Here is a 144,179-nt window from a genome sequence, read left to right as displayed (position 1 = left end):
CTCTCTTGCTGTGCTGGCTCGTCATCGGGTACGTGATAATCGATATTGCGCATAAGTGCTTCAAGCTCTGGATCATTGTCCACAGCCGGCGCTGGAAGAGCTTGTGAAGAGCTAGCTCGCGGTGTTTTCTCGGGGGATTGAACCCATTGATCCTTGTCCCCGGACCATCCCGATTTCTTCAAGGTTGTGAAATTTATTTGGTTCTTTAGAGGGGTGGCTACATCAAGCGAGACCCTAAGATTGGATTTGATAAACAAGTTGCTAAAAAGACAACCGTAAACTGAAGTTTCTACATGTTTGGACGGGACATTGTTTACGGTTTCTACTAGCTCACCGAAAATGATTTGTGGCAAATTTATTTTCTTATCCTTTTGGATACAATGTATCCACCATAAATCTATAAATCTAAGGGAAGAGTATCTACCTCCGGATGATCTAAACCACCAAGAGATTATTAAGTGGAAGAATCACTCGTGATGAGTCAATAAAGTACTCGCACTCGCCTTAACCTTATATCGGGTAGTCACAATCTCTTTTTTGTTATCTAAACCTTCGTTTTCTAATCCAAAAAATATTGATGATTGTGTCGGAGTCAATATAAACAAATTCGCCTAAGAGATAAGACCGAATACCTACGGTTTCAGTACGAGAATCATTTTGGACACAAACCATATTGGAATAAAAAATGCGGACTTGTTGGTGATAAAAGATAGGTTTGAGCTGAAACAATTTATCAAATTTCCAAGAACGGAGGTTAGGAAGATATTCAAATTTCATATCAACCATTGCTTGGATAGAGGGAATACACTCTTCCCAGATTTTATATGACTGGAATAAAATAACATACCTATGGTAGAGATTTTCTCTACGACCAGGTTGGTTAAAACAAGAGTTTCGAATAGTCATTTTCGGTTCATTTGGGTTTGGATTTGGATTGGGAGGTGGAATAGGAGGTCGGTTTGAAGACCGACTAGAGGATGACCTAGGGCGTTTTAGACACAATTAAAGATCGGAATGGATAAGGTTACCTACAATTTTAAAACACATGTATGCAATATAATCAATCCCAAAACTCAATAAGAGTCCACAATATTCTAGGTTCTCTAAACCGAATCCTAATAGGCAAAATTTTGAAAACTATTTTGAAAACAATATTTGAAAAATCATAATATGTATAGTTTTCATAAGAATAACATAATTCAATAAAAAACAACACTTTTAAAATCAAAAACATTTTTTTTTCAAAAATTCCAAAAAATTGAAAAATTGTGTGTTTTTGATAAAATTAGTTGTAGATTATAGTTCTATACTACAATCTATCAAATGCCCGATATATAATTCAACCTAGAACTAATTAAAACTAGTACTAAGTTCAAAAATCAATAAAATAAAGTTTTTAGAAAAATACCTTGAAAATTTTCAGATTGTGTGGAATGTAGTGATATTTGAACGAATTTGTTGATCGTAGCAAGTTTAGGAGTTGAAAATCAAGTGAATTTGACTTGTATTGAAGGTTGGAGATTTGGATAGGGTAGAGAGCAAACGGCGGGTGTTTTTGGTTTTAGGAGTTTTGAGCAAATGAGCAATTTTTTAGGGATTTAAGCCTAAAACCCGACGAGTGTATCCGTACACTCCTGAGTGTACCGATACACATTCAAGGAATGCATCGGTACACTTTCATAGTGTATCGATGCACTTTGCACAAAAATATCAAAAATCTATATTTACACACTCAAAATGTTAAATTAATTAGCCATAGTGGTATTGACAACTCATATATCGAAAATTAATTATGTTCAATCAATCAAATTTATCCTTAAGTTTTATTTAAACATATAATTAATTTTCACAAAAGAATCATAAACTCCCCCTAACTATTAGCAAAGAATGCAATCAAAAATATTATTTTTATAAGCATTTTTCAAAACTAATTACAAGTGCTAAAATTGTTTTAAACACTAAGTCAAGGTAGATTAGTTAAACCTAATTCTCTCATAAGTGTCCAAAATCTCTCTTTATCTAAAGGTTTTGTAAAAATATATGCTATTTTATGCAAAGTATCAACATATTCTAGAACTATATCTCCTTTAGTGACATGATCTCTAATGAAATGATGCTTAATCTCAATGTGCTTAGTTCTAGAGTGTTGGATGAGATTTTTAGTGAGACAAATAGCACTAGTATTGTCACACTTGATAGGTATGGTACCAACTTCAATTCCATAATCTAAAAGTTATGGTTTCATCCATAAAACTTGTGCATGACAACTACCGGCTGAAATGTATTCCGCTTCAGTGGTAGATAATGCAACACAATTTTGTTTCTTTGAAAACCATAAATCAACATATTTCCTAGGAATTGACAAGTACTGGAGTTGTTTTTCTTATCTATTTTGCATCCTCTATAATTCGCATAAGAGAAGGCTTGCAAGCTAAAGCTAGAGTCTCTAGGATACCAAAGTCCTAAACTAGGAGTGTCCTTAAGGTATCTAAAGATCCTCTTAATGGCTTTTAGATGTGATTCTTTAGGACATGATTGAAATCTAGCAAATAAGCAACACTAAACATAATGTATGGTGTTGAAAAAATTTTGAAATTTTGATATAACAAATTAAGTTAAATGAATTTTAAGATTTTCCAAATGATTTTCTAAGTATATTCGATAGAATTATTCGAATATCAAAATATTACTCCAAATCTTTCAAAGATCATTTTTAATCCTTACTCAAAGTGTAAAATTAAGTTTTAATCTTAAAACAATTTCAAAATAATTTTACAAAGTATTTCAAACCATTTCAAAGCCAAAAATTCCAGATTGCTCAGAGGGAACCGATTCCTCCCCCAAGGGGGTACCGATTCCCCCCTGAATGGTTTGGCTCTGAGAATTCCAGTATGCTCGGAGGGAACAATTCCCCCCCAGGGGGTACCGATTCCCCCTTGTATAACGGTCGAAATATTTGAATTTTACACTTAGGGAACCGATTCCCCATAGGGGGTACCGATTCCTCCCACGCTCCAAACTGTTTTATTAATTGTTTTCACACTAAAACGGCTATATTATTTTCTCTAATCATCCCCAACGTTCAGAAGTGATTCAAGGTGTATTTAAGCAAGCTTAGAAGCCATTGATCAATAACAAGAAACATCAAGCAATTAGAATCAAGAGAGAATCAAAGAGAAAGCATCAAACCTCAAGTTTGAGCATTTCAAGCCTATTTTTCATTCAATATTCATTTTGCTTTCAAGAACACTTATTGTGCTCAATTGTATTTATTCTTGAGTGTTCTTTCTTTGTTCTAGAATTGTGCAAAAATATTTTCCTTGTGAGGTTTTTCTTGTAAGTTTGCAAATTTGTATTTCTCTTTGAGAAAAGAGTGTTCTCAAGAATTGAGGTATATTCTTGAGGGAGTTGTAAGGTTATCTCTTTGGCTTCAAAAGAAAGAACAAATTAGTGAATTTGTTGGAAAATCCTTAGTGTGGATAGCTAAGGTAGTGGACGTAGACTTTGGTTGATAAAGTCGAACCACTCTAAATCGCTGTGCAATTTCTTTCAATTTTCTGCAAAAGCTTTCACAAAAATTTTTATTGTCAATTCACCCCCCTCTTGGCCGATTCAGTCAATCGATTAACTCAACAATTGGCATCAGAGCCTAACTCATTTGAAGGTTTAATCGCCTCTTGAGTCGATTCGGGAAGAGTTATATCGATAATCAAAGTCATCAATAGCCTCCGTTTCAAACTTCGACTCCGGTCTCGATTCGATGCCCGTCAACAAGACTCTTTTCTTCAATGGAACTAACTATACCTATTGGAAGAATAGAATGATGTACTTCATTCAAGCAAGTGACATGGGAGCATGGAATGCTGTAGAAGAAGGATACATCAAACCTCTCACTTATCCAAGGTTGTGGAGTGAATGAGAGACAAGAATGTTCCAGCTCAACTCCAAAGCCATCCATATCATTTTTTTGTGCTCTTGGACCAGATGAATACGGAAGAGTTTCATCGTGTACAACCGCCAAAGAAATATGGGACAAACTTCAAGTCACTCATGAAGGTACCGATGAGGTAAAGAAATCTAAAATTAGTATTCTAACGCATAGCTATGAAAATTTCAGGATGAAACCAAATGAAGATATCAAAGCTATGACGGATAGATTTTCAATGATTGTCAATGGTCTCAAATCATATGGAGAGATCATTTCAAATGAAAAGCTTGTGAGGAAGTTAGTCTACTCCCTCCCAAAATCGTGGCAATCAAAGAAAACATCAATCATCGAGTCTAAGGACTTAACGTCCTTAACTCCTGAAGAGCTAATTGGGTCACTCCTCACTCATGAAATGATGCTCGAAGATGAGGTGGACCTCTACAAGATTGACGAGACACCAAAGGAGATAGAGAAGAAGAAAAACATTGGAGTTGCTCTCAAATCCACAAAAGATGAGAGTGATTCGAATGACGATGACGATGATGAGGAAATGGCATTGTTTGCCAAACGGTTCAGAAAAATGATGAGACCTTATCGAGGAAGAAAATTCAAATGAAATGAAGGCCTCAAAAATGAACCGAAAGAGAAGGACCCAATCATTTGCTACGAATGCAAAAAAGCCAGGGCATGTCAAATATGATTGCCCACAATTGAAGAAAAATGGTCAATCAAAGAATAAGCACAGGGCTCATGTGGCTACATGGAGCGATGAAGAAAGTTTCGATGAAGAGGAACAAGAAGTAGCTAACTTGTGCTTGATGGCATTTGGGGAAGATTCTAAGGTAACCTCTAACTCATCCGATTTTGATGATTTGTCCTATGATGAGTTATTAGAGGAATATAATGTGTTGGCTTCGGATTATGAGAAATTATTTTTAAAATATAAAAATGATGTTTCAAAATTGAAAAATGAAAACAAACTCATATCCAAAACCAACAACGATCTTGAAAGTAAAATCAAAGATTTGAAAATCAAACTAGAAGAGTTTGAAAAAAATTTAGATTTGCAAAATTTACTTTCAAAGATCAATGATGATCATCAAAAGAAAATTGATGATCTTAAAACTTCTTTTGATAAAGTTGGAACAAAACATTTTGAAAAAGGTGGAAATTCAAAATCCAACTTTGTTAGAAAAAGTTTTAGAAACTACAATCATAGAGGTCCCAAAGAACCTCTAATGGAAAAATCGTTAGAAGTATGTGGGTTCCTAAAGAACTCATTACTACTAAAGATAAAAATATCCTACACAAATGGATACCTAAGGGGACTAGGATTTTGGAAACTAATGAATATGAACCCAAAAGAATTTGGGTACCAAAAATCAAAAATTAATCTATGTTTGTAGGGAAAGGAGCATTGCTACAAGGCACGGGAAACAAATTCAAATTCATGGTACCTTGATAGTGGATGCTCAAGACACATGACCAGAGACAAAAGCCGGTTCATTGAGCTTAACGCCAAAAATGGAAGAGAAGTGACTTTTGGAGACAATTCAAAAGGTCACATTGAAGGTATTGGTACAATAGGTAATACATCTTCCATACAAATTAAAAATGTTTTATATGTGAATGGATTAAAGCATAATCTATTGAGTATTAGTCAATTATGTGATAAAGGATTCAATGTCTTATTTGAAATTAATGGTTGTAAAGTCATTGACATTGCATCTAATCGGATTATGCTTGTTGGTCATAGAATATGAAACATATACATGGTGCATTTAGATTCTTTTGATATGACTAATTTATGCCTAGTTGCTAAGGATGAACATGATAGTTGGTTATGGCATATGAGACTAGGACATGCTATGAGTGTTTTGCAACGGTTAATTCAAGGAGACCTAGTAAGAGGGTTGCCTAAGCTTAAATTTGATAATGATAAAATATGTGATGCTTGTGCCAAAGGAAAACAAAAGCGAGTTTCTTTTAAATCCATTAATGATGTATCAACTAGTAGAGTTTTACAATTGATCCATTTAGATCTTTTTGGGCCAACTAGAACTACTAGCTTGGGTGGAAAACAATATGCATTTGTCTTGGTAGATGACTATTCTAGATATACTTGGGTTCTATTTTTAAGTACTAAAGATGAAGCATCAGAACAATTCATCACGTTTTCAAAAGTAATCCAAAATGAAAAAGGTTACTCTATAACTAGTGTTAGGAGTGATCATGGAACTGAATTTGAAAATCTTGGATTTACTGAATTTTGTAACTCTAACGGTATTAGCCATAATTTTTCAGCACCTAGAACCCCTCAACAAAATGGAGTTGTTGAGAGGAAAAATTCAACTTTAGAAGAAATGGCTAGAACCATGCTTTGTGAAAATAATTTGCTAAAATATTTTTGGGCGGAAGCCACAAATACCGCTTGTTATATTGTAAATCGAGTAATGATTAGGCCAATTTTAAAGAAAACTCCGTATGAAATTTTCAAAAATAAAAAGCCTAACATTAGTTATTTTCATCCTTTTAGATGTAAATGTTTTGTTTTAAACAATGGTAAAGAAAACCTTGGAAAATTTGACACTAAAAGTGATGAAGGAATTTTTCTGGGTTATTCCTTAAATTCTAAAGCCTATCGTGTATTTAATAAAAGAACTTTAGTTGTAAAAGAGTCTATACATGTTGTTTTCGATGATAATCCCCTTCCGAGGAAGGATTCTTGTGTGAATGATGATGTAGGTGTTATAAATACAAATAACGTTAGACATGACGTTGGATAACCATCATCAAAGGAAGAAACGAAAAATGAGGAAACTCATGATCCTCTTGAGAATCCAACCATTGAAGAAAGGGAAGTATCTTATCCAAGAGAGTACAACTATGTCAAGGATGGTGAAATTATAGGTGATCCATCCAAATGGGTAACAACTCGATCTTCTCTTAGAAATATTTGTAATTATGTTGCATTTATCTCATGCATAAAGCCTAAGAATATTAAAGAAGCATTAAATGATGAACATTGGATTATTGCTATGCAAGAAGAGTTAAATCAATTTGAGAGAAGTAAAGTATGGACATTAGTTGAAAGGCCTAGTAATAAATCTATTGTAGGTACTAGATGGGTATTTAGGAATAATCTTGATGAGAGTGGTAATATAGTGAGAAACAAGGCTAGAATTGTTGCTCAAGGGTATACTCAAGAAGAGGGCATAGACTATGATGAAACATACGCTCCCGTAGCTAGGATGGAAGCAATTAGAATGTTATTAGCATTTGCATGTTTCAATGAATTTAAATTATATCAAATGGATGTTAAAAGTGCATTTTTAAATAGTTTTATAAAAGAAGAAGTGTATGTGGAACAACCTCCAGGTTTTGAAGATTCAAATTTTCCGGATCATGTTTTTAAAATTGACAAAAGCTCTTTATGGTTTAAAGCAAGCTCCTAGAGCTTGGTATGAAAGATTGTCAAATTTTTTAATTGAAAAAGGTTTTTCAAAAGGGAAGGTTGACACTACATTGTTTTTGAAGCATAAAGGTAAAGATTTATTAGTAATTCAAATTTATGTTGATGATATAATATTTGGTTCTACTAATGATGTTCTTTGCCAAGAATTTTCTAAGCTAATGCAAAGTGAGTTTGAGATGAGCATGATGGGGGGCTCTCATTTTTCTTGGGACTCCAAATCAAACAAAGAAAAGATGGCATCTTCATCAATCAAGCTAAGTACGTCAAAGATATGCTCAAGAAGTTTGGATTGGAAAATGGGAAACCTCATGACACTCCAATGAGCTCTTCAACAAAGCTTGACTTAGATGAAGGAGGTAAATGTGTAGATGTTAAATTATATAGGTCAATGATTAGATCTCTACTTTATCTAACTGTAAGTAGACCGGACATTATGTTTAATGTTTTCTTATGTGCTAGATTTCAATCATGTCCTAAGGAATCACATTTACTAGCTGTTAAGAGAATCTTTAGATACCTTAAGGACACTCCTAGTTTAGGACTTTGGTATCCTAGAGACTCTAGCTTTAGCTTGCATGCTTTTTCTGATGCGGATTATGGAGGATGCAAATTAGATAGGAAAAGCACCTCCGGTACTTGCCAATTCCTTGGAAATATGCTAATTTCTTGGTTTTCAAAGAAACAAAATTGTGTTGCATTATCTACCACTGAAGCCGAATACATTTCAGCTGGTAGTTGCTGTGCGCGAGTTTTATGGATGAAACAACAACTTTTTGATTATGGAATTGAAGTAGGTACCATTCCTATCAAGTGTGACAATACTAGTGCTATTTGTCTCACTAAAAATCCCATCCAACACTATTGAACTAAGCACATTGAAATAAGACATCACTTCATTAGAGACCATGTCACTAAGGAAGATGTAGTTCTAGAATTTGTTGATACTTTGCACCAATTAGCGGATATCTTTACAAAACCATTAGACAAGGAACGATTTTGGACACTTAGGAGAGAATTAGGTTTGACCAACCTATCTTCACTGAGTGTTTAAAATAATTTTAGCACTTTTAATAATAAATAAAAAATGCTTATAATAGTAATTTTTGATTGCATTCATTGCTATTAGTTAGGGGGAGTTTATGATTCTTGATGAAAAATTAATTTTATGTTCAAATATCGTTTAAAGATTAATTGAATTGTTTGAACATGATTAATTTTCAATATATGAGTTGCCAATACCACTAGAGGAAATTAATTTAGCATTTTGGGTGTTTAAAATCGGATTTTAGCATTTTGGTGCAGAGGGAATCGATCCCCCCTTGAGGGAACCGATTCCCCCCTGTGAAGGGGAACCGATTCCCCCCACAGGGGAATCGATACCCCCCTGGGGTTCTGGTTATACACGGGCAAAACCCTTATTTTTACTCAAAACCCTCCTTTCTCTTCACGCCGTTTCTTCCCTCAATTCTCTCCCTATCTCCATTCTTGCCTCAAATCATCGATTTTAATCGGAATTCACTTCAAATATCATCTCCAAAACTTGCAATCATCATTAAAATCGTGCAAACAACATCAAAATCCACTCAATCTCATCCTTCAAGGTAAAATTTTCTAAACTCCCTATTTTATTGATTTTGAACATAGGACTTGTTTTAATTAGTTCTAGGATGAACTTTAGATCGGGCATTGATTGTTTAGTGATTAGAAACTAGATATTACAACCAATTTCATCAAAAACACAAGAATTTTCCAATTTTTTTTTAAATTTTCGAAATTAAAAAAAAATGTTAATTTTCAAATTATAGTGTTTTGATTAAATTATGTTGTTGTTATGAAAACTATACATATATTGTTTCTCAAAACCATATTTTTCAAAAGTTTTTCAAAAAACTTTTGCCCATTAGGATTGATTTAGAGAACCTTGAAATATTGAGGACTCAATTGAGTTTTGGGATTGATTAAATTGCATACATGTGTTTTCTAAATTGCAGGTTATCAATTCTATTCTGATTTCCTAAACCATGTCAAATCCTAAACGTGCTAGGTCATCATCTAGTCGCTCACACCGTCAACCAAATCCACCTCCAAATCCTCCTCCTATTACAATTTATAATCCTAATCCCATTGATCCTAACTTGACTATCCAAAATTCGTGTTTCAATCATCCTGGTCCTAGAAATCATCGTTTTTGGTATTATCAATATTTCGACTCTTACAAAATCCGGGAAGAACGTATTCCTTCTCGTCAAGCTATGTTAGCTATCAATTTTAAATATCTTCCTCTTTTTACAAGGGTGGAAATTTGATAAACTATTTGACCTTGAACCCATCGTTTACCATCAACTTGTTTGTATTTTCTATTCTAATGCCGTTTGTGTTAAAAACCAAACTGAATCCGAAACCATAGGAATTCATTCCTACCTCCTAGGACAATTCTTATATATTGACTTGGCTTACATACCCAATACATTCGGACTATATAATGATGGTATTTCAAATGAAAAGCAGGTTTTAGGATCTCGTTATAAAAGAAGGGATAGTGCAAGTGTCATAGACCTTCATGAACGTTTTCTTCATCTAATGATTTCTTGGTGGTTTCGACCATCCGGAGGTCGTTTTTCTACTCTTAGAGCCTTAGATCTTTGGTGGTTACATTGTTTCGAAAACAATATTAAAATTAACCTACCTCATATTATTTTTGCTGAAATTGTTGAAACCGTAAATCTTGTTCCTAACAAGAAACTATGTTCATCTCTTATTTACGGTTGCATTTTGAGTAATCTATTTTCCAAAGCTGGGCTTAGAGTCGGTCTAGATCCCGTTTTTCCCCTTAAGAAACAAATTAACCTTCTTTCCTTAACGAGAGCGGGATGGATTAAGGATAAGGAAACCGGTGAAAGGGTTCGATCTTCTGCAAATACTCCGGGAGCTAGTTCTTTACAAGCTCCACCCAAAGCTGACGAAGATTTCGAGCTTGAGCAATTAATACGAGACATCGATGAAGCCGAAGATGAGCTGAGCAGCCCGAGGAGCAGCCCGAAGAGCAAGCACAACAAACGCATCAAATGCCTCCATATTTCCAATCCTTTATGGAGACATTCGATTTCCGATACGCTACCATGGATTCACGCTTTTCTTCTATAGAGTCCCACTTATCCACAATGGGAGCTCAACAATTAGAAATTCTTCGGGAGATGCGTGCAAACAATGAAGCAACTAACGCGCGTATTAATGACCTCACTCACGAAATGGCCGCTATACGAGCTCGTTTTCCTCCTCCTGATCCTGATATGTGATTCTTTGTTTTGCTTTGAACTCCAAACTTATTATTTTAACATTTTGAATATTTTGGAATGTTTGAATTTTTGGATTGATTGACTTTGAATTTGTTTGGATTTATGAATGGTTAGAAATTATCTATTTGGTGTGATTAAATTTATTCATTATTGCATCATTTACTTCATGATTAGATATATGACCAATTTTTCCATTTCACATTAATTATGAATATTGATTATGAAACTAATGGCTAACGTTTCTCTTGCTTGTGATCTTAGCAGCTTATATTATATATATAATCATTTGGCTAAATGATTTCAAAACCTTGTTTAAATTCTTTAAAATGTCTTTTTGATTTAACAAAAAGGGGGAGAAGTTAAAAATAATAAATGGGAGAAGTGTTAGTGTTAAAGTAAGGGGGAGTAATTTCAAAACTTGATTTCAAAATCTTAAAATTACTAAAATGTTTTGTTATATAAAAAAGGGGGAGATTGTTGAAAACATTTTGATATTTCGATATAACAAATTAAGTTAAATTAATTTTAAGATTTTCCAAATGATTTTCTAAGTATATTCGATAGAATTATTCGAATATCAAAACATTACTCCAAATCTTTCAAAGATCATTTTTAATCCTTACTCAAAGTGTAAAATTAAGTTTTAATCTTAAAACAATTTCAAAATAATTTTACAAAGTATTTCGAACCATTTCAAAGCCAAAAATTCCAGATTGCTCAGAGGGAACCGATTCCCCCCCAATGGGGTACCGATTCCCCCTGAATGGTTTGGCTCCGAGAATTCCAGTATGCTCGGAGGGAACCGATTCCCCCCCAGGGGGTACCGATTCCCCCCTTGTATAACGGTCGAAATATTTGAATTTTACACTTAGGGAACCGATTCCCCATAGGGGGTACCGATTCCCCCCACGCTCCAAATTGTTTTATTAATTATTTTCACACTAAAACGGTTATATTATTTTCTCTAATCATCCCCAACGTTCAGAAGTGATTCAAGGTGTATTTAAGCAAGCTTAGAAGCCATTGATCAATAACAAGAAACATCAAGCAATTAGAATCAAGAGAGAATCAAAGAGAAAGCATCAAACCTCAAGTTTGAGCATTTCAAGCCTATTTTTCATTCAATATTCATTTTGCTTTCAAGAACACTTATTGTGCTCAATTATATTTATTCTTGAGTGTTCTTTCTTTGTTCTAGAATTGTGCAAACATATTTGCCTTGTGAGGGTTTTTCTTGTAAGTTTGCAAATTTGTATTTCTCTTTGAGAAAAGAGTGTCCTCAAGAATTAGGGTATATTCTTGAGGGAGTTGTAAGGTTATCTCTTTGTCTTCAAAAGAAATAACAAATTAGTGAATTTATTGGAAAATCCTTAGTGTGGATAGCTAAGGTAGTGGACGTAGACTTTGGTTGATAAAGTCGAGCCACTCTAAATCGCTGTGCAATTTCTTTCAATTTTCTGTAAAAGCTTCCACAAAAATTTTTATTGCCAATTCACCCCCCTCTTGGCCGATTCAGTCAATCGATTAACTCAACATATGGTCTACTTGCGGTTAGATAAAGCAAAGAGCCAATCATAGACCTATATAATTTAACATCTATACATTTACCTCCTTCATCTTTGTCAAGCTTTGTAGATGAGCTCATTGGAGTGGCTTGGGGTTTTCCATCTTCCAATCCAAACTTTTTGAGTATATCCTTGACGTATTTTGCTTGATTAATGAAGATGCCATCTTTTCTTTGCTTGATTTGGAGTCCTAAGAAAAATGAGAGCTCCACCATCATGCTCATATCGAATTCACTATGCATTAACATAGAAAATTCTTGGCAAAGAGCATCATTAGTAGAACCAAATATTATATCATCAACATAAATTTGAACTACTAATAAATCTTTACCTTTTCGCTTTAAAAACAGTGTAGTGTCAACCTTCCCTTTAGAAAAACCTTTTTCTATTAAAAAATTTGAAAATCTTTTGTACCAAGCTTTAGGAGCTTGTTTTAAACCATATAAAGCTTTTGTCAATTTAAAAACATGATTTGGAAATTTAGAATCTTTAAAGCCAGGAGGTTGTTCCACATACACTTCTTCTTTTATAAAACCATTTAAAAATGCACTGTTAACATTCTAATTGCTTCCATCCTAGCTACGGGGGCGTATGTTTCATCGTAGTCTATGCCTTCTTCTTGAGTATAGCCTTGAGCAACAAGTCTAGCCTTGTTCCTCACTATATTACCACTTTCATCAAGCTTATTCCTAAATACCCATTTAGTACCTACAGTAGATTTATTACTAGGCCTTTTAACTAATGTTCATACTTTACTTCTCTCAAATTGATTTAACTCTTCTTGCATAGCCATAATCCAATTTTTATCTTTTAATGCTTCTTGGATATTCTTAGGCTCTATGCATGAGATAAATGCAACATAATTATATATATTTCTAAGAGAAGATCGAGTTATTACCTCTTTAGATGGATTACCTATAATTTCACCATCCTTGACATAGTTGTATTCTCTTGGGTAAGAGACTTCCCTTTCTTCAATGGTTGGATTCTCGAGAACATCATGAGTTTCCTCATCTTTTACTTCTTTTTTTTTGATGATGGTTCTCCAACGTCATGTCTAACGTCATGTGCGTTTATAATACCTACATCATCATTCACACAAGAATCCTTCTTCGGAAGGGGATTATCATCGAAAACAACATGTATAGACTCTTCTACCACTAAAGTTCTTTTATTAAATACTCGATAAGCTTTAGAATTTAAGGAATAACCTAGAAAAATTCCTTCATCACTTTTAGCATCAAATTTGCCAAGATTGTCTTTACCGTTGTTTAAAACAAAACATTTACATCCAAAAGGATGTAAAAAATAATGTTAGGTTTTTTATTTTTAAAAATTTCATATGGAGTTTTCTTTAAAATAAGCCTAATCATTACTCGATTTATGACATAAAAAGTGGTATTTGTGGCTTTCTCCCAAAAATATTTTGGCAAATTATTTTCACAAAGCATGGTTCTAACCATTTCTTCTAAAGTTCGATTTTTCCTCTCAACAACTCCATTTTGTTGAGGAGTTCTAGGTGCTGAAAAATTATGGCTAATACCATTAGAATTACAAAAATTAGTCAATCCAAGATTTTCAAATTCAGTACCATGGTCACTTCTAACACTTGTTATGGAGTAACCTTTTTCATTTTGAATTACTTTTGAAAACGTGATGAATTTTTCTAATGCTTCATCTTTAGTACTTAAAAATAGAACCCAAGTATATCTAGAATAGTCATCTACCAATACAAAACAATATTGTTTTCCACCCAAGCTAGTGGTATTATCGGCCCAAAAAGATCTATATAGATCAATTGTAATACTCTACTAGTTTATACATCATTAATGGATTTAAAGGAACCTCTTTTGTGTTTTCCTTTAGCACATGCATCACATATATTTTATCATTATCAAATTTTAGCTTTGGCAATCCTCTTCCTAAATCTCCTTGAATTAGACTTTGTAAAACACTCATGCTAGTATGTCCTAGTCTCCTATGCCATAACCAACTATCATGTTCATCCTTAGCAACTAGGCATAAATTAGTCATATTTATAGAATCTATATGCACCATGTAAATGTTTCCTATTCTATGACCAATGAGCATAATCTTGTTAGATGTAATGCCAATAACTTTACAACCATTAGATTCAAACAAGACATTGTATCCTTTATCACATAATTGACTAATACTTAGAAGATTATGCTTCAACCCATTCACATATAAAACATTTTTAATTTGTATGGAAGAGGTATTACTTATAGTACCTATACCTTTAATGTGACCTTTTGAATTATCACCAAAGGTCACATCTCCTCTATTTTTGTCGTTAAGCTCTATGAACCGGCTCTTGTCTCCGGTCATATGTCTTGAGCATCCACTATAAAGGTACCATGAGTTTGAACTTGTATTTTGCGCCTTGTAGCAATGCTCATTTTCCTAAAAACATATATTAATTTTTGATTTTTGGTACCCAAATTCTTTTGGGTCCATATTCATTAGTACTTAAAATCCTAGTCTCCTTGGGTATCCATTTGTGTAGGATATCCTTATCTTTAGTAGTAATGAGTCCTTTAGGAACCCATATACTTCTAACAATTTTTCCATTTGAGGTTCTTTGGGGACCTCTATGATTGTAGTTTTTAAAACTTTTTCTAACAAAGTTGGATTTTGAAATTTCTCCATTTTCAAAACGTTTTGGTCCAATTTTATCGAAAGAAGCTTTAAGATCATCAATTTCTTTTTGATGATCATCGTTAACCTTTGAAAGTAAATTATGAAAATCAAAATTTTTCTTTTTAAACTCATTTAATTTGATTTGCAATTCATTAATTTTACTTTCAAGGTCATTATTGGTCTTGGATATAGGATTATTTTCGTTTTCCAATTTTGAAATATCTTTCTTGTATTTTGAAAATAATATCTCATAATCTGAAGCCAACCCAATATACTCCTTTACTAACTCATCAAAAGAATAATCTTTAAAATCAGATGAGTTAGGGGTTACCTGAGAATCCTCCCCGAAAGCCATCAAGCACAAGTTTGCTACTTCTTGTTCCTCTTCATCGGAACCTTCATCATCGCTCTATGTAGCCACGTGTGCCTTATGCTTTTTCTTGGATTGACCCTTTTTCTTTAATTGTGGGTAATCATATTTGACATGCCCGGGCTTTTTTCATTCGTAGAAAATGATCGGTTCCTTCTCCTTTGGTTCATTTTGAAGCCTTCATTTCTTTTGAATTTTCTTCCTCTGTTGGGCTTCATTAATTTTCTAAATCGTTTGGCAAATAATGCCATTTTCTCGTCATCGTCATCGTCATCTTCATCAGAATCAGTCTCATCTTTTGTGGATTTGAGAGCAACTCCAACTTTCTTCTTCTTCTTTGTCTCATTCTTTGTCTCGTCCTTCTTCTCGAGGTCTACCTCATATTGAATCATCATTTCGTGCGTGAGGAGAGAACCGATGAGTTCATCGAGAGTTAAAGACTTTATATTTTTAGCTTCGATGATCGTCTTCTTCTTCGATTGCCAAGCTTTAGGAAGTGAATATATCAACTTCCTCACAAGCTTCTCATTTGGAATGATCTCTCCATATGACTTGAGACCATTTACAATCACGGAAAATCTACCCGTCATAGCTTTGATATCTTCATCCGGTTTCATCCTGAAATTTTCATAGATATGAGTTAGAAGACTAATTTTAGATTTTTTTACCTCGTTTGTGCCTTCATGAGTGACTTGTAGTTTATCCCATATTTCCTTGGCGGTTGTACAAGATGAAACTCTCCCGTATTTATCTGGTACAAGAGCACAAAATATAATATGGATAACCATTGAGTTGAGCTGGAACATTCTTGTCTCTTTTTCACTCCACAATCTCGAATGAGTAGATGGTATGACATATCCGTCTCCCACGATATTCCATGCTCCCATTTCACTTTCTTGATTGAAGCACCTCATTCTGTTCTTCCAATAAGCATAATTAGCTCCATTGAAGAAATGAGGCTTGTTGACGGGTATTGAATCAAGACCGAAGTCGAAGTATGAAGTGGAGACCATTGATGACTTAAATATCGATATAACTTTTCCTGAATCGACTCAAGATGTGGTTAAACCTTCAAATAAGTGTAGTACTGATATCAATTGTTGAGTTAATCGATTGACAAAATAGCCAAGAGGGGGTGAATTGGCAATTAAAATTTTGGTGGAAGCTTTTGTAGAAAATTGAAAATATTTGCACAGCGATTTAGAGTGGTTCGACTTTCTCAACCAAAGTCTACGTCCACTACCTTAGCTATCCACACTAAGGATTTTCCAACAAATTCACTAATTTGTTCTTTCTTTTGAGTACAAATAGTAACCTTACAACTCCTTCAAGAATTATACCCTAAATTCTTGATAACACTCTCTTCCAAAGAGAAATACAAATATTTGCAAACTTACAGAAAAAACCTCACTAGGCAAAATGTTTGCACAATTCTAGAAAAAAGAAAGAACACTTAAGAATGAATACAATTAAGAACAAATGGTGTTCTTGAAAGCAAAATAAATATTGAATGAAAATAGGCTTGAAAATGCTCAAACGATAAGTTCAAGGCTTTCTATTTGATTCTCTAGCTTCTCTTCTTAATTGTTATTGATCAATGGCTCCTCATCTTATTTAAATACACCTTCAATTGATTCTGAAAGTTAGGGATCATTGGTGAAGTCAATAGAGCCGTTATGGTGTAATTATCATTTAAAAATCAGTTAGGAGCGTAGGTGTATCGGTACACTCTCAAGGGTGTATCGGTACATTGTGTGTAAAATTAAAATATTTTGACCGTTAAATGACCTAGTGTATCGGTACACTTGGGGTGTATTGGTAGACTAATTACATTCGATGTTTTTTGGAGCCAGGAGTGTATCGATGCATTGGCTGTGCATCGGTACATAAAATGCATTCGATGTTAGTGTATCGATGCATTCAAGAGTGTATCAGTACATAAAATGCATTCGATGTTGGTGTGTATCAATGCATTCAAGAGTGTATCGGTACATCCCTTTGTAAAAATTATTTTTGGCTCGAGTAAGGTTCGAAATATATTGTCAAAATTGTTTCAAAAATATTTTAACACTCAAACACAATTTTACACTTAAGTAAGGATTAAAAATTGACCTTTAAAAAAACTTGGAGTAATATATTGATATTTGAATAATTTACTCGAATATTAATTTTGAAATCGAATATAAAATCTTAAAATTCAATAGGACTTTATTTGTTATATCGAAACATCAAAAATGTTTTCAACAGTATTTCACCTGCAAAGTGATAAATATATTCTATGTATTTCCTCAAATTTTCCATCCTCGCACGAAAGTTTAGTTGTTGTAAAGCATATCTTGGAAAAAGTTAGATTTAAGAATAGTAATAAATGAAGAACATAAATGAAACAAAAATCATGAACGAAAAAAAAGGAATAAGCTACCAATGTTAATAATTTTTTTGATGTTTTTGTTCTTAAACCTCGTCATAGCATGGAAAGTAATATGAAATATGCAATACGACAGATATATGTAGGGAAGTGACCACCTACTTGTCGGTCTATCAATCGTGGCTAACAACCCAAGTGAACGGTATGATATTATATAAACACCATCTTGAGTGACAACATGAGAACGCAAGTTGGAGAGAAATAAATTACGTGTTTCCTTCGACTCATTTTTAACAATGGCGAAGGCAATAGGGAAAATGTTTCTATCCATCTTATGTAACAACTATCATCAGAACGTATTTGTATATGTCATACAGAAAAATCACATCCACTTAAACCATTTGTTTACAATAGCAAAAACCTTTAATAGATGACTTGAAAGCCTAGAACAAGCCTCCAAAAACTTCTTTCCTGGGATAAATTCTCCATCAAACGTCATCGCAAGATGAATATATGATTGTACAATGGTTCCAAGGATAAAAAACTTTATTGCGTGCAACAGATATGGAAGCTCATTATATGACTGATCTCAATCACTGTACAATAGTGTCACCACTTTCTTTTTTGTCATCCACGACTTATAGTAAGACGAAATATAACCAAACATAATCTAGATTGATGCAACTATATTGAAATTGGGATCTTTGGATTTCTTGACCAAAAGCTTGACGTATGAGCATATGACATCATAGTCTAAGTGTTTGTGGTCTTGTGTCAATGAGCTCAATGTACAGTTGTGCTAGCCATGGAACCTTGTGATTTCCCACAATATATTTCGTTGTAAGTATGAAACATGTATCATCCACTTACAACCGACATTATGGTTTATACACCTGATAAAATATGTCTTTTGATCTGACTCCACCATATAGAATTCTATATGAGCTTTGATACATAACTCCTTGACTGCTAGTCGGGCATCCTGTTTAGTTTCAAACTAGGACCCAACTGCCAACTCCGTTGATCCGTTATCCGAGGTACCCTAATGGGTTACACATATATTCGACATATTAGGAATCTTAAGATTCCTCATGGCATTGTATTTATGTCATGCATTGCAACTAGATGGTGATAGTGCGGTATTTTGGGTTGATATATTTAGGGATGAGGGGGTGTTGTTGAATGAGCCTAATCCCTTGGAGCATTCTACAATGCATGACCTCATGAAATCACTGTCTCACATACATCACACTTAATATCGAAACCTTGTCCCTCTGAAGTAGCCTCAACGATATCAGAATCATAAATTATTGGTGTGTCATCATCTACTATCATTGGAACAAAAGTTTCATCATTCTTGTTAAACTTAACAAGATTTTCACTGAATCGACCAACAAGGTTATCATTTGTTGATGATCATGCTTTTTTGGTGATGAACACAGTTGTTGATGAGGTAGAAAGATTTTTAGCATTTGTCGTTTCAATGTATATCTCGATCATTTGATTATTTGAAGATTGATGCAATCCAACCATCACAACAACATCATCATCATCCTCAAGCCTGATCGCTCCATATGTGAGTGTAGTCTCTGAAATTATGTGTCGATAACTCAAACATGAAACAAAAGCTCCAAGTTTTCTTTCAGTTTTTTTTGTTTCATTTAGCGATGAGATACATCTATAGAGAACATCATGTTTACAGGCCTCTATGACCTAAACACAATACCATTAACAATTTGTATAATTTGGCCATTTGAATGGACAACTATGAAAAAATTATTTGTCATTGCTTGAGAAAAGTTTTTGGTGGTTCAATGAAGTTGTAGAAAGTAGAAGTTTTGTAAATATTCACATAACATAAGCAAATTTAATAGAAAAATAAGCTATCATCAATGACCATTCAATTTGGTGATAGAAACTTTTCATTGATATATCACTTCATTTCAGAAACTTTTCAGTGATATATAACTTCATTTTAGAAAATTTTCAGTGATATATCATTTCATTTCAAAAAATGGCATTTTCTCATAGACCATTTAATGCACAATGACAAAAAAATTTCAGTACCCAATTACTTTACTTTAGAAACTTTTCAATGATATATAACTTCATTTTAGAAACTTTTCAATGATATATCACTTTATTTCAGGAAAAAAACGGCATTTTCTCATGCACCATTTAATGCGCAATGACAAAAAAAATTCAGTGTCCAATTACTTCACTTCAGAAACTTTTTAGTGATATATAACTTCATTTTAAAAACTTTTCGGTGATATATCACTTCATTTCAGAAAAACATCATTTTCTTATACACAATGACAAAAACTTTTCAGTGCACAATCACTTCACTTCAGAAACGTTTTAGTGATATATCACTTCATTTCAATGTTATATCAGACAAGGGATGATATAAACCTATTTTTATATGTTTTAATTTAATGTTATGTAGTTTTCCATAAACCTATTTTTTTGTTATATCAGCTCGTCCTACAGGAAGTGTTTCCTAAGGGCCTATAAATATTACTCACTCGAAGCAAAAATGTTGAACCAAAATTTATTTTGATATAGCATAATTAATTAAATGTTTTAAATTTGTTAAAATTTACATTTACAATTTTACAAATAATTTGTCATAAACCTTTTCAAAACGTTTTTAAGTGTGAAAAATAATCATAAGTGTTATTAAGTATTTTATATTTTACAAATATTGTTTTAAAGCTTAAAACACTTGAAATTAGCCAAAAACCCTTGTCTGTCTCGAGGCTAATATTTCAATGGACAAATTTGGTATCGATACCATGGTGTTGGTATCGATACTATGGGTGAGTATCAATACTGTTTGAATGAGTATCGATACCAATGGTTCAACAACTATAAATTTGACTGTTAGGATGGTCGGCCTCGATACCAACTTTTCAGTATCGATACCAAATGTGCAAGTGACCATTAAATGCTCAATATTAATGAATCCAATGGCTCTAAAACATCCCCAATGGCTAAAAACGGCTACAAAGTCATTTCAATATATACAAACAAGTTGAGGGCACTTGAAAAAGGTTACAACACCTATCTAAACAATTTACATCAAAAGAAAAACTATTTCATTCTTATTTTCCTTTTCTCTTCTAAATAGAGTGTTTTAGTGAGCTTAATGTATAAACTCCTACCTTTTAAAGGTTTTCTTGTTTAAATTTCTTTACCCTATTGTAAAAAGGGCTCTTCGTTCTATCTTAGCCATTGAAAATATAGGGATTTATAAAAGTTACTCTTGAACCTAGAAAAAGAAAGATCAAATTAGTGAATTTGTTAGAAATCCTTAGTGTGAGGCTAAGGTAGTGGATGTAGACTTCATTTAGGAAGTTGAACCACTATAAATACTTGTGCAATTTTTCCTATCCTTTCTCTTAATTCCCTAAAATTTTAATTTGACTAATTCACTCCCTCTTGGCACCTTTTCGGTTGATTTTATAGAGACTAAAATCCCAACAATTGATATCGGATATTGACTCATTTGAAAGTCTTATAACCTTTTGAGATGATTATTGCAGAAGCTATATATATTCCCTATACAACCGAGAAGATGACTTCCATATCCGACGTGTACTACCTTGAAGATTCTCACTCCATCCATAGGTCTCCCTAATTTAGAACAAACTATTCGTATTGGAAAAATAGGATGATGTTGTTCATCCAAGCCATCGACTTTATGGTTTGGGATGCCATTGTCGACGATTCTCCTATTTCTCCAAGAAATCGATCTAAATGGACAAGTGAAGATAGAAAGCTTGCCCAACTCAATGCCAAAGCCATGAACATTCTCTTTTGTGTTCTTAGCTCGGAAGAATATAATAGAGTATCTTCATGCTCTAATTATAAGGAGTTTTGGGATAAGTTAGAGGTGACTCATGAAGGAACAAACCAAGTCAAAAAGTCTAAGATATGCATTCACACTCTCAACTAAGAGAACTTCAAGATGAAGCCCGATGAATGTCCGATCAGTTTACTTTAATTATCAATGAGTTTAAGAATTTTGAGAAAGTTTATCCCAATGAAGAAGTAGTAAGAAAGATGTTTGTCTCATTGCCTATATCTTGGGAATGAAAAAGTGACTGTAATCGAAGAAGCCAAGGATTTGGAATTGTACATCATCGATGAGCTTATCAGTTCTTTACTAACTCATGAGGTGAAACTCCAAAAGAAGAATGAATAAGTAGGAAGAAGAAGAAGAAGAAGAAGAAGAAGAAGAATAAGAAGAGAATGATAAGAAAAAGAAAGAGGTCGAAATAGCCTTCAAATCCACCAATGAGTGTAATCAAGACTCAAGTGAAGAGGTGGATGAAGATGAAGAGATGGTCAAGCTCTTCAAAAGATTTACTAAATTCATGTCTTCTAAAGGAAAATAAGTGAAGCATGAATCGAGTAAAAGGAAGGGTCCCCTAGTGTGCTTTGAGTGCTAAAGAACGAGATATGTCAAATATGAATATCCCCTCCTAAAGAATAAAAGATCAAGCAAAAAAAAGACATTTTTTGTGGTTTAGAGTGATGAATAAAAATCCAATGATGAAGATAAAGTTGCCAACCTATGTCTCATAGCCATCAAAGAAGATTCAAGGGTAACTTCTAATTCTTGTGATTTAAATTCTCATTCATTTAAAGAGTTACAAGATGCCTATGATGAATTGTATTTGGAACTTGAGACCATGAATTCCAAATATAAAAAATTAATTTCAAAACTTAAATTTGAAAATAAGTTTCTTTTGAAAGCAAAAATATATTTTAAAAAACAAAATGAAATTTTGAAAACTGATTTTGAGGCTTTAAAAATAAAAATCAACGATTTAGAAAAAGAAATCTTGATTTAAAAGTTAAGATTGAATGCTTAACAATAGAAAAAGAAATAATTTCTCAAAATAATTCATCATGTTTAAAAAATGGAAAAATGCTCACACTACCATTTTCATTATTACATCGAGCATACTTGTCCTTTAAAACTTAGAAAATATTTAAAAATTAGACAAGTATGGGTTCCTAAGGGAACAAGAGACTTTTGCACTAACATTCAAGGATCCAAAACAATTTAGTACCAAAATCCAAATAAATGTCTCTTGTAGGTGTGTGGGAGCAATGGAGACAAAATTCAAGAAATTCAAATGCTCTAGCCACACAAGGAAATGAATGGGTAACCTTTAAATGTAATGTTCTTATTTCTATTCTTTGGCTGCCTATCTTGTTTTTATGCATGCATGAGTTTTAAGCATAAATGATAATTTTTTCTCATGTATGTTAAAATGTGTTATGGTGAACATTTTAAAGTTTTTAATGACTTTTATTAAGTTTTTAGTTCATCATAATGATTTTTGGTCAAATTTGCTTTTAATGTTTTGTTTTTACAAAATTTTACTTTTGACCTTAAATTTAAATGTTTATGCATGTACTCATTAAAAATGATAACTCTCTAACAATTGATATCAAATTTTTTTAAATGCATAATATTTTTAGAAAATTTTTATGCGTATAAACTTTAATGTCTCATGTTAATATTGTATAAAGTAGACTAAAGTTGGATTGATTGAATTTCATGTGTTACTAACATGTTTGTTTATCTTTGTTGAAATTCAATAGTTTTTAAGTGTCAAGTTCGTAAAGTCAAAAAAAAAATTGGAATACTTTTGTTAAGGGGGAGCTTTTGATTTTTGAAATGAGTTTATGATAAAATTTCTACTTACTCTCCATTGTTGAGGGGGAGATTTTAATTTTCACAAAACTATTTCGACAAATTTTTTAAGCTAAAACAAATTTTCACAAATGATTTTGTTATATCAAAAAGGGTGAGATTATTGAACCAACATTTGATTTTGATATAACACAATTATTTAAACGTTTTAAAGTTATTAAAATTTGTATTTTACGATTTTACAAATAATTTGTAATAAATTTTTTTAAAACGTATTTAAGTGTGAAAAATAATCTTAAGTGTTATTGAGTGATTTTATATTTTACAAATATTGTTTTAAAGCTCAAAACACTTAAAATTAGCCAAAAACCCTTATCATTCTCGAGACTAATATTTTAGTGGGCAAATTTGGTATTGATACCATGGTGTTAGTATCGATATTTTGTGGGTGAGTATCGATATTATTTGAATGAGTATTGATACCAATAGTTAGAATGGTCGGTCTCGATACCAACTTCCTAGTATCGATACCAAATGTGCAAGTGAGTATTAAATGCTCAAAATTAATGAATCCAATGGCTAGAAACGACTACAAACTCATTTCAACATATAAAAACAAGTTGAGGACACTTGAAAAAGGTTACAACACCTATTCAAACAATCCACATCAAGAGAAAAACTCTTTCATTCTTATTTTTCCTTTTCTCTTGTAAATAGAGTATTTTGATGAACTTAATTTGTAAACTCCTACTTTTTAGAAGTTTTCTTGTTTACATTTCTTTATCATTTTGTAAAAGTGGTCTTGGTTCTATCTTAGCCATTGAAAGGATAAGGATTTGTAAATGTTACTCTTGAGCCTAGAAAAAGAAAGAACAAATTAGTGAATTTGTTAGAAATCCTTAGTTTGGAGCTAAGGTAGTGGATGTAGACTTTATTGCGGAAGTTGAACCACTCTAAATACTTGTTCAATTTTTCTTATCCTTTCTCTCAATTCCCTAAAATTTTAATTTGGTCAATTCACTCCTTCTTGGCACTTTTTTAGATAATTTTATAGAGCCTCAAACCCCAACAAAAACATCTAAAAAAGTTTTAGTCTTTCACTTCCAAAGCTTGAGTTTTTTTTTTTACTAACATGGCTACTATTCTTGCAACTGTTTTTTTTAATGATTTCAAATCTTTAAGCATGTCTTTAAAAACATTCAACTAGACGAGTTGAAGTTGAAAAAATAGAAAGAAGGGTTCAACTCGTAAGCAATAGAAGAATATCTTCATTTTATTATAAATTGTCACTATCATGCACAAGGTTTCATTTAAGCGATGATGTCGACCTTACTTGTATGATTGAGACATACTACTATCATTCTATATCTAATGTCGATTTGTTTATAGAGTTCGATGATGTCGACCTTGCTCGTATTGTTAAGGATGCTGCTTCCAGCTCAAATATCCCACCAACTAAGAAGATGAAGAAGCATAGATAGATGATGGAGAACAAGAAGCATTGTTCCAATTTGTACGTGAACGACAACAAGAAAAAGCATGAAGAAGTGAAGAACTGAATATTACTTCTGACGAGTCTATTGATTACGAGGATTAAAACAACATAAAGAATAGTGGCATGTTTATGATTTTATTTACTATTTAAGGTGTGTGTGTAAGGTTTATTGTATTTATGTCCTTAACGTAATGTGTTAGGTTTGTTGTTTTTATCTTCTTAATGTAATGTTTATGGTTTGTTGTTTTTATCTCTTTAATGTAATGTTTTATGGTTTAGGGTTTAATGTAATGTTTATAGTTTGTTGTTTTTTATAAACAAAATCTATTACAATTTCCTTAACTTTTGAGTGATATATCATTTCATTTCAGTGCCTAATCACACCATTTAATACTTTGTATTTAATAAAACCTATCAATATGACTATTGGAACTCGTCACCTCAGTATTATGAGTTCCATTTATTTTTTTAATAATTAAAAAAAAACTCTAAATTAGAAAAAAAATATTATTTTAATAGAACTAGTCACCTCAACATGACGAGTTACAAGAAAAATAATTAAATATTAAACTATACGAATCATTCGAATAAAATATATTTTTCATTGAAACTCATCACCTCGACGTGACATGATCAGAAACACGATAACAAATGTCATAAATCTCAAAATAAATTTATACATACCCTATTAGACTAATTATTTTTTCAGTTCGCTTATTGGGCCAATTTTGCCAAAACTTCATGCATTTGGTTTAGTTTTCATTGTGGCCATAGGCGGAAATGCCCAAGTTGAATTTGGATCACTCTTTTCCTCTCTCGGGTGAAGCTCTCCGCTGCCGCCTTTGCGCATTAGGAATTAAAGTGCCCTTTTGTTTTCATTAAGGCCTTGGCAAAGTGGGCTTACCCAACATTCTGATTAGATATAATGGGCTTGAAGAAGGACACGTGTGCACTGCTCTCGGACCGGTATGAGTTTATGAGTGTCCATATCATGATTGAACAACACATAATTTTGCATTATTTTAACATTAGGCGTCCGACTAAAGTTTTTAGTAGTTGAACACGTGGTTTTAAATTTAGAGCACTTTTTAATGATCGAATAAAAAAGAAAAGGGCAATGAGAAATGATTTGTATTGTGTGATGTCATGCATTAGAAACAGTGTGGCTGGTAGGGTGTGCAAAGTACCCGCAACATCTAGGTCGGTGATTTTTCGGCCCGTGTCCCGATTCGGATGTTGTGGGTACCCAGATTGTTTAGGTACTCATTTTTTTTATTTTTAAATTATTAATTTTAAAAAATATATATATAAATTCAAATGTTCGAAACTTCGAATTATATACTCCAACATTCAAACATAAAATTTAAAAGTTCGAAATACAAAATCTAATAATCCATAATATAATTAAAACATAAAAATTTATAGCTAACTAGGGTAAATATGAATTATGATAGTCATTAACAACCAATTAACTATCAAAAGTTAATCCAATTATGATATTAAATTATAATCACAACCCATTTATATAATTTAATTACCTAGACTATCAAAACTTAATTCAATTATAATCCAATTACAAATTAATCCAATTAAATTAATATCATATTTGATAGTCATAATCCAATTACTAAACTATCATCCAATTATAATCCAATTACAAATAATATGAATATTTATACAAATTATCATATTAATGGTTTAGTAATTGGATTATATATATATATATATATAAACTAACCGGGTACTCGGAAAACTCAATTTTGTGACCCGGGTCCGACCCGGTTGGGTAATTTTTTTTTAGAAAATTACATGTTTTTTTAGGTTCGGGTCGGCGGGTCGCGTCAACCGGGTCGGGTATTTTTGCACACCCCTAGTGGCTGCCGTATCTTGAAATAATTTAGGATAGTTCTGTTGTACGACAGTCTAATGTAATGCTAAGGAAAGACGCAATCGAAAATATTAATATTGTTTTAACATTTTCGGTAGAACGCTACCTAAAATATTAATCTCGTTACCTTAAATGTTACTTTCTCCATAACATTTCCGTTTGCAACCGGAAACGTTAAAAAGATTAACATTTTAGGTAGCGCTCCACCGGAAATGTTAAAACTTAGCCTTATATTAGGTTGGTTTTCCTTAGACATCCCCATTATTTTATGATGGAATGGACTGGGGATAATTCCATCAAAAGAAACACATGATCGACTTGAGTTGTTCACCCTTTCTTGGGTAGTTCTGTTGTACGGCAGCCTAATATAAGGCTAAGGAAAGGCACAACCGAAAATGTTAATATTGTTTAACATTTCCGGTAGAACACTACCTAAAATATTACTTTATCCATAACATTTCCGGTTGCAACCGGAAATGTTATAAAGATTAACATTTTAGGTAACAAAATTAACATTTTAGGTAACGCTCAACCGGAAATATTAAAACAAAATTCACATTTCTGATAGCACTTTTCTTTAGCCTTATGTTAGGTTGTATTTCCTTAAACATCGCCCATACTTTTATTACTTTATACTAGTTTATATTATTCTATCAAAAATCATACATATCTATGTCACATGTGACCATATTATTCATTAACCCTCCTTTCTTTACCTATTCTATATGTTGTATTAAAATCTTAGATATCTATATATATATTTTATTAAATCATGTCATCGTAAATATTTTCTTTACTTAAGATTAGATCGAACTGTCATAAAAGATAATAAATTTCATACAAAAATTTATATATTAGGCCAATAACTTAAAATTTAGATTTTCATTTTATTTTAAGATCAACTCAAATTGAGAACTCGATCCATTATTCAACCTGATATACAATCAATTTTGTTCAATATTTAAACAGTATAGTTAGGCACAAATCAATTGATCTTAGTGATTAAATGGATGATTGTTATCTTTAAAGATTCCATATTCGAACATGACGTCTTATTTAAACATTTATTGTTAGATGATTAAGAGTTTTCAAGCGTATATGTTGAGTTAATCGATTGACTGAATCGACCAAGAGGGGGGTGAATTGGTAATAAAAATTTTGGTAGAAGCTTTTGCAGAAAATTGAAAGAAATTGCACAGCGATTTAGAGTGGTTCGACTTTATCAACCAAAGTCTACGTCCACTACCTTAGCTATCCACACTAAGAATTTTCCAACAAATTCACTAATTTGTTCTTTCTTTTGAGGCCAAAGAGATAACCTTACAACTCCCTCAAGAATATACCCCAATTCTTGAGAACACTATTTTCTCAAAGAGAAATACAAATTTGCAAACTTACAAGAAAAAACCTCACAAGGCAAATATGTTTGCACAATTCTAGAACAAAGAAAGAACACTCAAGAATAAATACAATTGAGCACAATAAGTGTTCTTGAAAGCAAAATGAATATTGAATGAAAAATAGGCTTGAAATGCTCAAACTTGAGGTTTGATGCTTTCTCTTTGATTCTCTCTTGATTCTAATTGCTTGATGTTTCTTGTTATTGATCAATGGCTTCTAAGCTTGCTTAAATACATCTTGAATCACTTCTGAACGTTGGGGATGATTAGAGAAAATAATATAGCCGTTTTAGTGTGAAAACAATTAATAAAACAGTTTGGAGCGTGAGGGGAATCGGTACCCCCTATGGGGAATCGGTTCCCTAAGTGTAAAATTCAAATATTTCGACCGTTATACAAGGGGGGAATCGGTTCCCTCCGAGCATACTGGAATTCTCGGAGCCAAACCATTCAGGGGGAATCGGTACCCCCTTGGGGGGGGGGGGAATCGGTTCCCTCTGAGCAATATGGAATTTTTGGCTTTGAAATGGTTCGAAATACTTTATAAAATTATTTTGAAATTGTTTTAAGATTAAAACTTAATTTTACACTTCGAGTAAGGATTAAAAATGATCTTTGAAAGATTTGGAGTAATGTTTTGATATTCGAATAATTCTATCGAATATACTTAGAAAATCATTTGGAAAATCTTAAAATTCATTTAACTTAATTTGTTATATCGAAATATCAAAATGTTTTCAACAGTATATAACTTTATAATCACCTCAAATTAATAAAAGAACGTGTGTTGTTGGAGTTATCTAACCTAGTAGAGAGAGAGAGAGAGAGAGAGAGAGAGATATGGAGTTTAGGGCCAAAATAAAGGGAGTGGAAAAGGAAGTTATTTGGTATGTAAGAGTGATCGTATATGATTGAAATGATTTAACAACATGACGCCATTTATGTATCAAAGTGTCAACTTTATCATCACAATATTTTTTTTAAGAAAAAATATCAATTATTTTATTTTCCCTTTTTTGCATGGGGAAATCTGGGTTTTTAGAGCTAAGCTTGAAATCATACCCCATAATACCTTATCTCGTATTTTTTAAATATATAAAAATAAATAAAGAAGAAAATATATTGGGCCACCATTTATGCAAATCTCAATTATTAGAATATCCTTTTGCTATATAAAGAAATGCATGACGTGCGGCCTCCACTTCCGGCCAATTCAGCCCTTATCCCTCAAGAAAAACACTTAAAAAGGGTTCAAATTGTATGCCTGAGTGCCTTCATATCAAATGAATTTCATTACAGATTTATATATCGAGCAGATAAATGTGTGTTGATGATTCATGTTCATCTTTTTATTCATTATATTTCATAATAATTGGGTTTGTACAAGAAAGGGGAATTACTGGGGGAACAAAAAGGGCTACTTTGCTGTTGTCTGCAATGCAAATATCTATCAAATCTGCAATCCCCATCTTCTTCCTTATCTTGGTGAGGTGTGTATGAGGTTCAGAATAGTAAGAAGAATGTACAGATTCAGAGACAAAGTTAGAATCAAATATCTGGAGGGATGAAATTGTTCAAGTACTTCAAAAGAACATGTATTTGATAAGAATTTAAATCTAAAAATTAGAGAGAGCAAAGCTTACTTGGATTAATATATAAAGCAATAACGATCTAAAGTATCACTTGATAAAAAAAAAATTAGGAGGACGAGAATCCCTCCCAAACACTATATAATTTTATCTCTGTACAAATTCATTTTCGATTGTGTCACATTTATCCTAATTGATGCATTAAAAAATCAATTATGTAAGTTAAATTTTGATAAAAAAAATAAATAAAAGATTATATCAAGTGAACATGATTGTTATTTTAATCTTTATTCTCTAATGATAGTATGAACAAACACAAATGCAATATTTACCATAAAAATTAAGTTAAATCCACATGAGATGTATAATTGATTATATTCTTCTATTGTTAAAATATGTTAAATAGTATTTACTTAATAATTTATAATCGAGAAATCTAGATTTAATAGCAAAGAGGAATGTCAGATATTTTGATAAATTTAAAGTTTATTATATGAATTTGATTGAGATATATTTTATTTCTAAAAATAATAAAGATTATTGTATACTTCTCTAATATTATAACCTCATGATCGAGTTTGAAACCAATCAAGGAAAGATTAAAATTTTGTAAGGTAATAACTATAAATATTTTTTTTAATATTTTTATAAAATAGTAAATGAAATAATTATTATTTTTTAATGAACGCATGATGTTTCTTGTGTATGATCTGTTTTAATCGTACACTCTTTATAAAAAAATTTGTTATATAAATTCTTAGATTTTTTAAATATATTTTTATATAAAATGTTTTTGTTCCCTCAAATAGCGAGTGCCGAAAATTTTGATATTTATTACAGTTTTGTATATTATTCTCATTTAAAAATAATTTTGTTGGAGGAAAAATAAAAATATTTAAAAGAAAAAAAAATTCATCTGGGGACGGTTCGGTCAATCTACCCGAATTAAGTACAATATATTTCCCACCGTCACTATCAATTCTATGTTGTAGGGCACACCTTGGGACCTAAACAAAAGTGCCTAATTTGTTGAAACAATGAGAGTATCAGAATGAGACCCAATTGTTTGAATTATTCATTACACATTACCATATAAGGATAAATATTTGTTCGAGTTGAATTAAATTGAGAGCATGTGATTCAAATTCGTAAAAAAATTTAGACTCAGAATGAAAGAGAAATCTAAGAAACAATGTTATTAGAGACTAAATCACAAAATAACCGAACAACTTAGCTAAAGTTAATGGCAAAACGAACTTGGTTTTAACATTTGATTTTTTACTTATTCGAATTTTTAAAATTTAAATTTTATTCAAACTCAAAGTTTGAACCATTAATTTGAATTGACTCAAGTAACTTAAATGACTAGAATAGCTTAAAATTAAAAATAAATCGAATTAAAATCAAATTTTACTCCCCTATAATCAAATATATGTAATTTACAACCTAAAATAGATTACCTTCTAAATCATGTCCCTTTTATTTAAAACTTTTCATTTTGACCATGGATACAAGTAAAATTGATGTGGTAGGACATTTAGGCACTCTACTTTAGAGTCATTGAACACTACTGATAGAATCAAAGATTCTCCACTATTTTAGATTTAGAATTAGGAGGGCAGGCAGGCAGGCAGTCCTTGTTTGACGTGTGTGTGTTTAAGCTACATCTTCTCAAGGGTAAAAATATGTGTTAGTGGACCAAAGAAAGTATACCCTATATCAAACTATCTTGTTTTATATTTTTATATAAAAAGTACGATTTAAATTGAATTTAATCCAGTACAAAGTAAAATTTACTAAATTAATATTATAAAAGTTAAAATCTCTTAAATGCTATACTTTTCAGAGTAATTATATGAATCGACTAAATTAATCTTTTAAGATTAATATGTCAAAAATCGAGTTATGTTATGCAATGAACATAAATAATTTTGCAAGGATTTATTGAGCAATTTGAATGGGAGAGTGGGGCGTATGTTTTGTCATTAAGCAAAAAAGTGCAGCTCAGTGGGTGAGTTAAAAACAGTACAAAGATGCTGGGAAGTGCTCAGTTTGGCGTTAACCAAACTTCACCTGATAAACAGCAAGGCACCTGCTCTTGTTTGTGGGTTCTTCCATTTCAACACACAAGTCAATCACTATGTTGTATTCTCGTGAGACCAAAAACAATCTCTAAATGGCTTGATTTCGAATATCATAGATGAATTTTATCAATAGGAGAGGGTTGAAGTCTGCACTCAAGGAAATGACTAACTTCAGACTTCTGTGTAGTCCGAGCTGCTCAAAATCGTGGATGTATTAAATAACATTAAATTTATTTTTAAATATTTTTGTATGATTTATGAAGTAAACTGAAAATCTAAGAATGAACGTGACTCGGTCAGTGGATGTACTGCTCATTCTTTATTTAGGTGTCCACAACGTTTTATTTTTGTGTATTGATATTTTTTGGTGTAAAATATTTTTTTTTAATTTTATTTGAATTTGTTAAAATTGATAAAAGATATCATTAAGAGAAAAAATAAAACATAAAATATCGACATTTCATTAATAGAATAGTAAAGTTAAAACTAATTACATAATACATGTGATTATAGATTTGAAATGAGAGAGACAAATATTTTATGATATTGACCGAAAAGACAAAGAAATTAAACCACATTATTAGACTAAATTTTCTAATAAACTTATTATTTTGCATGGGTTAAGTTAATCTCATATTTCCCCATGCAAAATCAAAGTAAACACGTAAGCTTAAGACATCTCCAAGTGGAACTCTCTTTTCATAGCACTCACAGCATGAAATAAATTTTTTTAAACTTTGTCGGAAGCACCATCCATCCCGTTGTTTCCTTCGATTCTGCCAACGTTGTTGTTGTCGTCGTCGTCGACAACGATCGAGTGGTCCGATAATTGAAGCTCTGGATAAGATTCTTCCACCGTTTTCTTGGGATGATTTCTGTAAACTGCGTAAAGTATCATCTGAAGAATTCCGAAGATGAACCCTAGAATGTTTGGAACCTGTTGATTGGAGTTCGATGGTTGATAAAAAATCGACAAAAAAGTCTAAATAAAATGATTTTGGTGTGGTCAATGAGATGACGTACGGCAATGTTCATGTCTTTCAACAAAAGGCCATAGAAGAACCACATGACAGCTCCCAAGGTAAGGAATACTGACAAAGTAAAAGGCATGAACTTCACACTCTTCGTTTTAATCACTTTCCTCTGCGATAAAAGGGGTCGAAAATTAAGTCCGACAGTGAATCAGACGATGACACATTAATCGGTTTAAAAGTTATCAGCGATCCTCACTACGATGGCGAGAGGTGCGGCAAACACTGCCAAAGCGAATGTCATGCAAATGTAACCCAAAACTAGTAGACGAATCGAAGGATTTGGGAGGAAGAAAGTTGAGAGAAAGATAACTCCGAATCCGAAAACATTGAAGAGAAGCATAAGCTTCACTGTCACAATCTGCAATTCATCCATTTCGACATATTCAAATCATGCCACAAATATATGTATATGAATATGTGGAAGCAATTGATAGATGAAGAGATGTTACCTTTTCCTTCTTGGGGCCATAATAAAAGTACGTGACAATGTAAAAGGTCTGAATGAAGACACAGAAAGTGTTGATGGTGATGAGGAACATAGCATCTTTCTTAAGCAGAGCATAGTAAATCCAAAGCATTGCACTGAAGAGCGAAACCACGTAAGGAATCGACTGGAAACCTTCGGATGTTTTCTTCTTGTATATTTGATAAAATGCTGGCCTGAAAAATATTAATGGGACGATAATCTTCCATTAACAACACAATTTCTCACTAAAACAATAGTAAAAAAACAAAAATAGTTCGACAAAAACACTCACAGTGGAGCCAAGGAGACCATGAATGAAACAGCGTTGCCTGTAAACACAAAAAATATGGCGAGAAAAATAAGAAAACATGGATTGAAACAGTAAGACAAAACATGAAAAAACACATGAAGATTTTGTTTGTTTGTATATACCTAGAATGCCAAAAATGAAAACCCAAGAGAGGTGAAGAGCCATGATGATGTATATATATGTATGTGTTTTTCTCTCTATGTCTGTAGAAGAGAAAGTATGTGTTGTTAGGAAAGTGAAGCTCTAGCTTGTTGCTCTTAATCCCACGATCTGTGAAGCGCTCTCGAGGTTTATATTTATAGCCATGGAAAAGGTGGGTGGGTAGAGGAACGGACAAGGAAGGTGTGGTCATGTTTTATTGTGCGTATAAACCTATTTAAAATTTCATTTCTACTTTAAAATATAATTGCCTCATTTCAATCACATTAAAATCACATTCTCTCTAGAACACTTGGATTAAGTCGAACTTTTTATCACACGATTAAAAAATTAAAGTCTCACTTACACTCCACCTCTCTCTCTCTATATATATTATTTATTTATTTTTATAAGATAAAATAAAGATTTAATTAAAAAATAAAATAAAAATATTTTTATAATTATTTTTAAATATATAAAGAATAATTATAATATTAAATAATATCAGATCGAGTTAGTTTTTCTTCATCATAAATTCAAAATTGATATGACCTCTTTTCTTCATCATAAATCCAAATTTAATCCAACCTCATTTCTTCATCATAAATCCAAATTTAATCCAACCTCATCCTTAAAATAAACCTACTCGTTTGATTCCAGTGAAATTATCATCTCTACTATCAAACAAAGGTTAGACTTGTTCCAGTTTAACAAAATCTCATACTCAAAACTTTAAAAAATAATGATATTATATGTTTAATTTTTTTTATTTTTGTTTTTATCTTGTTTGATAATCGAGATTATTTTCTATTTAGTTCGTTAAACTAAATTAATAATCAATCTTAACATATTAACCATATAGAAGAAGTCGATTTGACTTAATAATTAATATGACATACAAATTAAATCAACAATTGATTGTTAGATTTTGATTTGATTTTTTTTAAATATGTGGCGAGCATTTTAAGACTGTAGCTTTTTTTTTTGTTGAAGGAATATAAGGCTGTAGCCTTTTTTTGACAGGAATATAAAACTTCATTTTCCTTTTAGTTGTTCTTTTCACCAAACAATAGTTATCGATTTTATTCTTCATTGACTGTTGCCGTTCGATAGTCTCCGGCTACCGTGCCGAAGTTGCAAGATTTCATCAGATCCATAAGTATTAAAACATATACGTAGAGTTTCGAAAGTCTTGTACAAATGATGAAACTTTTATAAGAGTATTGGTGGATGTAGGTGATATGTGCACCAAGGTTGGTTAGCAGGTAGTTGTGAGGTTGTTGTAACTATTGTGTAGCTGTTACAACAACGGTTAAGTTGTTACAGCAGTTAGTGCTGAAAGCATACAAGTTGTGCATGCAGGTATAGTGTATATAAAGCAAAGCCTTGTAAACATTGAAAATACATTCATTCAATATATCAGCCAATGAAATAAACTGTTGTTTACAGCTCCTAATAGCGTTCTAATATGGTATCTTTCGCTGAAGATCTTGGCCTTTAAGCTCCGGCTGCGGTGATGGCTCTTGATAGTCTGAATATCTCCTCAACCTCTGGAGGAGGCTCGATGATACGTTCGGTAGTGCTCACTAACAAGAAGGTGAACGTTGTCTTGGATGAGATGAACTTCTTACTATGGAAACAGCAAGTGCTGCTTACAGTTCGAAGTCATCGCTCAGAAATTGTTGACTGGTTTGATGATAGCTCCACTAGAGAAGGTTGTTGATCAGAATGGTGAGGTCGTTGTGAATAAAGCCTTTGAGGACTTCATGGCCCAAGACAGTGAATTCGCGTCCTGGTTGCTGTCTACCATCAGTCCACAGTTGCTACCTCAATTTGTTGGCACTGAGACATTGGCTGTAGTATGGAACAAGGTGACTCAGTTTTTTGCTAATCGCTCTACCACAACAGTAATGAACTTGCTGTATAAACTTCAATCCCTCAAGAAAGGAGATGACAACATGCGAGTCTACCTTACCTGTGTTAAAGAAGTGTGTGATGCACTTGAATCTTGTGGGAGTCCCGTTGCTCCAGTTGAATAGATTGTGAGTGTACTCAAAGGGCTGCCTCGTGAATATCAGTCCTTCATGGCAGTTTTAACCACCATGCGTGAAAAGCCTACTCTGGACGTTGTGAGCAATATACTGATCGATGCTAAAACTCAGCTTGTTGGCTTTGAGTTCTCAGTAGATAGCCTTCCAATGAGTGCTCATGTGGCACAGACTACGAACTGTGCTGCTTCTCACTCAAGATCTAATCAAGAATTCAATCGAAAACCATATGCCGGTGGTCGTTCAGGAGGTCATGGTCGAGGTCGTCCCCGAGTACAGTGTCAGCTGTGTGGTAAGGTGGGTCACTTGGTTCAGCAATGCTGGTATCGATTCAATTGCAAATTTCTTGGTGATGGTAGTGATACACATCGGCATAAAACTAGTCCTGACAATATTAATTTTGTTGAAAATACACAATATGACTATTATGGTGAAGGAAGAGCTGTTGAACCCCCTCAAGCCAATGCAATCTCTTCTTCTCGCAAACATGGGTAGTGGATTTTGGAGCTACGCACCATGTAACATCGGATGCTGCCAATATTGCACAATCCTCTGATTATAGGGGATCGGGTAATCTCTTTGTTGGCAATGGTGCTTCCATTCATGTAGAAACTGTTGGTAATGCTTTGGTATCCTCTCGATCAAAAGCACCACTGCTAACTAACATCTTACATGTGCCTAAGATAACTAAAAATATGCTTTCGGTGTCCAAGCTTGCTAGGGACAACCGTATATTCCTTGAATTTCATGCCAATGATTGTTGTGTTTGGGATGAAGTCACTAGTAATGTTCTTCTTCGAGGGAAGCAGAACAGAGGTATTTAATCGTTTGAGCTGGCTGATGACAGGCATCAATTTGAGGGTCAGACTAGTAATAGTCTAGCTACTACCTCAGAGGCGTTCGATCTGTGGCACAGACGTTTGGGCCATCATTCCTTTCAAACATTGAAAACTGTTTCAAATAATGCTAATAAAATTTGCTCGGCTTGTTGTGATAGGAAAAGTCACAAACTGCCTTTTGAACATTCGCAGACTGAGTATTCTGAACCATTTTAACTTGTATTTTCTGACTTATGGGGTTCTGCACCTACTCTATCGAACGTGTTTAGGTCCTATGTTGTCTTTGTGGACGCTTGCACTCGACACTCTTGGTTGTACTTGCTGAAGGACAAGTCTCAGCTTATAACTGCGTACCAAATGTTTAAAAGTATGGTTGCCACACAATTTAACCTACCTTTTAAAGCCATTCAAAGTGAATGGGGTGATGAGTATAGACCACTAAATGCTATACCGACTAAAGAAGGAATTGTTCATCGTGTGACATGTTCACATACCTCTGAGCAGAACAGAGTTGTGGAGTGAAAACATCAACACTTGATCGAGCTGGCTCTTGTTCTACTAGCTCAGGCTACTTTACCTTTGAAATTCTAGTAATATGTTGTTATCACGGTTGTATATCTTATTAATCGACTCCCTACGCGTTTACTACAAGGTGATTCATCCTTTGAAAAACTGTTTCACAGGCAACCTAACTACAATTTCATGAAAGTGTATGGATGTAGGTGTTTTCCGCATTTACGAGCGTTTCAAAAGCACAAACTCATGTTTCGATCCCAAGAATGTACCTTCTAGGGTATAGCCCTCAGTACAAGGGATACCAATGTCTGGAAGCAGATCGACGAGTTTACATATCTCGTTATGTAAAATTTAATGAATTAATGTTTCCTTTTGCAGAGTTACAGTGCACTCGTGGTCCAGCTAGAAGCAGTCGCCTGCATTGGATATAATGGTACAACCACAAAACTTACGTGTGCATGCGCCTAGAGCTCCTGCATGTGTGCATACTCCTCTTGTGGATACACCAACCTCTAGTGACCCTCAAACTCCCCTATTCATACTGACTTAAACGTGTCATCTGCCAAGAACCAGTGTACTTCTCTATCTTAAGCATCTGTGTCTACTCCCACAACTTCTGTCTCTAATGAAGTAGCAATTCATGACTCTCCATCTCAGGAACCTAAACATTCAGTAGCTGAGCCGACTATGGTGTCGCGGTCGAATGCTGCAATTAATACTCATTCAATGTGCACACGTAGAAAAGCTAGTATCTTCAAGCCCAAAGCCTTCATCGATGATTGTGATGAAGTAATTCTAGAAACTGTGCATGAGGCGTTTCAGTCTGAAAAATGGACTGATGTTGTTCACGATGAGCTCAATGCTCTCTAACAAAATGGAACCTGGACTCTGGTTCAACTTCTAGAAGGGATGTCTGCTGTAGGGTGCAAGTGGCTCTTCAAATTTAAGAAGAACGCTGATGGTACTGTGCAGAGACGGCGCGCCTGGTTGCTAAGGGGTACTCACAGGTGCCAGGGCAAGATTTTCAAGAAACCTTCAATCATGTGGTTCGTTTCTCTACAATCAACATCATCTTTTCCTTGGTAGTCTCGAGGAAATGCCACTTTGACAAATTGATGTCAACAATGCATTTCTCAATGGTGGACTGACTAAAGATGTGTTTATGAAGCAACCGCCTGGGTTTGAGGTGGGTGATCCTAATGGCAAGCCTCTTGTGTGTAAGCTACAGAAGGCGCTCTATAGCTTACGACAAGCACTACGCAACTGAAACACCAAGCTTCGAGACAACTTAGTTGCAATAGGATTTCGAGAGTCCAAAGCTGACAGTTCCCTGTTTGTTAACAATCAAGCTAGTAGTCGCACGTTCATCCTCGTTTACGTTGATGATATTATATTAACAGGAGAATCATTCAGTCATATCCAATATGTCATTCGTGAGCTTAACAAGCAGTTTTCACTCAAGGACCTTGGTGACTTGTCTTACTTTCTGGGTATTGAGGTCAAGCGTTGTGCTAACTCCATTGTCTTGAGTCAAAAGAAGTTTGTGCTGAATTTGTTGGCAAAAATAAAGTTGAATCGAGCCAATCCCACTACCTCGCCCATGGTTATAGCCAACAGATTGTCTAAGGATGAAGGCAATCCATTAGTTGATGCTTATGAGTTTCGAAACATTGTTGAATCCTTGCTATATGTATGCCACACTCGTCCTGATATTGCTCTCAGTGTGAGCAAGGTTACACAGTATATGCAAGCTCTCGTGAATCACATCTTATGGCAGTTAAAAGGATCCTATGATATTTGGCAGGCACAGTGGACTATGTTATGTTGGTCCTAACCTTTCCATCACTGCATTTGCAGATGCAGATTGTGGAGATGATTTGGATGACAGACGGTTAATGTCTGGCCATTGTGTGTTTGTTGGTAATTATTTGGTGTCTTGGTTGTCAAGAAAACAAAAGACAGTCTCTCGATCAACCATGAGCCGAGTACAAAAGCATTGCTGATGTTGCTACAGAAGTCACTTGGGTGAATGCTATGCTTGCTGATTTAGGTGAAGCCTCTGGTACGATACCAACTATTAGGTGTGATAATTCGGGTGCCATAGCAATGAGTGCTAACCCGGTTTATCATGCACATTCCAAGCATGTTGATCTCGATGTGCACTTTGTGAGAGAAAAGGTGGCTGCCAAACAACTACAAGTTCAATACGTACCAGCTTCACATTAGATTGCAGATGGTTTTACCAAACCACTAGCTAGGGGTTCATTTAAATACTTTGGTGATCGGGTTAAGGTTTGTTTAGCTAAAAACAAAGGAAAAAAGTAAGAGGAATGTTGGATGTAGGTGATATGGGCACCAAGGTTGGTTAGTTGTTAGCAGGTAGTTGTGAGGTTGTTGCAGCTGTTGTGTAGCTGTTACAATAACGGTTAAGTTGTTACAACAATTAGTGTTGAAAGCATGCAAGTTGTGCATGCAGGTATAGTGTATATAAAGCAAAGCCTTGTAAACATTGAAAATACATTCATTCAATATATCAGTCAATGAAATAAGCTGTTGTTTACAGCTCCCAATAGCATTCTAATAAGTATTTAGGCCTATAAACGAACCGAACGTTTAGTGAACCGTTCGGCAGGAAGTTCGATTATGTTCGTTTATTTATTAAACAAACAGACATTAATAAGATTTTATGTTCGTTTAGTTAAATGAACAAACACGAACAAAGGGATCATTCGTTCATTTATGTTTGTGAACGTTTGGTGATCCGTTCATTTATGTTCGTTTGTTTATGTCTATTAGTTTATATTCAGTCCAATCTCTAGACCGTTTGAAATATTAAGGCCTAATATTGAACTCATAAATATTTTAAAACCCAATTAGTTTTAAACCCAAATAAAAATACTCAAATAATTAAAGAAAAATAAATCCTAAAATTATTTAGAAAGAAAAAAATATTCTCAAATATAAACCCAATTCATTTTACGTTCATTCGTTTGTGTTTGTTTATATTCATTCATTTGTCTTCGTTTATCATTTTAATGAACGAACACGAACAATCTAAATTTTTTAATGAACGAACAAGAACAATAAATTTTATTCATTTATGTTCGTGTTAGTTCATTTGTTCAGTTAAAACTAAATAAACGAACATGAACAATCATCATTCATATTCGTTTAGTTCATTTACATGCCAAGGCCTAAGAGTATTGATACCTTGAAACTATCTAAACTGAAAATATCAAAACTTGTATAAGAGTCATGAAACTCTATAAGGAAATTATTGAAATTCCTCCTAAAAGTTTTAAAATTTCGTTCCGTGAGTTTACAAATGAAATTACTTTTTTATTTTTAAAAATATTTTAACTGAGGTAAATAAATAAAAATACGTGAAACTTATTTTTAATTCTTTTAAAAAATATTCAAGAATAATTGTTTATAATTTTTGTAAAATTAATTCTTAATTATTTAATATTAGATCAAAACTACTTACAAATCTAGTAATTTGTATATAATTGTCAAATAATCGTCTTATTAATTTCATAATTGGTATATAATTGTAATAAAATTAGTAATATAGTTTTATATAAACTTAGTAATATAATAAAACATTATCGTCTATCCGATTTTATTAAACTCCTAAGTACTTGAAGTATTAATTAGTTATTAATTTCATTTACTTGATCTGTAACGGTTAATCGGCCTAATCCTAACCCCTTGTACCAGATTTAGACAAAGGGGTCTCAATTTTTCAATAATAATATTTAAGTAGTGGTTTGACCATTTAATCATGTATGTATATACACTTAACCATTTAATATTTATTTATATCTACTCCTAACATAACACTTTAATTTTTATTAACTTAAACATTTAATTATACTTTATCTAATAATATAATACAATTTTTTATTATCAATTTGATATCATAATTATTTTATTATCATATTTATCATTAGTGTTACAGACAGGTTCGTCCCAAAAGAAAGGGAGATTATGTATTACTTTTTAAAATAATGTCCTTAAAATATTTTATAATAAGACGAAATTGTAAAATGTTAAAATCTATTAGATTACGATTGTTTCTTACAAAATAAAAAAATAAACATATGAAATTAAGTTTTTTTTTCATTGAATTTTCTTCATGCGCACATGGTAGGAAAAATAATTTTTTTAGATTAATAAATTTTTTTAAAGTCTTAAGCACTCAAATTTTGAAACCTTATAACATATCATAAGTTACACTTACTCGTAGACGACTCTAGTTACAAATGAGTGATATAAATTGATATATCAATAAATGAATGACACATGACACATAATTTAAATAAAGATTTACAAATATATTTTTCAATATAGATTTTTCATGTCACTTTTTTAACTGATGAATCAAGAAATGAGTGGAATAGTCCTTCATTAATTTTTTAATGAAATAATATTAGAAAAACTCTTAATGTTTGATTGAATAGTCACTTTGGTTCTTGTTTGAGTCTAAACCAGCCACCACGACGCCGTTTACCAGCAATTCTCCGGTGAACTTCCTCAACCAAACTGTCTGTAAGTTGGTTCTCATTTCTTTTCCTTAGATAGTTAGGTTCTTCACTCATTTTTTACCATCTTAAATTTAGTTAAATTTATAATTGAGATTTTAAGTTTTGAAAGTTATTTTTTAATTTGAGTGAGTTAAAATTAAGAGATAAAAATTAAATTTTGAATCAATTTAATAGATTTTAGTGATTTTATGAAGAATATTTGAATGTTAAATTGTGATATGTAAAATTACTAATATGTATTTTTGGGAAGGAGAAAAAAATGGTATACTAAATTTGTGTAATTTAAGTAGAAGCAATTTAGATATTTTAATTTTTAAGTTGAATCCATTAAAACTATTTAATTAGTAATTAAGATCTTACTTCTTTGATAATAAATATAATTACTAATAGTGAATTATAATCAATAATTATTGTAATTTGTAAATTTTGTAATTGTAGTAGTAAGAAGATGAATGATGAAAAGATGAACTCTCAACGAAAGAAGAATAATGGAATGTTGGATAGGTTTGTTCAAAAGTCCAAAAAGAATGATGCAAGTTCTTCCCAAGTGTCAATTTGTGTCTCATCACCGACTCAACCTTCAGCAACTCAAGTCGAACAAGAATTTTCTTTCCCTTCAAATAATATGCCCCAAACTCAATAAACCGAAATGAGATCTACATGTATTACACAAGATGATAGTACAACATTGCATCAAGAGAGATGAAAAGCCAAGTTAATGATATCTCTATTCCACATGATCCGGCTAAAAGGAAAAAAATTATTGATTATCATCCAATGGATCGAGAAGCAGTGAGGAAAAATACATACAAAGAGGTGCTTGCCAACCAAAGAAATACAAATTTCCTCAAACAGACTTTGGAGGAGGTACATTGCGTCGCTTTAATAAATCTTTGTTTAATAAGTATTCTTGGCTTGAGTATTGTGTTTCAAAAGATGTCACATTTTTCTTTGTTCGTTACTTGTTTAAGAATGAAACTACCAAAGCTACAAGAGAAGATGCATTTTTTGTTAATGTGTTTAGAGGTTGGAATAGGCCAGTTCGGTTTAGAAAACATGTTGGTGGAATTAATAGTGCTCATAATCAAGCTTTTCAAAAGTTTGAGAATTTAAAGAACTTTAAGTCATCCTTGAAAGTTTCTTTAGACAAACAAACCGAGTAAGCTAAAAGTGACTACCGAATCCGCTTGATTACTTCTTTCATTGTTTGAGATTTCTTTTACATTAAGGATTGTCATTTTGTGGTCATGATGAATGTGATGAATGTATCAAGGGAAATTTTCTTGAACTTTTGAATTGGATTGAGGAAAAGAATGAAGATGTGGAAAATGTTGTTTTGAAAAATGCACCTAAAAATAATCAAATGATTGCACATTCGATTCAAAAAGAGCTTATCAATTGTTGTGCAAAAGAAATTACCAAGGCAATTGTGGAAGATCTTGGTAAGGATTATTTTGGAATACTAGTAGATGAGTCAAGTGATGTGCCTAAAAAAGAACAAATGGCTTTGTGTGTCCGTTATGTTGATAAAAAGGGAATGATAAAGGAACAATTTCTTGGAATTTTTAATGTTGGAGATACCACATCTTTGTCTCTTAAAGAAGTTATCTTTTCTTTGCTTGATGAGCATTCTTTGAGTTTTTCAAGAATTCGTGGGCAAGGGTACGATGGAGCTAGTAATATGAAGGGTGAACTTAATGGTCTCAAAACTCTAATCATGAGAGAAACACAATCTACGATGAAGTATAAACGTAAACGTAAACTAAATTATAATTAGGATATTCTTCTATAACCGTTGACACAAGACCTAGCCACTTAGATCACACAAGGACCGAAAGAAGGAAAAGGGTAAAAAAAACCTAACAAAAATGCTCAAACAAAATAAAGATATTAACAAATTTGACTGCATCGGAAAACGAACCACAAAAGGAGATAAAATTATTGAAAGACCACAGACAAATAGCAAATCAGAGTCTAGCAATGAGAGAAAACTATCAACGAATGCAAAAATCTTATCCAAATCAGTCGATGGTCTAAGGTAAGGAAGATCAGCATGATAACAAATAAGCGCCATCTTGATCAGCCGTGAGATGTCAAATATATCCCTAAAAAAAGATAATAAAAAAATAACGGTCAAACGATCGAAGACTACAAAAGGTAGCCACAAAGGTAGAATAATTGTACCACCATTGTTTGATATTTAAACTTTAATAGTATTATGCAAAAAATATTGTTTTGGTATTCCATTGGTCACGCATTTGCGAACGAATATCCATTGCTTTTGATCAATTTCAGCACTTGCTGGTTAACACTATACATTATCCAAAACTCATGCATACGACATAGCAAACCACTTTTATTTTTATAATCCTAAGTAACAGCAGTAATTATAACAAAAACATTCAATAAAGCAAGTGATTTAAACACCTTTTCTTCTTTATTTTATTGATCTGTACATGTTCATTACGTAGAATTTCTGGAAAAAAGGAAGAAAAAAAAGGATCGTGGGGTATGACAACATGCATGGCTCCCTTTATCAGGTTTAGTTAATAAATTGTTTTTAAAGAATTTCTAGTTGATATATTACTGAAAATATTTTACTTTTATTTTTAAACGATTCTAAGGCATATTCTATCATATCGATTAATTTTTCTAAAAAAATCGAACCTGATGTATTTTATAGAGAAATTTAGGCAAGGTTTGTGGGTTGATCTAGGAGGCAACTATGGATTATTTTCAGGTGAGATTGGGTTGCATTTGATCAATTATGAAATAATTATATTATCCTTATGATTGGGAAAATTATTAGCAAAATAATCCAAGTATTAAGCAAGTTGGACAGACCATATATAATGGTTGATATATAATAAATAATTAAGGCGGCATTTGGTCGCAAGAATTGGCAGGGCAGACACATATCACATATAGGATAAGGATTTGTTTCCAATCTGTATACAAGGTTAGAGTTTAGAAAGTTGAAAACCCACCACCCCAAAAAAAATACATAAATTAAATTAAATTAAAAATAAAGGGTAGATAAGTTTGAGCTTTATGCTACAGAAGGATCAGAAAAAAAAGAGATTTGAGAGAAAGTGCGATGGAAAGTGCTTGATTAGGGATATTTATTAAGTAATAATATAATATCAATAATTCAAAGCAAAACAGGTTTTTAGTGGGGTTTTTTAGTCCTATAGCGGTGCTTTTAAACGTCATTAAAAACACTACCGGTGCAAGGAAGAGCGTCGTAAAAGGTAGCAATGTTTGTGAACCTAAAACGCCACAAAAGGGCAAGTTATATAGCGGCCTTTGTTCTGTCAAACGTCGCTATATGTTGTGATTTATAGTGGTATTTTTGTTCACAAACACAACTAATTATCCTTATTTAGGGGATGAACGCCTCTAATTCTCTTATCTTTAGCGGCGCTTTTCCAAAAACATCGCTAATTTGCTTGTCTTTAATGGCATTTTTGCCACAAACGCCGGTAATTCTCTTGTCTTTAGTGGTGTTTTTGCTACAAATGCCGCTAATGCTATTGTTTTTAGTGATATTTTTAATACAAAACGCCGCTATATATTATTTTTTGTGACATTTTTACCACAAACGTCGCTATTTGTAAAAGGTTGGCATGGTTTGATTGGGTTGCTCTTCATTGAACCTGTAAATTGTTGGTCATCAGTATCTTAATCCTGAAACTTTTATTAATGCTAATATAATATTATTTTACTGATGAGTTAAAACCTTGGGTCTGATGACATTATTTAAAGAGCTGGTAATGACAGCTGTTATTTTGCAAAAACCAAAAGCAATGGCCTAGACAATATGAACAAATGAGTAATTATTATAAATAATGAGTCTTCCCAAAAGAGAGTAGCTTTTTTCCCTTTTCCACCTTTTCCAAGCAATGTTTCAACTTTTTCATCAAATAGTAAACAATAACAAGCGTCGGTGAAAATGAAAAATAAAACAAAAGAAGTTTTTAACTTGAACCCAGAACTAAACAAATTAACAAAACATTGTCGTATAATATAAAACAAAAGAAGTTTGTAACTTGAACCCATAAGCATAAACAAACCATGAAAGGCACTTAAACTATTCTTTTCCATTAAAAATTTCAAAACCTGGAATCATAAACAAACCAGTCATGACAAGCATTAAAAATTTATTTCGCAACACATGTCCTATATTATGGTTGAGAAACTTGAATGATTGATTAAATTTATTAAATTGAAATCGGTTATATATATTATTTGTTAATTTTATTAAATAGAAAGAAAATCATGGAAATGTATAAACTAATATTTAAGAATAAAAATTTAATCAAACAATTCATATAAATAGTAGATACAAATAAACATCATCGTCAACCGTAAAAAATAAACACTATCAACTGTATGAACTTTAGTACGTTGATGTTAAATAGCAGTGGACGTTGTGTGTAATGAAAATTATAAATGATTATGAGTCTTTGAACAGAGAATATACATTAAGAATAGAGTGTGTATGAAAATTATCAACATCCAAAATAACTCACAAACTTCTAAACACACGATAGAATGAAATCATCATCAGTTTACTCAAACAAATCAAAATATTCAAATCAACACATCGTCAAACTACCAACATATTGGATCAACATAATATCTTCTTCAAAGGCATCTGAAAATCTTTTTTTGAGATAGTCTTCAAAATCTCTGGATGACAATCTCAATTGTTGTTCTTAATGAGAAAATATCATAAAATCCGAATTTAGTTTATTTATATCTGATTCGACTTAACTTTTGATCCGATTTTAATGAGATAATTGAGTCTAAGTAAATGAATAATTTATTTATTTATTATTATTATTATATAATTTTAGAATTGATAAATGGTAAAATGATGTATGTTTTATTCTCATTCTATATTATACTACTAGCATCTGCACACGGAGGAGCAGAACACGAGAGATCTCTCTCTCTAGAAGAGAAAGTAGCAGCAAACTAGGGAGGTCGTCTCCTTGTTCGTCGATAATGTTCCACTGTCGTTGCACTTGAAAGGTATCTGGCAGTTTTTCTGAAGACATGGAGCATTATAGGAGGTGTATGTGGCGAGAAAACTATTGAACTCGAGTTCTTAACGAGCTGAAAAGCTACTTTATACTCGACTCGAAAAGCTTGCGAGTAGCTCAAAATTATAATATATCAAGATTTTTTAAAAATAAATTATTAATAATATTACCATTTATGTGTTGATTTTTTAAAAAACTGCAATATAAGGTTTTCATATTTAAGGTTTAGGTTTTAGTTCGAGTTTGAGGTTTTAATCTAGTTAAGTTTAAGATTTTTTTTTCATTTTAAGCTTTTACGAATTTCAGTTCATAGTTTCAAATTCAAGTCCAGTTTAAAATTTTCAAGCTCATGAATTTTCGAATTGAGTCTAGCTTCATTTTAAAATTTTCGAATCGAGTCGAACTCGAATATTACAGAGCTCGACTCAACTCGTTTATGCTGTAATGTTACCCAATGTTTTACAAAACTATTGTACTTGATCGAAGAGTTTGAGAAAAAAAAATCGGATGAATGCGAGGGCCAAGATGGTCCATTTTACATAAGAATTGTCAATTTTTTTATAGTTTGGGTAAACATTTATATAATACGTTTAACATCAAATATTGTTTTGAAAACTTTTTGTATAAATTTTACAGTATGTGTAATTGTAACACCTTAATTCAGACTGATCTGAAATTCAGAAGATTAGAATATCACACGGAACCAGTTAAGAGATTAATCATTTTTTAAAAACTATTAATACCGCCATACGTTAAAAACATACAAAATATTGAATATAAATGTGTTTACAAAATATAGCTTAAGTTTGCAATTCTTGGGGAGCTCCCATGAATATACTCAAAATACATAAATCCAATTGAGTTTACGACTCAAATAAATACAAGGGCATATGATAGTACATGCCTATTATAATATTCGAGACTACTTTGAAAGATGATCAAGTTTGGAAATCCTGAGTCTGTCGATGAGCTCCTCAACTGGCACCTAAGAACCTGAGCACGGAAACACATTCCATACATTGAGATCACAAGCTCAGTGCCACACAAATAACCCAATTATACTACATGCATTCAGCATATAAGCATACGACAAGTATGATTATGAACATTTGAATACATTCATACAACAACAAAAATAAGCATCATGGTGTATCTCGGGGTCACCATAACATCACGGAACTCACACCCCTATTTGCTTACAAGTGTACCTTAAGTAAGATCTGGGTCACACAGCGTCAACATCTTACTTTACCCTAGGCTAAGTTAGGGTCACACAACATCGGCACATAGTCAAGCTAGTCAACTACTCTAGAGTGCTTGGGACGTTTTTGAGTCACATAGCGTCGACATAGTATCCAACTAGTATTTAAAGTGCCTAAGCACTAGATTGGATATATCCGGATAATCTTTATTCTAACACACAATTGTCATATAAGTGACTTGGGTGTCCTCGTCCTTTCCCGAGAATCATACAAAGGCATAAGTCTTCTAAAATCTCACTTTATTAAGGTCTTATATTATCACACAGTTCATTAAGGTTTTCACTTATAAGCTTATTAGAAGATTTCCTACACCAAACCTCTTGGGTTCATTTTTCTAATCCAAGATAGGCTTATAGCCTAAACATTCACGATGGTACCAATACTCCTCCTTGGGTATCGATACTTCCCTCTTATGGTATCTATACTTCCCCGAGTATTAGTACTAAAATTAAAAATATGTTTTGGAAAAAAACCTTAGTATCGATAATTCCCCTGAAAGTATCGACACTCTACCCTCAATATTGATACTCCTATGAGTACCGATATCAAAATTACATTCAATGTTTTGAAAAATACCTCAGTATCAATACCCCTAATGGGAGTATCAAAACTTTACCCTAGGTATCGATACTCCCATGAGTATCGATACCAAAATGGCTTACTAGAATCTGATCAAGTCCCCGAGTCTCGATACCCTACCCTCAATATTTATACTACTTGAGCAGTATCGATACCCCTTGAAGTGGTATTGATACTCTCCTCACAAACCTTTTGAATTTTTACCCTTCACATGAGTAGTATTAATATTGTAGATATTATTCCTCTGTCTAGAAAACTATGTTTATCTCATCTAAAACCTTTCAAAACTTGGTACATACGGTGGACCTTGTCCAATAATACATCTAATCTTAAAGGGCTTGAAACTCAATCTTAACTTCTAAGTTTTTGACTGGAATATCTATCTCTCGAATAAGATCACGAAAAATATAGGAATGGGTTGACTCCAGATCTACCAAAGCAGTATAGGCATACCAAACACTATAAAGATACCTAAGATGATGTTAGTAGCCTCACAGTCCTCTTGAGCTCTAACTGCATATAGACAAGAGGCAACCCTAGCCTCAAGACCAATTACGAATCTAGTGGTACCCCTACTCTATATTTCGAAGTTGAATTGCCTTCTCTATGAAAGGATCCTTACCCATCTAAATAGTCTGAGTTAATATCTGAATAGTCGACAGTGCTACACTCCCTGGTTCAGGGCAGTCTCTGATGAGATGTTCAAGGGATCCACACCCATAACATGCTCTGGAAACTCTATGACACTCCTCTGAGTTCCTCTTGCCATAGTTCTTGTATGTTAGGGGTTGTATGGTCCTGGCTGAACCACTTGTGCAAATGCTTAAGCTAGCTGCCTTTTATGACCCTCTGATCCCTACCTGTAGATCAGATCATGTCCTGACCTCTAGGACTAAGAAGATGATGGTCTTTATGACCCTCAAGAGTCTCTGACCCTCTTTACTAAAGTCTAGGATAATCTAGCGGTGTCTTAGGCTCTACGGCTCAATCCTTTAGTACCACTCGATAAACAATATCTCATACTCCAGAATCATTGAATCACCTTTAACTGACGGGTCAATTGTTAAGTGGGTGAGAATATTTAAGTGGAGGCCCTCCTCGAAACTCCTATAGTGATGCTCCTCGGTCGTCACTAGCTTTGGCGCATAACGGCTCAAGCATAGGAACTTACTATCTTACTCATACACAGAGTGAACACCCTAGGTTAGATGCAGAATTGGTGCCTCAGATCGTCTGTGTGGGCCTTATCGATGTACTTCTGCCTGAACTCTAACATAAATAGCTCTCAAGTTGGTCGCTCTAGCTTAAACGCCAACTTCACAGTCTCTTACCACTCTATCGTATCACCTTTCAACAAGGCGTTGAAACACTCTAACTTACCATCAGGGGTAAGATAAAGTTTTTGCACAGTGCGAAGAGTCTAACGAAGCCACTGGTCGGCAACTACATAATCATCATCTCTCGAACCCAAGAAGTCAAGTGATCTTATAGCGGTAATCTCTGGATGGGGAACTCTTGAGTGATTGTTGGGGGTGGAATGGGTGGAGCAGGTGTCCTAGAGATAGCCCTAACGATGTACTTCAGCCTCTATGTGAGGTCTCTAAAAAATGTAGCCTAGTCTATGGTTGCCTCATTCAGGATGCCCATATCCTCAAAGTCAGGAATGAACTCGTCTCTCGTGTCTCCAACTAGAGAGGCATGACTCTCCTCATGGCCCTCCTGATTATAAGTAGGGTCGGTTGTCATATCCTAAAATTTTCCAAGAAATGAGAAGAGTTTGCATCATCATATGTAGTCATTTAAGTATGTTTGACACTCTAAAGGCATGTATATAATTGACACCTAACGACTCTAACCCACGGGACCTAGGAAAGATTGAACCTGAAACTATGGTACCACAAAATGTACCTTAAGTAAGATCTGGGTCACACATCACCAACATCTTATCTTACCCTAGGCTAAGTCTGGGTCACATAGAATTGATGCCTAGTCAAGCTAGTCTATTACTCTAGAGTGCTTGGGACATTTTTGAGTCACATAGTGTCGACATTGTATCCAACTAGTATTTAAAGTGCTTAAGCACTAGATTGGATATATTCGGGTAATCCTTATTCTAACACATAATCATCATATAAGTGACTCGGGTGTCCTCATTGTTTCCCGAGAATCATACAAAGGCATAAGTCTTATGAAATCTTACTACATTAAGGTCTTATGTTATCACACAGTTCATTAAATTTTTCACTTATAAGTTTATTAAAGGGTTTCCCACACCAAACCTCTTGGCTTCATTTTTCTAATCCAAGCTAGGCTTATAGCTTAAACATTCATGATGGTGCCGATACTCCTCCTTAGGTATCTATACTTCCCTCCTATGATATCGATACTTCCCTGAGTATTAGTACCAAAATTACAATCGATGTTTTGGAAAAAGCCTTAGTATTGATACTTCCCCTGAAAGTATCAACACCCTAACTTCAATATCGATACTCCTATGAGTACTGATATTAAAATTGCATTCAATGTTTTGAAAAATACCTCAGTTTTGATACCCCTAATAGGAGTATCGAAACTTTACCCTATGTATTGATACTCCTATGAGTACTGATACCAAAATGGCTTACTAGAATCTGATCAAGTCCTGAGTATCGATACCCTACCCTCAATATTTATGCTACTTGAGCAATATCGATACCCCTTGAAGTGGTATTGATACTCCCCTCACAAACCTTTTGAATTTCTCCCCTTCACGATGAGTAGTATTTATACTGTAGATACTATTCATACAGTATTGATACCTTCTGTCTAGAAAACTATGTTTCCCTCATCTAACACCTTTTTAAACGTGGCACCTACAGTGGATCTTGTCCACTAATACATCTAATCCTAAAGGGATTGAAACTCGAACCTTAACTTCTAAGTCTTCGACTGGAATACTATCTCTTGGATAAGATCACGGAAAATATAGGAATGGTTGACACCGGATCTACCAAAGCAGTAATAGACATACCAAACATTGTAAAGATACCTAAGATAACATTAGTAGCCTCACAGTCTTCTTGAGCTCTAACTTATCTAGGAGCATAAGAAAGGTAAGAACAAAATCTCAAATATTAGAGTTGATTTAGATCCACCCACAAGCTCTAAACATAAAACCCTCAATAAACCCAACTATGGCCAAATTCTAAAGTTGGGGGCTTAAAATATAGCTTAGAGGATGGAGATTACCAAATTTACCTATAGAAATTCAGATTAGGAAAGGGCATCCACAAAGACTTCACCCTTGATTGCAACACTAAGGAAGAAGGAAATTTGAATGGGGAATGAGACAAATGGTGAGGAGAAAGAGTCATGAGAGTGTTACCTTGTTTTATGTATCCCTTCTGTCGTGATCTAACCACTCATAAAAGAAATTCAGCCTTTGTAACTATCAAGGGGAAATTTTATGCTCTGGTTCTTCCTAGTTTAACTCCAAACCAAAAATACCCTTTTTAATACTAATAGGGCCCCAACCCAAGCTCAATCTATTTTATAATTGGACAAGGGTTTCTCATAAGATTTTTGGGTTTGTTAAATTCTTTCCCAGATTAGCCTGAAACTCATAACTCGGAAATCGAGGCGTAATAGTAATAATATTATCATATTTGATACAATTATATATATATATAGTAAAAACCATTGTATTAAAAATTTAGAAAGTAAAAAAATGTTTGTCAATATATTCGAATTTATTTATATATGTTTTTCGTTCGAGTCTTTTGGTTGTATTTTAAATATTTGTATGTATGGTCCTTGTATGATCTAAAGTGGCTAGTTTTAATGTAATAGAAAAATGTCCAAATTATATATTTAGTTTGCGATGATAATTATAAATTCTAATTGTAATTTTGAATAGTTTTCACTTTTTAATAAGACTATCGACCTCGATTCAAAAATAAAATAAAATAAAGGGTAAATTACACCGTTCCTCACTAAACTTTATTCTTTCTCTCCCCTATTTTAGTTATTTTACTTTCACGTTTTCTAATTTCCTCACTGAACTTTACAGATTGAATCACTTTGTAAATAAGGTGATCGGTTGTCGCCGCTGGCCACCACGTCATTTTTCATTCCGACCATCGTCTATCATTGTTGATGGTGGGTGTTTGGTCTCAAAATTTATGGGTCAGTTCATCTTGACCCCTTGAGTCCGAATCTAGTGGTTGTTTCACCGGAAAAATTCCCAAAATCCATGAATCTCGACTGAAACGTTTCAACTTCCTCACTTTTAATCTTCAATTCGTGGACTTCGGAGCAAATTCTGATAAAATGGAGATCTGATTTAGACTCAAGGTGTCAAGAATAAGCGACCATGAAATTTAAGACCAAACGACCATCATCTATGGCGGTTGACGTAGCATACGACCACATTCTGTTTTTATTTTATAGTTGGGTGAACAAAATAGAATGGAGAGTAAAATTCAGTAAGGAAGGGTGTAATTTACCCTTTATATTTTTAGTTATTTTATATTAAAAATAATATAAAAATGACATGTCATCACAACATTAGAGATAAAATAGAGGAGTGAACAAAATGATTTAATTTGTAAAGTTCAGTGAGCAAATTAAAAAATTGAAAGTACAGTGAGTAAAATAGGAGAGAGAGTAAAGTTCAGTGAGGAACTGTGTAATGTACCCTAAAATAAAATAAAATAAAATAAAAAACCAACTAAAATATAAATTTACCAAAAATAGTATACATTAAAGTAAATAATTAGGTGTATACCTTATTACATGGAAGTATAACATGAGGTGTATATATCCATGATTAGAATCATTTAACTCCCTCAATTCAACATACATATATATAATAAAACACTAGAAATTATATACAAAAAGCATAAAATGTTGACCCATACATAAATGTTATATATAGAAAACAGTAGCACAGAGCAGCCTAGAAATTAAGCGAGAAAGAGGGAGAAAACTCCATGCATGCATGCATGTGATCACCATCAATGGAGATCAGTTCAAGCTTCACATGTTCTCAGCATCTGGTTTGAGTTAGGCAACTCCAAGATTTTCTGATCCGTTTGATCATCATCATCATGAGATTGATTTTGTAATTTACAGCTCTTTGCAATCGCTTCATGAGGATTATGATGATCATCATGGATCCGCCGCTCTGATGAACTGATTTCCTCGACATCAAAATTCACAGTGGCACCCAGTTTTGTCACATCGATCGTATGTTGTGGTACCTTAACCTCCTCTATTATCACTGTCTTGTATTTCTTGTATATTGCATATAGCGCCATCTGAAGTACCCCAAAGACCAGCCCCAGAACTTTTGGGATCTGTCGACACCAAAGACAAGGCTCGGTTCAAGTAATTATATTTGCAGAGTACGTGTTCGTTTGTCAATAGATTAAGAAAAATACTAAATAGATACCATGTTGTATTTACCTCGAACTATTAAAAGAATATTTATATCTATGTTCTGTTTATCTGATATATATTATATATGCATTATATGATATTTAGGAGATTATCACTCACCGCGATATGCAAATCATTAAGGAAGATGCCATATAAAAGCCACGCGATAGCACTAAAGGTGAGCATGAAAGCTAAATGAAATGGCATGAACTCTATCGAGACGTTTCTCTGCCCGGCGACGGAGAGTGCAAATAGTACACCCCGGACGGTGTAACTAGTCCCGAAAAAGTAAATGTTTATCCTCCTTGAATCAGATGAAACACCAAGTTGTAGAGTCGCCACCAATCTTTTATTTGGTGAGATTGGTCACTAAAATGTCATATTATTCTAATAAAATTCCTAGGAATAATATTAAAATAATACAACTCGGGTCTGCTTACTAGAAAAATGAGTTCGGGAGTCGGTTACGTATGGGGAAGATTAACACCCCAAAATGCCCAAAATTGGTACTGATATTTATTAATTAAGGACTTTGCAATAAATGATAAATTTATAAGTAAATAATATAAATACTAAATAAAAATTATTAGTCTTATTATATTATAACTATATATATTGAATTATCAAATCATGTAAATCAATAATCCTAATATTAATAGTGTAATTAAAAATTAATAATTAAAATATAAAAATATTAAAACTAATTAATCCTAATTTAAAATAATATTAAAGTAATGTACTAATTATGTAATTTACCCTAATTTATTATATATAGGTCGAAATAAAAACTTATTAATATTTGGGGATTAAATATGTAATTTAACCTATATATATATATATATATATATATATATATATATTTAAGGACTAAAATAAAAATATATAAAATATGAAAACAAAATTAAAAGTACTAAAAACCTGATTTCGGGACCAAAATGGAATGATTACAAAAGCTGGAAGGATCGCGCATGGAATTTAACCAAAACCTAATTACCCTGAGGCCCTTCCCCAAAACGACGTAATTTTGATGAGGGTATAAATAAACCCTAACCGGCCCTTAAGGGCAAATTATCTCATTTCCCTCATTTTCTCTCACTCTCTAGACGAGAGAGGCTCTAAGCTCTCTCTAGAAATCCCTCGTCTGAGGGATAGCTACCACCGGAGCCTTACACCACCGATTGTCGCCGCCGCCGGTAACCACCCACGGTGGCTGGAATTTCGCAAGTTAGCCCAAATTGTAGATCAAAATACCCAAAATCTGAATCTACCTTCCTTTTTCTCTAAAGATCTTCCAATCAGCCTAGATCTAAAATTTTACCTTCGATAAAATGCCTTCTCCGACGACGTTTAGATTTCGACGCTTGGGTAAGTTCTCCTCTACTTCTTTTTCCTTGCTTTCACTGCTGTTGGTTGCTTGTTCGTTGTGCTTGCTATGTGTCTTGGCTTTTTGGCTCTCTCTTCTTGTGTTGTTTGCAGATTCGATCGAGTCCTTTTATAGAGCTCAATGGTGCTTCCTTCGGACCGGTCACAAGGGTGTCATTCGGTGAGTCACCGAGATACGGTGGTGACTCACCCTAGGGTTACAACGTGTACGACTCTCATGCGACTTTTGGAGTCTTCGGGAGAGCTTTGGAGAGGCAGTGGCGTTGTGGCAGCATTCAATTAGAGCAGTGGAGGCAACAAAATGATAACCCTAGGGTTACAATGAAATCCTAGGGTTTCTGGAATCATCTGGAGCAATCTAGTGCGTCAATCTTCATCTGGATCAGATGGTGGAGATAAGCTGGCGGTTGGGGTAGTATGTGAGAAACCCTAATATGTTTGGACCTCCTCACAGGCTTGTGGAACTGGGCCTGGATGGGTCTGGGCCTAAATCTTAATCGGACTCGGGTTTGGTTGTAACTGGGCCTGTGGTTTGCTTTGTAACCGGGCCTTCCTCTTGTAAATGGGCTTCCATTTGTATTATTTAATAATAATATTATGATATATATATAATATTATTATAATATAAACATCACTCGGACAAAACCTACTGTCGACAGTTGCCCCTCTTTGCTTATTTTTGTATAAACAAGAATAAAGCAAATATAAAAAGACAAAAAGTTTTCGTCGAGTGAACTTCTTGTTTACTGGGAGATTCGTTCCACTACTCTTTTATGGAGAGCGAATTTTGATATGCTCTTGCTCTACTACTCTTCCGTGAAGGCTGAGGAAGATAAACTTGAGAAAAATCTAATTTCACTACTCTTCCGTGATGATCATATTCAAAGTTGGATTTGCTTCATTACTCTTCCGTGAAGATTGATCTGGAATAACTTGAACAGAATTTGTTTCACTACTCTTCCATGGAGTTCAGACTCAAACTTGGATTACTTCACTACTCTTCCATGAAGATCAGATACTTCGCTGAAAAATTTGTTCCATTATTCTTCCGTGGAGAGCAAATTTTGATCTTGTTCTTTCTTCACTTCTTTTCCATGAAGGCTGAGAATGATTGACTTGATAAGAATCTAATTTCACTACTCTTCCGTGAAGATCATATTCAAAGTTAGATTTGCTTCCACTACTCTTCTGTGGAGTTTGATTTGTCTTGAAAAGAACCATCTTGCTTGAAAAACTGACAGATAACCCAAAGGATTTACAAATGACCGAAGCTTTACAAATTTGTGAGAAATAATTTACTAGGTAAGAAACTTCTTACTTTTCAAAAATTTCATTTTTGGAAAAGATTGAATGAGAAACTTTAAAAATCACTATCTTATTTTCATGCGAAAACATCTTACCCTGAGGTTTTACAAATTTGTGGGAAATAATTTATTGGGTAAGAAACTTCTTACTTTTCAAAAATTTCATTTTCTGAAAAATTTAAATTAGAAATGTTCTCATTTTTCGAATAACTTGTTGGTTGGGCATGCCCCAAAATTACTGATTCCTCTTTATGGATTACGTTCATCTATTCTTCAGATGTTCGCCTCTCCAAACATAACTCTTGTAATTTGGATTCTACCTTATACTCGTAAGGTATTTTGTCCATGTATCTTCATGTGAGAAATGTATTTATGCAAATGCAAACAAATATATCAATGTAATGCATGATCTTTTATGCAGATGATGTTCTTATGAATGCAAAATGTTGATTCAATATTTATTTTGCTTCGTAATTTAATCTTCTTCTTTTTTCAGTGTTTTCTTCAAATAGTATAGCAACTTATGCTATCAAACTTGCATTTCTGAAGAACCATCTAATCAGCTTTCATCTTGGTATCTTCTTTTGCTTCAGAATAACTGTTTCATTTATGGGACTCTTGCCATACTCAGAATTATGACCTTGTTGCCCTATTTTCTTTGATAAAACCAGTTGTCTTTACCTGAACTTGTGTAGAAATCCGATAATCTTTCATCTTTGAAAAGATAATATATCATCTTAGCAAGATTAGTCAGGATATCAGCCATGTTTGTTCTGATTTGACTCTTGAAACACATCACAAGAATGATTTATTCTAATTTCTTTTATATCTCCCCTTCAAATCATCTCTCTTGAAATAACTCACAAGAAGGATTTATCCTAATTCATTTCATGTCTCCATATCTAATTAGATCTCTTGAAATAACTCACAAGAAGGATTTATCCTAATTCCTTTCATGTCTCCATATCTAATCAGGTTTTTCAAACCCTATCATATCAAGATATTTAACAACAATTCATCATTCAATCTTAGTTGACTCCATTAGTTTCTTGTTGTTAAAGTTTCAACGTCTCTTTGTGGAAAGGAATTTTCATCATTTCTCATTTCTAATCTTGGCATTGAAGACAAATTTTATCTTGAGTCAGCCATATGATCGCAACATTAGTTTAGCACTATAATTACTGGTTCGTAAAACATTTGACAACACATTCATCATTTCATGTGGTTTCTGCCTAGATTTCTCAACCAGAGACTTCTTTGTATAATGTTCAGAGCTTTTTTATGATGTCACAATAATACTTCAATAAGTGAGATAATATCAGGGAACATTTGACAACACATTCATCCTTTTCTGTAGCTTCTACCAGGATAATGTAATCGCATGGTGGACAAAACAGTTATGTATGATCAACTATACTGTCATTGTTTCACCATTTTCATTCTTCATACCTTTCTGTTTCAGGTGAATGCTTTTTACCTTGAATGATAAGAGTCTAACATGCCCTAGTATTTGCTTCTTGTTGATGTTGGTTTTCAAAATGTGCTCAACATTGTTTCTTGTGACATGAGCTTTCAAAAATACTCCAACATTGATGTGATTGTTCAAAATATCCTACTTGAATCATTTTTTTCTGAAATGGGCCTTCAAAATTCCCCAACATTCTAAGTTGTAAGGTTCCCTCTTAATGTCATTTGATTTGAATCTCATGACTCCCTGGTGATCCAGCTTTGATATTGTCTCATCGTGGGTACTCGTGGCTCTATACCTGCCAAATTTGTTGATTTTGAAGATTTTCATCATTTCTTGAAAATGAGGCGATTATCTTTTCTTGAATGGTTGTCATAACGGAACATTATAAGTCCTATTCCCCAGACTTTTGGTTTCTCGGGCCATTTGCTTTCAAGAATGTGAAATAATTCATCATTATGGCTTTGTTCATTCTTTTTCTCATAGGTAAAATAGGCATCAACTATGATTCAAGATCTTTTTTCGTTTGAAACCATCCTGTTTAAAAATGTTCTTCCTCCTTTCTTATCAAAGAATGAAAGAATTTTGAAAAATATTGTCCCTTACAGGTTCACAATAGAATCAAATTACAAACATGAATTCAAAGAATATCAAAAGAATCAACAACTTTTACTATTGCATAGTTATAGTTCTTTTACAAGTATCAAGATTGAGAAGTTAGTTGCAGGTTGTTTTCCCTATTTTCTATGGTTACATCTTAGTGAATATCCTCTCTCGCTCTTTGTGAACATTGTCACATACTTCACTTTTTTGACTCGGTATCTTTAACCGGGTGTATACAAAATGACACAACTAGCATAACAATTACTAGACCTTTTAGAATACTTCCATTTCAATTCTCTAAAATCCTTGATTCTATTCAAAGCAGTGTGAAAATATCGATCTAATAACGAAATTTTTGTGTGCACATATGTGAAGTAGACTATAACAGGTATTATTTCACTTTCTTTACAACAACTTCTTTTTCCATTTTGGCTAGTTGAATTCAGTTTAATGAAATTAACCTTCATTGGGCTAATTAAAACTTATCCATAAAGCCAGAGCTATTAACCAACTGCTCTAGAGGGACAACTTTACTATATATATGACTTTTGCTCTTTAAGGAGAACCTGTTATAGTCTGTGTTTAGTGAAATTCAGAAAACCTCATTACCAAATTTCAATTTCCAATAGCTGACTTTAGACTAGATTTGTCAAAGTTTCATCGTCGAATCTCATTAATAGAAAAGTAATCTAGTTAGCTTCACAATGTCACGAAAGATGCCCCACGTTGTACAAGCCTTTTGTCTATTTCCTTACATTGGAGAAAGCTCTCTCATTTTTGTGGAAAGGGTAGTATTTGGGATGCATTTCTTTTGAGGTAAGGTCAGGGTTCTTTTTTCTGGTATTCAATCTTGAGACTTTTTCAAAGATTATAACTCCTATTGTAAAGATTTTTTAACCCATTTGATATTCAAAGAAATACAAGATTGCAAAATTGATTCAATGTTCGTAACCTTAAAAGTAACACATTTTATTACAAAAGGAGGAGAAAGGAACAAAAACATATTCAAACAAGATGTTGCAAAATGAAAGGTACAATAATGATAGATAACAACTTCCAGTGCCTCATTTTTCCTTGGATGTTGGATTATAATCAGACTATGATCTTTGTCTTATTTGTACCCCATTTCTTGATCTTTTCTTGGATAACTTCTTTGGATGAGCTTTTAGATACACAAATCTCTGCTTTCTCCTGAGCTATTTCTTGATCAAATCCCATCATCATCTTTTCAGACTGATAATTGGGCTCAGTTTGAATTTCAGAACCAATTTCTTTGGTGACAATTGTCATGTCCTGGTTCGGGACGTTCCTTGCAACTGTGATTGGAGTAGCATTATTTAAATTCCTCCCTGTTTCCCTTGATTTCGAAAAACTTGACATAGGTGTCTCCAGGGTTGTATCTAGGGTTGTACTTGCTCTATTCCTTTTTAACCCTCTTGGCCAATCTCGAATTACCTTTCCTTTTGCTTTTTCATTTCTCATTTTTCCATCATCTTTTAGTTTCAGAGAAGTATTGAGAGTTAAATCTGCCATACATACTTCATCTTCCTTGGCTTTGCCTTGTCCTCAATTTATTTTGACACTATTAACTTTATTTTTGGGGTTGGCTCCCAAATGTTTGATCAAAATGGATTGACTATTAGAATACTTTTATAACTCCATGAGTCAAAAGATCTTGAACTCATCGTTTGAAGTTGCCATAATTTTCGGTGGAGTGTCCTCGGATTCTAGCATGATACTCACAAAAATACCTTTTTATTATACCATCTTGGGTAAGGAGGTGTCAAAGGTTTAGCCAGACATGGGGTAATAAGTTGGGCTTCATGTAATTTGGTATATAACTTGCTTCATGAGACTGAAGGAAAATAGGGTAGAGATTCCCTTGATATGATCGTTTATTTACTATTGATTTCCTGAAAATGTTTGCTTTGAATGTCTGACTTTTGACCATCTTCTTGAGAGAGATGATAACTTGAAAATTTCTCTTTTTCAATCAATTTTGAATTTCTAAGGAGCTTAGGTTTCCCATTTTCGAAACATAACAACTCTTCTTCCATAAGGTCTTGGACTTTTAATTTCAGGATTATGTAATTTTCTATAGAATGACCAAAATCTCCAGAATGATAATTGCATGAATTCTTGATATTTTTCCAATTTGGATGTAAATAGGTACTAGGAGGGATGTGTGTCACAAGACCACTTCAAAGAGAAAGAGTAACAACTTGAATATGAAATTGGAATTTGAAAGAGACATGTCATCCTTTTTTCCTTCTTGCCTTTTTTATCCATTTTCAATGGGACTTGTTCCATGTTTCTCTTCTTTGAACCAAATTCAATGTCCATTTTTCTGTCATATTTCCCGATCCATAAAGTTGAGTTGGATTTCTACATTCCATAACAGGTTCTTGGTCATTTGTCTCATATCATTGAAATCCAGACTTTTTCCCGAGGCTTTCATTTTTTCATGCTCCCTAGGGTCTTCTAACATCTTCTCCCTATACAGTAGAGTAACCATCATACCCATCATCTTAGAAATCTGTTCCCTAGACTCAACTTGGAACCTTCTTATTTCTTCAAGCATTTCTAATTGGATTTCTACCAGTTGTTCCTGGATTCTTTCGATCCTTCCAACTCGAGCTAATATTTCATTCATTGCTTTCAATCTTTTTTAAGACATGCCCCTGATTCTTGAATGTACTTTCAGAATTCCTGATTTCAAAATCCTTTATTGATTACTCTCATGCTTTCTTGATTAACATATGTTATCATGCTATGCAGAACATGAATGTATATGTGAATGTAAATGTATGGAAGGTGTAATTCAAGAGTGACTATCTTAAAACAACTTTAATTGAACACAAAAAGGTTTTTTTCAATAAATCCAAAAGATCATTACATATAAGGGATAGATTTCCCTCCTAATTTCTCTATCTCCTTAAAAAGCCAAGTTAATTTCCATTTATGCTCCAGAATCGAGTTATCATTCTGCTTCAGCTCTCTTATAAAACCAGCTAAGTCTACTAGCTTGTGGGCTACCTTGCTTGCTTAGGCAACAACTTTCTTCATATCATTATCTTTTTCTTGAATCTTACCTGCCATTTCCTGAAGTTATAGACAATATTGTTCATTTTCCTTTATCAGAGAACCTTTATGTTCAAGAAGTTTTTGTACCATATCTCCATAATCATCCACTATTTTCATCAATGTGTGGTTCTGAGATCTAGTATATTTAATTCAGCATTAATCTCACATTGATGGATCAGATATGAAGTTTCCATGTTGGCAATATCCTTCTTCAATATCTGGTTTTTAGCTTGATATCTCTCCAAATTGCTGATGGTTGCATTGTATATTTCTTCAGTAATTTGAAAATCATAGGAGAATTTATTTGCTTGATCCTCATGTATCTTTTTCCAGTAGCCATCATTGGTCTTTAGTTTAATGATTTCTGTCATCCATTCTTCAGGGGTATTTCCAAGTCCAACATCTTTAAAGGTTTGACTGACATTTCGGAAATCATCAAGCATGGCTTCGACCTCTGTGCTCAATTTATTGTTATCGTCTTTCCAAAAACGGGCTTGAGCTTCATAAAAATTCTCTCCCTTGTGATTGCTTCTATTGATGCTCTTACCATAAAAAGCTTATGGTACCAGTCTAACAAGATTTTTATGTGCATACCCCTCCATTATTTTAAAAGCTTTCTTAATATACTCTTCTTTGGCTGCTCCACATTTTACTTGATCATGAAACCCTTTGTCCATAATGAAAACCTTTGATTTTGATGATCACTCTTGAATCAACACCCTTGAGTATGCTATGATTATGCAAATGCAAACAAAACAATTAATATATGCATTTTCAGAATATATACAAAACTGGTTAGTAAGAAAAATCATATCCTAACCTCAAGCTTTTTAGTTTCATGCTTTATTTGAGATAATAAACCTAACCGCATGATTTCTAGTTCGCATGCATTTATTCAGAAAATAAGATAATATTAAATAAAATAAAAGACTCAAAATGATTTTCCTTGTGTGGTATCCTTTCAAGATACAATTGGGTTAGGTTTCACCTAGACTCCAATTCTAGGTTTTACTATATGTTGGGTTTTGGCTCTAGAGTAAAAAGGGTCAACGAATTGTCCTTTGTTGGTGTCCCCTTGGACTGCCAAGCCCTCAATCCTAGTCCATTACAGACTTTCGGATTAAGTTCAATTCGAAGGAACGCAATTCCTTATGTCCATACGGAGGTGAAAACCACACGAGGAACATAAGGTGTGAGCTCAAAGAATAGTCCCCTATCCCATACGGAGGTAAAACCACACGAGGGAGTAGTTTCTCATTCACTTAAACAGGATAAGAGCGGGGTTTTAGCTCATGTTATGAATACAGTGCTTAGTGGGTGAGGAAAAACATAAAAAGAAATAAAACAATATATACAACCTCTCATTCTATTCTAATGACCCAAAATTAAATATGTACACATAAAAAAACAAAAGTTAGTAAAATAATAAAAATAATTAAACAAAATTAAAACAAATTTATTATTTTCTGCAAAGATGAATAATTAATAAATTAGTGACTGGACTCTCATTTAAAAAAAATTCCCTAGTAGAGGCACCAAGTTGTCGAGACATTTCTCTGCCCGACGACGGAGAGTGCAAATAGTACACCCCAGACGATGTAACTAGTCTCGAAAAAGTAAGTGTTTATCCTCCTTGAATCAGATGAAACACCAAGTTGTAGAGTCGCCACCAATTTTTTTATTTGGTGAGATTGATCACCAAAATGTCATATTATTCTAATAAAATTCCTAGGAATAATATTAAAATAATACAACTCGGATCTGCTTACCAGAAAAATAACTTCGCGAGTCAGTTACGTATGGGGAAGGATTAACACCCCAAAACGCCCAAAATTAGTACTGGTATTTACTAATTAAGGTCTTTGCAATAAATGATAAATTTATAATTAAATTAATTTGCAAATAATATAAATACTAAATAAAAATTACTAGTCTTATTATATTATAACTATATATATTGAATTATCAAATCATGTAAATCAATAATCCTAATATTAATAGTGTAATTAAATATTAAAATATTAAAATATTAAAATTAATTAATCCTAATTTAAAATAATACTAAAGTAATGTACTAATTATGTAATTTACCCTAATTTATTATATATAGGTCGAAATAAAAACTTATTAATATTTAGGGATTAAATATGTAATTTAACCTAAATATACGTGTGTATATATATATAATGACTAAAATAAAATATATAAAATATGAAAACAAAATTAAAAGGTACTAAAAACTGATTTCGGGACCAAAATAGAATGATTATAAAAGCTGGTAGGATCGCGCATGGAATTTAACCATAACCTAATTACCCTGAGGCCCTTCCCTAAAACGACGTAGTTTTGAGGAGGGTATAAATAAACCCTAATCGGCCCTTTATGGGCAAATTCTCTCATTTCTCTCCTTTCCTCTCTCTCTCTAGACAAGAGAGGCTCTAAGCTCTCTCTAGAAATCCCTCGTCTGAGGGATAACTACCACCGGCCGACAGCCTTGCACCACCGATTGCGCGGTGGCCAAAATTTAGCAAGTTATAGCGCAAATCGTAGATCAAAATACCCACAATCCGAATCTACCTTCCTTTTTTCCAATCGGCTTAGATCTAAAATTTTACCTTCGGTAAAATGCCTTCTCCGACGGCATTTGGATTTCGACGCTTGGGTAAGTTCTCCTTTACTTCTTTTTCCTTGCTTTCACTGTTGTTGGTTGCTTGTTCGTTGTGTTTGCTGTGTGTCTAGCTTTTTGGCTCTCTCTTCTTGTGTTGTTTTCAGGTTCGATCGAGTCCTTTTATAGGGCTCAATGGTGCTTCCTTTAGACCAGTCATAAGGGTGTCATTCGGTGAGTCACCGGAGCTACGGTGGTGACTCACCCTAGGGTTGCAACATGTAAGGCTCTCATGCGGCTTCTGGAGTCTTCGGGAGAGCTCTGAAGAGGCGGCGGTGTCGTGGCAGCAGTCAGTTGGACCAGTGGAGGCGGCAGAATGATAACCCTAGGGTTTCTGGAATCATCTGGAGCAATTGGTGCGTCGATCTTTATCCGGATCGGATGGTGGAGATGAGCTGGCGGCTGGGGTTGTATGTGAGAAACCCTAGCGTGCTTGGGCCTCCTCGCGGGCTTACTGGAACTGGGCCTGAGTCTGAATCGGGCTCGGGTTTGGTTGTAACTGGGCCTGTGATTTGCTTTGTAATCGGACCTTCCTCTTGTAAATAGGCTTCCATTTGTATTATTTAATAAAATAATATTATGATATATAATATATAATATTATTATAATATAAACGTCACTCGGACGAAAACTACTGTCGACAAACTCCACACTTTTGGTGATTATAACTTGCCTCTGCAAAATATTAAACAAGGACATTACATATAATATGCTTCTATGTTCGATTTTAAATATATAATATGAGATAATGAAGAATTATAATATTATGTATCATTACCATGATGCTAAGAGGTGCTGCAAACACACTTGTAGAAAATATGACGCAGATCCATCCGAGAAACTCGACTCGATTCGATCTTTTGTTAGGAATTGGATGAGAAGAAGAATCGAAGAAAATGCCCCACAGTCCAGCAACAGAAGCATTCTCAAGGTAAACATCTGCATGTAGTTTTTATTTTTACAGACTAACGTAAATTCGAATCACTTCATTAGAAAACTGATGTGAAAAAAAGAGTAAATACCCTGGATTGCTTTGGTGCATAAGCAATATAGATGGCAATGTAAATGGTCTCCACTACACAGCCGAAGGAGTTAATGGTGATAAGAAGGAAAGCTCCAGATTTGGCAAAGGCATAGTAAATCCAAAGCATGGCACTGAAGAGTGAAACCACGTATGGGATTGATTGGAAACCTTCTGTTGTTTTGTTCTTGAAAATTCGGATGAAAGTCGGTCTGAAAATCAAGAATATTACTTAGTACATTAGTTCTTTGTCTCTGTAGTTTAGTAGAAACCAGATGAAATCTTGTAATGCACTTACAATGGAGCTAGGAATACCGCGAAGGATGAAATATTACCTACAAACATTGAAAAAATGATAAGCTCTTTTTAGAGCATATCAAGAAGATTGAGACCAGAGATGAATGTAAGATCTATGTTAGGGGACAACTTATAAAATTTTAAGGGAAAATATAAATTATCAATAAAATATACACGAAAAAAAATCTAAAATATGATAATTTAAAATTTTAAAGAGACAACTGCCTCTGACTGTCCCCTCGATTCATCTCTGATTGAAACTGTGTTGAGAACATTGTGAAGTTGAAGGAAGTGTGTATTACTATATAACAATTTTTCCAACAATGTGTATACCTAGAAGACCAGAGATGAAAAGCCATGGATTATCAGCTGAAACACACCCATCTCTCTTATGATCAATGTAAAAGGAACTGGGGCTGTCAGGGAAAATGCCCTGGATCTGAGACCTTTCTCTTTCTCTCAATCGAGCTGGGATGCAAATGATAGTTCAAGGTCGTGAGGTTTATATAGGGGAAGGCAACCCATTGCTTTTGCATGAAAAATGAATATGTCCCTTTCGTTTCTCTCAAATATATTCATGGGATAAAAGATCCATAACTAATTTTTTTCGATTTTGACAGAAAATTAAGTAATAATTTATTTCTTAATCATAGTCACTCATTTATATTCATTTAATGATTATATTTTCATGAAAAATTAATAAATTTTATGCAATATAAATGGATATTATCTATATCTCTTAGGTATAAAATGAAAAAAAATAAAAAAAAAATTATAGAAATAAAGTTAGAATCAAATGTCTTAGATTAATATTTATTTAATTATAATTTGTATAATATTTTATTTCTTAATTGAACTTTATATTATATTTTTTTTGAAAAAAATAAACTTATGTTTTAACATTTTGTCTTAAAAAAGTGTAGTTAGTTTCTTCATATATAGCAAAGTGTATATTTATTTATATAGTTATATTAACATGCAAATATATCATATCAAATATAATATCAACTTCTCGACAATTACTTGATCTAGTGGGATGAGGTATTATAAAATTAGGTTGTGATAGTTGCCCATAATGTGTCTCTATAGTACACGATCTAGAATAATTAATTAATAGATTAAAAACTAGGGATTATACAAAAAAAAAAAAAGTATAGTATGACCATTTTTACTGTACGGAGTTTCCAAGCTTCCCAACTTTAGACAGGTGCAGCATTATACTACATGCATGAGTTTCTCATTTTTTTTCTGCAGCAATATTTAACCTGCACTATTTGGTTCAATGATTTGTCATACAAGATCCTTAAAACTTCGTTATCTCTTTCATTTTCCATCAAACTTTTGCTTTGCTTTTTGTTTTCTAGTATTGAAAGATCATATTTAGGTTTAAATATGTTAAAGGTTTATATGCTATTTAGTATCATATTTTAATTTTAATTTTAATATATTAAGTGTGTATCAACTTTAAAAATTATTTTGAATAGGTGGAAAAGATTGGTTATTGCGTTCTATCAAGACACAATATTTTTTTACTGTAATAACCATCTAGCTCAGTTGGTAGAGCACAAGGTTCTTAACCTTGAGGTCGTGGGATCGATTCGCATTTCATAATTTGAGGTCTCTTACGGAAGCTGTTTTCAACCTAGTGTTGGGGGCAGCCTACTATCTTACCTCCCCTTACCCCATTACATATGGGAACAAGGGACAACCATGCGTGAAAGTGTGTAAATCGAAGTCAGAGTCCGATAGCTACTAGTGTTCCAACACCATTCCTTGACAGATATATATATCTACCACCATTTACTACAAAACTTCTCCTCCTTGGATGTCTATTTCTGGGCGCACTGCTTGGACGAATAGAAAATCAAAAAGCATCAAACACACTAATCACACATTAAAATGATAAGATTTACTGTACATATATATATACAAGTTTCTTTTGGCGCCCACTATGATCATCATCGGAATAAACAACTTTACTCCATGATTGGATTTCATCATCGTTCAGCACCATCAACATTTTTAAAACAATTTCTTGGGCTCAGATATTTCCTCGCTGGCTCCGCACGTGTGACTGTCAATGGAGGTACAGAGTTAGTTGCTTTCATGGAACAGGAGTGCATGCCATCGATGGGGACGTTCGAAATTTGAAAGTCTCTTTATCATTAAAGTTCGAGCATTTTTTGTTCCATTTCGAAACCATCTTTGTGTGGTTGAAACATCCAACGTTCATTATCTTCTCTTGGTGGTGGATTACCCCACTTGATTGAATTTAATAAACTGTTTTGATTTGGCTTTGACTGTACAAGACCTGTACTTTCCTAACTGTGATTAGGTCTACTATGTATGGCATGAATATCAATAAATTGGAATTTCTTCTTGTTATAATTATTGATATTTAATTCGTTGATATATTATTTAAATTAAATAATATAAAACTATTTTATGATAACAACCCTCCTAATTTAAATTTAAGAGATAGATGGTTCGTCTCATTAAATCAATTTATAATTAATATTAAATTTATTAATTTTGTAATAAACTAAGTCAAACAATCGATGCTTGATGAATTATTTGCTTTTTACGCAGATCCCATATCTCAACTAACTCTAAATAGTAAAACACTGACAAGAAAATATATGTATACTGATATTATATAAAAAAAACATATATTCTTGTGAAAAATGTAAGAAAATGCAATAATTTAAACGCAATAATGTAAGAAAATATATGATTAATATTTTATTTTTGTAGCAATTTCCAATTAGCTGAGGTATTGATGGCAAGAGTAGCTGAACTGGGCTATCAATTCTTAAGACAAAAGTAGATTAATGCCACCTTCATTATAATTGCATGAACAAAAGCAATTTATTATGTTTGCTGAGACGTACCAATAAGAGCCTAACATCTTTTCCAAATACAAAATAGGCTAAACAACGTATTTAATCATCAAACTATTTGACCGGTATCATTTTGTCACTTAACTAACTATTTTCTTAAAAATCAACACTAACGTTACATTTTGGTTATCCGGCGTTACAAATTTAACGACAATTTTGACAAATCATCATAAAATAATATTAATCATCATTGAATTGAAAAAATATATAACATCAATGGTTCAATTACTTTATTAACGACGAATGAACAGAATATAACGTTAAAAAATAATTAAATCACCAAAACTTAACCCAGATGCTAATTAAAAAAACTAAATACATAATTTACCTTACAAAAAATAGTTAAGCCTAGGTTCTGAATTAAGATGTAACACTCACGCCGTATTTGGATTGGGATAATTTAAAGGAAATAAAAAGGGAAAGCGGGACCAACTATGCATTATTACAATGCATCCAAAAATGTTTTTTAAATGGTAAATTACGTATTTAATATTAAATTATTATGTTTTTATCTGTTTTAATATCTAAATTTTTTTACTTTTCAAAATCATACTTAGAGTTTAGTTTTTATTTCATTTTAGCATTAATGTTCAAAATTTAACGTTAAATTTTAAAAAAAAATTAAAAATTTAAACACTAAAACAAACATAAAAATTTACAATCCATTTTCCCCAACATTGTTTAAGCCCATTAGTAACCTTATGTTATGGGTCATAACCCTAAATTGGTTCCCAAATTAACCCAAAAATTTAAACCCTACTAGGTATTGAAACATTATAACGGTTTTAAAAGTCAAAAAGAAAATATTAATCTACCATATCATTCCAAACAAGATTCTAATAATTTTGAAAAAAGCAGTCGGTAACTAGAATTTCAAAAAGAAATTATTTTAAATTTAAAGCCAGCTAATGTAAATTATTTCGTAAATAATGTTTCGATATGAGTTTTATAATTAATTAATTTAACAAACAAATCCTAAATTCTCACCCAACACGTAATACGCCAAAACTTTTAAAACTAATTTCATACTTCTTTTATAAAAATAAAATGGATAATTTAAAATCAATTCGAAGTAACGGTAAGAACTGAAAATCGCGTGGCCTAATGTTGTTGCTGTTTACGGTTAGAAGATGAGCAAACGTAACAACAGAGAATTACCACCAAACAAAAGAATCAACGGTACATGTTGATTTATAGACAACTATTCTCCCCCACAGTTGAATTACCAGTGCAAATCCACAACAAGATGCATACATATATAAGCTCTTAAAACACCTCTTTGTGGTCACCATTATCACTTTATTATCGTCCATTTGGCTTCCTCTCTTCTCTTTAGCTGCTTTTTCTGCCATCAATGGGGTGTCAAGCGTCAAAGCTATACCGTAAAAAGGATAAGGTGCAAGCTAAAGTGATGTCTCTTCTCGGACGGAAAATGGATGTGTTTAAGAGACGAAGGAGCCACTCTAGTCTTTCTAAACAAACGCTGCTCAATCCTGGCTCCGAGAATGCCTCCGTATCGTATCGAGGACCTGATGATGATAGCATCGGTCTTCGAAAATAGCAGTCGCGGTTTTTGATAACGATGTTAGAGAACATGATAGTAAGAGAAATGGGGACGATGTTGAAGCTCATAAGTCAATAGATAAAGAGGACTCGGCATGGAAAAGCAAACATCGGAAGAAAAAGATAATAATAAGACTGTTGAAGAAACTGAGAGGTTAAACAAAGAACGGTCTGCTAATCTCCTTTGTCCCGGATCACCAAGTTTTAGATTTTACCTTACTGATAACGACAATAAGGAAGAGGATTATTCGAGTGAGTTTATTTCCTTCCACTTTCCATACCAATGTTTTATAAACAAGCCGTGATTTATTTATTTTTTTGGTTTTTAATGCACATAGGCAAAGATGATTTGATGATCAAAGGGCCGTTCAGCGATACCGATGCCATGGAACCCACAACATCTACCCAGTTGACAATCAAAGGGTCGTTCAGTGATACTGATGCCGTTGATTTCGAAGGGTCGTTCAGTGATACCGATATCGATGATTCCCAAACATCTACTGAGGTAATTAATGATTCGAATTGATTTTTTGATCTGCAATTGTCACTAAATACATTAAAAAAGAAGCTAGAATCTGATGGATTTCTGGTTGTTGTTCTTACAGGAACAGGGAAGCAAGATAGGAAGAAGAGGGATGAGGTTTAGAAGGGTGATACCTATGGTAAGACCTGTAAAGAACTTTCTCAAAGTTAAATCATGTTATTATCCATCTTGTGGTGGTGGCCAAGAGCTTAACCAAACTGAAAAACCAGCAACAATGTAGATTAAGGTGTCAATTAAATGTAACTGAAGAGACCCAAATGCTGTTTCCTTAGTTACCAGATAGGAACTGTATGCAACTGATAAACTCAAATGTAATGAATAGATTACAGAATATGACAGCTAAAAGAAATGAAGGGAAATGCTTGAAATGTCGAATGCCTTAAAGGTCTTGAATTCAGATCTAGTGGTACCCGTTGGATCCTCTCGGATCTTGGCAGTTTGATCTCTGCATGCCGACACCGCCCACAGTTATGTAATTCCAGAAACACAAAACAGAAATTCAATCAGGCATTATTCTTCTCCATACAATTCAGACTTCGATTCATTACAAGGTTAGGACTTAGCATACTCGTAATCTTCAAGAAAAAAAAAACAGTATCAGCAACTCAAAGCTGCCGTTTAACAACAAAGAGCAAATAACAAGATTCCATCGTCAAGCAGAAATTAATATGCATAGTCGACAAAAAAGGAGAATTTACGGAATCAGAATTCAGAGTAAACAAAAACAGCTTATATTCAGATATAATCCTGAGTCATTGTATATTGTTCAAGTTCACCAGGTAGGTGAAGAATAGCTAAAAGATGTAGAACAATTGGCAGCTCCAGCACACAGATCAGCTGGACAAAAGCTTTTCAAGGGCCAGGTTTTCATCACCGCCAACGGCTTCTAGAGTACTTCTCACCAAACCATCAGGAAAACCCATTTCCACGAGTCGTTGCACCTGTACCCATCCAATTTCTGTCTTAGCTAATTTAGTTCATTAAATATAAAATTTGACAATATTGATCCATTAACAAAATATATATTCAGAGAATGCATCTGATACATGGAAAATGATGTCACCTCTTGAGAATTTACTCAAGAGCATACTTCGCAAGAAATATTTACTTGATTCTACAAATATCTAGGTAAATAAGGAATATGAACCTTTTCCTTAACCCCTAAAGAAGATGCCTTGGCAAAACTTTCTGTCCAGTAACGAGCTGTACCGACAAATGTCTGATACTCTCTAAGATACTGCATCACCAAAAAAAAGGGAAAAAGATAAGTAGCTAGCTAGAGTGATAAAGACTAATGAAAATTATTAGAAAAACAGGCATTGAAGCTGAACTGATGACATACATAGGTAAAATAATCTACAAACTTTGCACATTCAAATAAGGCTAATAAAAATTTTAACAATAAAACATTTTATCAAGAAGCATAGGAAAGATTAGACATCGAGCAAACCAAACCTGTTGAGCTACTACTGCATCTTGAGGATCATCAGGTTCAGGAGCTGAGAGCAAAGCTTGAATGGAAAGAAGGGCTGTCTTAAGGGTGAGAGCAGGGCTCCACTGGTCCTTCAATATATCCAAGCATATTGCCCCACTTTGACTGCTAATGTTCGGGTGCCTTTGGTGGGTCGTAGAACAAAAGAAAGTTTCAAGAGTTGATTGATCATTAGTGATGTCATCTCTATGCATCAAACATAATAGACTATAACTAACCAACACTTGACTCCTAAATTCAACTGCATTTCTTTATAGTGTCGCATTCAAAAAGGGTCTTTAGAAATTGACATGCAAGAACATACTCAAGGGAGAAAGACAGTCGTATGCACTAACTCAAACTAGTTGAAATGACATGCATTGGCAATTGAATACATTTTACTTTTTCGTTCCTCCTTTCAAACATCCTGCAACAACAAGAACGCTTACACGTGGTGCTGAATATCTATTGCGCAGTAGAAGACAGGACACTGTTTAACATGTTAAGTAGAGTTTTTCTCTAGAAATGGAGAAAGCAAAACCATGATTTCAATAAGATTCCATTCAGTTTCAGCTAGCACTGAGTGAGAGAGCAAAACTGTGATTCCAGAAAGAGTTTGCTCAGTTTCAGATATCAAAGTTTGTCATCAGTGCAAAAGGCTAAAAGAATTGTACAAGATTATCAATCGTTTCATCCTATCAAGTCATATAAGGAACAAAGCACAGCAAATAACAAAATGGCCTAAAAACTATGATTATGACCACAATGGAATTAAGAGCAATGAACCAGCTTCTTCACTCTTCATAGGTCCTTTTTTTAGGGACACCTTAGACCATTTTTAAATACAATCTTTACCGCTAATCTATCACACCCACATTGTACTATATTACCATAAAATCAATTCAACTATCCAGCACAATCAACAAATGAATAATAGATGTGCAGATCAAATAAGATGGTGTTTGTTCTTTTTCCTACCAAACTTTGGTCAGAAACTTCATTTTTGGAGGCTCAAAAGGATAACCATCTGCAAAATAGAAACCAATATTCAATTATACATTCCATTTCAAAAACAGCAACTTCTACTTAAACCATCACCCAATTGAAATTATCTATTGATATTACATTCAGATAAACGCTCAAAATTTAAACCTGGACAAAGTTTCACTATTTCTCCGAAAAACTAGACAACAAAAAACCCATTATACTAAGCCAAAATTCTAAACTCAAGAGGAACAAAATCAACCCTAGAATAAGAAACAAAACAAAACCCATGAAAATGGAAAGTAATTATGAAATACCAGGCAATGTGATATCGATTTCAAAGGAACCGCCTTCATAGGGAGTGCCGAGGGGGCCGGGGATGATGCCAGTCAAGCGAGCAAGATTGTCTGATTTTGGAGAGACTCTAATGCCCGAAGAGTCTTTCTCTCTGCCACATTCTTGTAGCTCCTTTTGAACACGAGCGAAGTCTATCATCTTCTCTCAATTCTCCTCCTTCGATTAAAACCCTACGCCCCCAACAATTAAAATGTTCCTCCTTTACTCTTTTTACGCTTTTAGTCCTTTAACTCTCGCCCCCTATCTTTGTCGATTGCCTTTTTTTCCCCTTAAAAAAAGTGAGATAATTAACTATTTAGGAACTTTATTAAGTAACAAGGGTTGAATCAAACTCAAACTCAAACTCATTGTTAATTTAATTAAAATGAAAATCTGTTTTAAGGAGTAATAAATAATAATTCGTGTTGGAGTAATTCATTTTTGTATTAATGGAATAATTCAATCATCAAGAAAACATAAATACGAGCATGACTTTTATTCCATTTGACCCAAAGTTCAAATAATGCAAATAGTCTGTATGCGTTTTTAGAAGATCTAGTTTATATGCTTGTCATTATAAGATAATATAATGTATAGTTGATTTTTTTTTAAAATACCACGTCAATAATTCTATTAAAATTTCAACAATAGATTATCAAAATAACTAAATATAATATTAGATATAATGTAAAAATAATAATAAATGATCAAAAAAATAATAATTATAGTAGAAATACTAAAAGTGTAGTTTACTGTATAATTATTCACATACAAACATTTGTTCGACCGTAAAAACTCTTGAGCATGCTATGGTAAATAATCACAATTATACAGAAAAGAAGTCGTCATATACAAAAAAAATATACCTATAAAGACATCACTAATAAGTCCTCGTTGGTAATGATGACTTAACAAAACAGCTTACAAATCTAACGTAATTTGATGAAATTGTATATGAAATTTTGCACAACGTGTTTTGAAAGCTCTGCTAAGATATCATTTCTCTCTCCAAAAGGAGTTTGTTTTTATATTCTTAAATCAATGGACATTAAAAATTATTTCTCTAACAAAATTATTATTTTTTTCTATGTAAACTCATGACCTTTTTATTTATGTAAACTAGTGCATATACTTCTACCCAGCAAGCACCTGTAGTACTCTTGTTGATGGAGGTATATGTTTTTGATTTTGTGATGTAGTCCTTCTGGTTACACGCTGGTTATTTGAAATCTTCCACTTCCCTTTTTCTACAAGGAACTACGACACTGCATAAAGAACTGGAGGAGTGTGTTGCAAACTTTGCTGGAAAGCCTGCTGCTGTAGTCTTTGGCATGGGCTATGTGACAAACTCTGCTATTCTTCCTGTTATAATTGGAAAGCTATGAACACGCTGTTAGCTTTTGAGTTTTCATGTGAAAGTTCATATATGATCTTTCTTTGGGTTATTGCTTTCTGATTATTGTCATTTTTTCCTTGCAAATATCAACAGGGAGGGTTAATTATTAGTGATTCGTTAAACCACAACTCTATCGTCAATGGTGCTCGAGGTTCCGGAGCTACTATCCGAGTTTTTCAACATAATAGTAAGTTTTGTTTGGTATTTGAAACTTAGTAAATTTATTGACATATCATTTTGATGATATAAGCAAATCACTCTTTCCGTTTAGCTCCTTCTCACTTGGAGAAAGTTTTGAGAGAACAAATTGCTGAGGGGCAGCCCAGGACACACAGGCCATGGAAGAAGATATTGTTGTTGTGGAGGGTATTTATAGTATGGAAGCGAACTTTGTAAGCCCCCTGAGATTGTTGCCATATGCAAGAAGTACAAGGTAATGCAGTTGATATAATGATCATGTTCTCATGATAATGCATTTTGGCTTGTCCTTGGAATAATCTATCCATGTCCTTTTTATCTTGTTCTTAAATTGTTTCCTCTAGTTATAGACTTTTTTGGCTACATTTATTTATGCATTTTTAGCCATCATCTTTGTTTTGTGTCCTAAGTATTGTGCGTTTCCCATTTACTTCAGGCATATGTTTACTTGGATGAGGCTCACAGCATTGGGGCAGTGGGAAAAACAGGAAAAGGAGTATGTGAACTCTTAGGAGTTGATACTGCTGATGTGGATATCATGATGGGAACTTTTACAAAATTCTTTTGGGTCTTGTGGTGGTTATATTGCTGCATCCAAGGTTTGTTGCTTTTGGTAATTGTTACCTTCTCTGGAATCTGGATCTTTTGAAGCCACCTTGTATAGTCAAGTTGTCATTTTTGTTATGTTCCATTTATAGTTGAGCTCGGTTCTGATGGTCATGGATATTGGTTCTATAAATCTCATAATTAACTTGTTACTATGTTAATTTCAGGAACTTATACAATATCTTAAGTACACACGCCCTGCTCATCTATATGCAACATCAATATCGCCTCCAGCTGCACAGCAAATTATATCTTCAATAAAGGTTATTCTTGGAGAGGATGGTTCTAGCAGAGGTACGCACATCATATTTTTTTTCTAAGACCGCCAAACTTCTACTGGGATATTCACATTTGGATCATCATTTCATCTTGTCATGACCTGAGGAGGCCTTTGTTTTTTTTTTTGGTATAATATTAGGGGCTCAAAAACTAGCAAGGATACATGAGAATAGCAACTTTTTCAGGTCAGAACTACAAAAGATGGGTTTTGAAGTCCTTGGAGACAACGATTCCCCTATAATGCCTATAATGCTTTATAACCCAGCAAAAATCCCTGCTTTTTCTCGAGAGTGCCTCAAGCAAAATGTGAGTTTAAGCCAAATTCAGCTGTCCATGAGTTCACATCAAAATATCTGCCATTCTTATTTCGCTATTTTACTTCTTCCATTCGTTATTTTTATATTCCCAGTGCCTGCATCACTCTTAAGCGTGAACTGTCCAGTTATTGAAAATGTAATCCTTCCATCACAGGTTGCTGTTGTTACGGTTGCTTTCCGTGCCACCCCACTACTTTTGGCCAGGGCACGTATTTGCATTTCTGCCTCGCATACTAAAGAGGACCTTCTTAAAGCGTTGGGGGTAATTACCGGATGTGGTTTCGTCTGCTTGATTGCTTATTTGCACGTATAAATGCACAGATTACAATTTGTTATCGGAGTTTTCGGATAGTAGGCAGAATGTGACAGTTTGAATCGTTATCTGATATTGATAATTGTAATCTATCTGATGGCAGGTTATCAGTGAGGTTGGCGATTGGGTGGGTATAAAATACTTCCCTGCTGAGCCTAAGAAGCAACTGCAGCACCAGCACCAGCAACAGCAGCCAGGTGAAGACGCAATAAAGTTGGAGTGATAGGTTTCGAAAACTGGCTGAAGTTGAATTCTCGCTATGGTTTGAGCAGGTTCTGTAGAATGTATAACTAGCGAATTCCTCATCGGTCACCTAGGTTGATTGTTGTAATCTCTCTGATAATCAGGGGGGAAGTTTGTTTATAGAACCAGTAGCTTGGATATCCTAAGTTTCTCCTACGTGTTTGTAGCAGTGCTCCCCCCTGTTTTGGGCATCTTTCTCTGGATTTTATCTATTTAATTGGTGTATAGGGTACAAATCTAATTCAATTCTATCATCTTTTTTTATTTGGGGGCCAACCAATAGGATACTATTACATTATCAAGATGTTTATGTAGGAGTTTAATTGAATTGACTCCATATTGTAAGAAACTGGGGTCTGTTTCGAAACTCCACCCAAACCGGATCGAGTTCAATGAAAACATATTTCAAATATATATATATATATATATATATGGAAATACATGTTTTAAATTTATTGAGTTTTAAATGATAGAATCTTGTATCAATCGTATATCATAATATAATATGATATCGATCTAAACATATTGAAATGATTGGAATACAGAAATCAACCGAAATAGAACTTTCACTACTTGATACCGGTCTAAGGCATGTATAACCAATTCGGCTGATATCAATACGATACTGATTATCATGATTTAAACTCGTGTTTCAAGTCTTCTCCAACATTAATTAAAATGATATGCATGTTACAGAAAACAGTTAGACTCGCAAGTCTATGGGAAATCAAGGCATTCCTCCTTTGGGATGAGAAATATAATCTATGGTCATCTGCAACTTTAATGGACCGATCAATTGAACATATGACAATGTGTAATGGGTATTAGCTAAAATGCAGTAGAGTGCAAGTTTAAAACCAAAAGAGTTATTCATCAAACTAACTTAAAAATCATCATCTGCCCAAAAAATGATGGAACCCAATAAAATTTACTGCAAATTTAATTCCATGCAGAAGCATTCATGCCTATAATAAACTTACCATCCTCCCATGTTAAGTGAATACCTGCAAGAATTTAATGTTGGTAATGCAAGAATTTACATTGCCAAGCCAGGCTTAGCCACTTAGTAGGAAGCGGTTTTAACAGTCATCACCAAGATGGAGATTATTTCCTGTCTGCATATATATTTATATGTACGTATCTACATGTATATATCATACATGTTTTTAACATATGCTACAAAAATGCTAGCTCTATTCTTCTCGGCATCTCATTCCCGGTTCTAGGTGAACAGTTGGAAGTCGAGAAGAAATGAAAAATCTTAAGAGTATTCCAATACAACAAATTCATGCACATGCTCGCAAAGAGATCCGCTATAACTGGCTTTGGTTTTAAAGCTCTAAATGAAGGCGAAATCATGAGTGGTGTTTGATAAATCCCACGGTAGGACCAGCTAGGCAAGACTACCAAACAGATCAACATAAAACTTGACAGGAAAAAGACAAAAGTCCGGGAATAATTAGAAAACTACACGCTAAATTGCCGAGATTCTTGGAGGAACCAAGTTTCATATAACAAACTTGGATTTCCTTAAAGAGTTATGCCAATTTGAAAGACCACATAGATTAAGCTTTCCTAGGTTGCTCTTCTCCTCTGTAATACATATTCACAATTCATTAGTTCAAGAAAAAAAATACAATTATGGTAATACTTCGACGTGTATTCTTTGAGCACCGAATCTAATTTTGTTTGTGTTTTCTCTCCTTCCATTTTTGCAGAACCAAGTTCTTTCTATAGACCAGAATGTACTCAACAAAAGTTACAAAACAATAAATACCTTCCTAATTAATGAAAGGGAACGCACAAAATACGTCAGCATCAAATCAAATAGTGTATTTTTCTCATTCTATCATTGTTTCACAAGCAAATTTATTACTAAGGTTTTCCGGGAAAAGATGAGAAAAAACGTTAATAGAGTTTAAATTAGAATTAGATATCCATAGCATGAATTCTAGGCTGTAGAAAGTTATGATATCCCTATACATAATCAACACAAGATAATGCACAATAAAGCCTAAACCGATAAGAATGCTCAAACGGTTAGAAATATGCCTGAAACAATTATCGATTAGCCAACTAAAGATTCAAACATCTATAGTTATCATAAAACACAAGATGCAGAATGAAAGGGGACTTATGGGTAACTAAATCAAAGTACCTGAGACGTGAATAAATATACTCCCAACAAGATAATCTCCATATAACCTTATAACAACATATTAATGATGCTCAAATGGAGAATCTTACAACAATTTCTAAAGAAATACTTCTTGAGAAGCCCTTGATATCAATCTTCAGTACCAATATGTCATGATAATCAGCATATAACATTCATTTAATCGCAAAAAGGTAATAAAAAGGAATGAGAAAACCATAAGAATATGATTTAAATTGCCTTACTTCTGTCAAATCACTTTCCTTTAACCAAAAGAAAAGCTGCTATTATCTCATTGTTTTCAATTAAAATTCTCAACAAACAACAGTTAGCACAATGCACTGCAAAAAAGGTTGCAACAATAACAAAAAAAATCCTACCAATTCTCCTGCATTTCACTACAAAAAAGAAGGTAAACATACAAAAGGCTTCTTACATTGCCATGGCTGACAAGACTCTGCTTTCAGAAACTCTATAACCATAGCAAAATACATCACGAAAAGCCTTTACCAAGCATCTGGATCGCACAAAACATTTTCCTTCGAGAACCAACTGCATTTATTCCCATATCCTTCAAATCCTCTATTGTCAACAAAGGCAAAATCTCATCATCCACTTCATGGATCTTGAAAACCGGGGCATACTGTCCTAACCCCAAACTGTTCAACCATACTTTAACTCCATCTTCCTCGCACCACCTTATTTCGGTATGGGCGGATGGCCCAGATAACATGACCCCATCCGAAATCCGAGCCCGAATTGGCCTCCTTCGGTTACTCCCGTGATAAAGAACTTCCCTTTCATTGTCATTGGCACGATTATCCAAAGAATGTACCGGACTCAGGCTTTTCATGGGACTTTCCGAGTTCTCCAAGTCGAAATCATTGTTATCGTCGTTGCCACTGTATTTTTCCCCTGTTTCCACATTATTGTTGTTAATGTTGTTGTTGTTGCCGTCGATATTGAGGTTTCCTCCGCTGGAATCGTCCAATTTGGTGGCCCAATTGGATCGAACCCATTTCGTAGCAGGGCCACGTTTTTTGGAATCTTTTACTCTCCAGCTACCAATCGCAACGCCGTCTAAATTGCCGTTGTTGTTGTTAGCTTCTCTTTCGTTGTCGAGGTATCGTTGTTGGCGTTGACGTCAGTGTTGAGATTGGTTAAAGCGCGACTCTTGGACGACTTATCAGTCGCAGCGGCTACTGAGGTGCATAACGAAAGATGGGATTGGTTTTTCCATTGCTTGGAAGCGGCACCGGAGGCTCCGGAGGAAGAGGAGGGTCGTCGGAAATAAGAGTCGTAAGGTTAGTCGCCGCCGATGTCGCCTAAGCGAACGCTGGTACGTCGTTGGCGTTTGGACCCAACGGTCTCAGATGAAGCCACCCGAGGAGTCCTTCGACGCCGTTTAAAGGGGCGTCTGATTGCTGTACATCCACCATGTTTTTTATTGATCCTTTTCAACTCTGTCCCCGCCCCCCGAATTCGTGACGGGGAAGAGAGAGTGAAATAGAAGAGGGAGAGAGAGAGACTGTGGAATTGAGATGCTGGGATAGTGGCACGTGTTCTTAATTTTCTTACTAAAAAATATATCGATTTTGTTATTATTTTTAATAAAATTTGTAAAAATTATCTAAAATATTATTATTTTTACGTAAAATATTAATATTTTTAATATTTTTGAATATTTTTGGTAAAGTATCTAATAATAACAAAATCGGTAAAAAAATAATTTTTTAGGTAACGCTTTACCAGATATGTTAACAAAACCAGTAAAACGTCTAATAATAAAAAAATCGATAGAAATAATATTTTTCGATAATTTTTTACCGATTTTGTTAAAAAAATAATAACAAAACTGGTAACGTCTTTCCTTAACCTTATATTAAAACTGTCGCACATGAGACTTTACCAAGACCAACTATATACTTTATTCGACTTTAATTTGGTTTTGAATTATACCGATTAAATGTGTAAAAATTTAAAAATCATGATTATTTAAATTAAATTACTTTTTATTAGTCTAGGTTATTAATCTGATGATATTTGTTTTAAAGACTTTCAATAATATTATAATAAACGTTAGACCTCTAGAAATAACATGTGATCATTGTTTTGTCGCAAATTCTAATTTTAATTAATTGTTAAGTTAATTATACAGTTCAATAGTCATTAATCATATAGTTTATTGATTCTACCTTTAACCCAATGATTTTACTAATAAGTGTTTGTGCAATTGATAATAAATCATACAATTGAAAATTTTTAAAATTGATTACCATTTACCAATGTAAATTGTTATAATTTCAGAAAAGTATTAAATAGTAAAAATAAGTTGAAAATGTTATCTAAGGATCATTATTTATTAATTACTTGGAAAATTTATCCTTTAAAAAATATTTAAGGAAAATACTTTGAAACTAAAAAATAAAGTCCAATAAAAAATTCAAAATTAACATGAAAAATTAAACCTCTCTTTAAATGCCAAAATGCATGCCAGCCATCAATAAAATAAAATACTCAGCTCTTGAGAGCATTCATCAAATAGTCATTATCATATGACCATAAATTAGAAGACCTAACAGCATACAAATTCACTACTGGGAGTCTTATTCACACAAAAAGTTCAGCAACTGAATGATTCAATAGTCTTTAGATTCTAACTAGAAATCAACAGACTTTGTCCGGATGAGATTTCAGCAAAATTCATGGGGCATCCAATGTACACAAACAATGAACTAAATCACTAGAATGCTTACACTTTAAATTTCATGGAACACCATGGTTTGATATATAGGCACCAAGTGTAAGTCTTGGGAATTAGAAACCCTGCTTAGTGCTTCTAATACGACTTCATGAGTTCTCATGAATACAAGTTATACACCCTATGTAACATCCTAAAATCCGGGTTGATAGATCGGATCGGTGGTTCGGTAAATTTTTGAGATTTTCGAAAAAGTCATAATTTTGAAAATTTTTAAAGTAAAAATTATTTTAGAATATTAATATCGATTTTGACTTGGGTTAATTGAGTGACTAAATTGAATAAGTTTAAAAGTATGACTTTAGTAACTAAAATGGAATAAGATCGAATTATTAAAATCTATGAAGCGATTATACCAAGAGTTAATATTTTCTCCTTATTTCCTTATTTTATTGTGAACTTAAATTTTTACAATCTTCTTAATTTTTAATTTCTTTATTTTGTTTTTAATCCATTTTTAAATGATTTTAATATAATTTTTCTTTTTATCAAAATTTAGTTATAACTTCCCTAATATTTTTTTTCTATTCATCCAAACACGTTCATTTTCTCTTGTTCTCTCTAAAGGCTAAAACCTTCATCCACTTTTCTCTCAAATCCTTCGCTAATTTTTATTTAGATTCAATCCACTTCCAAACTTGATTTTTAGTCTCTCATTCTCCTCCTTGCCTTGGCTTTGCTCTAGCTTGGTGGAGTTCCTTTTTCCTTTATTGATTATTATTCTTCGTCTTCAACAAATTTCCAGCAAGGTAAACTTTGGTTTCTTGGTTCCTTTATGCTTCGCCGATTAAAAATACCATTTCTATATTGAGTTATGATAGTTTCATTGAGATATTGATTTTTGAGTGATTAAAAATGATTCTCATAATTAATCAAAGAATGTCAAGTTTACACCTGAAATTTGTGAGAAAGGATTGCAGAAGAAGAAGAAAGGTGGGTTTACAGAAAACGGATTCTTAATTTTCATTCATAGCCTCAATTTTTCTTTCATTACATCCTATATATTGCTTAGATAGACCAATTATTTAGTTACAGCTGTAATATTCTTTCTAACAAAATAATTATCTCTGCCCAGCTCAGTTTTGGCCCGTTTCATCCTTGCTTACTGAATTCCTCCAGCCCACTTGTCCTCCTCATCCCATTTGACATTCCCTTTGTCCCTTGCCCACGCCAATATCAGATAAAAATCAGGTAATAATTTCTAAATTCCCAATTCATTCCTCATTCCCAAATTCGTTCCTCATTTCCCCCATTTCTTCATCGCCAATCCCTAATCCGTGACCCAAAATCCCTAATTTTCCTTCCAGGGCCATGACAATACCTCCTCTTGCAGTCGATGCTTGTCCCCAAGGATCGAAGTCAGGAAATTGTGATTTCAACACTGTAAAGTCTTCCCATGTAGCATTTTCTGGTCCCAAATTCGCCCATTGTATTAACAATTGAGTTACTGCCTTTTTATCTTTCTTCACCATTTGTTTGTCTAATACCACAACTGGATAAACACGAACCTGTCCATCCACATTAACTTCTGGTGGATCTCGAGAGGTAACTGTCTTGTTCCCAATCTTCTTCTTTAATAAACTAATATGAAAAACATGGTGTATCTGATACACCCGTCAGGCAATTGCAATTTATAAGTCACTGACCCAATCCTTTCGATGACTTTGTAGGGTCTATAGTACCTCGCAGACAACTTCAAATTTTTCCTGAGGGCCACTGAGGTTTGTCTATAAGGCTGTAACTTGAGGTAAACTTCATCACCAGCTTGAAACTCTCTATCACTTCTTTTTTTATCAACATAATATTTCATGCATTGTTGTGCCTTATCTAGCTGGTCTTGTAAAACAATATTCATATTATCCCTCTCTTGTAATAATTGCTGCACATCTGCTACTTTAGAGTCCGTCAGCCATGTCATAGTAGGGGGAATATATCCATACAAAGCTGTGAATGTTCCCAAAGTAGTATAGAAACTTGTGTTATACCACCATTCAGCTTGTGATAACCACTTACTCCAATTAGTAGGCTTCATAAAACACATTCCACGCAAATAATGTTATAGGCACTGATTTAGTCTCTCTATTTGACCATCAGTTTCTAGATGGTAAGATGTAGTGAATAGGGCAGTAGTTCCTAGGAGCTTCATTAATTTGTCCAAAAAAGGCTGGTAAAAATTTTGTCTATATCAGATATAGTTATCTTTGGTTGCCCATGTAGTTTATAAATCTGATCCAAGTAGATTTTAGCTACATCTGCTGCAGAGAAGGGATGCACCAAGGGTAGAAAATGTGCATACTTGGTAAACTTGTCAATAATAACCTGGATGCAATTATACCTGTTAGAAGTAGGGAGACCCTCAATAAAGTCCATTGTAACAAATTCCCAAGCTTGTTGAGGAATTGGAAGGGGTTGTAATAGTCCTAGTTTTAACACATGTTCAACCTTTATTCTCTGGCAGATATCACACTGCTACACAGTTTTTAACCATGTTTTTCATCCCTTTCCAATATAAATAAGATTTCACTCTGTGGTAGGTAGCTTGTATACATGAATGACCACCTTGTGGTAAGTCATGTAGAGCTTGTAGAATCTTTTGTCTTAAAGAACCAGTTTCCCCAATATAAACCTTACCTTTATATCTTAGGATACTTCTGGAATAAGACCAGTCTACTGCCTCTTGGCTGGAAATAGCTAAATTAGTAACCATTTCAGCAACTAGGGAATCACCTTGATAACTTTGTTCAACTTCTTGAACCCAAGTAGGAATGACAACAGTAGTAGTAATTTGCTGTAACTCTACTTCCTCCTCAATAAAGCATATACTGCCAAATTGTGTCTGCCCTTCCTGTACTGAATAACATAATCCAGTCCCAATAATTTTGTAAGCCCTTTTTTCTGTATTGAAGTAGTTACCTTCTGTTCCAGCAAATGCTTAAGAGCTTCATGGTCTGTTTTAACAATAAATGGCCCTCCTTCTAAGTAATGTCTCCATTTAGAGATAGCCATGAGTATGGCTAGGTACTCTTTTTCATAAATGGATAGATCCAATTGCTTAGGTCCCAATGCTCTGCTTAAATAAGCCACTGGTCTGCCTTCTTGAGACAAAACTACTCCTATTCCCCTAGAACTTGCATCTGTCTCCAAACAAAAACTTTTATTGAAATCAGGTAATGCTAGGACAGGAGCATGACACATTGCACCTTTTAAAAACTCAAAAGCAGCTTTACTTTTCTCTGTCCATTGAAACTGATCATTCTTTAACATAGTAGTTAAAGGCTTAGCAATCTCTCCATATCCTTTTATAAATCTCCTGTAATACCCTGTCAGCCCAAGGAAACCCCTTAAGGATTTAAGAGTTTTTGACAGCTTCCATTGTTGCATGGCTTGTATCTTTGCTAGATCAGTAGCCACTCCCTGCTTGAATATAATATAGCCCAAATATTCCACCTCCTGTTGACCAAAGAAGCATTTTGTTCTTTTAGCAAACAGTTGATTCTGCTTGAGGACTTCCAAAACAGTCTTAAGATGCATGACATGGTTCTTTAGATCAGAACTGTAGATGAGTATATCATCAAAGAAAACTAATACAAATTTTCTTAGGTAATGACCAAACAACTTGTTCATTAATGCCTGAAAAGTAGCTGGGGCATTTGTTAATCCAAAAGGCATAACCTTGAACTCAAAGTGACCATGATGAGTCCTAAAGGCTGGTTTAGAAATGTCTTCAGGAGTGATTCTAATATGCCAATACCCTGATCTTAAATCCAATTTAGAAAAATAGGTTGCTCCAATCAACTCATCCAACAAATCTTCCACTACAAGAATTGGAAATTTGTTTTTAATAGTTAAGGCATTCAATTGCCTATAATCAATACACATTCTCCAGCTTCCATCCTTCTTCTTGACCAACAAACAAGGAGAAGCAAATGGGCTTTTACTTGTCTGTATTATGGAAGAGGACAATATTTCCTTAATTTGTTTTTCCACTTCTGACTTCTGATGATGGTGCATTCTGTAGGGCCTAATGTTCACTGCTTTTGTACCATCTTTTAGTGTAATAGAATGATCATGTTCTCTTGGAGGTGGTATCCCTTTTGGTTCCTCAAAAACAGCTGAATACTCCTCTAATAAACTCTGTAATTCCATGGGTACTATGTTAGTTCTAACTTCCCCACTTAGCATAAAAATTTCCCCTGTTCTTCCCCATCAATTTCTGCAACTTACTGTCTGATATCACTTTGACAGTAGATGAATTCTGTTTTCCTCTTAGAGTAATCTCCTCCCTATCTTTTTTAAAACTCATGGTCATATTATTGAAATCCATCAGTAGTGGACTATACTTTTTCATACAGTCCACTCCTAGCACCATATCACTTCCTTCTAGAGTTAAAACTCTGAAGTCATGTTCAAACTGAGAACCTTGCATTCCCCATTTTAACTTTTTACTCATGGTTGAACTGTACAAATTTTCACCATTAGCAACTGTAATGGTCAAATGATGAATTTGCTCCAATTCCACTCCTTCTTTGGACCATTAACCAGTTATAAAACTGTGTGTGCTTCCACTGTCTATAAGAATGTTTAGAGGTCTCCCAGATATGTGTCCTTGAATCCTCAATGTACGGTGGCCTGTCTATCATGTTATAGCATTTATAGAGATTTTCATTTCTTCTTCTACAGGGTTTATTGCAATAGCCTTATTATTTCCTGTTTTTAGAATTTCAAACTCTCCTATATCCTCCAACTCCTCCATTAAATTTAACTGTTTGACCTTGCATTGATGTCCTGGACTAAATTTCTCTCCACATTTGTAACATGATCCATGTGTCCTTCTATACTCCACCAATGATTGTTTACTCTGGTTCAAATTCTGAACAACTCCTTTTTGTGATTGATTCAAATTAGTGTGTGGAACCTTGTAGTTGAAGCTCTGTCCTGTAGATATTGCTCTAGGCTGGAACCTCAGTTTCCTGTTTTCCACTTCCCAAGTCAATTCAACTAATTTAGCCAATCTAAAAGCAGTGGCTAAAGTTGTGGGATTATGAGTTTTAACCACGTACTTAATTTCTTCTTTCAATCCACTCAGGAAACTTGAAACAAAATACCCCTCCTCCAAAAATAGACTATACTGCAACATGTAAGACCTCAACTCCTCAAACTTCTCATGATAGTCTTCTACAGAATTCTTTTGAATTAGCTTATTAAACTCTTCCACAATGTCATTACAATTCAGATCACAGAATCTATGGCATATCTGCTGTAAATTCATGCCAGTTCACCTTATGTTTCTTAGCTATATAGCCATCAAACCAGGTCTCAGCCTTCCCTGTTAAATACAGGGTAGCTAATTCTACTTTCTGACCTTCAGGTACTCTAAAGATTGAGAAATACTTCTGACATTTTTTACCCAGCTTCTAGGATTTGTTCCATCAAACATTTGGAGTTCTATTTTTGGTCTGAAAACATAAATTGAATGAACATCTTCCCCAATGGATGATTTTCCCATTTATGTTGTGTTTCCCCCATTTTTAATTTTTGCACATCCAAACTAGCATGAGTTTGATTTTCACAAAGTGGAGGTGTATTAACATGTTTAGGAGCTAATATTCCAGGTTCACCAGCCTTAAATGTATACTTCTCATGCTCACCAAGAACAGTAACCAAACATGGAAGCTTACCTTCATCTTTGTTTTGTTTTGCAACTGCTGGTGGTTGACTTCTTTCTGACCGAGGTGAATCTTTTTCCTCAGCTGCCTGATTGGTCAGCTGTAGGATTCTCTGCAAGTAGCCTCTATTTTCAATCACCCCCTCTTCCAATGTTTGTATCCTTCCTTCCAGCTCTGCTTTCTGTCTAGCCCACCAAGATGGTAAGGCCTCTTCATCCTTAACCTCTATTGCTTGTTCTTGTACCTCCACGGTTCCAGTCTTTTTCATCTTTTTTGTTTTACCCAGCGTATATACTTGTTTGGGATCACTAACTTAGCTCTGATTACCAATTTTCAGGTTTACACCTGAAATTTGTGAGAAATGATTGTAGAAGAAGAAGAAATGTGGGTTTACAGAAAACGGATTCTTAATTTTGATTCATAGCCTCCATTTTTCTTTCATTACATCTTATATATTGCTTAGATAGACCAATTATTTAGTTACAGCTGTAATATTCTTTCTAACAAAATAACTTTCTCTGTCCAGCTCAGTTTTGGCCCGTTTCATCCTTGCTTACTGAATTCCTCCAGCCCACTTGTCCTCCTCAGCCCATTTTCCATTCCCATCGTCCCTTGCCCATGCCAATATCAGATAAAAATCAGGTAATAATTTCTAAATTCCCAATTCGTTCCTCATTTCCCCCATTTCTTCATCACCAATCCCTAATCTGTGACCCTAAATCCCTAATTTTCCTTCCAGGGCCATGACAAAGAACTATTTCTTTCAATGATTTGGAGGTTTTCTTGTGATAAATTAGATGTTAATGATGAGGTTAATATTGTATTAAATCAAATTTTCAATCGGAAATAGATTTCACATCGATTTCTTTGAAATAAACTTAGTTTTAACGTTTTTAAAAAAATTCAGGAATGACCTTGGTTGCTACTAATTTTGGATGGTTATTTGATGTTTAGAAGGTGGAAGGAGGTTGTGTTAAAGTTGTGAAAAGTTTCGAGTTCAAGAACAATAAGATTTTTCGAAAATTTCGGTGTTCTTCGATCTATTTCGTAGCAGATTTTTTTGCTCTGTTTTGGATACTTTGGTAACACTCTTTTGAGGTTTCTAAGGTGTTCTTTGGGTCTATGATGGAGTAAAATTGGTGCACTAATGTTTGGTGGTGTTTTAACATGAGTTTGGATCGATTTCATGTAGTAAAAGTAATATAGGTGAGTGGTTGTCTGTTCTTTTATAATGAGCATCGATAACGTTAATTGAAGGTTAGGATGATAAGAATCTTAGTGAAATTTTAAGAGAGAGACAATATTTAAGTTAGCATTGGATTCGTTTATGTGAACACATTATGATGATAATTGTGCATGAAAAGCATGACTATACATGAGCATGATGTGTTTTTTTTGGATAAGTAACTTATATTTCATCCAAAAGAAAGCATCATAGCTGCTACAAAGAATACAAAGAACGTACTAGATCAGACCCCAATTAGTGAACAAAAACCTATTTGCATCATCGATCCTATGTATGTGATTCCTATACAACTTGATTTTTACAGCCTCTTTAATCCTATACATAATTGTATCAGCAGAACGAGTATATCCTCTAAAGCACCTATGATTACGCTCCTCCCAAATGTAATATAGGAAACCAGACCAAGCAAGCTTGAGAATTTGCACCCGGAGGGATTTACCTTTCAAGTTCACGACTAACCAGTTAAGACATTCATCCCAGGTTTGCATGTCATAGCAGATCCCACATGAAGCTGAAATAGATCTCCAAACTTTCTTAGCAAAGAAACAGCCTGTGAAGAGATGGTCCCGGGATTCCAGACCAGAGCCACACACAGCACAATCAGTTTCCAAAATCAAACCAAACTGAGCCAACCTATCTTTAGTAGGCAATCTGTTGAGGAAGACCATCCACGAGATAAGGGAAAACTTGGGAATATAACCAGGGAACCAAACGATTATGTGCCAGTTAACCTTCTCCCTACTGACTCTAGTGTTATCCCAAATCCATCTGCCTTTAATTTGGCCCCAGACAGTACCAGGAGGAAACAATCTCCTTGCCTCATCTCTTAGCCTCAACAGCTTCTTCATAATCCAGCTGAAGTGGCTTTTACAATCAATATCCCAGAAGCTCACATTTTTAAAGCAATACTCACGAAGCCATGCAATCCAAAGAGAACCATTATTAGCCATAATGTTTTAATAAGAACAAAACAGGTTTTATTCCAGAGAATAAGGTCCCTAAGCCCCAGGCCCCCCTCTGATTTCAATGAACAGATCTGACTCTAGTCCACACGAGCTCCTCTAGCAGGGGAGTCACAGCCTTTCCAGAAAAAACGCATACAAATCCTCTCTATGTCCATAATAATCCCTTTACGGAGGATGAGTTGTCTGCTCAAATAGTTAAAGATATTGAAAAGAACAGTCTTAACAAGTTGTAATCTTCCGCTAAAGCTAAGTTTCTTAGTAGTCCATTGACTAAGCTTGCCTTTAATTCTCTCCAAAACAACAGCACAGTCCTTACTAGTGAGTTTACGAGTAACCAGGGGTACCCCAAGGTACCTAACTGGGAGATGAGCCACCCTAAACCCAGTAACCGACTGAATCTGATTAAGCAAATTATCATTCAAACCACAAGCATAAAGTTCAGTCTTCATTGCATTCAACTTAAGACCAGATAATTCATAAAAACTCTCCAAGGTGCTCAGAACACCCAGAATAGATTCAAGGGAGCCATGATAGAACACTAGTAAGTCATCCGCAAAGCAAAGATGAGTGAGGGAGAGCCTCTTACATTTAGGATGAAATTTGAAAATTCTCTGTCTGGCAGCAGCATTCAAAAGAGATGACAGTACATTCATCACAATGACGAAGAGATAAGGGGATAACGGATCCCCTTGTCTAACACCCCTTGCCCCCTTAAAGAAGCCCACCAAGCTATCATTCAAACAAACAGAGTACATACGGGTAGAAATACAAACTTTGATCCAATTGCAGAACACAGAGGGAAGTCCCATGGCCTCAAGAACAGAATACAAAAAGGACCAACTGACAGAATCAAAAGCCTTCTGCAAGTCAATCTTGATTGCACATCTAGGAGAAAGACTCTTCCTAGAGTATCCTTTCACTACCTCCCGAGCTAAGAGAGTATTATCAACTATATTCCTTCCTTTGACAAAGGCAAACTGATTATGGGAAATCATACTAGAGAAGTAAGGAGTAAGCCTATTAACAAGTATTCTAGTGATTGTTTTGTAGACCACTGAACAACAAGAGATATGCCTAAATTCTTTAGCCAAGCATACATTTAATGACTTAGGGACCAGAACTAATGCAGTGGCATTAAATGCAGGCAACAAACAAGAAGTTTGGAAGAAGTACCTTACAGCAGCAATGAAATCACTGCCAACAATGTCCCATACAGCTTTGAAGAAGCCAGCAGTGAACCCATCAGGACCTGGGCTTTTGTCCTTTCCCTGCCTAAACAGGGCTTCTTTGATCTCAACATTACTTACCTCTTTGATTAGATATGTAGCAACATCCTCATGTAAAGAATAGTTCAGCAGATTTCTCAGATTACCAACTGAACAACCTTTAACTAAAGGATCAGGGGAGCCAATGAGGTTAGTAAAGTAGCCCACTAACTCAGCAGCCATTCCTTCAAATGAGTCATAGGTCTGCCCAGCCTCATCTTTGATAACTCTAATTGTGTTCATTTTCTTGTTAGATTGGACTCTCTGGTAGAAGAACTTAGTGTTCAAATCACCATCCTTAAGCCAATAAACTTTGGCTCTCTGTCTGAAGAAATCAGATTCAACAATCTCCAAGTCAACTAAATCAGCATTGATTCTTCTTTCTTCATCAATGCTTCTCAGATTTGAAAGGGACAGATTACGAATTTGCATTTTCTCCAGTTCGTTCCTTTTGGTCCTGACTCTGCCAGAAATATCAGAAAAATATTTCAAGTTGAACTCCTTGAGAAGAGGCTTAAGTCTTCTCATCTTATTGAACAAGCAACACATGGCAGATCCGCTACAATAATTCTGCAAAGAAGCCCTGACAGTATCTAAAAATTGAGCATGCCCAGTCCAGCAGTTAAAAACTTGAAAGTACAAGGTCTCATGGCCATAGCAGCCTTGTGAGTCCATAGAAGTCCAAGACAATGATCAGAAACACCCTGGGCCTTGAATTCCACAAAGGATTCTGGAAAGTCTAGTAGCCATTGATCATTTACCAAAATTCTGTCCAATTTACGGGCTAAGAAGGCATCCTCTTGTTTGTTGGACCAAGTGAATGGAGGCCCGAGAAAAGGGTGGTCCATAAGGTCAAGCCCCTCCAAACAGTCTTGAAAATCCTTCATATCAGGGGTGCAATGGACTCCCATGACATCAAAATCAGAGCTCTCCTCAGCCTTGGCAATGATATTGAAGTCTCCCCCAATCAGCAAGGGAGAGGAACCAATAACATTCTCAACAATATGCAAGTAATCCCAAAGAGCCCTTCTAGATACACCAAGGTTACTACCATAGACAGCAGTAATAATTGTGTTATGACCACCAACAGTCCCAATGATAGAGATAGCTTGGTCACAGCAGCTCAGAATAGAAAACAATAAGTGCTTCCTCCAGAAAATCCACAGTCTACCCCCATCAGCATAATTGTAATTCTCCACAAAATTCCAATCACAAGATAGAGCAACAGTAAAATTAGCAGAATTAACCCGTCTAATGCGCGATTCCATTAAACAGAAAATATCAACACTATAAGACTCTAACCTCCTCAGCACCTTCAACTGTTTAAGAGGGTTTTTGATCCCCCTTACATTCCAAAAACTAACAATCATTAAACTGGGATTTGTTGGGCACAGTTGTCAGTGTCTAGATTAACCACTGAACTCTTGGCCTTCTCAAGATGATCCTTCTTCCTCGATTTTATCTCATTGAGAAGAACAACCACACCCATAGAGGCAACACGAGCTTTCCTAGGAGCATCAGCCACAACCTACTTTACTTGAGGAGCCAAAATTATCTTTTGTACTACCCTTTACCTTCTTTTTAAGAGAGTCCTACAGAGAAGGAAACTCCCCAAGAGGAACAACTCCCTACAGTTGTTGGCTGTCACCCTTATCTGCATCACCATGAGTCAACCCATACACACCAAAATCAACCATCTTCAGAGTCTCAGAGGACAGCATATCACTAGAATCTGCAGTACATTCTTCATGGTAACCTCTAAATTGGGCTCATCAACCTCCTGCAATGCTTGCATTGTAGTTTCCATAGCTTTACCAACATGCAATACCATATTAGTCCCCAAGTCCTTGGAATTATTAACACTGCCAATAGGGAGATCTGAGCTAGACGCCTTGGAAGTCCCCTTTGCAGCATCATGAACAACAGCCAAAATATCCTTACTAACAGATTCAGAAGCACTGATGTCTTTCCTTCTCCAAACTTGTACCTCTTTAAGTTTTTGAGGAGGTTGCCTTACCTCAGTACAAGAATTTGCAAGATGTCCAAAAGTCTTACATTTAGGACAACATCTAGGGATCCAAGGTACAAAAACTCTAACATTCACAGAGGATCCATTCTTTAGGAAGACATGAATAAACTCAGGAATATCAATTTCAGCTTCGATCTCAACACAAATCTTAACAAACTCGAGCCTCTGTCTTGAAGCCGTTATAGAATCCATGTATAAGGGTTTGCCTATAGCACTGGCTATGTAGCTAAGCCCCCTCTGAGAGTAGAGCTCTAACGGAACATTATAAAGTTGTACCCAAATAGGGATAAAGGAAAGATCGAAGCTAAATTTCTGCATACCAGGAACCCAATCCCTCAAAATTAATGGTTTATTCTGGACATGCCAGGGTCCATTTTCCAGGACACACTCCTCAAACCAACATCCAAGAATGAAAAAACACGTAGAGATTAGGGCCTACGAGACTAACCTTAACTTGCGACGGTTTACCCCAAATTATTTCAATAATTCGCTGCATAGAACCAAAGCTCGGGCCGAAATAAATTACCCACCAGAGCATGGTTCCAGCAATACCATCATTGATCTCAGGCGGGGGATTGATAGTAACCACTCCATCCCGAAGCTCAGGAGGGAAGAATCGAGCGATTGGTCCTTAGATCCCACAAACAAATCCTTCCAATCCATATTAGGAGAGCTCAATTCCATGCAATCAGCCAGCAAAAAGACCAAGAACACCACCACAAAGAAAGAACGGAACAAGAATTAGAAGAAAAGAAGAAAAGCTGAGAGGCCATTAGACCTGCTAACGAACGCCCAGAGAGCTTCCATTTTCTACATTTTTATAACCAGTATAACGACAACTTGATTTTATGAGCATAATGTTACCTTGTGATGCATATACGATTTTGCAACTTATGTTTGTAAACTATTATGAATTTAGTTATGGACAAATAAAGGCATTTTGTTGTCCAAGAATAAGTGGAGACAATTCACTATTCTATTTGGGTTGATTATGACAACGCTTTAATTTGAAAACTATGTTTGGAAATGAATAAGTATATGTTATGCATCACTTGGCAATTATTCTTGGTAAACTTGACTTAATTAACAATTATTCTTAATGGGACCTTGGATATAAAAGGCATACCTAGGAATGAGTATTCAATGTTTCAAAAGTGTGATTATAAGAGATACGAGGTAAGGTTGGTACATTGAGTTTTGCTCCGATAAGTATACGAGATAAGGTTGGTGCGTTAAACTTTACTCGAGAAGTATACGGGATAAGGTTGGTGCATTGAACTTTATTACGAAATGTGGAAGTTGGGACCTAAGTGAGTCCAAATAAAATGAGTGTTGGTGCATGTGTGATGTTTGCATTGTGATCATGAGATTATCAAACATGTTATAATATGGAAAATAAGTTAAATGTTGTTTTAAGTGTAAAAAATCTTGTTGCATTGAGATAAACTAAGTTTGAGATATATATAAAGATTGTACAATGTTTAAGATAGTTTCATTGATTTTACTATGTGCATTACAATCGAAGGTATATGCATTCACTTGACTTTAAGCTCACACTGTTGTACAAATTTTTGAAGAGAATTAAAGATTGGTCCGGTGGTGTGGAAGCGTTGTCCGATGGTGATAAAATAAGACTTGATTTTATAAGAGTATGTGAACCATGTTGAATTTGAGGCAATGTGGGGAAATTATGTTAGGATTTTTGTTAAGTTTTGTGATGCCAAGTATTTGTAAATATTATGTTGATGGTTTGGTCTTTTGAAGTACTTGATAGCATGTTATGTCGATGATGATATTTTGGGACTTGTTAGTTGTGGTTTTCATGTTAGGTAGAATACCTAAAATGTTACTATGAACTCTAACAAGTGTTTTAATGGCCTAAACAAGTTAATTAGAGTGAGCATAAAATGTTAGAGCCTTAAAATACATGAAATGAGAGATTTTGTGCCATTTGGTTAGTCTTTTGAAGTACTTGATAGCATGTTATGTCGATGATGATATTTTGGGACTTGTTAGTTGTGGTTTTCATGTAGGTAGAATACCTAAATGTTACTATGAACTCTAACAAGTGTTTTAATGGCCTAAACAAGTTAATTAGAGTGAGCATAAAATGTTAGAGCCTTAAAATACATGAAATGAGAGATTTTGTGCCATTTGGTTAGGTGACTTAGGATAAAGTAGGTTGTTTATGCAAAATTGACTTTCGATGCAATTCTATTATGAAATGTTGATCGATATTTGAAGCATGCTACAAGTGTATTATGATATGTTAGAGTGGTTTGAGCATGTATATGCATGTATCTAGACCTTAGGAATGACTAAATGGAAGTTTTGTTAACTCGTTCTTGCATGTTCATATGAAATCCTATTGTTATTTAGAAGAAGGATCGCTCCCATGGAGAAAAGATCGATCCTTTGCCCTAAAGGATCGATCCCTAACTGTGTTACAAATGATCAATATCTTCGTTGATATTCGATGAAAAATGAATCACTTCATTAAAAATTAAGTGTTCCTAAATCCTAATTTGGCCCAAGAAGTTTATAAATGTGTAAATGGCCCAGAAAATGATTCTTTAATACTTTTTGATTAGCATAGGATTTGAAGAGATTTATTTTGCCACACTTTGATGAATAAAATTTCATAATGGGAATGTTGTTTGGTTAAATGATTTCATATAATACTTTTAAATTATTACATTTTAGTTCCTAAAGAATGCACATCCAATTGAAACTTTTGATGATATCCGATTAAACTGAAATTTGTATGTTACCAATCAGGGATTGATAATGACTAATAATACTAAACTTTATAACCATTGGCTAATGACTAATAATAAGTACTTTATAAATCATTGACTAATGTTTGAAATTGTACAAATTGATTTAATCACCCTATTGTATTAGAGAAGACTATATTCTAACATGTTAGAAGACCGAATGTGGTAAGTTAAATATCTATTAATCTACTGATATGTGTATTGTAATGAATGTTTATCATTGCTCCGCTTTAGTACGCATGTTGATGAGATTTATACATGTCCAATAAGATCCGAGTCTAATGTATGCTCAAGTATCCGTGTCATCCTATGTGATCGAGTATGGGGTGTAACAACCTATAAGCAATGAAAAGTACCAACGAATGTCGACATGAAGCTTCTTAAAATTGACCACCTAATCTACACTTGCTTTTGAACGAGGGAACTTAAAAGACATCATACCTTAAAAGATTTTGATTCAGCACAGCTTTTGAGACTAGAGACTGACATTTTTCCTTTTAACTTGCTTCTTTGTTATTGAGCACGAACTAAGCAGGTCTTCGGATCCTGCTCCAACCCTCCTACAGATAAAGAAACAACTTGCATTTATTACATCTTTGGAACACAACTTTAAGCTTGAATACTTGGTTGCTAACTTGCCATTATATCAAGATTTACTAATCGCACCGACCTAAGCATTTTATATTGTAACATTAAACACCATAAAAAACTCTTGGAAACCAACATGCAAATGCAGAACAAGACCGGTGGCGGATGCAAAGCATCCTCTGGAGTCTGGACGGGTACGCCACCTTAAATCATAGTTTCTTATATTAGATGTTCATTTTACTATAAATGTCCACCTGAAATTTTACTTGTGTGAAATTTACTTGTGCCTACTCATACGAAAAATTTCAATAATTAATATATGTGTGCTCACCCTCAAAAATAGTTCTAGATCCGCCACTTAACAACTACAGATTTTACACGCTAAAAGCTATTACGAGCAAATTTGGTGCTTTGAAAGCCGCACATCTACATTTTACAAAAGCTGAAAAATGAAGCTTTAGAAGCTTGCATGATGAACAACTGACTTATTAGATTTCTCAAACATTTTTTTAGTAGTGCTGGGTTTTAAAAAGCGCGCCTAGGCGCAAAGCAATCATAGGCGCAAGAAAAATCGCCTCTAAAGTTAGGGGCGGAGCGAGGCACGAGAAGGTCAAATGGGCGCTCGCTTTTTATGCTTTTGGGAAGGCACCAAAGCGCCGCCTCTGCCGCTTTGCTGTTCTCTGGCTTCTGCTTTATTTGATTTTTGCTTTGTTGCTACAACAGAGTAGAGTCTAAAGCAACCTAATATAATAAAATTATATAATGGATAGACTCTTGCGTTTTATCCTGTTCCCATCACTTTTCTTTATTAAACATTTCATTAGTCTTTACTCTGATTTCTTATATCAGGTTTTTGCTTTTCATTAGTCTTATCGCTTTTTATTTGGATTTTGCTTTGCCTTCTCTGTTTTTGCTTTCTTTTATAATTACTATTTTATAAATACAAATATTCATATATATAAATAAGAAACACACAAATATAATTATAATTATTTAAGAATCATTTTTTAATATATATATTTTTATAATATTTAAAAATTTTTTACATAATTAACATTTTCATCTAAATTTTTATTAATATAGTCATATTCTTATATCAATTTAAAAATAAATCATTAGAATTCTTACTTATAATAGAAATTCGATATAAAATATTCACTAAATCAAAATTTGTATTACTTTTTAAATAAAATAATAAAAAATCTAGTATTTTATTTTAAACTAATTATTAAATTCACATATCATAAAATTATTAATTTAATTCAAAAATCAAAATACATAACTAACATTATTTTATATATTAAATTCTTTATACTTAAACATATAATTATTATTTATTTAGTGTCACCCTAAGTCTGTTTATGTATTTTGGAAACTAAGGTTTCAAAAGCAAACATTAATGAAGTAACATAGTGTGTGAAGGAGATTAAGTACTTTAGGAGTGTATCAATGGGTAATGTGTATGGATATGTACCAGACTTGATTTCTAATTTTTTTAGCACAAACGGTGCGTCTCACATACGTAAGACGCGCGCCTGCGCCTTGAGCCTAGGCTCCAGGGACTTTTGCGCCTCAGTGCGCCTTTAAAAACCAAGGTGGTGAGATCCATTATAACAGCAGAGCAAGTCTTCAACTATGAGCATTGTCATATGTGTAGTACAACATAGCCTCTACAATTATCACCCATTACTAATTACTACAAATGAAGCAAAGAAAATAGAAAACATCATTACCTCAACAATTTCTCTGATGCAATTCTATTAGCTCTTATAGCACCACGACTTGGCACCCACTTCACAACTCGGTTTGGATCCGATCGCATAGGAGAGTGGATTTTGGTTAGCTTTACAACAACAGATAAAAAATTTGTCAACGATAGTGATTTCTTCTCAAGACTGATATGAAAGGATTGTAATTGCATCATGAAAAAAGAGTACGTAGTCTCTTCCTACTAATAGTCACAAAAAAGGGAGCTCTCATTATTAACTCGAATGACCAAACACAATAAAGATGTTAATGTGAGAAGAGGGGAGAGGGCATACACCCAAACATTCCATCATCTGGTAATAAGCTCTGCCATGCAAAGGTGTATGGCCCTTCCGAGATTCTGAGAAATATCTAGTCCTGAGAGAGATTAACAAGTTCATTTTTTTGGTCAGGTAACACAATTAAAATGCTAAGCTGCAAAGAAAGATGGTTAAAACCAACAGTACCATTCTTTATAACCTGGATCCACAGTGAAACCATACATATCCACTGAATCACATACAGAAAGAGCAAATTCAAGAGCCTTGAGCCCTGTCCCTTTTGCAGATGAACCAAAGGATGCACCTAGCATGAGATATACAGGATTTTTTATCGGAATGTCCTGCATAAGAAAAAGAAAAATATCTTTGAAGTTTATGTCAAAAACAGGGGAAGAGGTGCAGCAACGAGTAAAAGAGGATATCCCCAAAACTTCCGTCTGTCATTTCAAAGCCATTTAAACTTTAGAGGGCATAAACATATAGATTTCAAAATAATGAATGTAGTTGAACAGTCAATTTTTCATAAGAAACTCCACAGGTTTTAACAGGAACAAAGAGACATTTTTTTATATCATTTTGAGAAAATTAATAACAATAATGATAGGCAATCTGCCCATAGACCTCAGGAATTTCAGAACAGTTTTTTTTTTTGATAAGATTTGAAGGTCTCTTTAAAAACCTTCTTCTTGATTAATGGAGCTTGTAAAGAAACTTCTTAATCATCGAAAGGAGAAAAAGAGTGCCTTATAATTTCATTGAAGAAAATAAGAATTACAACCTTGGAAAGAAAAATCCAAGTAGAACCCTTACAACAATTCTTGAGCCTTAAAACCGAACTATAGAAGTCAACAACATAATAATCAACCTATACCAGCCTTTGCTAGAGCATCGGCATCCATATTAGCTGTCCTTGCAATCCATCTAACAACCCCCCGACAGTTTTAAGACACTCAACAATATCTCTAACAATGAAACCATAAACAGCTGGACATAAGACAACCTTATTGATTCAGTCTACTGCAACTCTGCTATCACTCTCTATGATCAACCTATCTTTAACCCTCCCTAGGACAGAGGTAAAGAAAGAGATACCCCTTTGGATAGCTTTAAGTTCCTTCAATGTTGGAGGTCCAGAAACCATCCGGTTCCTGAAAAGAACCAAGGATTGCACCAGAATGATCCCTCATAAGACCACCCAGACCTGATTTTTCCCAATCACAACTAATTGCTGTATCCACATTCAACTTGATGAAACCCATAGGGGGAGGTAACCAAGGGGTTATGGAAGACTTCAAGAAATTGTAGGACGAGTAAGAATCCCCTATAGAAGGATCAGAGATTAAGGAGTCCTTAGGAATAGAAACATCCTTATTCTTTGCTAAATACCAAGAGGCCAGCCTAACTCTTGTTAAGAAGAATAATTCAGTCTGATCGAGCTTCCCCCCTTCAAAAACTATGTAATTCCTGAATTTCCAGATTGTCCAAATAACAGCCCCAGGAATGAAAGTCCAAATTACCGAATTAGATTTCAACTCATCCCAAGCAAGAAGAAAATGTTTTGCTTCTGCAGAAAACACAGAACTAAATCTCCAAAAATTTAGAAATTTATTCCACAAAGACCACGCAACCGAACAGGAGAAGAATAGATGCGAAGAAGATTCTTCAACCATTTTACAAAGAGGGCATAAGCCATCCTCAATACCTTGAACTCCTCTTTTAACCAATTCGAATTTAACTGCAATTTTTTGAAGCACAATTTGCCAAACCAATTTCAGAACAGTTAATAAAGTTAAATAACAGGTAGATAGACATATATTAAGAAAAATATCATAATCACAAAAAGAAACCAGATGGAAATTTATACTAACCCGAATCATCTGGTTCATAATGTCATGAATTGTAGTTTTGACTATCAAGACCTCCTGCCTTGTTTCTATAAAATTCAAATATTAGAAAGCTTTCAGAATTATGGAAGCATAATAAGTAAACAGAACAAAAATCAATACCATCTAACTCTACAACTTTATCGAGAGCTTTGGCAGACCCTCTGTTAAGAAGCCGAAATGAACTTTTCTTGCCCACATATTCTGTATAATTCTGCAACAGAACATTTAATCATATGGAAAATTTGTGAGAGAAACTGATTAGAAAAAATTAAGTGAATAGAAAAAAATCCAAAGCTGTAAGACAGCAGCTTAACCTCAATAGGGCACCATTCTCTCTAATGACAACATCATAGTTATCTATCTCTTTCCCGAACCTCGTTTTGAGAAGATCCCCTGAGTTACCTATAACAGCACACCAGCCAAATTGCCTTGGAACATAAGGTGGTGTTTCAGGGAGAACAAGTGAAAGCTTCTCCATGCATAAAGTCTTATTTTTACAGTTGTTCCTGCAATACAGAAAGAAGCTCCATAAAATTTGAGCAGCTACATTGTATCTAAGAAACACGGCTTATCTGGCACATCAAATATATCGTTTTTAGGCATGTTATGAAATATCAGTATTATATATTTCATTCTTGACTTTATTTATGTTAACAACGGTACACTACGCAAAAGCAAATATTTGAAATGCTTCAGTCACGAAAAACAGTACTCACAGGAGCACTCCTTTATTAATCCTCCGCCATGCGTACTCCTCCCAACATTTGCTAAAGCATCAATGAATTCCCTAGTGAGTATTGTAGTGCTATTCCTCACCTGAACAACCAACTCACTAAATAACAAATCTTAAACAAGGGGAAATTATACTGGAACAAACAAATAAGGAAATTCACCTGTTCCCATGTAGCGACAGCTTCGCAAAGATTAAACTCAAATGATAACCTTCAACTTCTCCAGTTTTAGGATCCTTCTGTTTACATAAACGAATTCCTCAGCTACAAGTCCACTTAAAGAACAAAATCGCCATCGAATACAAAACAAAGTCATAGAATTGTTAAAAGAAACCTACCATTTGGAGTCGGTGTCACTAGGATAGGTTAGTGTTACTTGACAATAATCCGTACCACTTATAGCTTGTAAACCTAATCCATTTGCAGTCTGTATGAATCATAATACACCAAATTATAAAAAAAAAAAAAAAGAACAGGGAGGAACAAAAACATACAAAATCAACCTAGAGGCTAAAAAAACAAAAACATTATTTAGCAGAATTCCATTACGTCAACACATTTCAAAACAAAATGAATGTGCCCAAGTTAATTTCATTAAATTTAACAAGAAATAATGATAAAAGACTGACCACGCACTTCTGAAAACCACTTTGCAGAGACTGCAGTGCTTCCCAATCTTCATCCCACATTTTGTGAATCTCATCTACAAAACATAACAATGGAAAATTATAGGGAAAAAAAGAAGTACAAATAGGAGAGTCCATTGATGTAGATGAAAATGGCTGACACACCAGAGGCTAAAGCTAGCAGAAAACCCAAATGCAAAACCTTCATTGTTGGGTTTCCGAAGCTTAATAGATGGAAAAATAAGATTTTGCAATGAATCCGAATGAGCAACTCGCAGATCGAGTTTCCTAAGCTAACAAGGCGTGAAGAAAAAATTAATAAGAAAATAAAAAGTATAATATAATCTAAACAATGAACAGTATATGATCTAAGCTCTGCTTAATAAAAGGCCCAAATGGATTTAAGGCGGTGTTCAGTTATTGTTGGGCAATTGTTTGAAATTCAATCTTAAAGTGGATCAGGATCGGTTTATGAAAAATAAAACTCAATAGATTATAAACAACAACAACAAAACCCTATTCCAATATGTAATGGATAAAGGGAGATCAGATTGAGAGCAGCTTCCGTGGAAGACTTCTGATAGTAAAACAATTAAAAATAAAGATAAAATACAATGCATACATAAATAAATAAATTAATAAATATATAATTAAACAGTCTTCATATGCAGTCTTCATATGCGTGTCTGTAATAGAAAATAATACATGCTTTAGTGATAACATCTCTGTCCGATTGAAGGTCGACATCATGGATCCATTTATTCCTACAATTCCATATATTCGTGTGAGGAATAAATCAAATCCTTCGCGGTTCACCATGGAGGCCGTGGAAATCAGCCATTCTTTACATGAATTCCCTTCCCAGCCAACAATAGGGTAAGGAAGGCCCGACAGGCTGAGGATGGGTCTCGACTTTGGGCAGTTCTTAATCGCATGCAGTGTAGTTTCAACCGATTCATTGCATAGATTACAGGTTCCTTCCGCTAGTCGGGCTTGTTTAAGTTTTTCTCCAGTAAGAAGAGCTTCGTGGCAAAATCTCCATCCGAAAATTTTAATCTTAGGGAGGATGTTTGCCTTTGCTATTTAGGTATTCATGGGGCTTGAGAGGACCACCTGAAATTTGTGGATTACTAAATATTGTATAGATCAAAGAAGTGAGTATTGAATTCTGGCAACACATTGTCCCCTGTTGCGTCAAGCTCTCAATCATCATTCCTTTTCGGTTTGGTTTTCATTGCCCGCTGTGCATATGGGATTACGATCTGTTCTCATGTTAATTTCAGTCCAAAAACTTCCTGGAAAATTGTTGCAAGCAAATGTTTTTAATTTTCTCAGAGTTCCAATGGTTTTTGTCAAACATTAACACTGTTACCCTGTGAATCCTCGACCCTACGAACCTCCTACATGCGAGACGTACTCTGCGAACAACTAACAATAACTACGTGTCAAGCACCCTTAGCGCTTGCAAGCATAATCTACGTACAATCACAATCGATCACGTGTCAATACACGTGGTCTCGTCTAATAACTAATCGGTCTATGACATCACTTCTTGCAATATCCAATCAACACCAATCTTACGAGAACTCCCAAGCGATACTTGTCTATAACATTATAAAGAGCCATGCAAATACGAAACGTGGAAAGAGGAGACTCACTCCACCATAATCTAGGTAACACCGTACTATCTTCCAGCCACTCTCTACGGCTGTCGACTATCTTACAAATCAACAAACACACTATTACATTATCCTAATATAAATGAAAGCATATTAAAGTCAAGAAAGAGGAAACTTCTTTCATGTAATTTCAGTCAAGAAGGAGGAAACTTCTTTCATGTAATTTCAATCAATACATCGAAAGAAAAAAAAAAGGGTAAGCTTTGCCCATGCTGTTCTGCCCTTAAGTCTTCAAGATGTTAGACAACCAAAAATCTCAAGATTCTCATTTGACGCAGTTGCCATCATGTCTTTATTTCTTTCGTTTTTACAATAAATCCAAATTTTGTCATCTTTTTCATATGATAATTCATTATAATTAATCATTATTCTCTCTCCTCTTCTTATTTTTATATTATTCAAGACGGGAAACCTTTTTGCATGTTAATTTTGAACTACATGTATGTGTGTTAACTCCATCGTATATTCTCAAATTAGTTTTAAACTTAAAAATACTATAATGAAATCTTTAAATTATCAATATTGTTTTGAACAAACTCTTTCTTCATTCCAACAATTTGTTTTAGCATTAAATGGCAACTCAAATTTAACGTGAAGCATTTTTAAAATATATAAATTAAATTCTATACAAATGTGCATATATTGCATGGATAGTTTGGACTTGACAGAGATCCTATGCTGATTTAAAATGCAAGGATATAGAGTTCGCAGTGAGGTACAAAGTGTTCCTCAAGATTTCCCCATAGAAGAAAGCGTTACGTTTTTGGCACAAAGGAAAGTTGACCCCATGCTTCATAGGACCTACTAAAGAGAGTTAGACCAGTGGCTTATCAGTTGACCTTACCACCAGAGTTAGAGTGCATTCACAATGTGTTCCATGTATCCATGCTCAGAAGGTATTGTTCCTGTAACATCCTCAATATCGGGTTAGTGACCAAATTGTAAAGTTTCAGAATTTGGTGACTAAAGTAGAAGAATGAAAGAATTAATGATTATTTGAATATATATATATTGAAGGTTATTTGGTAATTATGGAAGAATTGAAAGGGTATTATGGTCTTTTTATGTAAAAGATAATTATCTCTTATTTAAAGAGATAAGCTGATGGGTAAGGAAGTATCTACATTCTTCTTCCTTCTTCTTCCCGTGGGTTACTTCATAAAGGTAAGTTTAATTTTAGTTGGTTAATTCTTTCGTTTTAAAGCTTGTTTTGACTCTTGGGATATTAAGAAAGATTAAGGAAAGCTTTAGGGGGCTTAAACCTCAAAGATTAACAAGTTATGAGAAATTAAGAAGAATAAGTTTTTAAGTGAATTTTTGATATGGAAGGAGTTAATAGATTGTGAAGTTGAATTTGACTTGTCAAGGATTAAATTAAGAGGTAGGAAGTGTTAGAATTGGAATTAGAACATATTGGAATTTTGGTATGATTTTTGAATCTTATATGGAAGATAGAATTTTGAGTTTAAAGAAGGGATTATGGAGTAGAAATGAGTGTAAATATGTGTATGAAGTTAAGAATATTAAAGGGAGTGAAGTATGATGTGTTGAGCTGAAAATGAGGATTTTCGGGCTGAAATATGATTCTGGGCAAGGGGGAATCGGTACCCATTCAAGGGGAACCGATACCCCTTCAAGCGAATATGAATTTCCAGTATGTCATAGGGGAACCGATTCCCCCATGGGGGGGAACCGATTCCCCCTAAAGGAAAATTGGGAATGTGGGTTTAATTAGTTAGTTTAAGTTGCTAGTATCCAATTGCAAGGTGTAGGTATCTAATTATGATCTCGAAATGTACGTTTATGTAGATTCTACGCATAAAGCAATTCCGGAACGTTTGGCAAGTAAGATCAATCAAGGGAACGATAAGAGATGGGAATTGACTAGTGAGGCCAGGTGAGTGCATATTCGATAGTATATGATGTGCGATGGAATAAGACTTGCGATGAGTCTATTTTCCTGAAGTGTTACACATGAATGCATGATTAAAGACATGAGGTGAATATGCATGTATGTATGCTTTATTATATGGATCGATTTGTTCTTTTATGTGTTAAATGATAAAGTATAAGTAATTACATAAGAAAGGTTATGAATTAGATGAGATGCAAACTATGTGATCATGGTAAAATATAATTATATGATTATATGATAAGTGAAATAAGCGGGATATATTGATCTATAGGATGAAGTGAGAATAGTACACTAACTAGGAGATTTGAACATAAATGATAAGATGAACATATAAGATAAGCTAGAGGGGAAAGATTCATATGTTTAAGTAAAGCTATAACACATAGGTTGAATGATAGAAATTTGTGAAGTTATATGAGAATATTATACGAGTTATATGAAATTGAATTAAGTAAACATATTAGATTATACATAAAGAAATAATAAAAGTGAGATGTTTATAAGTCTGACATAGATGAATATGAATATGAATTATAAGAGTGCTATATGATTTATATTAGGATAAATCTTGAGGATAATATATATACACATATAGAGATATGAAATGAAATGAAATGAGTTATAGGAATACTAATTATGTGATGAAATGGTGGATTACCTGAACATGTGAATATATAGTCTAAGAGAAGGCATAAGATTAAGATATAAGTAATGTGACTATAAGTATAGATATGTGCTCTAAGTGATATGACTTATAAGTATTTCTATTATAATGTTACATGATATGTATGTATGTTAAAGGAATTATGTTATGGTATAAGAATTGATAGGAAATATATATGTGAAAACAAGTATATGCTACGAGAAAACTTATGACTATAAGCTACGGGAAAGTTGTTCTAGGTGTTTCGATATATTATATGAAGTATATGATCTTATGTGAACAAGATATGATAAGTATGTTTATATGAATAAGGTGATTGGGTGAGAAATGATCTACGGTAAATGAACTACGTGATATGTGAAAGTGAATTACAGTGTATGTGTATATTGAAATGAAATAAATGATAACGCCCATGTTATGTGTCTGAGAGCTAGGGGTATAGTTGGCATGCCAAGAGTCGAGGGTTTATTCGGTTCTTTAGGACATATGTATATCCTTTGGAACCTGTGTGAAGTCTTGAAAGACACATACTTGATCCATAGTATATGTATATGATTCTTAAGGAATTCTACGTGGTCCTTATGGACATAATTCTACGGCACTTCAGTGCAATTCTACGGGCACTTCGGTGCAATTCTACGGGCACTTCGGTGCATTTATACGAGCTGTGGTGACAGCATAGTGCACAACCTCTATAGACTCACATATCGATAGTTCTCACATATGTACATGGGCTAATCCAGAGATATGAACAAATATAAGTTAGTGGTATGATAATGCTATAGAAAGGATATGATGTTGTGTGTATAGTGTTGGATTGAAAAAGTATGTGATTATGTGATAACATGTGAATGATGAATTATGTGTATGTATGTATTTACTGCGATTAATCTGATATGATTCTATACGATATGAAAAATGCCTGGAATTTCTATAACATGATAGAACAGAACATGCATGTATCAATATATGTTTTAAAGTGCATTATAAGCGATTATGCCTCACTAAGTCTTCGACTTAGCGTGTGATGTTTCACACGTAGGTTTCGAGAAAAGTAAGGAGGATGCGGAGCAAGACAGGTCAGTTTTCCTTACCAAAAGATCAGATCAGAAATATTGGATAAAGTATGTTTTTGGTTATGTATAAAGTGTTGGCATGTAATAAGTCATTAAGTACGAGCACTCTGATAAAGTCTGTATTTTGTTTTAAATAAAGTTTTAAATTTCCCGGGATTTTTCTTAAGAGTCAAGGTTTGAAAAGTCAATGTGACACTTCGGACTCGTATCCGGGTCGGATACGGGTTGGGGTGTTACATTTAATGGTATCAGAGCTATGGTTTAGCCGATTCTCGGCATAAACCGAAGTCCAAAAGGTCAAAAAGGTGTACATGCCAACATATATTGAAAAATTTCTGATCTGATAGTGTAAGGAATACGTTGTCTTGCTAATAAAATAAGAATGGTTTAATACAGTAGAAATCCGATCGTGATAATTTCGAAGTAAGTGAAAGGTGATATTCCTGATGGTGATAGCTATTCACTTGCCCTGGCCAGGCAGGATGAAGAGGACACCTCAGGAAAGCCTAAGATCAAAAGTTGATTTCAGAAAGCTGAAATCATATCTGAATGATGATAGAAAGTTTTCATCGTTTGAAATCGGAAAATGATATAGAGTTATTATGTGATTAAGATAGAATATGGTGAACGGGTGTTACATTTAACACCATAAGAATGTTAAAAAGATCTAATGACGTGATGAGTACGTATAGAATAACTTAAGGATAAGTACATCATTGACAAGCGTATAAGATGTATATGTCAGAGCTTATGAGTTTGGAACGAAGTGATAATATTGCGCATAAACAAGAGTATGTTTATGATAAGGGTTTGCAGTTAAGATGGGAAAAGTTAGCATTGACTAACTAAAGTACGTGATAAAAATGTACTGGAATTATAAGATTATAAGATATTTTCAGGATATAATAACCAGATCTGCAATGGATCTGGATACAGTTGTATATTTGGATCATAGTAAGGAGGTATAGTAAAGGAAAAAGGAAAAAGAATTGGTATATTTAAATAAAGCTGAGGATTGATAAGAAGAGTTTGAGAATATGTATATCGATGATCAGATTATAGGACACAGGAAGTCAGAATGTTGAGTATGAATAAAAGAAATTTCGGGATATAAGAGAATAGAGGTGAAATTGATAAGCTGAGTAAGTGAATTTTTAAGATAATTTCGATTTGACAGGATGTATGTGTTTGGTGGATTAGGGTTTGTACCCTAGATTGAACATATATTATTGACTAGCTGTCAGAGTAAAGTGAGAATAATAAGATTGAAGGAAAAGGTAAAGTTGAGTTAGTTGATTATGATGTGAATTTGAATATGATTGTATATCCTGAGCAGATAGCTATGATGTAGAAACTGAGATAAGTATTTGCATGGAATCTTCAGGAAGAAAAATACAAGTATAAGAATGATAAAGAATAAAGTTATGTATAAGAAATGGGTTATTAAAGTAATGAGGATGGAATGAAGATTGGTACATAAAGATGAGTATAAGTGATAAGACAAGAGTATGGGAACATGAAAGGAAATATAGGATTATGTATAAGGAATAAGGAATAAAGAAATGAAAGAGATTGATTTAAAGGATCAGATACGATGACTATGGAAGTACAGAGGACAATTTTGTTATAGAAATAAGACAAGTGTGCAAGGTGATGTGAAAATATTGTTTGACTCCTTGAAGTATAGATTTAATCACGTTGAAGAAGATTTAAAGTTGTGTTTTGGTCAAATGATGACGAAATACAAGTTTGGTATGGTTAAAGGTAATAAAGATTGATAAAGAATTTGATTGATTAAGGATTTTGAGTGATAAGAACTGATGCTATTGGTTATATGATAAGTAACATGATAAGTATGTATAAAGGAAAAAGGTAGTTGAAGAACTAAGAGAAAGAAAGATTAAGTAAAGGAAGCAACATAAAAACATTGGAATATATGTTCTTACTAAGTTGTTCAGTGAAAATTCGAGGACGAATTTTTTTAAAAAGGAGGGGAGATTTGTAACATCCTCAATATCGGGTTAGTGACCAAATTGTAAAGTTTCAGAATTTGGTGACTAAAGTAGAAGAATGAAAGAATTAATGATTATTTGAATATATATATATTGAAGGTTATTTGGTAATTATGGAAGAATTGAAAGGGTATTATGGTCTTTTTATGTAAAAGATAATTATCTCTTATTTAAAGAGATAAGCTGATGGGTAAGGAAGTATCTACATTCTTCTTCCTTCTTCTTCCCGTGGGTTACTTCATAAAGGTAAGTTTAATTTTAGTTGGTTAATTCTTTCGTTTTAAAGCTTGTTTTGACTCTTGGGATATTAAGAAAGATTAAGGAAAGCTTTAGGGGCTTAAACCTCAAAGATTAACAAGTTATGAGAAATTAAGAAGAATAAGTTTTTAAGTGAATTTTTGATATGGAAGGAGTTAATAGATTGTGAAGTTGAATTTGACTTGTCAAGGATTAAATTAAGAGGTAGGAAGTGTTAGAATTGGAATTAGAACATATAGGAATTTTGGTATGATTTTTGAATCTTATATGGAAGATAGAATTTGAGTTTAAAGAAGGGATTATGGAGTAGAAATGAGTGTAATATGTGTATGAAGTTAGGAATATTAAAGGGAGTGAAGTATGATGTGTTGAGCTGAAATGAAGGATTTTCGGGCTGAAATATGATTTCTGGGCAAGGGGGAATCGGTACCCATTCAGGGGAACCGATACCCCTTCAAGCGAATATGAATTTCCAGTATGTCATAGGGGAACCGATTCCCCCATGGGGGGGAACCGATTCCCCCTAAAGGAAAATTGGGAATGTGGGTTTAATTAGTTAGTTTAAGTTGCTAGTATCCAATTGCAAGGTGTAGGTATCTAATTATGATCTCGAAATGTACGTTTATGTAGATTCTACGCATAAAGCAATTCCGGAACGTTTGGCAAGTAAGATCAATCAAGGGAACGATAAGAGATGGGAATTGACTAGTGAGGCCAGGTGAGTGCATATTCGATAGTATATGATGTGCGATGGGAATAAGACTTGCGATGAGTCTATTTTCCTGAAGTGTTACACATGAATGCATGATTAAAGACATGAGGTGAATATGCATGTATGTATGCTTTATTATATGGATCGATTTGTTCTTTTATGTGTTAAATGATAAAGTATAAGTAATTACATAAGAAAGGTTATGAATTAGATGAGATGCAAACTATGTGATCATGGTAAAATATAATTATATGATTATATGATAAGTGAAATAAGCGGGATAATATTGATCTATAGGATGAAGTGAGAATAGTACACTAACTAGGAGATTTGAACATAAATGATAAGATGAACATATAAGATAAGCTAGAGGGGAAAGATTTATGTTTAAGTAAAGCTATAACACATAGGTTGAATGATAGAAATTTGTGAAGTTATATGAGAATATTATACGAGTTATATGAAATTGAATTAAGTAAACATATTAGATTATACATAAAGAAATAATAAAAGTGAGATGTGTTTATAAGTCTGACATAGATGAATATGAATATGAATTATAAGAGTGCTATATGATTTATATTAGGATAAATCTTGAGGATATATATATATACACATATAGAGATATGAAATGAAATGAAATGAGTTATAGGATACATAATTATGTGATGAAATGGTGGATTACCTGAACATGTGAATATATAGGTCTAAGAGAAGGCATAAGATTAAGATATAAGTAATGTGACTATAAGTATAGATATGTGCTCTAAGTGATATGACTTATAAGTATTTCTATTATAATGTTACATGATATGTTATGTATGTTAAAGGATTATGTTATGGTATAAGAATTGATAGGAAATATATATGTGAAAACAAGTATATGCTACGAGACAAAACTTATGACTATAAGCTACGGGAAAGTGTTCTAGGTGTTTCGATATATTATGAAGTATATGATCTTATGTGAACAAGATATGATAAGTATGTTTATATGAATAAAGGTGATTGGGTGAGAAATGATCTACGGGTAAATGAACTACGTGATATGTGAAAGTGAATTACAAGTGTATGTGTATATTTGAATGAAATAAATGATAACGCCCATGTATGTGTCATGAGAGCTAGGGGTATAGTTGGCATGCCAAGAGTCGAGGGTTTATTCGGTTCTTTAGGACATATGTATATCCTTTGGAACCTGTGTGAAGTCTTGAAAGACACATACTTGATCCATAGTATATGTATATGATTCTTAAGGAATTCTACGTGGTCCTTATGGACATAATTCTACGGGCACTTCGGTGCAATTCTACGGGCACTTCGGTGCAATTCTACGGGCACTTCGGTGCATTTATACGAGCTGTGGTGACAGCATAGTGCACAACCTCTATAGACTCACATATCGATAGTTCTCACATATGTACATGGGCTAATCCAGAGATATGAACAATATAAGTTAGTGGTATGATAATGCTATAGAAAGGATATGATGTTGTGTGTATAGTGTTGGATTGAAAAAGTATGTGATTATGTGATAACATGTGAATGATGAATTATGTGTATGTATGTATTTACTGCGATTAATCTGATATGATTCTATACGATATGAAAAATGCCTGGAATTTCTATAACATGATAGAACAGAACATGCATGTATCAATATATGTTTTAAAGTGCATTATAAGTGATTATGCCTCACTAAGTCTTCGACTTAGCGTGTGATTGTTTCACACGTAGGTTTCGAGAAAAGTAAGGAGGGATGCGGAGCAAGACAGGTCAGTTTTCCTTACCAAAAGATCAGATCAGAAATATTGGATAAAGTATGTTTTTGGTTATGTATAAAGTGTTGGCATGTAATAAGTCATTAAGTACGAGCACTCTGATAAAGTCTGTATTTTGTTTTAAATAAAGTTTTAAATTTCCCGGGATTTTTCTTAAGAGTCAAGGTTTGAAAAGTCAATGTGACACTTCGGACTCGTATCCGGGTCGGATACGGGTTGGGGGTGTTACAGTTCCAATCTTTCTCATGTTTTACCCCTAGAATAAATAGAGGTGAGCCCAGACATAACTTATGAAGAGGAACCAATCAGAATCTTGGCAAGAAATGTAAAAGAGCTAAGGAACAAGAAGATTCATTTAATGAAAGTATTGTAGAAGAACCATGGTATTGAGGAAGCGACCTAGGAAACCGATGAGGACATGTTGCTTCAGTACCCTCACCTTTTTTATTCAGGTAAATTTTGAGGATAAAATTTTAATTAGGAGTGGAGAGTTATAACACCCTGAATCTCTAGTTAGGAGTTTTGGGCTAACCCGATAGAGCATTGTAATAAATCCATTAACTTGTAGTGAACCATAACCCAAGTTTAAGTGAAATTGGGCTTGGATTGAGGCCAAATGTTACAAAAAATGGTACCTTTGAATTATGACCAAAAGTTAGAAGGACCAAAGAGAGAATTATACCATTTTTGTTATGAAATGTTGAAATCTTTTAATGAGGGTGAGTCACTCGTTACTCATCTTTTCCCAATCCTTTTTTCATTTTCTTTTCCCAATAGGCATCGTCTTTTTCTTCATCTTCTCTCCTAAACTTAAGTAGAAAAGTTAGAAACTTTGAGGTATTTCAGTTGCAACAAGAGAATTATAAGGTAAGAATCATAATTGTCTCCTTCCAAGCTTCATTTCAAGCATTCCTTTGTAAGCTTTGGCTATAGTGCCAAAAATATGGGTTTTGCGGGGGTTTAAGGAGCTTAAGTGGTTCAATTTGTTTTCAGAGAATTTAAGCCTTAGAAAGTGTTCTTAAAACCTTCTAAACATTTAAAGCAAGCTAGTAACACTTACGGTTGATTCTTATTTAATGAGAGAGGTTGAAGTAAACTCCAAACCTAAAGGGAAGGAAAAACTAACACTTGGTTGAGCTTGTTAGTTTTCAAACAACTTAAGAATCTGAAGTAAGTTAATTCTAACTAAACTCTACCACATGTAGATCACTAAGTGAGTTTTGTTAACTTGCATGAGTCATGAAGCATGTTCATGGTAGATTTTAGTGTTTGGGTGTTTTTAGCATGTTTACAGACTTATTATGACCAATATTATTATCAAACATAATATTCTAATAACATTTGGGGAACTTAGTATGACATTTGGGAGTGTTGGAGAGACATTTTCGTGCCCGAAACAAGGTATTTCTAGGCGTGAGTATTGATACTAGAAGAACAATATCAATATTGTTCTTTAGAAGCTAAAAACAAATGAGTTTTGGGCTAAAAGTATCGATATTCATGCAATTAGAATCGATATTGTAGTTGAGGTATCGATACTCGTAGGGTAGTATCGATACCAATTTCACTTAGCAAATTCCAATAGCCATGTTTGGTATCAGTACTCATAGGAGTATCGATACTGAGGGTAGAGTATCAATAATCCCTAATAAGGGAATCGATACTTAAGTATTTTTCAAAACATCGAATCCAAATTCAGCATCCTTACTCAGGAAAGTATCGATACCACATACCAGGAGTATCGATACTCAAACTAAAGTATTAATACTAGCCATTTCTTATCAGTCTTCAATAAGTCAGTAGTATCGATACCCACGAACAATTTTGGGTAAAAAATCCAAGGGTTTTAAAGGATAGAATTGAGGGACCCAATAATAACAGAACATCATTAAATAAAACTACAAGTGAGAACAGTAACGAAATCAAAACAACTATGAACAATAACAACTAGGGTGACATAAAACTAGCCTTGTTTGATGCTCAAGACAAAGTCAGGACACTCGAGTTACTTTAGTAGATGACAATCGTATAGTTGGATATTCAGTCAGTGCCAAGACACTTCAATTGCTAACTGGGCGCAGATGCCCCATGACTCGACAAAGTAAGTTGGTCAGGTGTACGTTTCCGATGCAGTTACGGATCTCAACCCAGATACCCAAGGGTATATAGGAAGACTAGAGGGGTGTGTGAGCACCGAGATGCAGAACCCTCAACCACACTATGATGCCTATCTCAGCATGTAATATCAATATTCTATGTCTTCATACCTATGCCACTAGCATGCACATCTAGTGAGTGCATATAGTATAGTGCAGTTATTAATGAGGCACTGAGCTCTTAAGCTCAACCTTCATAATATGTTTCAGGGCGTAGGTTCTTAAGAGGATGTTCGTGGAGCATTATTGTCACTTGATATTCCAACACAACCAAAGCATCAGGGTACATCTTGATTTTTATTAGATGGCATGTAATATTGTAGACACTTTTGTATTGAGTCGTAACTCTATTTAGGTTTAAACTCAGTGTATTTATTTGGATGATTTGTAAGCTCCCCTGTATTTTGTAAACTTGATTATTACGTTTATTTCATTTACCTTGAATGAATTTTTATACGATGTTTTACAATCATTTTAAAAGAAAAATTTTGGGTTATTCACTTCAGTGGTCTCGTGTGACATCATAATCCGTCGATCTTCCTCTAAAATTATGAAAGGGTGTTACAAATAATTTCCTCTAAAATTATGAAAGAGTACAAACACATTGTTAAATAATGAAAATAGGACCATATAATATAAGGAATGAGTTAAAATAATCTTAACCAAACACCTTGAAAAGATAAAATATTAGGATAAACACAACTCTTGGTGGTAAAAGATAAGAATCATCAACACTAACGTAAAAATAAATAGAACGATGATGAGATATTAACAATTGACATAATCATAACTCAAATACGACCTATTTAGGGTGCTTGTGAGTATCTACATACAAGGAAACTAAAGTATAAATTAATATTATATCTAATTAAAATTTTATGAAATTTAAAATAACTAAAATACAAATTAACCATTAGGAGCCAAGGCCTGCGTGCCGCTTTGGTGTGGTCCTTGTACGTCCTGCAAGACATAGATAAATATATTAATTAATTAATTAGAAAATCCAAAATATCTTAACTTATTATTTACAAATCAAGCTCCTAATTTATATATAATAATTAATATTTCTTAGTAGGCCAAAGGATAAGCTTACAAACTCTCGAGTGGCTATACACTGTTGTCTGTTATGCAATTATAATGAATCTTAAACATATTTACACTTATGCATCCATGTATATATGCTCTGTAACTCTCATTTTGTTGTTTTCTTTTTGATGTAGAAGGTGACAATATGAAAACGAGATTTAGCATGTCATCATCATTTACATTAGGCCCATCAAATAGAAAAGGAAAAACAAAAGAGGTGATGGGGCTTCTTGTTACTGGTAATCATATCATCTTAATGGCATTTTTATGTGTCATGCATGTATCGCACGTCGGAAATTATTGCACTAAAATTAACAAAATGGAATTTGAATTAAACAAATTAAGATAAACGCAAAATATAGTTCTTAAAGATATTTTCATATATATTTTTAAAACCACTAGATATAATTGATAAATAAAATTTTTATATATATTTTTAAAACCACTAGATATAATTTTTCCAACAACGCATCATCATCTCTAATTCTATAAAGAAAAGAAGAAAAATAAAAGAAGATTGTCTTTCCATGTTTTTTTGGTACGTGTCTCATTTAGAAAGGAGGATTTTCTCTTTTTTATTAAATTATATAAATAAATGATCGAATGAATGAAACTCGAATTTCAGGTTCCTTAAGCTTAATAACTCCACCATGTTGCTTACTATTTTTTCTATTTTGAATAAAATATATTAGATGTCAAAATAAATTATGTTTAAAAGATTTTTTAACTATTATTTTTCTAATAATTATTAAATTATTATTAAAGTATTATAAAATGATGACTAAATATGTAAAATATTATTATTATAATATGGTAATGATTTTTTATAAAATAAATTTATAATTAACTAATAAAAATTATTTAAACATAATTTAATAATCTATTATATACTTTATGTTTTATTTTCTCTACTTTCATGGTTGTTTTTCCCTTTATGGATATTTCTACCGTGCGACGCCTAAAAAACGGTTAAAAAACGTCGTGACCAGTTAAAATTTAGACTGGTTATATTATATCATTTAACCGGAAATATTATCAAGTACAATAACATATTAGGTAGCGCTTATATAATATAATAGGTAGCGATTATATAATAAAATAAGCATTTAACCGGAAATATTATCAAGTATAATAACATATTAGGTATCACTTATATAATGTAATAGGTAGCGCTTATATAATGTAATAGGTAGTGCTTATATTGACTTATTTTATAAGTAAACCGGTATATTTATACCAGTAATATTGTAAATTTACCTATTACATTATAATTATCGGTTTCCATGTTTTTTGGATGGATACAATTTTAAATGTATATACACTTTATGCGTGCACCTCGTTGGGTATTCATTCTGGAAACAAGTATCGGCACAAACTTAAAGAGTATTGATATATTATTTAGACCTATTTTTTTATAAAACCGGTATATTTCTATCGATTACATTGTAAATTTACCTATCACATTGTAATTATCGGTTTCGATGTTTTTGGGATCGATACTTTTAATAAATGTATTGACACTTTATGTGTGCACCCATTTGGCATTCATTATGGATAAAATGTATCGACATAAATTTAATTAGTGCTGATACTTTATGATGACCTATTTTCTCTTAAAACCAGTATATTTATACCGGTTACATTGTAAATTTACATATTACATTATAATTATCGGTTTCGATTTTATTGGGATCGATACTTTTAATAATTGTATCGACACTTTATGCGTGCACCTCGTTTGGGCATTCATTCTGGAAAATAAGTATCGACACAAATTACACAAGTGTCGATACATTATGTTGACATGTTTTCTAATTAACCGATATATTTATACCGGTTACATTGTTAATTTACCTATTAATTTATAATTATTGGTTTCAATGTTTTTTGTGTCGATACTTTTAGAAAAAATATCGACACATATTTAGGTAGTTATTGTACACACCTAAATATGTCACGCGAATTTAATGTTGTACCCACCCTTCAACTACCACTACCAATACCACATCCTATTGAAAGCACGACTGAAACATGTTGAATGAACCTTTACTTACATCTTCATCAACTTCGTGACCACTGAAATTGCACAACAATATTTTTTCCATGGATCATACTGATGCGGACAATGTTAAGCCAACCGAGGAATGCCATGAAGTACATAATGTTGATGAATCTGACAGATTGGTTGGTCAGCTCTTCTCTTCACGTGATCAAGCTTGGTACTTTTACAAGGGATTCGTACGGAAACATGAGTTTAGTGCACGTAAGGGAACAACACGGCTTGACGTGGAAGGGAATATGAAGAAACAAGAATTTTGTTGTTCCAAAGAAGGGTTTCAAGTATCAAAAGGCAATATTGTTGATCGTCAACGTGCTCATACGCCAGTCGTAAGAACAGGATGCAAGGCTAGAGTCGTAGTTACAACAACAAATACAAACGATCATTGGGTTATAAGTAAGTCTTATCAGAATATCTGTCATGAAATATTTAAATATCTTATCATGAAATATTTTAAATATCACTCACAAAGTAATATATTTCACTTACCTCGATTCTAACCTACTATTCCATAAATAATCACAAATTGCAGCTTCGATATATATCACAAAGTAATATATCACACCTACTATTTCAACCTACAATTTTGCATACAAATTTTTGTCATAACAACATGATAAAGATCAAATTAAGTTTTCTTTTATTCAACTTACCTTTTGCTTCTTCTTCTGGGATACAAGACATTCCTAATCCAAATTTGCATCTATAACACTCTCCGATGTATATATCACATCGACATCCTTCATCCTCATTTCCTCCATCTTTTCTTCTTCATATTTTTTCAGTTCATCGTATTTTTGCTCTATATAGCTGTCGTAACCGTCTTTTGGTTGGGCCCGGAATTGGGCTTCGACGTGAATGAGTTGGGTTAGAGTCGCCACCGACCACTTTAAAACGAATTTAGGTAGGTCGGACATCATCTTACCTGATTTGCGTTGTACTAGAAACGTGTCGGTTTCGGGAGTCGGTTACGGTCAAGAAAGGATTAGCACTCTTGAACCGCCCTTTCGGTACCAATTAATTTATCGGTTGTCTTAATTAGCGAAAATTTAAATTTAAATTTAAAAATCTGATTCAAACTACTTACATTTGATTGATTGAAATTACCCCTAAAAGATAAAAAGGTTAAATTTGAAAAATAAATATTAAATAAATAAATAACAATAAAAAGATGTTAAGAGGAAAAAAATAAAAATAAAATGAAGAAAATCGTTTAGTCTCAAGGAATAAATATATATATATATATATATATATAAACAACATTAAAAGAAATAAGGTAAAAATACTAAAATAATAAATATATGTACATATCATGCACGTAGTTCAAGATGAGATATAGCTGGTAAAGAAATCCTAATATAGGTACAGTGTACTACCCTATGCATAATATATTAACATAAAAAATGAGAATAGACATGTGTATTACAATTTACAAATGGTACAATAAAACCTGCAGACACTAAAATAAACGAAATAATAAGTTCTAAAAGGTAAGTGTAAATTAAATAGATTGTGAAATTACTCGATCAAAATAAATAAGGATAGTTCGATCTAATAAGTAATCAAGCATAAAGGATGAAAATATAATACAGATAAAGTAAAGGGCTCAAAGTATTATGAAAGTAACCCAAAACAGAACCAAAATGCATTCATTCAAAACTAGAATGACTTCATACACAAATGACCCCTGCATTAATACCTTTGCACACACAAGAAACCAAAATAATTTTAAAGTGCTCCTTTTTTCCTCTTGGTAAAGAAAACAGAGAGGAAGAAACATTTCACCGGGAAAGGGAGGAAGGGAGGACCATCACCCGCTCTAGTCTCCGGTGGTCATTCAGTGCCAAAATAAAAGGGAAGGTTTGTCTTAACACCAGTAGCTCGGATCTGGTATTGGTTTTGTGAGATATGGCCTTCAACTCCACGAAAAAGTCAAATATCGTTCAAGTTTCCACTGTTCCGATCTGGTTATTCCACCGTTGGATCATTTTTGATCTGAGGTATGTTGTTCTCCTCGGGCTTCTCCTTCAGTTAACCGTTCGGTTTTATCGTCCGGCCACCAGAGCTACCGTCGTCGAAAATTCGAAGGTAAGATCTATCTCTTTTTCGAATTTTTTATTCTTTTCGAAAATCCCCTTCACCCAAATCTTTATTTTTTTGCTATGGGTTCCTTGTGTTTTTCCTCCCCTCCCTGTGCTCGATTTACACCCCATATTTATAACAGAAAAAAAAATCTATTTTTAGTCTCAAATCTATAGTCCTAATAGCGTTGGTTTTTTGTTGCTTGGTTGTGGATGAGTCCTAGGTGCCCACGTTACTTGTTTGTTGAACCTAAATGAAATTGTCGGTGGTGGGGAGACGTGGAGCATGAGGGTTCCTTGGGAGTGTCTTTAGGCGCCGAGGGTGAGACGTTGCTAGGGCTTAAACCGGGCTTGGGTATCAGCAGATGGGTCACGCATTTTGGTCCCAATTGTTGGGTGTCGTTTTGGGGCCTATAACATGTAAAAAAATAATGTATATAATATGTGTTTATTATAATATATATATATATATATATATATATATATATATATGTAACGTATAAATAGATGAAATGAGGTGTCTACAGCTGCCCCTCTTTGCTTATTATCGTGTGACGAAAATGAAGCAAAGATTAATAGACACAAATTTCATCCATATAGGATATCCTCTGTTGTAGAGTTGAAATCCGATGTAATGACTGATCTGTTAATTTAAATCACGGAATGTCTACCTCGTCGTGAGGTTGAGATGAATTAGAAACTTCTGAGCACGATATCTTTCGTTGTGAAGTTGAAATCGAACTCAAAGCTTTGGTGTTTCAAGAGAAACAATTTCAAAGGTTTTGTTTCAAGGGAAATTATCTCAAGAGAGACAAAATACATTTCAAGGGAAATGTTTTCAACGTTTATGTTTCAAGATAAACTGTCTCAAGGGAGACAAAATTTGTTTCAAGGGAAATTATCTCAAGAGAGACAATTCATTTCAAGGGAAATGTTTTCAATGTTTATGTTTCAAAAGAAACTGTCTCAAGGGAGACAAAATTTTCTGTTTCGAGGGAAACTATCTCAAGAGAGACAAAATTCATTTCAAGGGAAATGTTTTCAATGTTTATGTTTCAAGAGAAACTGTCTCAAGGGAGACAAAATTTGTTTCAAGGGAAACTATCTCAAGAGAGACAAAATTCATTTCAAATGAAATGTTTTCAATATGTTTCAAGAGAAACTATCTCAAGGGAGACAAAATTTTCTATTTCGAGGGAAACTATCTCAAGCGAGATAAAATCTTGTTTTAAGAAAAATTATCTTGAGAGAAATAAATCTTCTTTCAAGTAAAACAGTCTCAAGTGAGACAATGTCTGTTTTAAGAATGACAATCTCAAGGGAAATAAATCTTCTTTTAAGTAAAATAGTCTCAAGTGAGACAAATCATCTGCATTAAATGAGATTGTCTCAAGCGAGACACAATTTATATCGAAAATGTTGAATCTGAAGATGATTGTTCCTTCTTGATGAGGATGCCTTGTTGCCTTTTAATCTCATCTTCTCCTAAAAGATCTGTAAAATATATCTGGATGCAACTATCATGATGATGGATGTTTGATGTATGCCAAGATGAAATTTATTTGTTGTTTTATCGAATTTGTCCTCAAAAGAGGAAAAATCAAGGTCTTTATTGCACATGATGATGAATGCAAAGATGCAAATTTCATGTGTAATGTACGCATGTGTTGATGTATATGCGAAATATGTTAGGGTTTGGAAAGAAATCACAATCTCTGGTTGTCAGTCTTGATGACTCTTGACCCTGGAATCTTGAACTTCTTATTTTTGATCTTGGATTCTTCAACATGCTTAAATATGATGTTGATCTGTGAAGGGAATAATTGCGTGAGCAATCCTCATTTTATCTCTGACTCAGTTTGTCTTCATTTCCACTAGGGTGTACTCTTGAAGACCTCGACCTAAGACAATTTATTTTCCTTGCTCCAACAAATTTTCCCCCAAAAATTTGGCTTCCCCTACCCAAGTTTCAATCTTAAGTTTCAGAGAGATATTCGTTGATTTCCAAGACATGCTTCCCGAGAACTCATCTTGTTTGAAAATTCTTTTTCCTTTGAATTTTCAAAATTTTGAAAAATATCATAAGGAGTTTTAAAAACTATTGCCTCCTTTTAGGTTTCACAATTGAAGCAAATCATAAAACCAGAGTTCATTGGATATCCAAAGAATCAAATACTCTTTTAATCTTTGATAGATGCAAACATTTGACAAATATTAAGATCAAAAAGTTGGTTTAGAGGTGGGTTATTAAGGTTTGTTTCATCGATTCGGTCATTGTAAAGATCATGGCACTTGATTTGACATTTTGATCGGAGGCAAACAAAATGGCACAACTAGCATAATCAATGGCTAGACCTTTCAGAATATTTCTGTTTCATTTCTTTGAAATCTTCCATTTGTTCAAGTTTTGTAAGCTCCTCTAACAAAGGTAGTGCAAAAATATCGATCTAAAAATGAGATTCTTGAGTGCTCGTGTGAAGTTGACTATAACAGGTGTTCCTTAAATCCCTTAGTCCACTATTACCGAAAATTTCTTGTTTAGATAAATTTGATTTAATTTGCCATTATTTGGCTAGCCAAATCCATAAAGCCAGGACGTTTAACCAATTGCTTTAGAGGGAAAGCTTAATATTATAATCACTTTTATCAGGTTAACTGAAGGGTTCATCTCATCGCAAAGTCTTCAGCTTGACAATAGCAGCGGAGCAAACACCGAGTTGCCAAGTGTCCGAGCAATGTCATGGTTTGAACGCAATATATTCATAAAGTCAGGGCTTTCGAGTTTACTCTATAACCAATTGCCTTAGCGGAATAGCTCAGTTTTTACGGATTTAATTTCTTAAGATTGTCAAGAAGAACCTGTTATAGTCTAGGTGTTGTTGAAAGTCAAAAATTTCCTCTTTAGAGTTCAATTTTCAAGCAACTGACCTAAACTAGACTCACTTACTAGACTATTTCATCTGTGAAGATTACTATCATCACTGAACGTCATAAAAAAAGGTATAACCAATTAGTTTTGCAATCTCATGTGCTAGTTGCCCTATTCTGTTCGCTCTTAACACGTGTCTGAATGTCAAACCTTGGATGGACTCTTCATGAGAATAGAAAACTTAGCTCGGTAAAAAAAAACATGTAGTCTGATGTATTTTTTAAATTAGGACCAAGGGGTCTTTGTTTTGCAGGGTTCAATCTTGTCATTTGTCAAAGATTTACAACCTCAATTATTAAACAATTTTTAATTAAGGTGATATTCAAGGAATTCAAGATTAAAATTTGCTCATTTCCTAAGAAGGCATTTTATTTAAAATGTTTAAATGTCAAGTGACTTAAAAACGTTCACGCATAAGAAGTATGAAAGAAAAACAAGTTCAAACAAGATGATATGCTTGAAAGTGCACGAAAATTCTTGATGGATGCCTCATCCGACTCTCGATCAGAATTCCCCATTACATATTGAAAGTCCATGCCCCTGAATCGATCAAATCTTGGACCTTACGTTTCAATGCCCCACAGTTCTCAGTGGTGTGCCCTGAGCTCCCAATATGATAGCTACATACGTCGTTAATATCATGGCCTTCAGGATATGGGGCCTCTCTAGGTTTGGATTGAACTGGAGTTGTCGTAACCGGTTTTCGTCCGGGCACGAAATATTAAAATTTGGCGGGGAAATTAATATTAATAAATAATTTTGAAAATAATTTGTGAGTCGCCATCGGCCTTTTTGGATCAGGTAGGTCGAATACCTAAAAATTATTTTTTAAAAGAGTTTTAAGAAAACATCAATTAAAAAATTGAACTGATCTGCGTTTTATAACCAAAAATTCATTCTTTTTAATAATAAAGAGGGATTCGTGGTCGATTACGTTTAGGGAAGGATTAGCACCCCTACAACGCCCAAAATTGGTACTTTTTAATTATAAATTGTCTCTATTAAAAATTTAAAAATTCAAAATATATTAATTTATAATCTTATAATTTCAAAATTGTAAAAAAAATATTTATTTAAAAATATCCGAAAAGAACTTCTAGGTGCCTTAAGACAGCTCTTTTCTTTGATATTGATAAATATTAATTTAAATAATATTGTTTAATTTTAAAACATCAGAATAGGACATCCAGTTGTATTAAGACTGTCCTTTTTTTTCGATATTAAAATAAATATTTAAAAGTTAATATTTATATATATATTATGAATATATATCAAAATATTTAACAATATAATAAAATAATAATTCTATTAAACAATATATTTAAAAACAATAAAATAAATAAGACATATAAAATTAATAACTAAATTATAAAAATAAAACTAATTACTATTATTAATTAATTGAAATTATATGGTTTAAATATATTTTTTTTTTATTTAATAATTTAATGACCAAAATAAACTTATCTAAAATTCAAATTTTATAATAAAATAAATTAAAAGCATGAACTAGGGACTAAAAAATTATTTATTAAAGTTAAGGGATTAAATCTATCATTTATCCTAAATATATTATTTTAATTAAAAAGACTAAAATGAATAAAATTAAAATTCAAAGACCGAATTAAAATTCTTATAAGTTCAGTTTAGTGACCAAAATGTAAAGTTTACAAATATGAAGGACTGCGGAAGGGATTTAACTATTTTGTAATTACACGCATAGTCCTTCCCGAAACGACGTCGTTCGGGAAGGACTATAAAAGTCCCAAACCGGTTGGCCCGAAGGGCCAACCATTTCATTCCTCATTTCCTTCTCTCTCTCTAAACCGAGAGAGTTTAAAACTCTCTCGCCTCTCTAGCTTCCCTCACCGGAGGGAAGCCGGTCACCGGTCGGCCACCGTGTGCCGCCGTGTTTATCACCGCCGGCCACCGCATCCGGTGGCCGGAAAAATTTTTCTTTACACTAAATATAGATCGGACCGTCCTAAGGACGGTTCCGGTGTTTTTCTTCCTAAAAGGCTCCCAATCGGAGCAAATCTACAAAGTACCTTCGGTATTTTTTGGTTCTCCGGCGATGTTCAGTGTTTCCGGCGACGGTCAAGGTTTCCTTGGTAAGCCTCTTCTTCCTTTTTTTTTTTTTTTTCTTCTGGTTCTTTGCTGCTGAGATCGTTGGTATAGTTTGTTTATTTTTCTTTTCTTTGTCTTTTTTTTTTTTCTCTCCGGTTCTGTCTTTTTTCTCTGTCTTTGTCTCCTTCTTTTTTTTTTTCAGGTGGGTGGTGGCTTTTATAGCCACCACCGGTGTTCGTCTCGGACCGGTCCGAAGAGGGGGCTTCGGTGAGTCACCGGACTACCAGTGGTGACTCACCCCGTAGCCTTGGCGTGGACGGACGGTGTTCTAGCTTCTGGAGTCTTCGGCTGGGACGTGGCAGCGGCGGAGGCGGTGAGGGCTGTCGGCAGCCGCGTGGAAGCTGGAGCGGCGCCGCGTGGCCCTAGGGTATCAAACCCTAGGGTTCCTCTCTGGAGCCATGTGGACCGTTGGATCGTGCCAGATCCAACGGCTGTGATGAGGCGGCTGAGGATGATTAGGGTTAGGAAACCCTAACTGGAAACCCAAATATTTAGGGTTTCCGGTTGGATTTGGACCGGTTTCAGTTGGTTTGTAACTGAGCCGGTTTAATTGTAATTGGTTTGTATTTATATATTTAATAATAATAAATAAAAATAATAATAAAAAATAATAATGATAATAATATTAATAATGATAATAATAATATTAATAATAATGATAATAAAATGGATAAAAAAATAGTATCTTCAGCTGCCCCTCTTTGCTCATTCTTGTGTTAACAAGAATAGGGCAAAGATGAAAAGATAATAAAAATTTTTTATCCATTTGACTTTACTTTGATCATTATGGAGATATTGAATAAATTCTTCTTTTTCTCCAAATAAGCTCTCTTTATTATGAACTTTCTGCTGGGGATGATGATGACCTCCTTTTTGTGATAGAGTCATTCAAAAGGTTGAATAAGCTCTTGATGAGTTCTTCTCATTATGAACTTTTTCTTCCTTCTTCAGATGAGTTCTTCTCATTATGAACTTTACCTGGTAATGTTGATCCCTCAACTGATGAATTCAAGCAAAAGGTTGAACAAATTCTTCTCATTATGAACTTCTTCTTCCTTCTTCAGATGACGAGTTCTTCTCATTATGAACTCTTCCTCTGGAAATGATGATCCATCAATTTGATGAATTCAAGCAAAAGATTGAACAAGTTCTTCTCATTATGAACTTCTTCTTCCTTCTTCAGATGACGAGTCTTCTCATTATGAACTCTTTCTCTGGAAATGATGATCCATCAATTTGATGAATTCAAGCAAAAGATTGAACAAGTTCTTCTCATTATGAACTTCTTCTTCCTTCTGCAGATGACGAGTTCTTCTCATTATGAACTCTTCCTCTGGAAATGATGATCCATCAATTTGATGAATTCAAGCAAAAGATTGAACAGTTTTCTCATTATGAACTTCTTCTTCCTTCTGCAGATGACGAGTTCTTCTCATTATGAACTCTTCCTCTGGAAATGATGATCCATCAATTTGATGAATTCAAATCTTTGCTAAAATCTTTGAAATTCCTGTTAAAAATTCACATAGATGAAAATGAAATGAAATGCACCTATTTTTGTAAACACTTAAAATATGATGCATGAATGTTGAGTTATTTGATTTCAGATTGGTGAATTGAGTATTTCTCCAATTGTAAAAACCCAATAGATTTTTCTTCTTCAAATGAAAGAAATCTATCATCTTTGACAAATGTAGATATAATGTCACAAAAATCTCTTGAGAATAAAATTCAATAGTATAGGCTCTTGAAAAGCTTGCATTCAGGCAACATGTTGATTCTGATAACAACTCATCTGATTATGAAGTAACCTTTCAGGATGATTTCACAGATATCGATTGTTCTTCTAATACCGAGAAATCTTGAATTCTGATTCTGATGAGGAGAATAAACTGTTATACTTGACAAAAATGTGATTCTCAGAAGCTGAAACTTCAAATAGCTTTCTTCCGGTAAAAGACGGGAAGCCATTATGTGATGATCCCAGTTACAAGCAAAGGCGAAACTTGTGCTATGATTTTTGGGAAAGGAATAAGCAAAAGAAGCTTGAAAAGAAACTTCTTAATGAAGAAGATCATGCAGTTCATCTTTTAATTCTAATTATTGGTTCTGTAGTTCTTACCAAAACAGATCAGATAACTCAAAGAACACTTCCAGAAGATGCTATTAGCAAATTCATCTTCCAAATTCAATGATTGATTCTGCCAAACCAGATTAGATAACTCAAAGAACACTTCCAGAAGATACTATTCTGTCAAACCAGATCAGATAACTCAAAGAACACTTCCAGAAGATGCTATTCTGTCTAACCAGATCAGATAACTCAAAGAGCACTTCCAGAAGATGTTATTCTGTCTAACCAGATCAGATAACTCAAAGAACACTTCCAGAAGATGCTATTAGTCTCTTTCAATTAATGTTTGGACTAAGATATCACAGTGCTCATTTGATGTAGAGCCAAAATTTGTAAATTCGAAGCATTTCCATGCTACTATACTGAAAAGGCTATATTCATAATTTTATTAATTAAGAACAGAGTTTCTCTTATTCTGCTTCCTCCATGTGCTGATGCTTTTCCATTGACAAAGAAATGATGGCTTTCGTGGGATCCAAGAACAAAGTCGAATTGTTTATAAACATGTACAGGAAGTGCCAAATTGACAGAAAGGATCTGTAAGGCTTTGAAGCTTATGATAATGAGCCAACTTCGAGCGTTCAGAAGTATGTTCTTGATGAGTGCTGAAAATGGAATCTAGTATGGGTTGGAAGGAATAAAGTTGCTCCATTTGCACCTGATGAGGTGGAAATGCTTCTAGGTTTCCTTAAAAACCATATACAAGGATCTGTATAGAAACATGTTTCCTAGTGATATCAATGTCTTGTTTCTTTTTGATGGAATCAGTACTGCAAAGATCATCTTCTACTGTTTTAGTATATCTTTGAAAACAGATGTGCAAGAACTGAATGGTGATCGGTTGGAGCAATTGATGAGTAGATTTGGCGGATTCGACCTTGTTGTTGGTTATATCTAGCATAACACCCTTATTGTTCAAGATGGTGATGATTTGCTTTTTGTATTCCATGTATTTAAAAGTATTAACATAAAGTGATATTCAGAAATCTTTAATTTATTTCAAAATTATGTTAATTCATAGAAAAGAATAAATTGAATTTCCAAAAATAAATTGAATCTCAAATAAATTGAACTTGAAATAGATATAATTGTATTCAAAGTTATGGCAAGCATAAGAATAAAAATTCAAATGTCTCAACATATTACAAGCATAAGTATTTCTAAATTAATCAAGTTGACACAATTTAGAGATGATGTAAGCTTTGTCTGGAAGATCTCAAACGTTGTTGAAATGCTTGTAGATGTGAAGTTTCTTCCAAACTACCAAAATCTTAAGAGAATTCAATTGCCGGATGCCTAATATCAACCTGCCTTTGAGCCGCCTTTTCAGGTTTTCAACTCAAATCCTTCATTTGGTTACAAGATGCCCTTTGCGGGTTTTCACCTTGACCCCCTTTCTTTTTTTCTTTTTTTCTATTTCTATTTTTCTTTTTTCTTTTTTTTTTTTCTTCTTTTTTCTTCAAGCATAATATTTCTTGACAGAATCCGAGTTTATTGGATTCTCAGAATTTTTCCATCCATTTCTGCCAAGATCAACGCTCCTCCGGAAAAGGCTTTTTTCACAACGTATGGCCCTTCCCAATTAGGCATCCATTTCCCACGGAAATCCTTATGTATAGGCAAGATCTTTTTTAATACTAGATCACCCTCTTGGAATTCTCTTGGATGTACTTTTTTGTCATGAGACTTCATCATCCGTTTCTGATACATCTGTCCATGGCAAATAGCTTTCAATCTTTTCTCCTCAATAAGGTTTAATTGATCAAATCTAGCTTGGATCCATTCAGATTCATCCAATTTTATTTCTCTCAATATTCGAAGCGATGGAATCTCAACTTCAATTGGTAAGACTGCTTCCATCCCGTAGACTAAAGAAAAAGGCGTTGCCCAGTAGATGTTCGAACAGTAGTTCGGTATGCATATAGAGCAAAAGGTAACTTCTCGTACCAATCTTTGTAAGTTTCAGTAGTCTTTGTAATGATTCTCTTGATGTTCTTATTTGCTGCTTCAACTGCCCCATTCATCTTTGGACGGTATGCCACTGAATTTGCATGTTTGATCTTAAACTGTGCACAAAGTTCGGTCATCATTTGTTGTTCAGGTTCAGAGCATTATCTGTAATGATCCTTTCTGGTAGACCATACCGGCAAACTATCTCTTTCTTTATGAATTTGCAGACTGTGGATCTCTTAATATTGGTATATGAAGCAGCTTCAACCCATTTGGTAAAATAATCAATTGCCACAAGGATGAAGCAATGTCCATTTGATGCTTTTGGTGTGATTGCCCCAATGACATCTATTCCCCACATAGAAAATGGCCAGGGTGCTGTTATTACATGTAAAGGAGATGGGGGTACATGAATCTTGTCTGCATATATCTGGCATTTATGACATTTCCTTGCGTAATCAATGCAATCTGTGTACATGGTAGCCCAATAGTATCCATATCTCATTATTTTTCTGGCCATAGAAAGACCATTTGCATGTGTTCCACATATTCCACTGTGTACTTCTTCAATGACATTTCGAGCTTCACTGGTATTTAAACATCTCAACAGCATTTGATCACTGCTTCTTCTATACATAATCTCTCCATCAAGAAAATATCCAGCAGCCATTCTTCTCAAGGTTCTTTTATCAATTTCTGATGCATTTGGTGGATAACTTTGATTTTTGATATATTGCAGGATATCATGATACCATGGTTTACCATCTACCTCTTCTTCCACACTATAACAATGTGCAGGAATTTCATATACTTGCATTTTGATTGGCATCATATCAACCTTCTTAGTTGCTTGAAACATAGCAGCTAATGTAGCCAAAGCATCTGCCATTTGATTTTCTTCTCGAGGGAGATAATTGAAGGTAACTCTCTCAAATTCTTTCACTAATTCGAGTGTAAAATTTCGGTATTCCAATAATTTGGGATCTTTTGTTTCCCATTCTCCTCGTAATTGATACACCACTAACGATGAATCTCCATATATCTTGAGAAATTTGATTTTTCTTCTATAGCTGCTTTTAACCCCATGACACAAGCTTCATATTCCGCCATATTATTGGTACAAAAGAACTCCAGTCTGCTTGTAAAGGGATAATAAACATTTTCTGGAGAATCAAACTGCCCCGATTCCTCGTCCCAAAGCATTAGATGCTCCATCAAAATAAAGCTTCCAAGTTGCAAATTCATCATTTATTCTGACTTCTTCATTCATGGATATGCACAACAAATCTTCATCGGGAAAATTGAAGTTCAAGGCTGATAATCATTTGATACACGACTGGCGAGAAAATCAGCTATGACACTTCCTTTTATCGCTTTTGGTTGACATAGATAATATCAAACTCAGATAATAACATTGCCATCTAGCCATTCTGCCTGTCAAAGCTGGTGATTCCATTAAGAATTTCAAAGGATCAAGTTTTGATATCAACCAAGTAGTATGGTATAACATATTGTCTGAGTCTTCGAGTAGTCCACACCAAGCACAACATAATTTTGTATTGGTGGATATCGAACTTCACAATCGGTAAATTCTTGCTCAGATAATAATAGCTTTTTCTTTCCTTCCTGATTCATCATGCTGTCCTAGTACACATCCCATCGAATTTTCGACCGTCAAATAGAGAATTAATGGTCTATCAGGCATTGGTGATACTAAAATTGGGGCATTGGATAAATATTTCTTAATAATATCCAAGTTTCCTGACATTCTTCATTCCAGACTTCAGGATTGTTCTTTCGAAGTAATTTGAACACTGGATCACATTTGTCAGTCAATTGAGAAATGAACCGAGATATATAATTTAATCTCCCCAAAAGCCTCGAACTTCTTTTTTGTGTTGGGTGGTGGAAGATCTTGAATTGCTTTACTTTCTGGATCAATCTCAATTCCTTTTTGCTGACTACAAATCCCAAAAGTTTCCCAGAAGTTACCCCAAAAGTGCATTTTGCGGGGTGAGCTTTAATTGATACTTCCTCAATCTCTGGAAAGCTTCCTCAGATTTGAATATGTTCTTTTCGTTCTGGATTTGGCAATCATGTCATCTACATATACTCATCTCTTTGTGCATCATGTCATGAAACAAAGTTACCATGGCTCTTTGATATGTGCCTGCATTTTTCAATCCAAATGGCATCACTTTATAGCAGAATGTGCCCCACATGGTTATAAATGTTGTTTTCTCCATGTCTTCAGGATTCATTTTTATCTGATTATATCCTGAAAATCCATCCATAAATGAAAACCATGCATGCCCTGCAGTATTGTCCACCAATGTATCTATGGGGGTAATGGAAAACTATTTCGGACTAGCTTTGTTGAGATCTCTGTAATCCACGCACATTCGAACTTTTCCATCTTTCTTTGGTACGGGAACAATGTTGGCTACCCATTCTGGTATTTATGCTTGTAGGAAACCTGCATGATTGTTTATCACTTCTTCTTTGATTTGCAACAACATTCTGGCCTCATTCTTCTAAGCTTTTGTTGAATCGGTTATATTCTGGATTGATTGGAAGTTTGTATCACTATATCTGTGCTCAAACCAGGCATATCTTGATAAGACCATGCAAAGATATCTTTGAACTCTTGAAGGAGATTTATCAATTCTTGTTTTATCTGGACTGTCAGAGTAGTACCAATTTTCACCTCTTTTCTTTCTTCATCTGTTCCCAAATTCACAGTCTTAACCTCTTCTTTGTGGGGTAGAATTTGTTTGTCTTCTTTTTACCAATCTTAATAGTTCAGTAGAACATCACATTCTAGTTCATCTTCACAACCATTGATTTCTTCCAGACATATAGGCTGCTCTAAATTTATCACTGGATTAAATTAGGAATAAACATGCTATTAACACGGTGACACCTGCAAATTTAAGTCGGAACATTTCCGAAAGAATATAGTAAATTTATGAAAATAAATAAATGTAAAAATGTAAGAAAATGTAAAGAATGATTGTAATCTGAAAATTTTAAAGAAAGTTCCTTATATTTAACATAATTTTTTACAAGATAACAAAAAGTTTTCATATTTTTGATCTAAATAAAGATTAGTTCTGATATTACTCTGCATTAATATTAAAAACTATAGGAAGATCTTCAGTGGTCCAATTGGAGAGTGTTTCTCCAGGAAGGCATGGTCGAATCATATCCAAGTACTTGCCAGTCTTGTTGTTATTCGTGATCATGTTGATAATAATCCATCATAGCTTCTTCAACTATGTCTTGATCTTTCGTCAACTTTCTTCTTTAAAGGCTTCAACAAGCTGCTGTTCCACATTAATGTTCCCCCTGATCTGAATGTTGTCCTCAACTGTGGGAAAGACATGTGTTTCCAAAGGATTCTCCTCCTTTCAATTTTGCCTTCTGTCACATCTTCTTTTCATCTCTTGTTCTTTTGCTGAAGATTGGGCTTAAATCCAGCCCAAACGGTCTTTTCATCTTTATATGATAGGGACTGAAATCCCTTGAAGACTCTTTCTAGACCTTTCCCAGCTTTAGCTCCGATGCCTAAAGTTTGTTGTACCGTCATCTTGGTGCAATCAGACAATCTGGGATATGGAATTTTCCTTCCTCTGCAAAAAGGTTGTATTTAAATTCAAGAGCTCGAAAAGAGCATTCAAGAGATTCACGGTGTCGATATATGGAACATCGCTTGTACAGACGCAATGATTTCTTCTTCACATTGAACATATAGTGTCCATCAACAACAAATTTCAATTTCTGATGTAATGAAGAAGGAACGGCTCCTGCTGAATGAATCCATGGCCTCCCTAAGAGACATTATATGTGGGGTGGATGTCCATCACCACAAAGTCAATATTGTACACGACTGGGCCAATTAACAAAGGTATTTCCATTTTCCCAAGCACTTCTTTTGGTACCATCAAAGGCTCGTACCACATTCTGATAACTCTTCATGTGTGATTGATCCAGAGGCATTCTTTGAAGTGTAACTAGAGGCATCAAATTGAGGGCAGACCCATTGTCAATCAATACTCCTGGCACATATGACCATGACAATGTGTCGTGATGTTCAAAGCTTTACTGACCCCATTCCGCCTTCCGGTATTTCATCATCTGTGAATGTTATATAATTGTCAGCGGCTATATCCCACAATTCTGTCAATTTTATTGAGGGATATATCTTCGGGGAAAATGTTTGATTAAGAATTTTCATCAAAGCATTCCTATGCGCTTCTGAATTCATCAATAGATCAAGAATAGAAATTCTCGCTTGTGTTTGTGTGTTGTTCACCACACTATACTCACTATGTTTCAAGAATTCAAAAATTCTTGAGCTTTTTCTGTCACAGGTTCATTGAATGCTGGAAGGGATTCATCTCAAATACCTTTGAGGTATGCCATGGCTTTTCCTTTTGCTTTCACTTGTTCTGAAGCATTGGATGTTTCGGGAGAAAACATCTCCCACTTCTTGTAAGAAACCGACCTCGCTCATGCTTCAGACGTCAAGGTGGTACCCAAACTCTGTATTTTCTCTTCTTTTATCTAGAGAAACAGATCCTCCTATCATTGAACATTGGTAGTATAATTCCAAGGTACCCTGCGGGTATCTTTGTATGAAATGGTAGAGGAGTGGTAATAATACTTTTGGCTTTATTGGCGGAATCACCGTGGATGATTTCACATTAATGACCACAGATCATTTATCTTTGACTTGGTTTAGAATCCTCTGATGAACAACATCATCTTCTTTTTCCCCTGGTTCTTCTTCAAGAATTCTATTTCTCTATTGTTCATCAATTCTGCACCAAATCCCTGAACTCAGGACATAGTTGAATTTATGCCCTTTCTCCTGATGATATTCACAATAATTCTTGCCTTCATTCTGCTTTGGCTTGAATTGTTGTGGAAAAGAAAGCTGTTGGAATATCCAAACAAATGGAGATTTAATTTCAGAAATGTCAGTCTTTGCTTTCTTTCTGTTCTCTTCATAATTGCATTCACATTTTTATCTCCATGATTTGGCAATGGATGACTTGATGCGGATGGTGTATTGAATTCCAACTTCCCAGTGTTGATCAAATTTGAACCACCCTTTTGAATGCTAAACAGTTTTCAATAGAATGTCCTGTAATTCCTTCATGGTAAACACAGTGTGCCTTTGTATCATACCAAGGAGGGAATAGTGGTTGCATGGGAACCAAGGATAAGGCCGTATAACATCTGCTTTTAACAGCGAATCATAGATCTTGCATATGGTACTGGTAAAGGTGTAAAAGATAACCTTTCATTTCCTTTCGAATCCTCTGGAATCTGCTCGATTAGTGTTTGTTTCCTTTCTTAACCCTTGGCTGGGTTATTGTAACACTTTTCGATGAATCTTTGCTGTAAGAATTGGCATTTGACCTCATTCTCCTTTTCCGGTATGTAGGTCTTTGGAACTAGACCCATCATTGATTCAATCTTGCCACTTTTTAAGACATTTTCAATTAATTCTCCAGAAATGACCAAATCTGCAAAATTTCTGTTGCATTCCCATTAGATGGTTTAGATAAGGAGCCTTCAATGTATGGACAAACATTACTGTGGCCTCTTTTTCTGACAAAGGTGGTTGAACTTGAGCCGCAGTGTCACGCCATCTCTGAGCATACTGTCTGAATGTTTCATTATTCTTTTCTCCAAATTTTGGAGAGTCCATCTATCAGGGACCATGTCTGTCACATGGCGATACTGCTCTAAAAATGCTTTAGCCAAATCTTTCCAGGATCTAATGTTGGCTTTGGTCAATTGAGTATACCATTTTAAAGCCGGTCCTGTCAAACTATCCTGGAAGCAGTGAATTAACAATTTCTCGTCCTTCACATATCCTGCCATTCTTCGACAAAACATAGTAATGTGGGATGAAGGGCATGTAGTACCGTTATATTTATCAAATTCGGGAGCTTTGAACTTGATAGGGAGGATTAGGTCTGGAACCAACTCAACTCACTAGCATCAAATCCATAGAATGATTCAGTTATTTCCACGGATTTCATTCGTTCTTCTAAGCTCTTGATCTGTTTGGTCAGTTCTTCATTTGCTTTTTGTTTCTCATTCAGCTCATTTAAATCTGGGATCAACTGATCAGTATTAAGATCCCCTATTTTCACATCAGATATAAGTGGATTTTTGCTTGAAGATGCAGGATCCACTTGTTGATCTTCATGTGATTTGACTTCTTGTAATGCAGATGTACGAGCATTGATTTGTATAGGGGTAGTACCAGAGTGATAAATTGGTTCTGGTGGAAAACCTAGAGGATATATGGGTTCTTGGTCAAAAGATACAGGATTTTCATGCATTTTTCCACTGATAGCCTGCCTTTTAAACATGTCCTCTATCTTCTTCATCATACTGTCTTGTGAATTTGCAATGCTGGCTTCAATTTTTTCCAACTTCATTCTCATTTCTTCTTGTTCTTTATGATGCTGTTCCTCAATACGCTGTATTTTATCCTCCATAATTCTTTTAGTAGCTTGTCTAGTACCGTAGTGATGTATTCTCTTTTTGCCAGAGTAACTGCGATTGAAAAATCTTTTATATTATTTTTTTCAAATTTTAATTAATGAATTTTAACTTAATAAAATTCATAGTGAAAATTATGAAATGAATGATGAATGTATGAAAAATGCATGTATGTAAAAACATTGATCCCAAAGTTAACTGATAGAACAACTTCATCGGCATACAAAAGTTTTTTATAATATTTCATAACTACAGATAAGGCATAGCTTTCTATTAAGCTCTATAATTTCTTTCATTAACCATGACACCTTCTTTCCACATCTAGAAACTGGATCACTTGATGCTCAATTATTTGGCTTCAACAGCTAGTTCCCCAACATATCTAGCAACTTCACTCATCTGTACCATGCCTCGAACACCATATTGCTTCTTTCTTCACTTCTTTCCACATAGAACTCGGTTGACTTTTGCCATTGCTCATTCGTTCCTTCAAGAGTTTGCTCTAACTCAGTGATTCTGACTTGGCAATTGTGCAGATTTTTTCAAGATCTAATGCGTCTTCGCAATGAAGCATTTCCTCATTACTTTCTTTGAGATCATTAGGTCCTAGACGAACCTTTCTTGAAACAATGATTCTTCCAGTTGCAAAATGTAAGCATTAAACTCTGAATTTTGTTTCTAGATGATCCAAATCCTCTTCAAGTTTTGTTCGTGCTTCTTGCGTTCTTTGATTAAGCTTCTGGATTTGAACATCTTTGTTCTGCATCTTTGCATCCAATTGCTAGCCACCTCTTGCTCTACCTCAAGTCTGGTATTGAAATTTTTTCTTTCTATTCCATTTTTCTTTTCAACATGGATTCTTCCATTTTGGCCTCTGACTTCAAGTTCAGCAATCAACTGGTTCATTTCAGATTCAAATCCCTTGAACATGCTATTTTCTCGCCTTCAAATTTAACAAGATCATTCTTCATCTTCTATATCTTTAGCTCGATCTCTTTCTCTTTGCATTCATTCATGATCTCACGGTGTTCAGCCTTGTGTTTTATAATTCGCTCTCTTCTGTCGACCTCGAAATCTTCCATTTTTGCTTTCCTTTTCTAGGCTTTTGAGTAGACGGCTATTCTTTCCTTTCAGATCTTCAACTCGTCTTTTCTCAATGTTCAATTCTCTGGTCATCTGTACCGTCGATTGGCTGGGTCCTGAGCTTTTCGAGATTTGTATAACTCTTGGTAATCTTTCTGTAAGGCTCTGTACTCATCCTCACCTTTTTCTTTATCTTTTCTCAACATTGCACATTGTGATGAATGAAAGTCAATGTCAACCCCCAACATAGCTTTATCTTGTCTCATTTGATCTAACTCTTTCGACCAACCTTCTCTTTCTGCTTCAAACTCAGCTCTCAGGATTTCAATCTCGATGGAACCACCTTAATGTGATCTTCCATAGGAATATCCTCATTTTGATCTGGAGAGGAATATTTTCGTTTTTTTCTGACAGATCTCCATTCTTCATAATCAGGAGTTAGCATTTCCTTTGCTGCTTTAGCTCGAATACAAAAAGTTGTTTTCCAAGCTGTAACGGCTTCCATGATGTTTCTTTATAATTTTTGCTGTGGAATGCAAACTCAGATGACTGTAATCCAGTAGTGATAGGTACAAATTGACGACCTTCATACCGTCTTATAACCAGAAGTGGTGCATATCCAATTCCTCCCCATAATCCGAGCAGCATTATCCAGTTGTATCCCCACATCTGTAAATGAATTCCCTTTGTATTTGCCACGGGGCTCGCCAAACAACGTCATTGCTTTGCAAATTTCGAAAGGCATTAATCCACATATCTTTCTTAATTTCTTTCGGCCATTCCTGCTCCAGAAATTCCTTTAATGGTGAATAATCCGTATTAAAGCGTCGGTATGAAACCTTTCTGTTCTCCAGAAATGACTACGGATCCAAACATATAATAACTGAGTACACCCTGAGAATCGTCCACTCCTAGCCTTCTGCAAGCATTTAATGATCTGAAGGTCTCTGCTAGGATGGCAGAAACAGGATTAATCTTCTTTGGTAGTGTTCAAACAAGTCTACCACTGCAGCTTCAATATATCCCAATACTTTTGGGAAGATGACCATACCATATATACCCAGAGCAAATAGATCGAATCGTACTTTAGCGTCTGGATGACTCTGAATAAGTTCCTTGATGTTGGTCCAAGCAATGCCTTCGCTTTCGCCTTTTTGTTTTGTACGGGATGCTACCCATTCTTCTCGTACCCCAGCAATCTTTGCTAATTTAACTCGAAAGGGTTGAGTTTTAATTGACTTTGAATATATTCGACTTTCCAAAGCACCTTCAAGATGTAACAAAGTTGTATATTCTTCAATAGTAGGGACCAAGTCCTCCTTATTGAAAGTGAAGCAATTGTACCCTGGATTCAGAATTGAACTAGGGCTCTGAGTAATTCATCATCAACTTCAACATAGAGCAAATATGGGATGTCTCCGTAAGTCTGATAAAACTGCAATTTTTTGTTTGAATCCCAACTTTCCCAAATACCTCGCAAATCTTGCAGATCATTTCTTTTTAGTGAAACTGAAGCATAACTGGCCAAGTCAGATACATAATATCTGGCAGACTATCTCCTTCTTGTCTTGTAATCTTCAGCCCACTGTTACTTCTGAGTTTAGAATTACTTGACTTGAACCCTTTTATCCATGGATTAAGGTTTTCCAATGAGACTATTAACACAAGGATCAATGTCTTTTATCCTGTATGATGCTATGCAAACAGAAAAATAAAGAACACACAAAAAGAAATAAGTTAGTTTAAAGGATAATAACATTTATTTAATTTAAACATGCTTTTCTAAATAATTTAATAAACATGTAAAATTAACAGGAAAGACATAATTCATTTCTCCTGTGTGTACACCTATTTTGGACAAAATGACTTCTGATTGGAAGAGTTTCTAAGGTTTTTTTATATGCAGGGTTTCAGAACTAGGAGTAAAGGTACCCGAATTGTCCTTGTTAGTGCCCCCTTGGGTTGCTAACCCTCAATCCTAGTCCATTACAGACTAAAGTGAATCGAGTTCAATTCGAGGGGATACATTTCTCTATGCCTGACACGGAGAATAAATTCTCACGAAGACAGAGAGCATATGAACCCCGAAAGTTACTTGCTAGGTCTGACACGGAGAATAAATTCTCACGAAGACGTTGCTTTCACTTTCACTTAAAAGGGACAACTCAATTATAGAGCTTTATGTTATGCAATGCAAATGTTGTGTGTGAGGAGAAATGTTAAACTTTTGACATAAATAAATACTGAAATAAATACTTGCAAATAAACATATAAATATTATAAAAATAATAAATAAATAAAAATAAAAAAATTTGAAAAGAAAGAATTAAAAATTAAATATATAAATTTTTAATTTTTAACTAATAGAGACAATTTATAATTAATTTTTAAAGTTTGACCAGTCCCCAGCGAGTCGCCAAGCTGTCGTAACCGTTTTCGTCCGGGCACGAAATTAAAATTGCGGGGAAATTAATATTATAAATAATTTTGAAAATAATTTGTGAGCCCATCGCCTTTTGGATCAGGTAGTCGAATACCTAAAAATTTTTTTTAAAAGAGTTTTAAGAAACATCAATTAAAAAATTGAACTGATCTGCGTTTTATAACCAAAATTCATTCTTTTAATAATAAAGAGGGATCGTGGTCGATTACGTTTAGGGAAGGATTAGCACCCTACAACGCCCAAAATTGGTACTTTTTAATTATAATTTTAATAATAATTTTGAAAATAATTTGTGAGTCGCCTCGCCTTTTGGATCAGGTAGGTCGAATACCTAAAAATTATTTTTTAAAAGAGTTTTAAGAAACATCAATTAAAAAATTGAACTGATCTGCGTTTTATAACCAAAATTCATTTTTTTAATAATAAAGAGGGATCGTGGTCGATTACGTTTAGGGAAGGATTAGCACCCTAACGCCCAAAATTGGTACTTTTTAATTATAAATTGTCTCTATTATTAAAATTAAAAATTCAAAAATATATTTAATTTATAATCTTATAATTTCAAATTGTAAAAAAAATATTTATTTAAAAATATCCGAAAGAACTTCTAGTGCCTTAAACAGCTCTTTTCTTGATATTGATAAATATTAATTTAAATAATATTGTTTAATTTTAAAACATCAGAATAGGACATCCAGTTGTATTAAGACTGTCCTTTTTTCGATATAAAATAATATTTAAAGTTATATTTATTATATATTTATGAATAATATCAAATATTTAACAATATATAAAATAATAATTCTATTAAACAATATTTAAAAACAATAAATAATAAAGACATATAAAATTAATAACTAAATTATAAAATAAAACTAATTACTAATTATTAATTAATTGAAATTATATGGTTTAAATATTTTTTTTATTAATAATTTAATGACCAAATAAACTTATCTAAATTCAAATTTATAATAAATAAATTAAAAGCATGAACTAGGGACTAAAAAATTATTTATTAAAGTTAAGGATTAAATCTATCATTTATCCTAATATATTTTTTAATTAAAAGACTAAAATGAATAAAATTAAAATTCAAAGACCGAATTAAAATTCTTATAAGTTCAGTTTAGTGACCAAAATGTAAAGTTTACAAATATGAAGGACTGCGGAAGGGATTAACTATTTTGTAATTACGCATAGTCCTTCCCGAAACGACGTCGTTCGGAAGGACTATAAAAGTCCCAAACCGGTTGGCCCGAAGGGCCACCATTTCATTCCTCATTTCCTTCTCTCTCTCTAAACCGAGAGAGTTTAAAACTCTCTCGCCTCTCTCTAGCTTCCCTCACCGGAGGGAAGCCGGTCACCGGTCGGCCACCGTGTGCCGCCGTGTTTATCACCGCCCACCGCATCCGGTGGCCGGAAAAATTTTTCTTTACACTAATATATAGATCGGACCGTCTAAGGACGGTTCCGGTGTTATTTCTTCCTAAAAGGCTCCCAATCGGAGCAAATCTACAAAAGTACCTCGGTATTTTTGGTTCTCCGGCGATGTTCAGTGTTTCCGGCGACGGTCAAGGTTTCCTTGGTAAGCCTCTTCTTCCTTTTTCTTTTTTTTTTTTTTCTGGTTCTTTGCTGCTGAGATCGTTGGTATATTTGTTATTTTTTCTTTTCTTGTCTTTTTTTTTCTTTCTCTCCGGTTCTGTCTTTTTTTCTGTCTTTGTCTCCTTGGCGTGGACGGACGGTGTTCTAGCTTCTGGAGTTCCGCTGGACGGGCAGCGGCGGAGGCGGTGAGGGCTGTCGGCAGCCGCGTGGAAGCTGGAGCGGCGCCGCGTGGCCCTAGGTATCAACCCTAGGGTTCCTCTCTGGAGCCATGTGGACCGTTGGATCGTGCCAGATCCAACGGCTGTGTGATGAGCGGCTGAGGATGATTAGGGTTAGGAACCCTAACTGGAAACCCAAATATTTAGGGTTTCCGGTTTTTGACCGGTTTCAGTTGGTTTGTAACTGAGCCGGTTTAATTGTAATTGGTTTGTATTTAATATTTTAATATAATAAATAAAAAAATAATATAATAATAATAATAATGATAATAATATTAATAATGATAATAATAATATTAATAATAATGATATAAATGGATAAAAAAAATAGTATCTTCAGGAGTCACAAGATTTTTCTCAACTAGCGTTGGGAGTGACTTTGTTGATCTCTCTTTTTATTCTTCATGGGAGGCTTATCATGGAGTCGCTTCCCTCAATTTTCCTTGTTTATAGCTAGCTCGATCATCTCACCATAACTAGATCTGAGAAAGTTTCCGATGTAATTGCCACCAGTGTCCGAAGTAAGGTGCCTTCAGGGTCTGTAAAACAGATTTTTAGTTTCCTTTTCATCCAAGGGTGGATGAACTGTACAGACAGATCCCTCCAACGCTGTGCGTATTGTCGAAACTCTCGTTGTGTTTTTCTCCAGGCCTTGTAGCATAAACTCGGTCTGGTCTCATATCGTTAATATGCCTATATTGTTCTAGAAATGACTTGGCTAAATCCTTCCAAGTCTTGATATGGGTCGGCTGAGCTGGTTGTACCACGGATGGCTGAGCCAGACAGACTCTCCTGGAAGCAGTGAATCAGGAGCTGATTGTTTCCTCCATATCCTGTCATCTTTCGGCAGAACATGGTGATGTGTACGGATGATCGTTGTTCCCGTCAAACTTCTTGAATTTCGGGGACTTGAATTTTGGAGGAAAACCAAGTCCGGGACTAGACTAAGCTCCGCGGCATCGACTCTAGGGTAGTCATGGTCTCCTTGACTACCTTCATTTGCTCCTCCAACTGCTTGATTTTTCTCCTCCATCTTCTTTGATTTGTCCTCTTTGTCCGAATCCGGTATAGGTAATAACTGAATTGTTCTCAGGGTTAAATACAGAGGACGAGGGCTTCGCTTTTGCAGCATATGAGTCCCCTCGAAGTTCTGGTAAGTTTTCATGTGAGACAACCACTTTGGGGTAGGTGGTATAGTTACTCTTCCGGTGAACTTGCCCCAGGCGCACTGGTCTGTTGTAGGCCAACTAACTTGGCAACGATCTGATCAACCAAAGATTCTTAGTTCTTCATGATTGTATTAAGAGTACTCAGACTACTCTGGTTTATCTTATCTTCAAACTCCTTCTGTAATTTTTCCATGTCTCCTCGATCTGAGCAATCATGGCTTCATTTTCTTCTTTTTCAAGCAGGTGTTATGTGGATGGGGTATGTCCAACGCTTGAGGTAGAATGTCCAATATTTATTCCTGTTATTGAAGCATTCTTTCGTTAGTTAATGTGGATGAAATGAAAAAAATGGAAAAGAAAATGAAAATATGTGGAATATGCAGAAGCATGATGCATGAAATGTTCGAGGCATTGATCCAAAAATGTGTATGTTATTATGAATAATCTTTATTGGGGACAAAAGTGTTTTATCTTTTAAGAGACAAAAAATATCGTGACAACTTTGACATGTTGACTAGTCTTCTCCATCTTGTCACCGGTTGAATAACCTGTCGAACCGCTCCGACTTTTCTAGATGAACCGTGCAAATGTTGAGTTACTTTTGTACTGGACTGAATCTTTGGCATTTATCTTTATTGAACATGTCCCAATGAATACATCATTGGAGCCCTCAGTTGATAGGAACTATGTGAAGTTCATTTGTCTGTTTCTTGAATTCATCAGCAAGGGTCTCTAATTTCAGCTATCGTTTTGCCATTGTTGTCTTTGAAGGGACTCACTTCATCTTGCCCCTACAACCTCTGCCAGTCAGTTCTTCAAAGATAGACTTTCATTGTGCTTGATGTAGACCCAGTCATTCTGAGTCCTTTATAATGCAGTAAGTGATACACTCTTCAATTGTGGGCACCACGTCTTCTGGATTGAATGCGAACATAGTCACCTTGTAGACTGTCCTCTGTATTTTCATCTCTGTATTACAACCCCTTTATCCATTAATGTAGAATATTCATGTTTTAACAAACACGTTTTTGGTGGATCAACACCTCTTTTAAATGAAAACAAAATAAAAGAGAACAAAGTAAAATAGAGTTAGTGAGGTAAATCAAAACAATAATAAAAACGAAAAATCCTACCCACATGATATATCCCATATGCTTTAATTCTACCCGACATGATCTCTATCCCGCCATGCAATTCCACACAAATCCTAACCGCATATTTGTCTAGTTCGTATGCTTGGAACAAAAAGTAAAGTAGGAAATAACTCAAGATGGCCTAGGGTTTGGAATGAGGTTTTGGGGTGGGCTCTAACTCTGTATCTCCCGGTTTAGGTTCTAAAAATACTGGAGTTCTCTTGCCGGTGCCCCCTTGGGCTTACCAGACCCTTAGTCCTAAGCCATTACAAGCTTATGTGGACTAAGTTAAACTCGAGAGGAAACATTCCTTATGCCCATACGGAGAATAATTCACACGAAGGCATAAGGTATATGAATCTCGAATGCTACTTGCTAGGCCCATACGGTGATAAATTCACACGAAGTGCGCTTTCACCCCACTTAAAAGGGTTCGAGCTCGGGTATAGAGCTAAATATGACAATTTTTGAAAAAAAATCTGAAATCATTAAAAAGACGTCAGTACAACTATTTATTTGAAAAATAATCAAAAATAAATAATTGGAATCAATAAATAAATTTAAATTTACCATTTTATAAAAAGACAACCGAAAATTAATTTTGGCCTGACTCACTTACTTGTCCCAGCGGAGTCGCCAAGTTGTTGTAACCATCTTTCGGTTGGGCTCGGAATTGGGCTTCGACGTGAATGAGTTGGGTTAGAGTCGCCACCGACCACTTTAAAACGAATTTAAGTGGGTCGGACATCATCTTACCTGATTTGCGTTGTACCAGAAACGTGTCGGGTTTCAGGAGTCGGTTACGGTCAAGAAAGGATTAGTACCCTTGAACCGCCCTTTCGGTACCAATTAATTTACCGGTTGTCTTAATTAGCGAAAATTTAAATTTAAATTTAAAAATCTGATTCAAACTACTTACCATTTGATTGATTGAAATTACCCCTAAAAGATAAAAAGGTTAATTTGAAAAATAAATATTAAATAAATAAATAACAATAAAAAGATGTTAAGAGGAAAAAAAAATAAAATGAAGAAGAAAATCGTTTAGTCTCAAGGAATATATTATATATATATATATAAACAACATTAAAGAAATAAGGGAAAAATACTAAAATAATAAATATATGTACATATCATGCACGTAGTTCAAGATGGGATATAGCTGTAAAGAAATCCTAATACAGGTACAGTGTACTACCCTATGCACAATATTAACATAAAAAATGAAATAGACATGTGTATTAAAATTTACAAATTAAAATAAAACCTGCAGACAGTAAATAAACGAAATAATAACAAAAGGTAAGTGTAAATTAAAGATTGTAAATTACTCGATCAAATAAATAGGTATAATTCGATCTAATAAGTAATCAAAAAGGATGAAAATATAATACAGATAAATAAAGGGCTCAAAGTGTTATGAAAGTAACCCAAAACAGAACCAAAATGCATTATTCAAAACTAGAATGACTTCATACACAAATGACCCCTGCATTAATACTTGTGCACATACAAGACACCAAAATAATTTTAAAGTGCTCCTTTTTTCCTCTTGGTAAAGAAACAGAGAGGAAGAAACATTTCACCGGGAAAGGGAGGAAGGGAGGACCATCACCGCTCTAGTCTCCAGTGGTCATTCAGTGCCAAAATAAAAGAAGGTTTGTCTTAACACCAGTAGCTCGGATCTGG

The 144,179-nt window shown here is 34.0% G+C and overlaps 2 protein-coding genes, 1 long non-coding RNA gene and 4 pseudogenes across 3 annotated transcripts; 2 read left to right on the top strand and 5 right to left on the bottom strand.

Moving 5' to 3' along the window:
- Nucleotides 1–32,388: 32,388 nt before the first annotated feature.
- LOC120187297 (bidirectional sugar transporter SWEET10-like) lies at nucleotides 32,389–56,591 on the bottom strand. Its single transcript, XM_039191042.1, has 9 exons — nucleotides 56,566–56,591; nucleotides 55,272–55,278; nucleotides 45,986–45,993; nucleotides 33,726–33,796; nucleotides 33,586–33,622; nucleotides 33,277–33,487; nucleotides 33,024–33,185; nucleotides 32,817–32,936; nucleotides 32,389–32,730 (listed from the first exon to the last, which is right to left on the bottom strand). Exons 4-9 carry the CDS (start codon nucleotides 33,766–33,768, stop codon nucleotides 32,524–32,526), a joined length of 780 nt encoding a protein of 259 aa, XP_039046973.1. The 5' UTR covers nucleotides 33,769–33,796; nucleotides 45,986–45,993; nucleotides 55,272–55,278; nucleotides 56,566–56,591; the 3' UTR covers nucleotides 32,389–32,523.
- LOC120187298 lies at nucleotides 33,060–42,140 on the top strand. The gene is made up of 4 exons (XR_005522277.1): nucleotides 33,060–33,244; nucleotides 35,007–35,009; nucleotides 35,469–35,480; nucleotides 42,130–42,140. It is a non-coding gene; the product is annotated as an uncharacterized LOC120187298 (long non-coding RNA).
- Nucleotides 53,590–66,348, bottom strand: LOC120187216 (annotated as a pseudogene).
- A 5,190-nt stretch (nucleotides 66,349–71,538) lies between these two features.
- LOC120187296 (ubiquitin-conjugating enzyme E2 27-like) lies at nucleotides 71,539–73,880 on the bottom strand. The gene is made up of 5 exons (XM_039191041.1): nucleotides 73,603–73,880; nucleotides 73,280–73,328; nucleotides 72,286–72,445; nucleotides 71,978–72,067; nucleotides 71,539–71,771 (listed from the first exon to the last, which is right to left on the bottom strand). The coding sequence occupies exons 1-5, from the start codon at nucleotides 73,778–73,780 to the stop codon at nucleotides 71,664–71,666; spliced, it is 585 nt and encodes a 194-aa protein (XP_039046972.1). The 5' UTR covers nucleotides 73,781–73,880; the 3' UTR covers nucleotides 71,539–71,663.
- Nucleotides 73,881–74,575: 695 nt separating this feature from the next.
- Nucleotides 74,576–77,099, top strand: LOC120187215 (annotated as a pseudogene).
- A 2,246-nt stretch (nucleotides 77,100–79,345) lies between these two features.
- Nucleotides 79,346–81,298, bottom strand: LOC120187214 (annotated as a pseudogene).
- A 15,014-nt stretch (nucleotides 81,299–96,312) lies between these two features.
- LOC120187295 lies at nucleotides 96,313–101,926 on the bottom strand (annotated as a pseudogene).
- Between the last annotated feature and the right edge of the window lie 42,253 nt (nucleotides 101,927–144,179).

This window comes from Hibiscus syriacus, unplaced genomic scaffold (assembly GCF_006381635.1).
Source record: "Hibiscus syriacus cultivar Baekdansim isolate YM2019G1 unplaced genomic scaffold, ASM638163v2 tig00113724_pilon, whole genome shotgun sequence".
Classification (NCBI taxonomy): domain Eukaryota; kingdom Viridiplantae; phylum Streptophyta; class Magnoliopsida; order Malvales; family Malvaceae; genus Hibiscus; species Hibiscus syriacus.
The sequence above is the reverse complement of the archived record's forward strand: the minus strand, read 5'-3'. Positions and strand labels throughout refer to the sequence as shown.

Coding starts and splice junctions, on each gene's coding strand:
- LOC120187297 (XM_039191042.1), bottom strand. CDS start 33,768: ATGGCTCTTCACCTCTCTTGGGTTTTCATTTTTGGCATTCTAG. Junction 33,623..33,725: donor TTTCATTTTTGGCATTCTAG/GTATATACAAAC, acceptor TTGTGTTTACAG/GCAACGCTGTTTCATTCATG. Junction 33,186..33,276: donor ATGGCCCCAAGAAGGAAAAG/GTAACATCTCTT, acceptor GATGAATTGCAG/ATTGTGACAGTGAAGCTTAT.
- LOC120187296 (XM_039191041.1), bottom strand. CDS start 73,780: ATGATAGACTTCGCTCGTGTTCAAAAGGAGCTACAAGAATGTGGCAGA. Junction 72,446..73,279: donor AAGTTTCTGACCAAAGTTTG/GTAGGAAAAAGA, acceptor GACCCACCAAAG/GCACCCGAACATTAGCAGTC. Junction 72,068..72,285: donor ATGCAGTAGTAGCTCAACAG/GTTTGGTTTGCT, acceptor TTGGTGATGCAG/TATCTTAGAGAGTATCAGAC.